This window comes from Anolis sagrei, chromosome 4 (assembly GCF_037176765.1).
Source record: "Anolis sagrei isolate rAnoSag1 chromosome 4, rAnoSag1.mat, whole genome shotgun sequence".
In the NCBI taxonomy this organism is placed as follows: Eukaryota; Metazoa; Chordata; class Lepidosauria; order Squamata; family Dactyloidae; genus Anolis; species Anolis sagrei.
This window is the reverse complement of record NC_090024.1, coordinates 17184622-17328800: the sequence shown is the minus strand read 5'-3', so window position 1 is coordinate 17328800 and position 144179 is coordinate 17184622. Positions and strand designations below refer to the sequence as shown.

The window sequence follows — 144179 nt, the reverse complement described above, 5'->3', positions numbered from 1 at the left end:
GCTTCCCCATGTTCCTACCTGCCAAAGACAGCCTTAGAAAACCCAAATCCATGACAAACAGAAGCGAGAGCAACGAGGAATGGAAGAAGGCAGAGTTTATGTGGGAAATGTCTTTCAGGCTGATTGTCATCACCCTCTTTTGAGGCTCAAACAGTACAAGGTTTCGAGTTGACGAATATCTCACCTGCCTTCATTGTGTAATTTCAGTATGGAGAATTTATAATTTAGTCAGTTTTAAAAAGAGGTTTAAAATGTATTACAACAACACAGCAGAGGCAAAAGTACTGAAAAAATTACACCAGTTTGCCTTTGTTTTGCAAGCCTATCTCCTCAATATTGGTCTCCATCTATGGGCAGAAGATGGTTGGGCACATAACTTCCATAGGTGCAGTAAACATCTATGCCATGATGTTCATTTAATAATAATAATAATAATAATAATAATAATAATAATAATCTTTATTTATACCTCACCACCATCTCCCCAGTGTGGACTCAGAGCGGCTTACATGGGGCCAAGCCTGGACAACATATTACAGCGGAATAACATTTATGTATTTATTTATTTACAGCTTTTATATTCCGCCCTTCTCACCCCGCAGGGGACTCGGGGCAGATTACAGTGTACACATATATGGCAAACATTCAATGCCAATTTTTGACAAACATATACAGACATACACAGGGGCTATTTAACTTTTTATGGCTGCCTGGGGAGCTGTCGCTTTCATCATCCATCCGCGACGCTGATGAAGCACTTCCGCATTCCCCGCATGCTTCCCCGCTGGAATGCTTTGCTGGAGTCTTCTTTATGGCCTCATAAATCAGTTAATTTAGCCTCCCCACACTTTTTAAGGTGGTACCTAATTTTCCTACTTGACAGATGCAACTGTCTTTTGGGTTGCAAAGGTCAACAACAGGCTACACACAATTGGTTGGAAACCCACTCCAACTTGGGCTGGCTTCGAACTCATGACCTTTTGGTCAGAGTGATCTTAATGCAGCTGACACTCAGCCAACTGCGCCACAATCCTGGTGACAGCAAACAACATCATCAAAATTACATAGAAAGAAAGAAAAGAAAAAAATCCAGTAAACATAGTCACGATAACAGTGGGAGGGCCACATGTACAGGATAAAACAATTAAAAGACTCTAATGAGATAAAAATAGGAGCAGGTTGTTTGCAGGGAGCTCATAAAAAACAAACAGAGTTGTGAAACTAAACTTCCCATTTGGAGGGCATGTACTCCAGTGGCAGAAGTGTTGAGGGGAGCAATAATATCATGTTGTGCATCTACTCACCAAAGGCGCAGCGGAAGAGCTAGGTTTTAAGGTTCTTTTTGAACGTTTCTAGTGAAGGGGCTTTCCTGATCTCTCCAGGTAATGAGTTTCAGAGTCAGGGGGCCACAGAGGAGAAGGCTCTCTCCCTTGTGCCCACAAGACGAGCTTGTGAGATTGGTAGGGGCGAAAGGAGGACCTCCCCTGAAGATCAAAGGGCCCAGGTTGGTTCGTCATTGATAAGTGAGTGCAAGTGTTTACAGATGGGCACAGGACTTCATTGAGGGTTCTGTTAAATCAGTGGTTCCCAACCTGTGGTCCATGGACTACCATTTGTCCACAAGAACTAAAATATGGTCCACAGCCTCATCATTACTAACTTCTTATAGTGCCAAGGGTTATTAAATATGGTTTTCTGTGGATGAGCAGATGGTGAATACTGGATGGCATATGTTCCGGATCTGAAACTAGAGCTAATGTGGTCTATCCAATGGAATTTTCTGAATCAGCACCCCAAATAACCAAACCAAATCTGAAGTGTTTTCTGTTGGTCATGGGAGTCCTGTATGCCCCGGTTGGCTCAATTCCATCATTGGTGGAATTCAAAATGCTCTTTGATTGTAGGTGAACTCTATATCCCAGCAACTACAACTCCCAAATGACAAACTCAATTTTGTTGAGTGAAGGACATACATTCGATTGTTAGGTGTATGCTGTCCAAATTTGGTGTCAATTCCCCCAGTGGGTTTTGAGTTCTGTAAATCCCACAAACAAACATTACATTTTTATTTATATAGATTGACAACTGAATTCTTTGACCAAGTTCATACTGAAATTCCAACATAAGTATGAATGTAATTGAATAGCCCCTTTTTGTTAGGCTATTCAATTACATTCATACTTATGTTTTTGTTATGGAGCCCTTGGTGGTGCAGTGAGTTAAACCACTGAGCTGCTGAACTTGCTGACCAAAAGGTCATCGGTTCAATTCCCGGGAGTGGCCCCAGCTTCTGACAACCTAGCAGTTCAAAAACATGCAAATGTGAGTAGATCAATAGATACTGCTCCAGTAGGAAAGTAATGATGCTCCATGCTGGCCACATAACCTTGGAAGTGTCTATGGACAATACTGATTCTTCGGCTTAGAAATGGAGATGAGCACCAACCCCAAGAGTCGGACACAACTGGACTTAATGTCAGGGGAAAACCTTTACCTAACCTTTTCATTTTTTGTTAGGAAAACCCCAAGATAACTGATAACTTAATTGTTTCTAACTAGTTAGTTCCTTTCTCTGGGTGGGACCACGCACAGCACAACATCATTCCACTAAATACTCTGTGGCGAGAAAAGAGAAGGAAGCAGAAAAGGAGTAAAAGGGAATTCACAAGGGTAAATGGATATTCTACAGACTTCTTTTTCTACGGGTGAGGAAATATAATTGAAAGTGGAATTCCTGCGGCAGGTTTCACACATGCCTAGCATCCAGTGATAGGAATTTGAGGAATGCCCAAACAGCAGCAGCATTCTCCTGTCTGTGAAGATTAAGTTCTACAACCCAGCAACCCAACTGCATCTGTGAAGCACAAACTTCCCATATCCTTGATCTTGTAGCCACATTAAATGCTGCCATTTTTATCCCTCCAATGCATGAATGAATGTGCTTGGTGTTTTCATTCATCTTCTAGTTTCCATTGAAAAGGGAGGGGGAGAGGGAGATGACAGGGTGTTTGTCATTCAATGGGTTATTGCTCAGTGGGTGGTTGGTGGAGTGCTTTATGTTTAAATGACTTCAAGTCTTCCCACTGCCTGTGAAGGTTTCCTCGCAGGCTGTGCGCTCATACTGTGAATCGAAAAGAGAAACTCTCCACTCTCAATGAAACTACTTCTTTTTTCCTACTCTTCCTGTGTTCACAGCTCTATACCAATGAGGCCGAAATGTGCACGCAGACCCTATTTGTACATTGTGTTTCCCGATTGCTTACGTTGTCAGCAATTCGGGGACACAAGGCAGAGGAGGGCTTCCAATTAGTCAAGAAAGTTTTTACTCAATGAGACGGTACAGGCGTACCAAGCAAAAGGTTCCAGGTTTAACACATTTTGCAAGATTTGTGCAAAAATTGGTTAAGATTCCTGCTGGAGTTTATGGACAAACTCTGCCCTAGAAAGGCAATTATTTGCTGATCTTCTCAATTGAAGCATCACAGAAGTTTTGCAATTTTCTTCTCTCTGCAAGAAGGTCTTTGAAAACTGCAATTTTTTGAGACTATTCACAGTTAGTCTTATTCTGTGAAAAAAAATACATTTGGGTGTGTTACACAAAAAGCAGCATTTTCTGTGCAGAAAATATTCCTAAGGAGAAATACTACATTTGTATTGTCAAAGGTTTTCATGGCCGGAATCACTGGGTTGTTGTAGGGTTTTTTTGGGCTATATGGCCATTATAAATATATATATATATAATTTTTACACAAAAATTACAACAAACACTACAGTATAAAATATAAGGGACAACACTTAAAAATCTACAGACCATGTTCTAGAAGCATTCTCTTCTGACGTTTTGCCTGCATCTATGGCAGGCATCCTCAGAGGTTGTGAGGTCTGTTGGAAACTAGGAAAAATGGGTTTATATATCTGTGGAAAGTCCAGGGTGGGAGAAATAACTCTTGTATGTTGGAGCTAGGTGTGAATGTTTCAATTGGCCACCTTGATTAGCATTTACTGGCCTGATAGTTTTTAGTTGTGGCTTGTTACTGCCTGGGGGAATCCTTTGTTAATAGGTGATTAGCTGTTCCTGTTTGTTTCTTGTCTGGAGTTCCACTCTGTTTGAGTGTTGTTCTTTATTTACTGTTATAATTTTAGAGTTTTTTTAATACTGGTAGCCAGATTTTGTTCATTTTCATGGTTTCCTCCTTTCTGTTGAAATTGTCCACATGCTTGTGTATTTCAATGGCTTTTCTGTGTAGTCTGAAATGGTGGTTGTGAGAGTGTTCCAGCATTTCTGTGCTCTCAAATACCTTTGAATATTCTTTTTTTCGTTCCACTCTCCATCAGAGAATGAAAAATGCAAGATTAGATGGGGACATCAATATCCAAGCTGGAAAGTAGAGTTCTAAAGTCACTGCAATCAATGCATGAATTACTGCAAAAGAGATTACTATTTGGTCTCAAGAGTCCATAGCTGAGGTGCCACAGCAAAAAAGGCCCTGCCATGTGGCCTGCAAGAGCTTATTTCCCCGATTGATAGGACATAGAAGAGAGCCCTTTCAGTATACCTCAGATCTTAGGCAAACATATTTAGAGAGATGTGTCCTGAGCTACTGAGCTGTACAGTATCTTGAATTCAGACCAGAAGCAATTTGTCAGCCAGTACAATTCAATATTTGGGGATAATGACCTTGTCCCCCAAAAAATCAAACTTCCCATACTTTCCCCAAACCTGTGGTAAACCTTAACACTGCAGGAAAAGAACTAAATGTGGGGCACCCATATCTCAAAACAACTTGGACTCTCATTCTTTACTCCAGCTGCTAACTCAGCATTGGAGTGCACCCAAACCAGCATAGCTCAGTATGATTTAAAGCACTAAATAGCTGGCAACATTGATCCTCTTCCTATATGTGCCTGCCTAAGGATTGAGGATTGCTGGAGGGCTCTTCACTGTGTCTCATACTGTGTATAGGTATTTTGTTTACAGTTCAGTGGCACCACTGTGGCACCTCAATTGTGGAATGTACTCCCCTCTGAAGCATGATTGGCACCAACATGGGTTTCATTTAGATGCCAGGTGAAAATGTGGCTGTTCACCAAAGCCTGAAGGCCCCACTGATTGATCTCACTCGCAAAGACACATGCTTTAAACTGATTCAATCTGTTTTAACTTGTTAGTTACATTTAACATGCTTTTAGTTTATTTATGCTGGCTGACAGCCTGCATCAAAAGTGATCATAAATAACTTTACATTGATGGAGCTATTGCAGTAACGCAATACATGTCCATGTTAGTGAATTACAATGATGTGCCGCCGGGCCTTGTGCGAGACTTGCCATTGCATAACAGGACCTCCTATTGAGCATTGAGATGCATTGTGCCTTGAGACTCTTTGTGCTTGGGAACTATTGTGTGTCAGGTCTGTTGTGTATCAGGACTCGCTTATTGTACATCAGAATTATTGTGCATAAGGACCATTGTGTATTGGGACTTATGCATCAGGACCATTGCACATTAGGACACACTGCATATTGGGATGTGCTGTTCATTGAGACATGTTGTACAATGGCCAGACTGCTGGCTGTTCTTATACAGTGGTCCCAAAGATATAGCTGCATCTTCTCACCTCCTGAAAAAAAAAAATGAATGTTGCCCAATGGCACAACTCAACTTTATGCAATCATAAGTTAGTCTGAAATGGTACAACTTCCCAACAGGATGCCAGCCTTTGTTTGTATTTAATGTATTGTTGAAGGCTTTCATGGCTGGAATCACTGGGTTGTTGTAGGTTTTTTTGGGCTATATGGCCATGGTCTAGAGGCATTCTCTCCTGACGTTTCACCTGCATCTATGGCAAGCACCCTCAGAGATAGTGAGGTCTGTTGGAACTAGGAAAATGGGTTTATATATCTGTGGAATGGCCAGGGTGAGACAAAGGACTCTTGCCTGCTGGAGCTAGGTGTGAATGTTTCATCTGACCACCTTGATTAGCATATAATGGCCTGACAGTGCCTAGAGCAAACTTTTGTTGAGAGGTGATTAGATGTCCTTGTTTGTTTCCTCTCTGTTGTTGTGCTGATGTAATTTTAGAGTTTTTTAATACTGGTAGCCAGATTTTGTTCATTTTCATGGTTTCCTCCTTTCTGTTGTTTGAATTGTTTTAAACAGCCTTAACTTGTTAATGTCAGCCTGGCGTCTTTTGATATAAGGTTGGGATGGAAGTGCATTAGGCCTGCTTATTGTGTGAGCTCATTGAATGCAATTTCCTTTATATGCAAAGAGCTTTGAATACCATAGGATTTCTCCAGAAAACCTTGAAAATTCCTGTAAAAGTATTCTTACTAGATCTTAAGCATGGTTCTATGGACAACCTTGGTCAGAAGTTTGACCAGAAAGTGTACCAGAAGTCGACCATAGAATTGGAATGGAGGACATAAAAGAACATTTTTAAGTTCTCCAGAATGGTTCTATGGTAAGAAAAATAGAGTTTTAGTTTACATAAAATCTGGATTACATGAAGCGTCCAGGAGCAGATTCTTTGCTTAATATGAGGGTTACCTGGAAAGTAAGGTTACAAGGCACGTAGCTCTCATGGGGAATTTTTGTGGGGAAAGATGGTATCACTGCCATGGAGAAGGAAGCCAGTGGAAGTGAACGAGCAGTGCCAGTCATCAGTAGCACATTGACTGGCATTGTGGAGAAGGTTAGAAATGAGTGTCCTCATTCCGTTTCCCTCCAAGTACGAAGTTTGTGCTGCAATACGCTATTTAAATGTGAAAGACATGATGCTGCTGCAATTTATCGCGAAATCATTTCAGTTTATGAAGAGGATGCAATGTCAATACAGCATGTGACAAAATGGGTATGGAATATATTGTGAGACCATGAAGAAGCTTCACAGAGCCATCCAAAACCAACATCGTGGGATGCTGACGGCGGGAATCTGTCTCCTTCCTGTCAATGCACTTCTGCCCACTACTCATGCAACCCAAGAGTTGTTGACTTCATTTGGTTGGGATGCTTTAAGCCATCCCTCTCACAGGCCCAATCTCACATCCAGTGATTATCAATCTGTTGAAAAAGGGCCTATACAGACAGTACCTTTATTGCGGTATCTAGTGCAATAAAGCAGGGGCTGTCCAGACAATGTTCTGGACAGGGTTGCTGTAGGTTTTTTGGGCTCTATAGGCATGTTCTAGAAGCATTCTCTCCTGATGTTTCATCTGCATCTATGGCAGGCATCCTCAGATGTTGTGAGGTCTGTTGGAAACTAGGAAATTTGGGTTTATATACAGTGGGGGGGGGGGGGGGAAGCACCCAGTCTGATACCAACTGTACAAGTTCTCCCACCCAAAACGATGAGAGAGGCCTGCAACCAACATCATAGGCAGACCCCAACCATGAGAGACAACACGAGAAAAACACATCCAGAAAATCACATCGTCCGACCTTCAATGAATTTACCTGCAAATTATGGTGGAAGATAAGCATTTGGTCACCTACAAACAAGCAAGATTTCTGAGTCCCACAGACCTCCACTCATCCTCACAACCTCTGAGGATGGCTGCCATAGATGCAGGTGAAACGTCAGGAGAGAATGTTTCTAGAACATGTTAATACAGCTGGAAAAGCCTACAACAACCCAGTGATTCCGGCCATGAAAGCTTTCAACAATACAATGTTCTGAACAGTCCTGAATTAATTTGCTATGCTGGCTGACAGCCTGCATCAAACCTGGTTTGTAGTGAATTAATTAGATAGTGGATATATTCCATGCCTTCTTGGAATATATTGCAGTTTACTGGGCTAAATAAGCTCGGTAAACTGTGGGAATACCTAACCCCCTCCTCTGAAGCTCCCAGACCCCTTAGAAAAGTAATGAAAACTTACCCGGCCTCCATTACTTACTTTGACCAGCTCTCCCAGCTTGTAGAAATGATCACACACACACCCCGCTCTCCTGGCGCGTCATTTCTATGCACCAGGAGAGCTGGCCGAAGCCTGTAATGAAGTCCAGATAAGTTTTCTTTACTTTTCTAAGGGGTCTGGGGGCTTCAGGGGAGGGGTGTAGGGCCTCCAGATGTTCTCCCGAGCTAGTCCTGGGAAAACGCACACTTTCTGGGGTGGGTATGAACAGGCCCCCAGGAAAATCTGCATTTTTAAAATGCAAATTCTCCTGGGATACAGGCCTGTCTAGATCCACCCAAAATTGTAGGAACACCTTGGTGGAAAATACTTTTCTGATGGCAATGTGAAAATCAAAGTATTTATTTGTCGTGTCAGATCAACCAGTCAGTTATATTACATTTCTAACAGAACAAAGAAAACAAACAGATAAAATACAGCATTTGTGAGTTTGGTAGTTGGTTAAATGTCCTTTGACCAGTATCTGGCCACTTGGAGTGCTTCTGGTGTTGCTGCAAGAAGGTCCTCCATTGTGCATGTGGCAGGGCTCAGGTTGCATTGCAGCAGGTGGTCAGTGGTTTGCTCCCCTCCACACTCGCATATCGAGGATTCCACTTTGTAGCCCCATTTCTGAAGGTTGGCTCCGCATCTTGTGGTGCCAGAACGCAGTCTGTTCAGCACCTTCCAAGTCGCCCAGTCCTCTGTGTGCCCAGGGGGGAGTCTCTCATTTGGTATCAGCCATTGGTTGAGGTGCTGGGTTTGAGCCTGCCACTTTTGGACTCTCGCTTGCTGAGGTGTTCCAGCGAGTGTCTCTGTAGATCTTAGAAAACTATTTCTAGATTTAAGTCGTTGACGTGCTGGCTTATACCCAAACAGGGGATGAGCTGGAGATGTCTCTGCCTTGGTCCTTTCACTATTGGCTGCTACTTCCCGGCGGATGTCAGGTGGTGCAATTTCTCCAGTGGTGTGGGGTGCAGACACCCTGTGATAATGCGGCATGTCCCGTTAAGAGCCACATCCACTGTTTTAGTGTGGTGAGATGTGTTCCACACTGGGCATGCAAATTCGGCAGCAGAGTAGCACAGCGCAAGGGTGGATGTCTTCACTGTATCTGGTTGTGATCCCCAGGTTGTGCCAGTCAGCTTTCGTATGATAGTGTTTCTAGCACCCACTTTTTGCTTGATGTTCAGGCAGTGCTTCTTGTAGGTAAGAGCACCTGTAGGTAAGAAAATCAAAGTGACAAACTGGCTGAACAAGGCGGAGGGAAATTTGTCCATGTTCAACAAACTGTGTTGAATTGAATAATAATTTTGTGAAAAAATAATGTAATACATATGGTACAATCCATGTAAGTTTTATTAAAATATATTCATTCTTTGTATTTTTTAAAAAATCTTGTAACCTTACTTTCCAGATAGCCCTCATACACAAATAATAAACAAAGCAATACATCAAGCCTACTGAACTGAGAGCCTGGGAGAGTTACATTGTTAGACTTTAGTTCCAGCATTCTCCAGCCAGTAGTTTCAGTGAATGTCATATTCCAAAAGAAAGAAAGAAAGAAAGAAAGAAAGAAAGAAAGAAAGAAAGAAAGAAAGAAAAAGTGAGGTGTGGAGGAGGGCATTTCTAAGCTCTGGGCAAAAGTAGTGCTGAAGGCCTGACCTCAGACATGGCTCTTCCAATGAAAAACTCCCAATTGGCCAAACTTCGCTTGACCCTTTCAAGATCTGAGAGCTTCCAGCAAAAAGGAAAAAGATGCTGACTCTTATCTGAAGCAGAGCAAATTTCTCCAATCTTCCAGAATGCAGATTTGGCCGTTAATGTGATTATTAGCAAGCGACTGCTCTTTATTTGTTTGAGAGGAGGCTGTCGGGCATCCTCTGGGAATGGAACATTTCCCATAGCAAGCTATCTCTGGAGAATGCAGATGGATTGCAAAACTTCATTCCCTGTATTCAAGCTCATTTACACGAACAAGATAAAGCACACGGGGAGGAAAAAGGAGAAATGTGCCAGCTGACATGACGAGTGAGCAGACCTCTTTGTATCTGTCATCTTTAAATTTACTGGGATGATGTGAAATTGAACACCTAAAGTGGACAACTTTTTACAACCAAGCCAACACAAGCATTCAGAACCAAAATGTTAAACAAGGATGTGAAAAAGTGGGCTTCAAGGAAACTTCAGCAGATCCAACATGCTATGGCTGCTGATCAAAACAGACTACAGGAAATATCTAAATGCCTTGTTGAAACAGCTTCGTTGGCTACTGGTTGATATCTGGGTAAAGCTCAAAGTGTTACTTGTGAGATTTAAAGCCCTTTGCAGCTTGGATCCAGATGATTTAAATGACCATATGTCCCTCCAAAAGCTGCCCTAGTTTCAAGACCTTAAAGGAAGGGCTTTCTCCCAACACTATCACAGGAAAATTTCTATGGGATACCAGAACTGACAGAGGCAGCGTGGTGTGGTTGTTTGAGCATTGATTCAGCCATTGAAAGCCACCTGATAGGTCACACTCAGACTCAGAGGAAAGCAGAGGGGACCCCCCCCCCCCCCGAATAAATCCTACTAAAGAAACCCAACAATAGGATCACATTAGGGTCACGATGAATTGGAAATTACTTAACAATCAGTGGCACAGTGGGTTAAAGCACTGAGCTGCTGAACTTGTTGACCGAGAGGATGTAGGTTCGAATCCGGAGAGCGGCATGAGCTCCCGCTGTCAGCCCCAGCTTCTGCCAACCTAGCAGTTCGAAAACATGCAAGTGTGAGTAGATCAATAGGTACCATTCTGGTGGGAAGATAACGGCACTCCACGAAGTCATGCTGGCCACATGACCTTGGAGGTGTCTACGAACAATGCCGGTTCTTTGGCTTAGAAATGGAGATGAGCACCAACCCCGAGACACAATAACAATAATAAATAGTTGTCCTAGGAATGAGAATTCAGCCAAGTTTGGGATTGATTGAACTTTATTGCATGAGGCAAGCAAACTGGCATTGGGTTGCTGTGAGTTTTCCGGGCTGTATGGCTATGTTCCAGAAGTTTCACTCACATCAATAGCAGGCAACCTCTGAGGATGCCTGACATAGATGTGGGCAAAGCGTCAAGAGAGAATGCTTCTGTAACATGGCCATACAGCCCAGAAAACTCACAGCAAGCCAGTGATTCTGGCCATGAAAACTTTCAACAACAAACTGGCGTTGCTGCTGGTAGGAAGACCTATCACACAATGCTCTGTGCACCCCACTAGCGTTTGGCTTCTCTTCTGCGATTCTCTCATCGGTGAACCTGATATGTAGCCATGATCTATAATAACGTGACTAAGTAGAATAGCAAGTTGGTGTGATAAAGTCCATTGACAGATTTTACTCATCATAGCTAGGGATGGGAGAATCACGGTGGATGGGGGAAGTGAACTGGTAGCACTGTGTGATAGCGATCCAGCTGCAATGTTGGTTTGCCTGATAAAGTCGTGTTAACAATGGGGTTAAAACCAAAGTGGGGGAGATGGGTGTGAACAATTAATAAACACAAACAAGAACAGTTGCTGTATTGGGAAGTTCAAGGACTCTAAGAATATTTGCATGAGTGAGCAGGTAAAAGATTGATCATTTAGGTTTTCCTGCTTTGTGCCAAAACTATTCTTTTTCCCCCTAAGATGTTGTCTGGATGCCCCAGGAGAAAAAATGCAAGAAGAGCATGCACTTTAGGTGCTGTCTCGATGTGCCCAGAGTGATTGCTGTCTATGGTGTGTGTACATGTCCATTCCATATGGCCACATATTGTTTTTATTCATCACTGTCTTTGGTCAAATAAGTGTTGCAAGCTTCAAAAATCTGCAGTAGAAATGGTATAAAGAAACCATGGCTCTGTCATAACTTTGTTAGCTTCCAGCCATGAAAGAGTGGAATAATGTTTGCTTATTTATAAAATGTAGGACTCACCCTGCTTTTAGTAAACCTGGTGTGATAAATTCTGGGATAGCCATAAGCCGATGAAAGAGGAGCTTGTCCTTAAGACTGAATCTTGATATCCATCCAGGTTCTGTAACCAAAAAAGCCCCATATTTGGTAAATGAAAGCAACTCAAATGAATAATTTGCAGCAGAACAAGAACCCATTTTTCTATTTCATACTTTTTGCTACAATTCCTTTGGATCACTAAGTGACTCATGAAGAATGAGGATGGACTTGGTTACATATCAGTGAGCTTATGACAGACACCACGTCAACAACTGATACATAACCAAGAATGCTATTAATTACCAAAAAATTCTAAATTGTCACTGGGCCAATACAAAATTTCAATTCTGAATGCAAAAACAATTCCTTGAACAACAGTGACCCCTGGCGTTTCTGCTTCGGTTTTGCTTCCAATTAACTGTTTCCAAATCATACTTAATAAAATATTGAGTCGCCTGTCAACCCAACCCTGTGACTTTCCTGAATCATCTGATACATTTGCTCACGATACAGATGTGTCACTCAGAAGACTAGTTTATACATGCGTGTTCCTCACACCACGACTGTGACCTCAAATAGTAAGACGTATGTGTTGATATGAACCAGATGGCATATTACCACACCAACATGTGTTTTTAGGCATTGTGTGAAACATTATTTTAATTTGTAAAAATTGTGCAGACAGGGTGATTTAGAGTGCATCAACACTACATAGTTAAAAACAGTTTGGCCCTGCATTAAATACCATGGCTCCATTGTATGGAATCCAAGTTATGCCAATGTACATCTTCAGCAGGATTCCAGCCCAGAAGTCATACTGATGGCTAACTTGATATCACTGGGTCTGCTGTAAATGTGCCCAGTTCTAGATTCAACTTGATGCTTTTCATTCACTCCTTCATCTGAGCCCCCTTCTACACTGCCATATAAAATCCAGATTATCTGTTTTGAACTGGATTATATGGTAGTGTAGACTCATATAATCCAGTTCAAAGCAAATAATCATAGAATCAAAGAGTTGGAAGAGACCTGTAAACTCATGCAAAAGCAAACTACTTCAGCCACCTACATATTTATTTATTTATCGTGTCAGGAGCAAGCCAAACAGTTGTATTGCATTTTTAACAAACAAACAAACAAAACACAAAGTTTGCAAGCTTGGTAGTTGACTAAATGTCCTTTGACCAGTAGCTGGCCACTTGGAGTGCCTCTGGTGTTACTATAAGAAGGTCCTCCATTGTGCATGTAGCAAGGCTCAGGTTGCATCGCAACAGATGGTCTGTAGTTTGCTCTTCTCCACACTTGCATGTCGTGGATTCCACTTTGTGGCCCCATTTCTTGAGGTTGGCTCTGCATCTCGTGGTGCCAGAGCGCAGTCTGTTCAGCACCTTCCAAGTCGCCCAGTTTTCTGTGTGCCCAGGAGGGAGTCTCTCATTTGGTATCAGCCATTGATTGATGTTCTGGGTTTGAGCCTGCCACTTTTGGACTCTCGCTTGCTGAGGTGTTCCAGCTAGTGTCTCTGTAGATCTTAGAAAACTATTTCTTGATTTAAGTCGTTGACGTGCTGGCTGATACCCAAACAGGGGATGAGCTGGAGATGGCACTGCCTTGGTCCTGTCACTATTGGTTGCTACTTCCCGGCAGATGTCAGATGGTTCAATACCAACTAAACAGTTACATGTTACAGTTACATGTTCTTGCACATTAATAACATTTCCTCCCTTGATCCCACTCTGATGTTACTTGGCTATAAATGACCTGGCTAGCACTAGTTAAATGTTGTATGGTGCTTAACAGTTGTACCAAGCCCAGTTGTTTATCCCACCTGATTTTGAAGGGATTCTCCCCCATATAACAGTGGTTCCCAATCTTTGGCACTCCATGTGTTTTGGACTTCAGCTCCCACAGTTCCTAACAGCTGGTAAGTCGGCTGGGATTTCTGGGAGTTGAGGTCCAAATCATATGGAGGCCCAAAGGTTGGAAACCACTGCCATATAACATATAAGGTACACGATAGTTCTCTTTTCTCTATATAAGTAATTGTGAACAGAAGCAAAACAGTGAAGCCTCACACAGCCTATGGGTAGATGCTCTCTCCTCTAAGTTTACTCTCCAGTGAAAAATACTCTCATTTCCTATGAATATGTGGTTCTGGCTGGGAGTGAAAGAACTAGGTTTTTATTCTGGATGGGGGAGAAAGAGTTTATCTTGTTTCAGAGAAAACAAACACTTTGGATTGTTCACGTCTGCCTTGAAACTCAAACCTGCCTTATCAAATGGCACTGGAAGGAAGACCTCTCCTCCACCCACCCACCCATCCACCCACCCCTCCACTGCCACACACACAGAAACACACACAACCCATCAAGGCTTTAGGCCTCAAAGAACAAGGAGTGGAGACCTTAAAGTGAGGGGGAAGGAATGCAAGTATAAACACAGGAATGAGGATGTCGTTTTAGCACCAGCAAATGGCAGGGAAAGCAATAAAGATGCCTTGCTAGGCTTTCAGTTTGCAGTTATCTCTGTATATGCTCTCGAAACAAAATAATGTAAAACCCCAGTTGTTAAAAGGTTTTCTCTTGGAAGACCAGGTCTAGTGAGCCACTGTTGTGAAATGGAGCATGCAATGCATACACACAGGTTGCACACCATTAGATGCCATACATTTGAGAACGGTCCATAGCTGGGAGAGGACAATTTGGACCTTTGGTTTGATGCAGCAAAGATCTTTTTAAAATTGGATAAGGAGATTTTTGCACAAGGGATGAAATGAATATTCTTCAGTATTTTCATCCTCAGTGGGATATCCGCCGGGAAGTAGCAGCCAATAGTGAAAGGACCAAGGTAGAAACATCTCCAGCTCATCCCCTGTTTGGGTATCAGCCAGCACGTCAATGTCTTAAATCAAGGAATGGCTTTCTAAGATCTACAGAGACACTCGCTGGAACACCTCAGCAAGCGAGAGTCCAAAAGTGGCAGGCTCACTACCTCTGAGGAGACTTGCCATTGATGCAGGTGAAACGTCAGGAGAGAATACCTCTAGACCATGGCCATACAGCCCAAAAAAACTTACAACAACCCAAAGTGGGATATTGTGGCACCTGAAAAAGAAAAGGAGAACAGTGAAACAATTCCTCTATATATTGTCAAAGGCTTTCATGGCCGGAATCACTGGGTTGTTGGAGGTTTTTTGGGCTATATGACCATGTTCTAGAAGCATTCTCTCCTGATGTTTCACCTGCATCTATGGCAACCCCTCTAAAAAAAAACCCTAGCAAACCCCCCAAGGGTTCCAATCTCTACGTTGGGAAGAGCTGCTCTATAGTAATTTTGATCAAAAGTCCTTCATTTCAATAGGTCTCACTATTATCTACAGATTCACATATCTATACAAACTTTGGGAATACATCCTCTGTGGATACGGAGGCCATACTGTAACTGCACAATTTCTCACCAGTGTTACATTACGAAATACAGTTATCTAAGTTTCAATACACACACACACACACAAATTGCTATCCAGCTTAGCTCTTGAAACCTTTCATTCACAAAACTGCTCTGTTTAGGCATGTGGTTACTGACTGTCTTGGATAAGCCTATTACCGTAATTCTTACCACAATGGGCAAGGTGCGCTGGGTGATTGGAAGGAACTTGTTTCTTTCCGTTAGTAACCACATAACTTTCTCTGAGGTTTTTTTTGTTAATGATTCCTAGAAGAGGACCGGGCTGGGGAGGGGAGGGGGTGTCTCTCTCTGTGTTTGGGAATGGAACACCCTTTCTTCTCCTTTTGCCCCAATTCTGTTTAGAAACATGGTTTTTGAATCCTGTACCAAACACCTTGTCTTTTGAAGAATCCCCCAAGATCTTCGATGCATAATTCTACAAAGGAATGAGAACCATATATGTAAAATGTGCACAAGTATGGACCAGAGCCTAAATCCAATTGCTAGTCTCCATTAAAGTCCACCCATTAAACCCATCTGTGAATCATAGGACAGTGGGATTCACAGAGGGATCCTCTCACCTCTGCAGGAGTCTCATCGCATACCATGCAGTTGTGGACAAGTCTACATAGGGACCACCAAACGCAGCATTGCCCAAACTTGAATGAAGGAATATGAAAGGCACTGCAGACTACTTCAGCCAGAGAAGTTGCCCATAGCTGAGCACCTGATGAACCAACCTGGACACAGCATATTATTGGAGAACACAGAAATGCTGGACCACTCTCACAACCACCATGTAAAGCAACACATCGAAGCCACTGAAATCCACAAGCATGTGGACAATTTCATCAGAAAGGAAAAAAACATGAAAATGAACAAAATATGGCTTAGAGGTAGAGGTTTTCCCCTGACATTAAGTCCAGTTTCCAACTCTGAGGGTTGGTGCTCATCTCCATTTCTAAACCGAAAAACCAGCGTTGTCCATAGACACCTCCAGGTTCATGTGGCCGGCATGACTGCATGGAGCTCCCTTACCTTCCTGCTGGAGCGGTACCTCTTGATCTACTCACATTTGTCGCCCTAGGGCTGAGAACGGCGGTCTACAAGTGCAGTAAATAAATAAATAAATAAATAAATAAATAAATAAATAAATTTGCATGTTTTCAAACTGCTAGGTTGTCAGAAACTGGGGCTAATAGCAGGAGCTCACCCCACACCCCGGAATCGAACCTGTGACCTTTCAGTTAGCAAGTTCAACAGCTCAGCGGTTTAACCCACTGTGCCACTGGGGGCTCCAACCAGTATTAAAAACTCTAAAATCGTAATAGTAAATAAAGAACAACACTCAAAAACTGGAGAATTCCAGACAAGAAAAAAAGAGGGCCAGCTAATCACCTCCCAACAAAGGATTCCCCCTGGCAGTAAGAAGCCAGATCTTGGAACTGCTAGGCCATTAAATGCTAATCAAGGTGGCCAATTGCAACATTCATAGTAACCTACCTCAAACAGTCAAGGGTTCTTTGTCCCAGCCTGGACATTCCACAGATATATAAACCCAATTTTCCTAGTTTCCAACAGACCTCACAACCTCTGATGGTGCCTGCCATAGATGCAGGCGAAACGTCAGGACAGAATGCTTCTGAAACATGGAGATATATCCTAGAAAACTCACAACAACCCACACAAGACAGTGCTTATATAAAAGCCACTGATTCAATGGGACTACTATAGATGTGACTACTATGGAAGCAATCACTTCACTCTGCCAAACAGTAGGGATGGCCCCAACTCTTCCGTTTCTGTTGCGTGCTATAGCACAAAGCAAATGCTCACAGGATTCTGAGAAAGGTGATAAGGATTGAGCATAGTAACAACTGGCTATGTGCTATCCTTCACATCAAGTAAACCAGCAGTTCATAGACAGAATGCTAGAGTTTGGAAGTGACCATAAAGGTTTAATCCAACCTTCTCTCAGGCAGGAATACACAACTGAATACACATCCTTCAACCCCAGTTCAAATTTCATTTCAAGTTATGATGCTTACTCTAGTATCTATGATGATCTCATAGGATTGTTGCTGTGGTCGTAGCATTGTTCTTAAAAAGGCAAGAAGCTTGTTGTGGTGAGAAGCAGACAAGATCAGGCTCATAGACTTTAACATGTCTTCTGTTCAGATTGCAACCCTAGACCAACTTAGTGAGAGGCAAGGCCTATTGAAGTCAGTGAGTAAAAACTTGAATGTAACTGCATCACCAGATTTTGCCCAGGTTGGAAGTCAAACTAGGAATGGGAAGAATTACCCTCTGCCTTGTTAGTGAGTTTCCAGGTGAATTTGGCTCACCACTATTGGAAACAAGGTGCTGGAAGAAACAAATCCTTGGCCCAATTCAGAGAGCTGGATTCCACACTTAGGTCAACCTGCAATATTCCAGAGTTTGTTGAATGACCAGCATAGTCAATAGTAAGGAATTTAGAGTCTACCAACATGTGGGAGGTTATAATTTCCTACTTTTGCTCTTGTAGAAATAAGCTTGTTTACTGCAGGAGTCCATATTCCTCAAAATATGGACTCCTGCAGTATAATATTGGATTCTTCCTTGGTCAGACCATACCTGTAATACTGTGTACAATTCCAGGCACCACAATTAAAGGGAGATGTTGACAAGCTGGAATATGTCCAGAGACGGTGACTAAAATGGTCAAGGGTTTGGAGAACAAGCCCTATGAGGAGAGGCTTAAAGAGCTGGACATGTTTAGCCTGAAGAAGAGAAGGATGAAAGCTGAGAGGAGACATGATGAAGGCCATGTATAAATATGTGATGGGAAGTCATAAGGAGGAGAGAGCAAGCTTGTTTTCTGCTGCCCTGGAAACTAGGACGTGGGACTAATTGGCTTCAAACTACAAGAAACATGAGGAAGAGCTTCCTAATTGCATGAGCCATTCAGCAGTGGGACTCTCTGCTCTGGAGTGTGGTGGAGGCTCCTTCTTTGGAGGTTTTTAAATAGAGGCTGGATGTCAGGGTGCTTTGAATGCAATTTTCCTGCTTTTTGGCAGAATGGGGTTGGACTGGATGCTCCACGAGGTCTCTTTCAACTCTTTACTCTATGATTCTATGAAAAGTATTCTAAATAATACACTTTTTGTTGTGGTGGTGGTGTGCCTTTAAGTCATTTCTAACTTATGGCAACCCTAAGGAAAATCTAAGACAGGATTTTCTAGAGCTGAGAGTGCGTGACTTGCCCAGGGTCATTCACTGGGCATCCATGGCCAAGCAGGGATTTGAACCACTTTGCCATGCTGGTTCTTTAGGGTTATTTTTTATTTATCGTATCAGGAGCAAACCAAGTTGTATTGCATTAAAAAAAACACAAAGTTTGCAAACGTGGCATTCTATTAAATGTCCTTTGACCAGTAGCCGGCCACTTGGAGTGCCTCTGGTGTTGCTACAAGAATGTCCTCCATTGTACATGTGGCAGGGCTTAGACTGCATTGCAATAGGTAGTCTGTGGTTTGCTCTTCTCCACACTCATATGTTGTGGTGCCAGAGCGCGGTCTGTTCAATGCCTTCCAAGTTGCCCAGTTTTCTGTGTGCCAGGAGGAAGTCTCTCACTTGGTATCAGCCACTGATTGAAGTTCTGGGTTTTAGCCTGCCACTTTTGGACTCTTGCTTGCTAAGGTGTTCCAGTGTCCAGAAGCACCAGAAGCAACTTGCAGCTCTTTAAGGTAATACACTACCTATCAACAAAAATGTGCAGGACAATCTAGGTTGCTGAGATATAAGCACCAAAAGGTTCAGATAAGCTTAGGATCAGAGCTGGCACTGCTGTTGCAAACACGTTTCGAAAGACCACTGCCCTGCCCTGCCCTTTGTTTTAGGAATCAAGTGTTCATGAGAAATACATGGTTTTTCTGTTAACATAAGGAGAAGCTCTGTCCAAACATCCCAACTGTACCTGATACCATCTGCATTGGAAAGATTAGGAAAAGGAGTGCCTTTATAATAAAAACAAGACAGGCAGGCTTTTCTGGAGTGGACAAGGCAGATAAGGAGGGGGACTGCTCCTCTCTACGACCAACCAACGATGTCTGGGTCTCGTTCACGCTATGGGATCTTATCCAGTGTCCTTCTCAGAAATGCACTGTTTGTTTGCTCTGGGGCCACAGATAGCTGGTGGGTGGGAGACCTGTGGTGTACGGGTTCAAACAGTTGCTCCATCCCACTGGCTCATTTCAGTAAATAAAGGGGCCCACCAAAGAGCAACAACCAAAGCCAAATTGGGCATGTTGATCCTTTTGGACAAGTGAATGGCTGCCTGGTGATAATGTGTGTTGCATATTGGCTGTCTTTTCATTTAGTACAGTGTTGGGACTCCTTGGGGGGTCGCAAGGGGGTGTCAGAGGAGGTTGCCAGAGGCCATCAGAAAACACAGTATTTTCTGTTGGTCATGTGGGATCTGTATGGGAAGTTTGGCCCAATTCCATCATTGGTGAGGTTTTGAATGCTCTTTGATTATAGGTGCACTATAAATCCCAACAACTGCAACTCCCAAATGTCACACTGTTTTCCCCAAACTCCACCAGTGTTCACATTTGGGCATATTGAGTGTAGGTGTCGAGTTTGGTCCAGATCCATCATTGAGTCCACAGTTCTCTCTGGATGTTGCTGAACTACAACTCCAAAACTCATGGTCAATGGCTACCAAACCCTTCCAATATTTTTGTTGGTCATGGGAGTTCTGTGCGTCAAGATTGGTTCAAAGTTGAATTTAGAAATGGAAAAGAAGGAAATGGCGATTATTTTACTCACAGTGGCAAGAATTATAATCGCAAGGAATTGGAAAATAGGAACTAATCTTACACTGGAAGCATGGCATGAGGAGGTATAAAACATAGCCTTAAATGATAAACTATCAGTGGAAATTAGGGTATTCGGGGGGGGGGGGGGGACTAACAGATCAGATTTTGATGCATACTGGTCAGGTTTTTTTTTTTATTAAAAATGCTTTAGAGAGTGAAAATGAAAAACAATATAACCTTGTTGGTCAGGAATTTTGGATATGACATTTGATAAATGGATACTTGTTCAGGCCTTGGTGGTAGGGTTAAATGTTCACCGTTTTGTGTTTTATTTACACTGTAAATTTCTAATGTATGTAAAATTAAAAAAAACTGCAAAAAGATAGGTTCAATTCCATCATTGGTGGAGTTCAGAATGCTCTTTGATTGTAGGTGAACTATAAATCCCAGCAACTACAACTCCCAAATGACAAAATCACCCCCCCCCCCCCCAAACCAACCAGTATTCAAATTTGGGCATATTGGGCATTTGTGCCAAATTTGGCCCAGTGAATTAAAATACATCCTGCATAACAGATACATTATGATTCATAACAGTAGCAAAATGACAGTTATGAAGTAGCAACAAAAATAATCTTATGGTTGAGGGTCATCACAACATGAGGAACTATATTAAGGGGTCATGGCATTAGGAAAGTTGAGAAACACTGATTTAGTAGATTTTTGCAAGTTGGTGCCTTCCAGTTGTTTTGGAATTGAGTTTTCATTAACATGCCATTTATTGTAGGAAGTAGCAAAAACAGCTGCCCTTAGACAGGGAGTGAAGATATCTGGGTATAATGGCACTGTGGGTTGATCCAGAATTGGCAATGTGTATGTCACAGACTTACATACTTTCTTACCTAGGTGAAAGATTCATAACTTAGAGTTATACAACTATGTGGCACTATTGCCATGACTGTAAAAGTATTGTCGAAGGCTTTCATGGCCGGAATCACTGGGTTGTTGTAGGTTTTTCCGGGCTATATGGCCATGTTCTAGAGAAACCTACAACAACCCACTGTAAAAGTACCCCAACCCTGTTTTACTAGGCATCAACCACTGCCATTTACAGAAATCCGTCCTCCTATCAATCCAGGTTCATTATAAAGACATTTCCTCCTCCTTTCCCACCTTTCCCACCTCTTGCCAATAATCCAAAGGTGACTATAATGTTTTACATTTCTTGATCTTCTTTTCATATCCACAAAGCACAATTCTAGCAGTTTAGTTGTCATGGCTCTATGCTACTGGATCGTGGGATTTGTAGTTTTGTCGGTGCTTAAGATCCTCTAGTATACTCCCCTCAATTCTAACAGCAATAGCTCTTTGACAGAGACCTTTAAGGCCCACACCAAACTAGATTTCCAAAATATACTTGGAACCCATTACAGCAGTGGTTCTCAACCTGTGGGTCCTAGGTGTTTTGGCCTACAACTCCCAGAAATCCTAACCAGTTTACCAGTTGTTAGGATTTCTGAGAGTTGAAGGCCAAAACACCTGGCAACCCACAGGCTGAGAACCATTGCATTACAGTTAAAATGGCATCAACATGCTATACCTGTGTTATATTGTTTGTCTACTATTTGTTTTAAAGACACATCTTCCTCCTCTTCAAGTTCAAGCTGCCTGTAAAACCTAGTTCCTAATGCACATTTTATTTTCCTCTCTATGAAACAGGTAGATATTCTCAATCAGGGAAGCCAAGGCCCCAAGTTTGTTTATTTTTTTACTGCACTTTTATGTGGTAAATACTTCGTTGTTCCAGTGTGCCTTCAATGAATGAATGAGCAATCTTCCCTGACCTAACCAAACCCTGCATAAAATGCCCTCGGAAGCACTTTATTTTACCTGTTAGTGCAATTAAACCCTATTTCGTCCCTTGGATCCCCTGTCCAGATACATTACATTGCTCTCTCATCCAGTGTTTTAAATTTTTAGTCTTTGAAACCGGCCCTGCCCTCTGTGATCAACTTTCTGTGTTCAAATACTGTGATTTTCTATGGTTCTGGTGTGTTTATTTATATTGTTCCTTGTATTTTATCTTATTTTCTTATATTTTATTGTTGTATTTTTATGTTGTATATTTGCATTGTTGTATTGCTGGGCTCGGCCTCATGGTAAGCCACCCCAAATCCCCTTGGGGAGATGGTGACGGGGTATAAAAAAGATTATTATTATTATTATTATTATTATTATTATTATTATTATTATTCCGCCCTTTTCAGCCTGAAGGCAGCTCAGGGCAGTGTACAGCTCAGGGCAACAGTTAATACTGAACTCACATAAATACATCATTTAAAACAGGTTAAATCACATAATAAAATTCATATAAAAACAATTTAAAACTATAAAAATCAATGGCTTCGGGGTTTAAATCCGGAAGTTTGCAAGACTTAAGAAGGGCTGTTGGTAACATGGGGCTACCATCGGATGAAGTCAACTTGACAACAGTCAACACCATTGAACAAAATGTGTTCAGTTACAGTGGTTCTCAACCTGGGGTCCCCAGATGTTTTTGGCCTACAACTCCCAGAAATCCCAGCCAGTTTACCAGCTGTTAGGATTTCTGGGAGTTGAAGGCCAAAAACATCTGGGGACCCCAGGTTGAGAACCACTGAGTTAGAATAATGCCTTTGTGACCAAAGGGAAGAGGAGAAGGTATCTGGGGTTAACAACAGCCCCTGTATTGGTTCATGAGCACCCTAATGCATGCCCAAAGGTGCCTACTCTTTGTACTCAAGCCCACCAACTTGTATTTTTCTTGAACAGCTCCCTTGGAGGGTCACCAAATTGGTTCCTTGGCATGCCCTGGGTGATACTTCATTATGACTGGACTTCTTTGGAGCACAGTCTACTCTTCTCTGTTCTTTGGATAGCAACTTTAGGGGGAAGGGGGACAACAGGGCATACGGAGGGGGGAGCAGAGCCTTCTCCTGGTTCAGTTAACGCTTGAAGGAAGTGGTTTCCCAGCCCCTGCGAGAAGGCTGATACCCCTTCTCAGAAATGAACATGCAGTTCTCTAAAGATAGATTGCGCAAAATGAAGACCAAAAACCCACCACGGCTGGGTGTGGGTGTGGGAGGGCCCCTTGGGAAACTACTGCAATTCCCCAAGCAAGGAGTTCCACCAGAGCCCTCAAGAAAACCTGCCCACCCAGTTGCTTGATGCAGCTGCCGGTGGATTGAGCCAACGGCACAGGCCCCTCTTATGCAAGGTCTCTCAGGTTTCACATCCGCAGCACCCACATTTCGTCAAAAAGGGTGGCAGCTGCGCACACATCCTCGAGGCCCCAACCCATTTTTGCCATCTTTACTGGAACTTCAAACAATGCCACATTTTCCCTAATGCTGAGAGCCAAAGAACCTAACTTTTTTTGTTGTTGCTCAAAATCCAGTGTTGTGAGAAGGTTTCCCACAAATGGTCTGAAGAAACAGGTGCTGAAGAAGATAGATAGAGGATAGCAAGGGCTAAATGATATGCTCAGTAGTTCCTATTTGTAGTGGCAGGTCTACTTTGATCACGATAGTCAATAGATCTGTACAGTGTAGCGACAACTACAAATGGCTAAATCTATATGTGAGCCTCTGACTTCCTGACTGTGAGAGCTGTTCAGCAGTGGAACTCTCTGCCCTGGAGTGTGGTGTAGGCTCCTTCTTTGGAGGCTTTTAAGCAGAAGCTGGATGGCCATCTGTTGGGGGTGCTTTGAATGCAATTTTCCTGGTTCTTGGCAGAAGGTTGGACTGGGTGGCCCATGAGGTCTCTTCCAACTCTATGATTCTATGATTCTCCTCTGGAGTTTAGGCATTTATTTGTTTTATTTGTGACATTTATATGCCGCCCTTCTCACCCCAAAGGGGACTCAGAGCGGCTTAAAAGATATATATACATACAATATATTATATTAGAAGCATAGTACAATATCAGTATTAAATATTACTATATTTTACTATACCATTATATTGTAATATTATTAGTAATATTACATGTAATATAAATATATAATTATAATATCACATTAGTAGTATTATATTGCATTACATTATATTATAAATATTATATGTATATAAAATATATTACATTATATTATATTATATTATATTATATTGCCTTATATTATATTATAATATTAGCATAGCACAGGAGACATGGCCCCTGCACACCAATTCTGGGCTCCCTGAAAATCTCCCCAAGTCTAGCACATCTATTTTTAATTGGTTGGGAAGTTGATTCAGTTCACAGAAAGCCCCCCAAATACATCAAAATAGCCTAACCCATTTCCTCAAGCACCCAAGAACAATAAAGGAGTCCCAAATACAGAACACCCCCTGTACCCACAAGACTGGTACCCAAAGGTTCACCTACCAGTTTCCAACAAAATATGCATACTCTGAGGATTTTCTATCCCCACCCCCACCCCCATGTGATAATATGGTATGTTTACACCAGAAGTTACTCTACTGGCAAATTGTGTGCAGATTGGAATTGTGTGGTCCTCTGGATGGTGTTGAACTCCCATGTCCCAGCATTTCTAGTTCACATCCTCCAACTGTCCCATTCCAGCAGGGACAATCTCATTGATCTTCTGCCATCCCATGTTTTCACCTACTTTGAAATGTCTTGGTTTTTCTCTCCTCCTCCCACTTGCCCTCTTTGTCCTCTGCTCACTGAGTTCAACCTCAACCTCAACCTCAGCAGAGAGGAGAGGAAATGATCCTAAGGAGTTTGGACAATTTACCTTTTTGAATGACAGCTCTCAAAATCCCATAGATAGCTGACGCCATGTTGGCTAGCTATAAATGATGCTGATTATGACCTATAAAGTTCTCTATGGCTTAGGTCCAAGCAATCTTAAAGCCCAAATCTCTTCAAATGAGTTTGTGAAAGTCTTATGATTTTCAGGGGAGGGGTTTCTCTTCACCCTATAATCTTCCCGGTCATCTCTGAGGAGGACACCAAAAAGAGCCTTCTCGTTGGCTGGACCAAGGCTCTGGGAGTCCTCCCCAAGGGAGCCCTGCTTGGCCTCCTCTCATCTCCTCTATATTTAGGTGTGAGGGGGAAAGTCTTCTTGAGAAGGACTTCAGTATAAAGTTGGGACAGAAGGAGACTCCATAGATATGCTGTATTTTTAATATGCCATATATGTTGAATTTGTTTTTTTATTGTTTCAAATTAATGTTGCAATTGAATCGGTTCAAACAGTTTTTACTGTTTTACTACACAGTAGAAATGGACAAACCCAGAGGGCGCTCACCAATGCTTCCTCTTCATCTTGGAAAGAAGTGACGAGCGGAGTGCCGCAAGGTTCCGTCCTGGGCCCGGTCCTGTTCAACATCTTTATTAATGACTTAGATGAAGGGCTAGAAGGCAGGATCATCAAGTTTGCAGACGACACCAAATTGGGAGGGATAGCCAATACTCCAGAGGACAGGAGCAGAACTCAAAACGATCTTGACAGCTTAGAGAGAAGGGCTAACAAAATGAAGTTCAACAGGTACAAATGCAAGATACTCCACTTAGGCAGAAAAATTAAATGCAAAGATACAGAGTGGGGGATAATGCCTGGCTCGAGAGCAGTACGTGTGAAAAAGATCTTGGACTCCTCGTGGACAACAAGTTAAATATGAGCCAACAATGTCATGTGACGGCAAAAAAAAAAACCAATGGGATTTTGGCCTGCATCAATAGGAGCATAGTGTCCAGATCTAGGGAAGTAATGCTACCCCTCTATTCAGCCTTGGTTAGACCACACCTGGAATATTGTGTCCTATTCTGGGCAACACAATTGAAGAGAGATTTTGACAAGCTGGAATGTGTCCAGAGGAGGGTGACTAAAATTATCAAGGGTCTGGAGAACAAGCCCTATGAGGAGTGGCTTAAAGAGCTGGGCATGTTTAACCTGAAGAAGAGAAGGCTGAGAGGAGACATGATAGCCATGTATAAATATGTGAGAGGAAGCCACAAGGAGGAGGGAGCAAGCTTGTTTTCTGCTTCCCTGGAGACTAGGACGCAATGGAACAATGGCTTCGAACTACAAGAGAGGAGATTCAACCTGAACATGAGGAAGAACTTCCTGACTGTGAGAGCCATTCAGCAGTGGAACTCTCTGCCCCGGAGTGTGGTGGAGGCTCCTTCTTTGGAAGCTTTTAAACAGAGGCTGGGTCAGGGGTGATTTGAATGCAATATTCCTGCTTCTTAGCAGGGGGATGGACTGGATGGCCCATGAGGTCTCTTCCAACTCTATGATTCTATAATTCTATAATTCTACAAGAACCTGGAGTGCAATTATTTATTCCCACTGTATTTCCCGGTTCTAGGTATGGTTATGAAAGCTCGGCGGAAACAGAAAGAAAGAGATAGCACTGAAAGGAAGGAAATCAACTCCTTTGAGATGTAATGCTGTAGAAAAGTTCTATAGATACAGTAGACTGTTAAAAAGTTGGGATGTAGAAGAAATCAGTCATGAACGCTCCCGAGAAACCAAAATGACTAAACTGAGATGGTCATATTTTGGCCATATCATGAGATGAGAGGACACACTAGAAACAGCGATAATGGTTGGTAAGGTAGAAGTCAGTAGGAAAAGAGGAGGACTCAGACTGATGAAATTCAATCAAGGAAGCCACTGCCTTGAGTCTGCAGGACTGATGATGTCTTGGAGGTGACACATTCATAAACTGAAGTCCACTTGACAGCACTTAACAACAACAAACTACACAGTGATTTAGACATTTTGATTTTGACTTCTTGCTTTAGCAGAAAGGTAGGAAACAAAGAAGGAAATAGAAAGAGAGAGATGGAGAGAAGGAAGGAATTATAGAATCTTTGAGTTGGAAGAGACCTTGTGGGCCATCCAGTCCCACCCCCTGCCAAGAAGCAGGAAAATCACATTAAAAGCATCCCTGACAGATAGTCATGCAGCCTCTGCTTAAAAGCCTCCAAAGAAGGCTCCAGGACAGAGAGTTCCACTGCTGAACAGCTCTAACAGTCTGGAAGTTCTTCCTAGTGTTCAGGTGGAATCTCCTTTCCTGTAGTTTGAAGCCATTGTTCCACGTCCTAGTCCTAGCTTGCTCCCTCCTTCCTATGACTTCCCCTCAGGCAGGAAGGAAGGAAGGAAGGAAGGAAGATTGGATTGGATGGCCTACAAGGTCTCTTCCAACTCTATGATTATATTATTCTAAGGAATATTCTGAAAGTTGTCCAAAAAGGTAACTCCTCGTGCACCGATCTAAAGTGAACCTCTCTCGGAGTTGTCGATGAAGAGATTTGGGCACCACAATTCAAGAGAGATATTGACAAGCTGGAATGTGTCCAGAGGAGAGCAACTAAAATGATAAAGGGTCTGGAGAACAAGCCCTATGAGGAACGGCTTAAGGAGCTGGGCATGTTTAGCCTGAAGAAGATAAGGCTGAGAGGGGATATGATAGCCATGTATAAATATGTGAGAGGAAGCCACAGGGAGGAGGGAGCAAGCTTGTTTTCTGCTTCCCTGGAGACTAGGACGCAATGGAACAATGGCTTCAAACTACAAGAGAGGAGATTCCATCTGAACATGAAGAAGAACTTCCTGACTGTGAGAGCCGTTCAGCAGTGGAACTCTCTGCCCTGGAGTGTGGTGGAGGCTCCTTCTTTGGAAGCTTTTAAACAGAGGCTGGATGGCCATCTGTCAGGGGTGATTTGAATGCAATATTCCTGCTTCTTGGCAGGGGGTTGGACTGGATGGCCCATGAGGTCTCTTCCAACTCTTTGATTCTATAAGGAAATGTTGCATGAGTGTAAGCTGCTGAATGAGACAGAAGAAACCAACGCACTACTTCAGCATTTTGCACAAACCCTCCTTCTGCTAGCAAAAGGCTGTTCTGGCATTCCTCTTCTGCCCAGCATTCCCACACTTGGAATCGTGTTGGATAATTTAGAGTCAGAAAAAGAGGCTCCCTCGCCCTCCCTCTACAACAAAGAGCTGGCCACACAGCAACAGAGGAAATGAACAACATCTGGCCAGCTTCCTCTCTCTCTGGTAAGCATCGCATAGGAACAGCTGTGTCTGGCATTTCATCCAGCACAGGAATCCATCAGGTTTGTATCCGACACTTCCCTCCCCCTTGTACGTACCACACCCCTCCGTGCTGGCATTTGGGCTTAGGCCAAAAAGAGGATGTAATTGGAGAATGTAGATTTCCTCCAGAATACACTGGGAATGGGACACATGCCCTGCTGCTTGTTCCTTTAGAGAGGAGAATGTGAACCAGGTTTTACTCCCGCTGCGCTCCATTCCTAAATTTAAAAGAAATCACAACAATATTAAAAAGCTTGAATTGATTGACAACCTATCTGGTGGTTAGGGGATACAGGATGTGCTACACCCACTTTCAATCTGAATCCAATCCCATTCTGCAAAGCGGCAAAGAACCAGGAAAATCACATTCAAAGCACCCCAACAGATGACCATCCAGCCTCAGTTTAAATGCCTCCAAAGAAGGAGCCTCTAACACACTCCAGGGCAGAGAGTTCCACTGCTGAACCACTCTCACAGTCAGGAAGTTCTTCCTAATGTTCAGGTGGAATCTCCTTTCTTGTAGTTTGAAGCCATTGTTTTGCATCCGAGTCTCCAGGGCAGCAGAAAACTATAATAATAATAATAATAATAATAATAATAATAATAATAATAATACTTTATTTATACCCCACCACCATCTCCCCAAGGGACTTGGAACGGCTTACATGAGGCCAAGCCCAATAACACATCCAAACAGAAAAGCAATAAACAAAACAATACAATGCAATACAAATTAATAGAAATCACATATAACAATAATACACAAGGATTTAAAAGCCTATGGCTGGACCAAATGTAATAATTTAATTTAAAAAAAAACGCTGGGCATGAACAAGGTAGGATATATCTCGTAGGAGGGTTTTAACAAGTGAGAGACGCAGTCAGAGGCGGCCCTAGGTAATTTTCAATGGTAAACAAACAGTATCCCCCCCCCCCCAACCAATCACTGATATATATATATATTCTGTTCATTGTGGGAGTTCTGTGTGCCATATTTGGTTCAATTTCATCATTGGTGGAATTCAGAATGCTCTTTGATTGTAGGTGAACAATACATCCCAGTAACTACAACTCGCATATGTCAAGGTCTATTTTCCCCCAAGAGCGCCTCATATCTTTATACATGGCCCTCATCATGTCTCCTCTCAGCCTTCTTTTCTGCAGGCTAAACATGTTCCAGCGCCCCTGGGCAAAATCAACTATACTGCAAATGCTTACTTTGCGTAATGGGTTGAGCTGCCCCTGGACGCAGTCCAACGCAATCCAGCCGTTAAAGTGCATTTGTAAGGACATTTTGCTTGGAATTATTCCTTTATTCTGGGAAGGCTCACTGGAACAGCCACATTTTCAGGCTTCTCCTAAAGACTGCCAATGTTGGGGGATGTCTGATATCCTTTGGAAATGAGTTCCAGAGTTGGAGGCCACCACCGAGAAGGCCCTCTCCCTCGTCCCCACCAATCGTGCCTGTGAGGGAGGCGGGAGTGCAAGCAGGGCCTCTCTGGATGATCGAAGAGATCATGTGGGTTCATACACATAAATGCGGTCACGTAGGTAGGCAGGACCCAAACCGTTCAGGGCTTTGTAGTCACTCCAGTTAGTAACCTGGAGCCTGCTCCCTCCTCCCTAAGACTTTCCCTCATATCTTTATACATGACCCTCATCATGTCTCCTCTCAGCCTTCTTTTCTGCAGGCCAAACATGCCCAGTTCTTTAAGCCCTCATATGGCTTGTTTTCCAGAAACTTGATCATTTTAGTTGCCCTCCTCCGGACACTTTCCAGCTTAGAGTCAACATTTCCCTTCAATTGTGGTGCTCAGAATTGGACACAGTATTTCAGGTGTGATCTGACCAAGACAAAATAGAGGGTACTTTTGTCAGTCTCCCATGCTCCTAGAAAACTCCCACCCATAAAAATGGCTTGTGAATTCTGCATAGTTCAAGTATTATTAAGTCCTGCTCTTTTTGCCAGCAGACAAAGACGATTGCTATTCTGGTAGACCTTTGACTTGCATCTTATGCGGCTGAGGGGGAAAAGGAAAGGACCTGAGGCTGTTAGGAATTGTGGGAGTTGAAGTCCAAAACACCTGGAGGACCAAAGTTTGCCATGCCTGGTTTACCGTATACTTAATTACCAAATACAGGATATTAGCCTTGTATTAGTAGAATAAATTGAAAAGATGTTTCTTATTAGAGTGAAACACATTGTGAATATCAAAAACATGCAGTCCTCAGAGGTTTTTAGCTACGAAGATAATACTTTCCTCATCTCGCATCCACACATTTTCATGGCGGTGGGGGAGGCTGGAGATTTATGCTGCTGTTGCTGGTGTTGCCTTATATCATCTAATGAATTAAACATCCTCGTGGAAGTTTAGACTGAGTTTACTCAATGTCTGAAAGTGTATTCATCACATGGGAGATGGAATCTATCTGGTTTGTGCATTTTCTAAAGCAAGCAAACAGCCATCGCTGTAATAAAATATTACGTCCTCCCTATGCTGATTAAATAGTCACAGATGGACCTTATGTAGGCTTTGTTAATTTTAAAAAGATGGCATTGTTGCAGTTTTCTGGGTTTTAGGAGAAGTAAGTAAAACAAAATAAAACCTGACGGAATCCAAATTTCCCCCAAGAAATACATTATGGGGCAAAATCATAGGATTCTTCTCTGTCAGAAATCAGAGCCTGCCTTATCTCACACAAGCCTTTTATTGACTAGATTTTCTTTATTTATTCTTCTTTTATTTTCATCATACTCATCAGAGAACAAGAGATTTGTGGCACTGGCCATGGGTTCCGTGTCAGTTGGAAGGTGAATCTTCCAAGGTTTTAGTCTGAACTTTAAAGGAGCTACCCAAGGTACCCAGTGTCCACCCCCAAATAGATTCAGCACCTTGGATAGTTCATTTAAAATACTGGGCAAACATTTACCCTGCCATAAGGAATACTTTCTTCATCACGTGCAAAAGAACAGATTATTATTACTATTACTATTACTATTATTATCTTTTCTTTCTTGGGACACTTTTCTTGGGAAAAGTCAATGACAGATCCCAAGTGTATACTCTGCAAGGAAGCAGATGAAATGATAAATCACATCCTCAGCTGCTGAAAGAAGATTGCACAGACCGACTACAAGAAGAGGCATAACACCGTTGCTCAGATGGTTAATTGGTACTTGTGCCACTAATACCATCTGCCTGCACCAAAGAACTGGTGGGGTCACAAGCCTAAAAAGGTTACAGGAAATGAACACATCAAACTACTCCGGGACTTCTGAATTCAGACTGAAAGAGATTTGGAACGCAATACTCCTGACCTCATGATTGTGTGGAAAGAAACCAAGTATCATCGATGTTGCAGTCCCAGGTGACAGCAGGATTGAAGAGAAACAACTGGAAAAGCTGACACGATACAAGAATTTAAAGATCAAACTGAAAAACTGTGGCACAAGCCAGTAAAAGTGGTCCCAGTGGTGATCGGCACACTCGGTGCAGTGCCTAAAGACCTTGGCCTGCACTTAAACACAGTTGGCGCTGACAAAATTACCACCTGTCAGCTGCAAAAGGCCACTCTACTTGGATCTGTACGCATTATTCGCTGATACATCACACAGACCTAGACACTTGGGAATCCAATACAACAGCCAGCATAGTGATCCTGTTTGCTATGTACTAATTTTGTTGTGTTTCAAATAATAATAATAATAATAATAATAATAATAAAAATCACACAATCCTAAACACTTGGGAAGTGTTCAACTTGTGATTTTGTAATACAAAATTCAGCATATATAACTTGTTTGCTGTGTCGTACTGTGTTTTTGTGTCAGTATAATAAATAAATAAATAAACATTATTTATATTCTGCCACCATGTCCCGGGAGCACCTTGGGGAGGCTTACAAGATGAAACGCAAAGCCTGGGAATTGCGGGCCATGCAAAAGGAACACAAAGGAGTATATCTCTGCCCAATTCACCAAACATTTGGCAGCTGTGAATCTGATACGACTAAACCTGGCATCCCCATGGACTCCCCAAGGTCTTTTTTGTTATTGTTTTATTTAGTTATTTATTTTCATCTTGGGGCTCTGAAAAACTGCTGAAATCCAAAGAGGAAGAAGCGGGAAGTTTTCTACCCATTGGGGTCCACCACTTCTAGCATCTAGTTTCCACATTCCAGTAATGCTTCAGCTGGAACTGAAGAGAACAGCTTCCGGCTGTCCGGACGTCAGAGCAATGGACACAATGCAGATGTAGTTCAGTACCCTACAGTTTTAAACCTTGCTCAGTTTTAAAATGTGCACTGACTCACAAGCATTTTGTTGTTGCACTTTTGCAGGGCATCCCAGAAAGCTTACATACTATGTCTAATTATCAAGAAATACAGTTTGGGCAAAAAATAAATAAATCATATAGCCCTCAATTGAGAAAATGCATCACATAGTTCCTGCTTATTTATAATCTAAGGATAAGTGGTCCCTTGGTGGCACAGTGGGTTAAACCGCTGAGCTGCTGAACTTGCTGACCGAAAGGTTGGCAGTTCGAATCTGGGGAGCGGGGTGAGTTCCCACTGTTAGGCCCAGCTTCTGCCAACCCAGTGGTTCGAAAGCATGCAAATGTGAGTAGATCAATAGGTACTGCTTCTGTGGAAAGGTAACAGTGCTCCATGCAGTCATGCCGGCCACATGACTTGGAGGTGTCTACGAACAATGGAAGGAAAAAGGAAGAGGGGCCAACCAAGGGCAAGATGGATGGATGGTATCCTTGAAGTGACCTTGAAGGAGCTGGGGGTGGTGACAATCAATAGGGAGCTCTGGCGTGGACTGGTCCATGAAGTCACGAAGAGTCGGAAATGATTGAATGAATGAACAACAACAACAACAAACAATGTCAGCTTTTTGCCTTAGAAATGGAGATGAGCACCACTCCCCAGAGTCGGACACAACTAGACTTAATGTCAGGAGAAACCTTTACTTTTACCTGAGGGTAAGTAGGGAATGGGTGCATCTACTTACTTACTTACTTACTTACTTACTTACTTACTTAGGTGATCCCTCATAGCTCGAGGATGATTGTCTTCCAGATGTGATGTCTTGGTGGTGCATCCGTAGGTGGCTGTGGAGCCCTATTCTTGATCCTCATGTTCTCCCACAGTGAGGACATCAGTTTCCAGATGGAAGGTTTCCTTGATCTTTCCCCCATGTTTTATCAACACCTGCTTTGAAAACAACAAAGCAGGTGTTGATAAAACATGGGGGAAAGATCAAGGAAACCTTCCATCTGGAAACTGATGTCCTCACTGTGGGAGAACATGAGGATCGAGAATAGGGCTCCACAGCCACCTACGGATGCACCACCAAGACATCACATCTGGAAGACAATCATCCTCGAGCTATGAGGGATCACCTAAGTAAGTAAGTAAGTAAGTAAGTAGATAGATAGAATCATAGAATCATAGAATCAAAGAGTTGGAAGAGACCTCAAGGGCCATCCAGTCCAACCCCCTGCCAAGAAGCAGGAATATTGCATTCAAATCACCCCTGACAAATGGCCATCCAGCCTCTGCTTAAAAGCTTCCAAAGAAGGAGCCTCCACCACACTCCGGGGCAGAGAGTTCCACTGCTGAACGGCTCTCACAGTCAGGAAGTTCTTCCTAATGTTCAGATGGAATCTCCTCTCTTGTAGTTTGAAGCCATTGTTCCGCGTCCTAGTCTCCAAGGAAGCAGAAAACAAGCTTGCTCCCTCCTCCCTGTGGCTTCCTCTCACATATTTATACATGGCTATCATATCTCCTCTCAGCCTTCTCTTCTTCAGGCTAAACATGCCCAGTTCCCTAAGCCGCTCCTCATAGGGCTTGTTCTCCAGACCCTTGATCATTTTAGTCGCCCTCCTCTGGACACATTCCAGCTTGTCAATATCTCTCTTGAATTGTGGTGCCCAGAATTGGACACAATATTCCAGATGTGGTCTAACCAAAGCAGAATAGAGGGGTAGCATTACTTCCTTAGATCTAGACACTATGCTCCTATTGATGCAGGCCAAAATCCCATTGGCTTTTTTTGCCGCCACATCACATTGTTGGCTCATGTTTAACTTGTTGTCCACGAGGACTCCAAGATCTTTTTCACACGTACTGCTCTCGAGCCAGGCGTCCCCCATTCTGTATCTTTGCATTTCATTTTTTCTGCCAAAGTGGAGTATCTTGCATTTGTCACTGTTGAACTTCATTTTGTTAGTTTTGGCCCATCTCTCTAATCTGTCAAGATCGTTTTGAATTCTGCTCCTGTCCTCTGGACTATTGGCTATCCCTCCCAATTTGGTGTCGTCTGCAAACTTGATGATCATGCCTTCTAGCCCTTCATCTAAGTCATTAATAAAGATGTTGAACAGGACCGGGCCCAGGACGGAACCCTGCGGCACTCCGCTCGTCACTTCTAGATGCACCCTCCATGGTTCTCAGTACCATCATAGGACCCGGGTGCCAGTTTGCCAGGGTTGCCTAATAGCGGAAATATATACCCATCTAGTCAACTGAGAAGGATTTGTACAGCTACAGAATGTGGCAGCAGTTTCTGTTCCTCCAGTGATCTTACCAGGCATACAACATCAGTTATGTATTAGGAAGCCCCCATTTCCGCTCATTTCCACATTGGGGCATTATATAATTCAACACATTGTTGTGGAAAGTGACCAACTAAGCCACAGAAGAACGCAACTTTGACAGGCAGATTTATGATTCTCTTCCCTGCCCTCTTTTCTTGCTTCACTGCTTCCTTTCCAATGAAATGCACATACTCTACCTCTTGGCCTTTTACCCAGTTTGCTAAACTATTGATATAAGTCCTGTTTCTTGATACAGAGAACAACATGGCTGCTAAGTCTAGATCCATCATTAAAAAAAAAAACCAGCATCCACAACAAACAAGCCATAGAGCAATCCACTAATGCATAGTTTCATGTTATCTTTAAGTCACTTCATCATTTGGGGAGAAGGAGTCCCCAGTGGCACAGTGAGTTAAACCCTTCTGACGGCAGGACTGAAGACCAACAGGTCAGAGGTTCGAATCTGGGGAGAGTGCAGATGAGTTTCCTCTGTCAGCTCCAGCTCCCCGTGTGGAGACATGAGAGAAGCCACCCACAAGGATGGTAAAACATCAAAACATCTTGGTGTCCCCTAGGCAACGTCCTTGCAGACGGCCAATTCTCTCACACCAGAAGCGACTTGCAGTTTCTCAAGTTGCTCCTGACACGGAAAAAAAATTCGGGGGGTTTGGGTGAGATTGTTTTTTTAAATTTCCCATACATCATTAAGAATCAATGGACTAATTTTGGGAATACCACACCAATGGGGTCAGCATATTTTTCATGCACAGAACTCACTTCCACTTACCTTTAATTATTATTATTATTATTATTATTATTATTATTATTATTATTAACTTTATTTACAACATACAATACACAATAAACTCATAAGCAATGGCTGATATTATTGTAGTTATTCTAGCTGTTGCTGCTGTTGTTGTTGTCATTATCAACATCATAATCAGTGTACATGGCACTCTACACAAGTTGGGTTGCTATGAGTTTTCCAGGCTGTATGGCCATGTTCCAGAAGCATTCTCTCCTGACACTTTGTACACATCTATGGCGGGTGTCCTCAGAGGTTGTGAGGTCTGTTGGAAATTAAACTAGAGAGGTTTATATATCTGTGGAAGGTCCAGGGCAGGAGAAAGAACTCTTGTCTGTTGGAGGCAAGTCTACACAATTGTTTTTCAAATTTAATTTGACAGTCTTCTGACCCATAATACCACATAGGTAATATTAATCCCTGCATGTGGAGTTATGCACGAATTATACGGGCCAATCATTATGTAGAATGACAATGTTTTGCAACTAAAACACTACATGTACAACCAAATGGATAACCAATGTACAGAGATCCAAATCCAAGGGCCATACGTATCACACAAATCCCATCCTCACTACTCATTACATTTTCTGGAACTGAAATGGGATTCCAATGAGGCAAGGTAACACGTGTGTTGACATAATGTTTCTCTTGGCCATATTTTGTTTTTATAGGGGAAAGGGGTACGTGGCAAGTGGCTGAAACTCAGGCACGTTGTTTACAACTGTTCAGGTGACAATGTCTTAAGAGGTCTCATTCTGTGAAGATCCTGCAGCAAATCGTGACTCTGGGAGACTAAAATATCCGAGTGGATGAAGGCTAATCCTGCTGATTGTTTTTCTATCTTTCAAGATCTTCAGCACTTTAGATCTTGTGTTTTTACGAGGGGTTGGTTGTTTCTGATTTATTTGCGCCCTGTTTACTTTTTGTATTTTCTTTTCATTTAAGGCAAGTAGGAATTTTTATTGAAGGGTGTTTGTTTCTTTACAGTCTTAAAGTAACCCTTACTATTTGCATGCTTCATTCACTTGAGTTTGTAAAGTTTCCTTTAAGCTGCGTAAAGGCCTGTGTAAATGTTTTGATACCATGCCATCGTTGGCAATTTGGTTCTGTGAGATGCTGAAATAAATGTGCATGTCAAATAGAATCCCTCGATCAATAGGGACAATTCTTTAACATTTTAAGACTCTGTTTCCCAGTTCATCAGAAGCTCCTTTCTTAGGGTACAATATTGTATACACTCACTTTGAGAAAAAGATTGATTGGGTTCAAGTATACTTCTATATAGAGCTGAACAAATGGGTGGATGTTGGTTTGGCCACATTTCTCATTTCTCCAAATACAAACTTAGCTTTAGCTGTTGGATTTGCAATATAATCAAATTTATTTATTTATCATGTCAGGACAACCAGTCAGATTATGTTACATTTCTAACAGAACAAAGCAAACAAACAGACAAAATACAAAATTTGTGAATTTGGTCGTTGATTAAATGTCCATTGACCAGTATCTGGCCACTTGGAGTGCTTCTGGTGTTGCTGCAAGAAGGTCCTCCATTGTGCATGTGGCAAGGCTCAGGGTGCATTGCAGCAGGTGGTCAGTGGTTTGCTCCTCTCCACACTCGCATGTCAAGGATTCCACTTTGTAGCCCCATTTCTGAAGGTTGGCTCTGCATCTCGTGGTGCCAGAGCGCAGTCTGTTCAGCTCCTTCCAAGTTGCCCAGTCCTCTGTGTGCCCAGGGGGGAGTCTCTCATTTGGTATCAGCCATTGGTTGAGGTTCTGGGTTTGAGCCTGCCACTTTTGGACTCTCGCTTGCTGAGGTGTTCCAGCGAGTGTCTCTGTAGATCTTAGAAAACTATTTCTAGATTTAAGTCGTTGACGTGCTGGCTGATACCCAAACATTATGAGCTGGAGATGTCTCTGCCTTGGTCCTTTCACTATTGGCTGCTACTTCCCGGCGGATGTCAGGTGGTGCAATACCGGCTAAGCAGTGTAATTTCTCCAGTGGTGTAGGGCGCAGACACCCCGTGATAATGCAGCATGTCTCATTAAGAGCCACATCCACTGTTTTAGCATGGCGAGATGTGTTCCACACTGGGTATGCATACTAAGCAGCAGAGTAGCACAGCGCAAGGGCAGATGTCTTCACTGTATCTGGTTGTGATCCCCAGGTTGTGCCAGTCAGCTTTCATATGATATTATTTCTAGTGCCCACTTTTTGCTTGATGTTCAGGCAGTGCTTCTTGTAGGTAAGAGCACGGTCCAGAGTGACTCCCAGGTATTTGGGTGTGCTGCAGTGCTCCAGTGGGATTCCTTCCCAGGTGATCTTCAGAGCTCGAATATAATCAAATGTTATCCAGGGATTCAGACCAGAATCCAGGCAGAATTTTCCAAAATGCTTGAAACCAGACATATAGTATTTAGGGTTTGTATTTTTTATATTATTTTGGAATGCCAGGGTTTTTTGTATACATAATTAAGTATCTTGGAGATATTTTTTTTCATGTTTGTCAGGAGTGACTTGAGAAACTCCAAGTTGCTTCTGATGTGAGAGAATTGGCCGTCTGCAAGGACGTTGCCCAGGGGATGTCCATATGTTTTACCATCCTTGTTGGAGGTTTCTCTCATCTCCCCACATGGGAAGCTGAAGCTGACAGACAGGAGCTCTCCCCAGATTCGAATTGCCGACCTTTCAGTCAGCAGTCATGCCAGCACAAGGGTTTAACCCACTGCACCACCAGAGGCACCTATCTTGGAGGTGGGACCTAGGTTTAAATGTGAAACTAATTTATGTTAAATACTATTCAAGGTAATTTTATGCAATAGGTTTTTGATAATTTTGTGCATGAAACAACATTTCTGTATTGTCAAAGGCTTTCATGGCCGGAATCACTGGGTTGTTGTAGGGTTTCAGGGTGTATGGCCATGTTCTAGAAGCATTCTCTCCTGATGTTTCACCTGCATCTGTTGCAAGCATCCCCAGAGGTTGTGACGATGCTCTGATGCTTGCCACAGATGCAAGTGAAACGTCAGGAGAGAATGCTTCTAGAACATGGCCATACAGCCTGAAAAACCTACAACAACACAACAAAATTTCTGTACAGTAGACCACCGGAAAGCAAAGGTGAGATTATCCCAGCCAACTTATTCTCTGGGTCCTTCCACACAGCCATATAATCCAGAATATCAAGGCACATCATCCACAATATGTGTTTTGAACTGAATTATCTGAGTCCACACTGCCATATAATGTGGATTCTATACAGCTGTGTAGAAGGGGCCTCAGATTCTGGTATGTTATTTATTTCAAAATTCTAGATATGTATGCTGAACATGGAATATCGTTGTCACCATAGCACCTGATCCTTTTAAATGGAGACACTAGTGAAGTAGAAGGGGTGGCTGATGCATTAGGCAGACATTGTAGATGAGCCCTTGCAAGGGAGAATCACCTTTCTTTCTGTTTATAATGGAACAATTTGTTGTGATGAGCTTCCAAGCCATCTTTGGCTGGAACTACACTGCCAAATAATGCAGTTTGAACTTCATTGTATGGTTAGTGTAGACCTATATAATGCAGTTCAATGCAACTCAAACAACGCATTAAAGGTATCTACACTGATTATATGGCAGTTTTGATCCAACCTCTGACTATGCAAGCTTATTCTCAGAAAGATGTATTCAGAGAAGATTTGCCATTGCCTTCCACTAAATCAGTGGTTCCCAACCTGTGGTCCGTGGACCACCAGTGGTCCACAAGAACGAAAATATGGTCCATTGCCTCACTATTACTACAATATTGCAACAGCGAGAGTAACTGGTCTCGCAAAAACCTCTTATAGTGCCAAGGCAATGGAGATGTCGGGAGGAGAGAGGCTGACTACCCACGAAAGATTACAACTACCACATCAGCTCTAGATGATTAAATATGGTTTTCTGTAGGTGAGAGGATGGTGACAACTGGATGGCATACGTTCTGTATCAGACACTAGAGCTGATATGGTCTATCCAATGCAATTTTCTGAATCAGCACCCCAAATAACCAAACTGAATCGAAAGTTGACCAAAAATTGATTCGTAACCCTTTTGGTACTAATGTTGGAGAGTGGTCCCTGGTCAAGTGGTCCCTGGTAAAAAAAAAAAGTTTGGTAGCCACTGCTCTAAAACAGAAATTGTGCATTTCTTCATATTCAGCGCAAAGAGATTGAGATGTGAAGGAGTGCAGAGGAGAAACCAAATGCAAGAGAAAGCAAAAGAGAGCCAAGCCTTTCCAACACATGATTCCTGGAAAACAAAAGAGGGGGAAAGGCAGCCTCTTATGCAGTTTTGTTCTCCCCCACTTTGAGACCCTTAACCGCTTCCCCAAACTAAACCCCACTAGGCAGCAGAAGGAGCAGCTGCTTTGCTGAGAGACCGAAGCTGTGAAGCTGCGTGTGGTTTCTCTTCTCGTGGGATAGAGAAGAAGCAGAGATCAGCTTTCCCAGGCTGTCATCCTGTCCTCTGATTCTACAGTCTCTGCTGCCATCTGCTGCCTTAAAGTACATGCAAGAGACCCCTGTCTCAAGGAAGGAGGAGGAGGAGGAGGAGGAGGAAGAGGAGGAGGAGGAGGAGGACGACGACAACAACAACAACAACAACAATAACAACACATTATTTGTATTCCGCCCTATCTCTGCGAGAGGTCTCAAGCAGGATTCCAGCATATACAGACACAAAGCAAACATTCAATGTCTCAAAACAATGACAGATAAGGGTAAAGGCTTCCCCTTCATCTCCAGCTCTGGGGGAAGTGCTCATCTCTATTTCTAAGCCGAAGAGCTTGTGTTATCCATAGACATTCCCAAGGTCATGTGGCCGGCATGACTACATGCAGAGGCAGACCTAGGTAATTTTCAACGGTAAGCAAACAGTATTTTGGCACCCCCTCCCCCCCAACCAATCTTTGATATATATTTTCTGTTTGTCATGGGAGTTCTGTGTGTCATATTTGGTTCAATTCCATCATTGGTGGAGTTCAGAATGCTCTTTGATTGTAGATGAACTATACATCCCAGTAACTACACTTGCCACACTTGCTCCCTTGCCTGGCCCGCTTTGGGTCCGGAGGCATGCCTGAAGACCCTGGCGTGTGCAACAAAAGTCACCTCTTCTCCTGACTTTCTCCTCAGCCATTGGGACCAAGAGAGAGAGAGAGAGAGAGAGACAGAGAGACAGAGGTGGAGATGCCCACCTTTCCTGAAGGTAGGCGCAAAAACAAAGGAGGGAGCGGAGGTGGGAGATACCTCCAGCAGGAGGGGCTCTCTTTCTCTCTCTCTCTCTTGGTCCCAATGGCTGAAGAGAAAGTTAGGAGAAGAGGCGACTTTTGGTGCACATGCTGGTGTCTTCAGACATGCCTCCGGACCCAAAGCGGGCTAGATGTGGCGGCTCCACCCCTTGGCCCACACGTGGATTGGGGAGAGGAGAGGAGGCGGGTGGAGCACCAGGGGATGGGGAAAGGGAGCCGGTCATGGGGAAGGGATCAAGTGCAGAGAAAGATTGAGTGCCGGCTCTGCTCGCGCACCCGGTGGCTGGGCGGAGCAGGAACAAGAGGGGCTAGGCAAGGCTCAAGGGCCCGGATCCTTTGGGAAGAGGATCACCCGGCAGCGAGGCATGAAAGCCGAGGCTCCCCCCGGACTGCTAGGGCTGTTGTGAGCTGAGGGGGCACTCCTCAAGAGTCAGTCGAGGGGCATTTACAGAGGTGCCTCTGCGCCCCTGGCAAAAAAAAGTGTTCTGCGACCGCTTACTTCGCGTAATGGACGAGCCACCCCTGACTACATGGAGCACTGTTTACCTTCCTGCTTAGGTGGTACCTATTGATCTACTCACATTTGCATGTTGGAGGCTATTCATATAGAGTAAAAACTGACACTACTCGGAAATTAAAGGTGTGACTAAACTATCAATAAAACTAAAATAATTTAAAAACGTTGGCCAAGATCCTGCAAGGGAGACATAACTATGATGACTTAACTCTAATCCATCTCCCAATCTGGCCCCATCCCAATCTGATTATGATCCACCCTCCCAGTGAAGCATTTTTAGTCATCCAAAGTCATGTTTTATTACTTCTAGACCTATAGAGTCCAATAGGATTTCTTTGGCATTGTCACCACAACAATTGCGAACATGTTTCAGCCTCTTGCCATATTCAGGGTCATCCTATATGTGACTTATAATGGTATAAGTCAGAATTGTTGTTGTTGTTGTTGTGTGCCTTCAAGTCATTTCTGGCATATGGCAACCCTAAGGTGAACCTACCACAGGTTTTCTGGGGCTGAGAGTATATAACTGGCCCAAGGTCACTCAGTGTGCTTCCATAACTGAGTGGGGAATTGAACTGGAGTCTCCAGTCTAACATTTCAAAATATTGTGCTATTTATGAGATTACTACTCACCTTTTTGATGATTGTGGAGATCCAAAGCTTTTTCTCAAGCCTATCTTGAAAGTAATGAGTTTTTCCCTCTACCCAACACAGTTATTTCCATGTTGTCAGAAAGCCAAGCTATGAGCAGGGATGCATCCACTCATTTTTCCTAGTGCTAAGTGCATTGCAAGGACCTTATCTGAAAGACCTCATAGAAATTTGCAGCAACACAAACACATGCAAGAAAATATCTGGACACATCCCCATACATCTCTTTGTTCCCAAACAATATAGAAATGGTTGTGTTGTGAGGAGTGTGGTGCTTTCAATGTGAGTTCTGGGTTAAACCACCAGCTACAGAAAATCCTGCTGACCGGAAGGTTAGCAGTTCAAGCCATGGATTGGGGTGAGCTCCCACCATCAGTCCTAACTTCTGTTTACCTAGCAGTTCGAAAACAGCAGTGTGAGTAGATCAATAGGTACTGCTTTGGTGAGTAGGTAAAAGGCACCCCTGAGGAAGTCCTGCAGGCAATTCAATCAGGAAGGTGTCCATGGACAACAGGCTCCTCGGCAAATGGAAAATGGAACAACAGCACCTCCTTGTGGCTGAGTCGAACACAGCCTCCAGATGCCGGAAATGAAAAAGAGGGAAGCTTTGCCTCTGTCTATGTACTGTTTGTCTTTGTTAATTGTATAATGGCATTGAATGTTTGCCATGTATGTGTTCTATAATCTGCTCTGAGTCCCCTTGGGGAGATAGAGTGGAATATAAATAAAGTATATCATTATTAACAACAACAACAACAACAACAACAACAATAGGGTTGCCCTAAGTCAGAAATGACTTGAAAGCACCCAACAACACCTTAATTTTTCAAAAAAGAGGGGATGTGGAATCACTTTTAAATTGAATGTATGGTTCCTTAAGAAAGGTGACACAGATTACTGCTGTACAGATTACTGCTATATATGTTTATCATATATAGTTAAATGTCTTCATGTTGCTTTTTTTCTGATGGAGTTGAAGCATTGTGCCTGGAGCAGCAGTATATAACTAAATGATGAGCACCATCTAGTGACATGAACTGGCATATACTGTGTGTGTATGTTTGTGTGTATACACACACATACATAGAACACCCCATCTACACTGCCATATAGGGCTTTTTGGAATTGCATCATATGGTCAGCATAGACTCTCGTAATGCAGTTAAACCACATTATATGAGTCCACACTGACCACATAATGCAGTTTCAAACTGCATTATATGGCAGTGTAGATGGGGCCTAAGACAAGGGGGGAGAGGATCACACAAAAACATGGAAAATGGGGACACAAAAGACATCAAGCAAGCAGTGGATTCTGGGATTTGTAGTGTGAAAAGTAGCCTTTTCTTCTTTAATAAGGATGAAATGTATGAAGTTTTAGATGATGTGATTCTGAGACCAATTGCCAATAAGAGTAGTTTAATATGGAAGAAAGTGTCTTAGAAAGTAGTGAACTCTTTCTAAGCCACAGGGAGGAGGGAGCAAGCTTGTTTACTGCTTCCAGGGAGTTTAGGACAAGGAACAATGGCTTCAAACTACAAGAAAGGAGATTCCATCTGAACATGAACTTCCTGGCTGTGAGAGCCGTTCAGCAGTGGAACTCTCTGCCCCAGAGTGTGATGGAGGCTCCTTCTTTGGAAGCTTTTAAACAGAGGCTGGATGGCCATCTGTCAGGGGTGATTTGAATGCAATATTCCTGCTTCTCGGCGGGGGTTGGACTGGATGGCCCATGAGGTCTCTTCCAACTCTTTGATTCTATGATTCTATGATTCTTCATTCGAAGATCAGAAATTTCCATAGGTTATTTCCAGGCAGGGGACAAATAGTGCAAATGATCTAGGGTTTTTTTTCAGTGGGTTCAGTTCCAGGCGAGAGGAAAGGCCTGCGTGCCTATCTCCAGCTCAGCTAGGAGAGCAGCCCCTTGGTACAATCTGCAAAGCTTAAGTGATTCTTTGCTGGACCTTGTAATGTCCTTCAGGGGATCTACGTGTTTATTCAGTGAGCTTCCTGCTCTCATTCCAAGCTGTTGTGGTGCCAGGATTCACCTCTGCTCTACTCTACATCCATGTTCCGGCTAGAGGAAAGTCAACCAGATTAACCGTTCCTTACTGTATCTCCGAGAACGAACAATCCTCTCTTTTCGCTATCAGTTCAGAAGAGCGACCTTAGCTAAGATTTCTCTCTTCCTTTCAACATCTTTGAATAGCAGAAAACAAGCTAGCTCCATCTTCAATATAACACAGTTTTGAATACTTAAACATAGCTATCATATCCCCTCTCAGGCTCCTTCTACACTGTCATATAATATAGTTTGAAACTCGGTTGTAGGTTATATTCAGAGACTAGCATGGAGTAGTAGTTTGAGTATTGGATGGCTCTGGAGACCAGGGTTGGATTTCCTGCTTAGCCATTTCCTGGGTGATTTGAGCATCTTAGGGCGCTTCCAGACAACACTTAGTCATGGGTTTTAGTTAGGGGCAAAAAATCCCGGGAGAGGTCCACATTCAGGAGAGGTCCACATACAGACCTCTTGGTCCCGGGATTGCTGCCTCTGTTGTCCAGACTTCATTCTTTGTATTTAGAGGCTCCCAAGATGGCCACCAAGGGACTCCAGCTGGAAACTGTCAGTTTTTTAAAAAGGTATGCAGAGATTCGGATATGCGGATCACCACAAAAGTTCCATTGTTTGCCTATCTCTGTGAATGCATCTCACTCTATGAAATGACGTGGATACTAAGATAGACCGGGGATGCCCTCCTCTCGCTCCCACCACCGTCTCAAGCTCCATTGGTGGGGACGAGGGAGAGGACCTTCTTGGTGGTGGCCCTCTGCCTCTGGAATGCTTTCCCCAAGAAGATAAGGCTGGCCCCATCCCTCACTTCCTTCCATAAGAACTTGAAGACTTGGTGGTTTCATCAGACCTTCGATAATGACTGGTCTCAAGTCTCAAGCCCTTGGTCCAACAGTTAGGACTTGGCCTTGTACCCCATCCATTCCCCAATTCACTGACATCTGAGGGCACCTTTTCTTCCCGCCCAGACCTCTAAAAGGAGGTTTAGCACAGCTGGTAAAACTTCAGTAATTATAAGATCTATCAACCAAAAGGTTACAAGTTTGAAGCCCTGGGTTGGCATGAGCTGCCAACTGTCAGCCTAACTCATTGTTTACCCAAGCAATTAGAAAACAGCTTTAGCTGTGATTAGAGAAATTAGGTACCGCTAAAAGTGGGGGGGGGGGGGGAAGCCATAAAGAAAAAAGATCAGAAAATGCTGGGCAACCAAAAGGAAGGTGGAAGTCCTGACGGCTCTTCATCATAGAGGATAGAGTAATAGCACCCCCTAGACTCGAGCCCAACCTTCCATGGCACCAAAAACAGCTGGATACTGAGTCGAAACAAACCACCTCCTTCTGTTCTGTCTGTCTGTGTATTGTCTATACAAAGCGGCATTGAATGTTTGCCGTGTATGTGTACTGTGATCCGCCCTGAGCCCACTTCGGGGGTGAGAAGGGTGGAATACAAATATATTATTATTGGGTTGTTGTAGATTTTTTCGGGCTATATGGTCATGGTCTAGAGGCATTCTCTCCTGACGTTTCGCCTGCATAGATGCAGGCGAAACATCAGGAGAGAATGCCTCTAGACCATGGCCATATGGCCCGAAAAAACCTACAACAACCCAGTGATTCCGGCCATGAAAGCCTTCGACATTATTATTATTATTATTATTATTATTATTATTATTATTATTACCCAGGAACAAACCCAGATAAAAAATCCCGTGATTTCCAATTGCAACATACAAGCATGCAAAGATCTGCATATTCGGCTCAAAACCGTCATATTCCCACACCTGGAAGTCTCGCATTTTTTGCCTTTTGTAGCAATTGCTTCCAGGTTTACAGGGAACGGCGTCTGGCCACCCTCCTGTTTGCTGTGGAAGCTCCTGGGATTAAGGTACTGTTTGGATGGGTCCTCAGAAAAAGGCAATGGCAAACCTCTTCAGAACAAATCTTGCAAAAGAAACCCTGTGATAGGTTCTCCTTAAGGTACCCTATACTTCAGAAACGACAACAGTATCCAGAAGGAACAATGGCCTGTACACAGTTACCTGCTGCCCTAAATACCTTAAAGGCACCAGATTCCACTCGATCTTTGACACTAAGCAGGGTCAACTCTGGTTAGAACTTAGATGAGAGATCGTCAACAAATACCAGGTGTTGTAGGCGATATATCAGAGGGAAAGTCACCTCTGAGTATTCCTAGTCTAAGAAAACTCTACAAAATTAATGACATTGCCATAAATCAACACTCTTGCATCTCAGTGACTCAAAGGGACCCACACAGAGAGGTCATTGCATCTGGTCCCATTCCTCCCCACCCCACTTTCCCTTGACTTCCATCTCTCTTTCCCACAGGGTAATATGAACTATCTGTAAGCGATATAGAATTTAAACAGCACTTCAGTTTAAACCCCTTTTCTGTGAGCTGATCAAATCGCAGGAAGGCAGAATTAGTCTCGCTTTGGTGACAACCGGGAGGCTTTGGTATATAAAAGTTACCACCAGCCCCCAGCAGATTTTGGATCCCAGCTTCTCACAAGTGCTCCCTGAGACCAAAATGCCTGTGGAGAATCAAAAATGTAGGGAGAGGAAGCCTTCCTGTCCCAGGAGAAATAAGCACATGCTTTTTTCCATACAAGTGAAATTAAGCAATAATGATGCTATAGGCAGAGAGTGCATGGAAATAAAGAGTCAAGCTGTTGAAAGGCCCGAGGAGGGGAAAGGCCTGGTTTCTGAAAATTTGGCAAAGGATGGGGAACCTCTGGACTTCCAGATGTTGCTAGACACAAACTCCTGTCGTCCTTGATCACAAGTCATTTTAGCCAGGGCAGATAGGAACAAAAATATGTTTGGATGGGGTGCCATGTGTTGGCCACTCCTGTGCATAGGAAACTTATCGACTGCTATAATTGGGTAGAAAATGTGCCTATGGATGTGTCTACACTGCAGAATGAATGTAGTTTGACATCATTTTAACTACCGTACCAAGGCTATCATGGGAGTTGTAGTTCATTATTTATTTATTTATTTATTTATTTACAATATTTCCATCTTGTCTTTCTCAAATCTGAAGTTGACTCAAGGTGGCTTACAACCAGGCAGCCATTTGATGCCTTAACAATATCCACTTAAAACCACTTTTAAAACAGAATTACAAAGTACATACATTAAGACCTTTAAAAATATATAAAACCAATATATAAAGCCAATATTTATTTATTTATTCATTCATTCATTTACTTACTTACTTACTTACCATACTTCTATACTGCCTTTCTCAGCCCAAAGGGGACTTAAGGCGGTTTACAGTCGGCAACAATTTGATGCCCCAACAACAGAATACAATCAAAACATTAGCATATGATATAAAAAAACATATAAAATCAATAAAAACATAAATTAAAAAACTAAAATCGTCACATCATCCAGTCATTCCGTAGTTCCATATTCTATATTTACCAGTTACACTACCTTCACTGATAGCCTTGTTGTCCAAAATCATCATCTGAACCATTCCAACATTCAATTTCACATAATTCCGTGTTTGTCTACTGCACTAGATTTCAAAGGATTGTTCAAATAGACAAGTTTTCACTTTTTTACGGAAGGTTAAGAGGGAGGGGGCTGATCTAATATCTCTAGGGAGGGAGTTCCACAGCCGAGAGGTCACCACTGAGAAGGCCCTGTCTCTCGTCCCCACCAGTCACAACTGCGGAGAAGGTGGGACTGAGAGCAGGGCCTCCCCAGATGATCTTAAGCTCCTAGATGGTTCATAGGGAGAGATACGTTTGGACAGGTAAGCTGGGCCAGAACCATTTAGGGCCTTATAGGCTAAAGCCAGCACTTTGAATTGTGCTCGGTAGCAAACTGTCAACCAGTGGAGCTGGCATAACAGCAGAGTTGTATGCTCCCTGAATGCCGCTCCGGTGAGCAATCTGGCTGCTGCCCATCGGATCATTTGAAGCTTTCGAGCTGTCTTCAAAGGCAACCTCATGTAGAGCATGTCTATATGGGGATGTAACCAGAGCATGGATGGCATCCTTGAAGTGACTGGACTGACCTTGAAGGAGCTGGGGGTAGTGACAGCCAAAAGGGAGCTCTGGCGTGGGCTGGTCCATGAGGTCACAAAGAGTCGGAGATTACTGAACGAATTGAACAACAACAACCAGAGCATGGACTACCATGGCCAAGTTTGACTTCCCAAGGTACAGGCACAGCTGGTGCACAAGTTTTAACTGTAAGAATACTCCGCTGGCCACCACCGAAACCTGTGGTTCCAGGCTCAGTGATGAGTCCAGGATCACTCCAAGCTGTGAACCTGTGACTTCATGGGGAGTATAACCCCATTCAACACAGGCTGTAACCCTATGCCCTGTTTGGCCCTATGACTGACCAGGAATACCTCTGTCTTGTCTGGATTCAATTTCCATTTGTTTGCCCTCTAATTGATGAGGCATCAGAACTCTTTGGCAGAGAAGGCTAAAAACCTTGTAATGCTACAATTCCATAATTCAATAGCACTGAGGCATGGCAACGAAAGTGGTACCAAACTGTTTTAATTCTGCAGCATAGATACACTCCTAGTTTTTAAAAGTCTTTTTCTGCCCTTTAAGTGTGAAGGGTGAGCAAAAGGTCTCCTTATCACAACCGGGAACCAGCTGCATTGATAGAAGGCTCTTTGCCCCTTTTCCCTGAATGTGACTTCACTTTCAGCCTGTAAGAGCCACACCTTTCTCCGCAGTGACAATTCTGTGAATCAACTACTTCGCTCTGTTTATCTCTTGCAGCCCAGAAGCTTGCTGTGTTGGTGGGAATGAGGCTGACAGGCACAGAGGTGTGCTACCAAGTTCCTTCAAGTAGACGAACAGCTTTAACCCTTGCTAAAGTATTGGTGTGTCTAAGGCTTCATTAAGAATAGAGAATTAATGCAATTTGGCACTTCAACAGCCATGGATCAATAATATTGTAGGGGGTGTTTTTGCAACAAATTCCGTTTTCTCTGCCAAAGAGTGCTTGTACCTCACCAAGCCACAACTCCCAGTTGTTGATATCAAACAGCATTAATTCTGCAGCAGTGTTTCTCAACCTTTATAATGCTGCAACCCCTTAATGCAGTTCCTCATATTGTGGTGACCCCCAACCATAAAATTATTTTCGTTGTTACTTCATAACTGTAATTTTGCTGCTGTTATGGAGAGTAGTGTAAATATCTGACATGCCAAATGTATTTTCATTCACTGGACCAAATTTGGCACAAATACCCAATATGCCCAAATTTGAATACTGGTGGGATTGGGGGGGGGGGGGTGATTTTGTCATTTGGGAGTTGTAGTTGCTGGGATTTGTAGTTCACCTACAATCAAAGAGCATTCTGAACCGCACCAATGATAGAATTGGCAAAACTCCTCCCACAGACCCCCCCATGACCAACAGAAAATACTGTTTTGTGATGGTCTTTGGTGACCCCTCTGACACCCCACTCATGACCCCATTAAGGGTCTCAACCCCCAGGTTGAGAAACGCTGTTCTGCAGTGTAAATCAGGGGTCCTCAAACCAAGACCCGAGAGGCGAATACGGCCTTCTAAGGTCATTTACCCAGCCCTCGCTCAGGGTCAACCTAAGCAACTTGAAAGCACACAACAACAACAACAACAAAAACAACAACAATCCTATCTTATCAGCCAAAAGCAGGCCCACACTTCCCATTGAAATACTAATAACTTTATATTTGTTAAAATTGTTCTTCATTTTAATTATTGTATTGTTTTTAAAAGTTCATGCTTTTTTCAAATTATAATCCAGTCCTCTAACAGTTTGAGGGACAGTGACCTGGTCCTCTGTTTAAAACGTTTGAGGACCCCTGGTGTGGATGAACTCTAGCTCACTATGATCTATGATGGCCGGTGACAGGTTTTTGTGTGTGTGTGGGAGAGAATACTTTTGAGCTGTGGTTGCTTGACTCCATGGATGCATAATCTGTGGATACGGTGAGTTGACTATATTTTAGCTGCGGCACACTGCATTCAATATTTGAAAGTAGATTGCATTCAATTGACTCACTGGGAGAAAGGTCTGTTACTGCTTCCATGGAGATTAGGACGCAGAACAATGGCTTCAAACTACAAGAAAGGAGATTCCATCTGAACATGAGGAAGAACTTCCTGACTGTGAGAGCTGTTCAGCAGTGGAACTCTCTGTCCCGGAGTGTGGTGGAGGCTCCTTCTTTCGAAGTTTTTAAACAGAGGCTGGATGGCCATCTGTCATGGGTGATTTGAATGCAATATTCCTGCTTCTTGGCAGGGGGTTGGACTGGATGGCCCATGAGGTCTCTTCCAACTCTTTGATTCTATGATTCTATGTTATGCCCCTTTGCAATAGATTCACAGTAGATTTGTGCCAAAACAAAAGCTGTATTTAAAATACATGTGACCAAGTAAGATTAGATAACAAAAGGCAATAATGATGGAGAAGGTACAGGCTGGGAGAGGCTACAAGTTTGCTCTTACCAGAGCCTATTGAGAAGAGCCAAATTCTGCTGTCTTCTCCCAACTGAGTTGAGTGAAAACTCTGCCCTTTGAAAGCTGTTTGTAGCCAAGGAGAAAGGGAGAAAGTAGGAAAGATTATTCCTGACAAGGGTGATCCTAAAGCAAACCCAACACAGGGCTTTCTTGGCAAGATTTGCCTTCCTCTGAGCAGGAGAGTGTGGCTTACCGAAAGGCTTTGCGTGGTCAAGTGAACCTTGGTCTCCAGTAATGTTCCAACGATCAAAATATCACCTTGCTGGATCTGTCTCTTCTCCTCAGCTCCCAACATTTATGAGATTGCTGAAGAGTCTTTGGTGTGACATAACCAGCAATAATGGTTCGACATTAGGAATTAGGAATCTGGAAACCAGGGTTTGAATTCCTATCATCCATAAAATCCACTGGATGACCTTGGCCAAGTCCTGCTCTGTTTCAGAGGAAGGCAATGGCAAAACCCCTCTGAACAAATCTTGCCAAGAACACCCCATAATAAGCTTGTGTTAAGAGTTGTTAGAAGCCAGAAATGACTTGAAAGTACACTACAGCTGTAGGTAGAACCATTCCACCTCTTGGCATAAGTCTCCTTTAAAGACAGCCTTTTAAACTTTGACACTGTTGAATTTCTGCCTGTCTTGAAGTCTGTTAAAGTCTCAGGAGCTCCACCCAGCTACACAAATGAGGCTGCGTGCAAGGGAAAAGGCCAGAGAAGCAACCACAATGTGTAACACCCCCTAACAAAAGGTGGACAAACCCTTCTGTCCTGTAAAGATTATTTTCCAAGAACAAGGCTCTCTATCTGGAGAATATCTTGACTTCACACAATGGGGTTGCAGAAAGGCAATACTCCGCAGAGGGCAGTTAAGCGGAGTTCATCTCAAGGGCAGGCCCAAGATGGTCCCCAGAACCACACCTTCCCCAAACAGCCCCTATCTTATTCTCCTGCAAAGACTTACACAAAATCCAAATAAACAGAACTAAACAAGTAATCGGGGTGCAAAAATGCCAAGGATGCCTGGAGAGCTTTGAGCTATTATTTTGGACTGGACCAAAACCCCCAAAGCTCCGCAGCTGATATGCTGGTTGAGGAATTTCATAGTTGTAGCCCACCCAAAAGGAACCTACTCAAGCTTTCCTCCAGCTTCTTGTGATAAGAGTACCACCACCTTCTTCATTTTCTTTGGGGAAGGGAAACACATTCATATTAACTGTGATTTTGTATAAATATTTTCAGTTGATGATGTGCATGTTCACCCTGGTAGAGCATGGGTTAAACCCTTATGCCAACAGGACTGAAGACTGACAGTTTGGAAGTTTAAATCCAGGGAAAGGATGGATGAGCTCCCTGTGTCAGCTCCAACTCCCCATGCAGAGACATAAAAGAAACCGCCCGCAAGGATGGTAAAACATCAAAACACCCAGGTGTCCCCTGGGCAATATCCTTGCAGACATCCAATTCTCTCACACCAGAAGCGACTTGCAGTTTCTCAAGTTGCTCCTAGCATGGAAAAAAACTGAATGAAAGTGTTCATGTGGCTTTTAGATTCCAATTTTCAGGAGGTTTTCTTTTAATTATATCTCAATATGGTGTATTGATTTGGCTATGGCCTATGGTTCTGGAGACAAAGATTCAAATTCACACTCAGCCATGAAAACCCTTAGGAGGAAAGCAGTGAAAATCCTCTTCTGAACAAATCTTGTCAAGAAAACCCCGTGATAGGCCTGCCATTGTTCAGAAATGACTTGAAGGTACACACAAATATGTACACGACTAGAAAAGTATATTTGAAAATGTACACATACCTGAACCATCATTCATTGAGACAAGCAAATCTTGCATTCTTGAGGAATCTTGGGGTATTTTCTGATTCCAGTACAGAATTCAAGCGGGTTTCGGGTCTCATGCCCGAAGAAACGCATGTGTGTACAAAATCAAGTATATATTGATGAGGAGGATATTGACAAGCTGGAACGTGTCCCAAGAAGGGTGACCAAAATGATCAAAGGTTTGGAAGCCAAGTCCTACGAGGAGTGGCTGAGGCAGCTGGAGATGTTTGGCTTGGAAAAGAGAAGGCTGAGAGGGGACCTGATAGCCATGTTTAAATATTTGAAAGACTGTCACAGAAGAGGGAACAAGCTTGTTTTCTGCTGCTCTGGAGACTAGCACAAGGAACAGTGGATTCCAACTGTAGGAAAAGTGATTCCACCTAAACATTAGGAAAAGCTTCCTGGTGCTTTGGCAGTGAAAAAGGTTTCTTGAATGTCGTGTGGTGGAGACTCCTTTTTTGGAGCTTTTAAAGCAGAGCCTGGACAGCCATCTGCCAGGAGTGATTTGATCATATCTTCTTGCATGGCAGGTGGTTGGACTGGATGGTCTTTGGAGTTTTTACTATCTCTTTGATTCTATGGTTAAGCTTCTTGTGATATTTGTTGGGTGTTTCATCTTTGGACTGCACAAGTCTCTTCTGTCATCAAGTCTCCAGTTCTCAATGAGTAGCTAGACTAGAGATAGGGTTAGAGTGAGGGATTCCTCCCCCCAAATGCATGCTTATCTCAGAAGGGACTTTGTTTTTACTCTTCCTCCTTGCCACTATCTCCTCCCCCTTTGAAGATGTAGCAATGTAATTTCTGTTAGGTCACTTCCTTTCAAAAGGAAGTGACCTAACTGCCCTGGAGTTGGCCATGTGGCCAGCCTCCATTTTTTTCCTGTCTTTTACTTTCAGTGAAGACACATTTTGCCTCTCTCTTGGCAAAATGTAGTTGCATGGATATTTTTGACATTTTATCCTTTCACCTAAGACGAGATTTAAGTAACCTAGTTAGCTCCAAGACCTTTTCCTATCTAGAATGTATTTCTTTTACTTTAATAAAGTTCTGACTCTGCAATCCTGTGCCATCCTGTTGAATGGAAGCTTACCCTGGCTTACATAAGTTTCTGCTGGTTATGAAGTTTACTTCTAGTATATCCCGAATAGATTACTGCCTCTACGTGTGGTTGCCTTTGAAGACTATTCGGAAGCTTCAATTAGTCCAACGGGCTGCAGCCAGATTGCTCACCGGAGCAGCATACTGGAAGCATACCATCCCCGGTACGTCAGCTCCACTGGCTGTCAGTCTGCTACAGGGCACAATTCAAAGTGCTGGCTTTGGCCTATAAAGCCCTATATGGTTCTGGCCCAGCTTACTTGTCAGAACATATCTCCCTCTATGATTCAACTCAGAGCTTAAGATCTTTGGGGGAGGCCCTGGTCTTGATCTTGCCACCCTCGCAAGCATGACTGGTGGGGACGGGAGACAGGGCCTTATTTATTTATTTATTTCGAACATTTTTACCCCGCCCTTCTCAACCCCTGGGGGGACTCAGGGCAGCTTACAATTGGCAATAATTCAATGCCACATCATAAAATACAGGATAACAAATATAACAATTATACATTACTAAATAAAGATTAAAACAGTATACGTACACTCTGATTAGCGATTGCCCGTCTGGTGGCTGTTTAGCTAGCCATCTACTAATGATTACTCCGCTTAACTTATCCAAGTCCTCTTCCATGCCATAGTCAACATTATCAATTTTCCTTTAACCTGATTGCCCAAAGGCCTGGTCCCACAGCCACGTTTTAACCTTTTTTCTAAAGGTGAGGAGGGATGACGATGACCTAATTTCCCCAGGGAGCAAATTCCACAGGCGGGGGGGGGGCACCACCGAGAAGGCCCTGTCCCTCATCCCCGCCAAGCGTGGTGCCCCCCCCCCCCATCTGTGGAACACAACCCCCAATGAAATCAGGTCGGCTCTGTCTCTCCCGTCCTTTAGAAAAAAACTAAATTATGGTTATGGGACTAAGCATTTGGGCAACAGGCGCAGCAATAATAATGTATACAATTTCTTTGATTGACAATGGACTGACAATGGACAGACCTAGGACTATGACTTTGGATGTGGATTTGGATTTATTAACTTTTAAATAAATGATTTTAATTTACTGTTTAGTTAATGTTTTAATTATGATTTGATTGCTATTGTCTGTGTGGCATCTAATGATTGGCGGTGGTAAGCCGCCCTGAGTCCCCCTTTGGGGGTGAGAAGGGCAGGATATAAATGTTCAAAATAAATAAATTGCTATATTTATGTTGGTATATTTATCACCCTAACTGAGGGTTATTTTTGAGCCCAACAGTTCAGATTCCCAACAATATTAAAACTACCTTATTTTCAGATTTTGGCTCCTGATTTGTTTATATAGCATCACCAACCTTTGTTGTGCTTTGCAAATATCTCAGCTGTTTTCTTTTTAAGGCTGGACCAAAAAGCAACAAATGCAAAGGCTTGACAACAACACTAGTGAAACAAACCACACTTAGAAAAATGAAAGCCAGTCTTTATTGGTGTCTTCCACAGCCAATCATTTGACACAAACATGCATACGTAATTTGGCTACGCACACACCACTTTTTTTCCTGAAACGTTAGTTATTAAACATACAACAGACATCCTTACAAAAATGAGTCAAAATGCAAACTGAACTTTTTAAAACAAACAGTTTTTACCCATTTATTTTTTTTCTTTAAAAAAAAACCATTGTGTTGGGTACCATTTGTACAAACACAGTTAATTTAAACAAATCTGCTTTGAAGTTTCCTCATGGTTGCACATAAAAAAGCTGCAATAGAAAATGAGGGTTTCTTTCTTTCTTTGTCTCTTTCTTTTAAATAGCAGAAATAGGCAGTTTTGCCATGCACAAGAAGCAATATTAAATATTAGTTTTCCAAAAACAAAAAAGGAAAAAAAAACACGTTTAAAAATATTTAGTTCAAGTCACAGAACTTTCTCCAGTAGAAGAGAAATCCAAAAACGCAACGCAGAATTAGCTGCCACGTAGAATGGCCACTCTGAAAAGTACAAATTACCTTCCAGAGGTGATAATTTTCATTGATTTTGGCACAGAAAAAAGAAGTTACCAGCTTACTCAAGAACAAGGACGTGATTTTTTTTTAATATGGAAGAGAGGACAAGAAAAAAATTCAAAAGCAAGACTGAACAAGATAGTAGTTGCAATCACTTTGAAAAGATCTGTGCATCTCAGTCATTGCAGAATACTGTATACAGCAGGGCAGGACTTCCAGGTAACTGTTATTGCAACATAGATTTGATTTGCTTGGAGGTAGTCTCATCATTCAAATGTTTTGTTGTGTACCTAAAGAGGGGGAGGAAAAGATTTTACAGAGCATAAATGGAGCAGTTGCAGTCATTGGGGACACCAGCCTATCATGCCTGCCAAGTGCTCCTGCCCTAGAGCACCCAATGAGCTGCTCAGCCACAGGCACTTTTCAGAAAATGCTGGGAAACTATCCCAACAGCACATAAGCAACAATGATTTGTGTCCTTAGCTATTAATAATGAACTCTATTCCCGGAACAAGCATCCTCATGTAGTCAAATAATATCATCCACACACAAGGAGGAAAGGGCAACTTTACAAAATATTAAAAAAAAATAATACCCACTCCCACAAAAAGGGGGGAAATTGAGTGGGAAATAAAGATGCAGGTCAGAATGAAATATCAAGGAAAAATAGGTTATGAAAATCTGCACTGTGATGACAGTATCCGGCCTTTCAGACACAGAACTTCTGCTCGCTTGTGTAACGAATGCTACAATGCTTTTGAGTATTTAATAAAGTACCATATTTACTCAAATCTTATGCTCACCTACCTTGGAAAAATTACATAGATTTATTTATTTATTTATTTATTTATTTATTTATTTATTTATTTATTTATTTATTGTTGATCAATTTTATATACCGCCACTCCCCGAAGGCTCGGAGCAGTTTACAATATACATATGTGATACATTACATTTAAAATCAAAGAAAAAATTCCATCAGCAAGATTCAAAAATGAGGTGCACATTAAGTTGTGTTCCCAATTTTTTTCTGACCAGGGACCACCTGACCAGGGACCATTCTCCAACATTAGTACCAAATTGGTTATATGAATCAGTTTTTTGTCAACTTTAGATTCGGTTTGGTTATTTGGGGTGTTGATTCAGAAAATTGCATTGGATAGACCACATCAGGTCTGGTTTCTCATACAGAACATATGCCATCCAGTAGTTGCCATCTGCTCACCCACGGAAAACCATATTTAATAATTTAGAGCTGATGTGGTAGTAGTCATCTTTCATGGGTAGTCAGCCTCTCCCCTTCTGACATCCCCATTACCTTGGCACTATAAGAGGGTTTCGAGTCAACAGTGTAGTAATGGCAAGACGGCGGACCATATTTTCATTTTTGTGGATCGCTGGTGGTCCACGGACCACGGGTTGGGAACCACTAGGTTAGATGGTGCAATGGAACTGCAAAAGTAAAACTGCCTGCCCCCCACTATCAGGATGATGTTGGCAAACTTGACAGAGGAGAACGGCTTCCCAACTGGCCTCATTCACCAGGCGTTCAAAAGCTCCTCCTTGGTTTTGAAAGGCTTGTGAATGAAGGCTTCGTTGGGAACCTGCTGCCTGTCTGTCAGCCCGAAACTAGCACGTTTCCCAGCCTTGGCCTGAAGAAGGGGAATGGCAGCAGAATGGCTGATAGGCAAGGGGAAGCCATGCATTACATTTTTGCAATGCACATATTCAAAATTAAGGTGCACATTACAATTGATGTTGCATTACAATCAAGTAAATATCGTGATACAAAAGGGCAGCCTCCCAATACCAAGCGGTTGATAAGGCTGGACTGCCTGATTTACTAAGAATATTTTTTGATGGACTGCTTCCCAGAAACTAAAGTTTACAACACAAATAGGGAACATATAGGCCTCCAGGTGCAGTTGGGCTAAAACTTTCATAATTCTCAGCATAGATTGTGCTGCCTGTGGAAAATGGAAATACCAAAAAAAGAATTATGGAGAACTATATACTGCAGGCATGGGCAAACTCTGGCTGTTAGGAATTGTGAGAGTTGATGTCTAAAATGCCTGGAGGGCTGGAGTCTGCCCATGCCTGATATAATGTATGTATAAGAAGCTCTTGTAAGGGAGAAAGCTGATACACACATAAGCACCATCAACAAAGGAATGCAATTCTTGTTTAGAATACAATTACAACAGTCTGATACCACTAACTGCCATGGCACCATTCTACTTAAGGGAAGTATGTGTAATTCTCTGCAAGAGTGTGCTAGTGCACTCTGAACTACAATTTCCAAGGGAGTCTGAGTACTCCCTACACTAAAGAATGAAAGTGATTCCTTAATCTCTTCTTTTCAAAATACTTTGATGCCTTCCAAATTTCATAGGATGGGGCCCTGGCAATGAAAGTGGTATCTAATTGCTATAATTGTGCAGTGTGGATACACCCCCAGAATATAATGGGACACAAGAAAGAAAGTGCTCAAATTTTAAAGTGTCATGACTAAATTTACCAAGGGAGGGAGGGAGGGAGGGAGGGAGGGAGGGAGGGAGGGAGGGAAGGAAGGAAGGAAGGAAGGAAGGAAGGAAGGAAGGAAGGAAGGAAGGAAGGAAGGAAGAAAGGCTGTGTTATCCACTCAGTGTTAAAGAATTAGGTACCTGAGCGCATTTAGAAGGCCTTCTACACTGTTTGGAGGCTGGTCTTTGAGAACTTTAATGCATCCTTTCATCTAGAAACAGATACAAAAAGAAAACACAGAACATGAAAAAAGGTCTGAGTGGAATGCAACCGAATTCAGAACTTGAAGTCTCATCTTTATAAAAGTATAGAAAATTATCTGAATGTGATCATCTCAACTCCTGCAATACGATTACCGTTTCTAAACAATGTTTGATAGTGCAAAAAAGTAAAGGCAGTCAAATATTTATTTATTTAGAACATTTATATTCCGCCCTTCTCACCCCGAAGGGGACTCAAGGTGGATCACAGAACACATACACGGCAAACATTCAATGTTGTTAAACAGACAGGATAAACAACAGATAAGAGGCATTATGTCAGCATTTCCCCCAAATTCGGCATCCTGGAGGTTGTGCTTGATTCCGGCCACTGGGGGTGCTGTCACTCCATCCTCTATGACAAAGAGCCCTTGATCACAGACTTCCTCCTTCTTTTGATCACATTTTCTCGTATTTCCTTTTTATAGTGTCATGAAATACCTCCCCGCTTAAGTGGTGCCTAATTTCTCTACTCCCAGCTCACAGCTATTTTCAAACTGCTTTGGTGGACAGTGAGCTGGGCTGAAGGTTGGGTGCTGACTCCAACCCAGGCTTCAAACTGCTAGCCTTTCAATTGGTGTGATCTATTGCTGCTGGTGATTATCATTCACAGCAAGGAGCTGGTTCTGTAAATGGCATCTTCATAAACTTGAATGTCTGGAAACAGTCCCAGAGCACTAAAGTTAGAGCTACAAGTAATGTTTGATGTAGCCATGAATTAGTGGTATCTTGTATGCCAATACTTGGAAGCACACTTTTAAGGTTATCTTTCCTGCTCTGAAGGATGTCCCCCATCCCACTCTGTCCATACAAATATTCAGAGGATCAAAAAATATTTTAGCTATTTAGTCGGTGGACTTACATCAATTTTTGAAGTTTTCGCGAAAGCACCTACTGGATGCACATGGTCGTAGAGAATTATGACACCCACCATTACCCTCAGGCAGAACGATACTGTTTCCTCATTTGTGAACCTGCTTCTGTATTCCCTGGAAATGTTAACACATACACAGAGAATACAAGTGGTTACTGCAAGTTGAATTTCAAACCAACTTTCACCTCCAACACATCAGCATATTCAGTGGCGTGCCTTCTCAAAACATAATGGCTTTTTCAAAGAAAAGTTTTTTCCCATAAACATCACATTTATAGAAAGTTAGAGCTCAGTCTTTAGGAACAAGGTTGCATGCTACAGGTTGTCCTGTACTGTGCTCTGATTTATAAGAAGCATTGCTTGACTATCAAGCAAAAAGTGGGTGCTAGAAATAATATCATATGAAAGCTGACTGGTACAACCTGGGGATCACAACCAGACACAGTGAAGACATCTGCCCTTGCACTTTGCTACTCTTGATGCTCAGTATGCATGTCCAGTGGGGAATACATCTCACCCGTTAAAACAGTGGACGTGGCTCTTAATGAGACATGCCATATTATAAGAGGATGCCTACGCCCTACACCACTGGAGAAATTACAGTATTTGACCAGTATTGCACCACCTGACACCCGCAGGGAAGTAGCAGCCAATAATGAAAGGACCAAGGCAGTGACATCTCTGGCCCATCCCCTGTTCAGATATCAGCCAGCACGCCAATGCCGTAAATCAAGAAATAGTTTTTTAAGATCTACAAATATATTTGCAGGAACACCTCGGAAAGCAAGAGTCCAAAAGTGGCAGGCGAAAACCTGGAACCTCAACCCATGGCTGATACCAAATGAAAGACTCCCTCCTGAGCACATAGAAGACTAGGCGACTTGGAAAACACTGGACAGGCTGCGCTCTGGCACCATGAGATGCAGGGCTAACTTTAAGAAATGGGGCCACAAAGTGGAGTCCACAACATGTGAGTGTGGAGAAGAGCAAACCACAGACCACCCATTGCAATGCAGTGTGAGCCCTGTCACTTGCACAATGGAGGACCTTCTTATTGCAACAATAGAGGCACTCCAAGTGGCCAGCTACTGGTCAAAGACATTTAGTATAATGTCAAGCTTTTAAACTTTGTGTTTTTAGATACATTACAACTGTACCTTCGGTTCGCTTCTGACATGGTAAATAAATAAAATATAAATAAATAAGCACACGGTGATGCTTAGAGATTTCTCATACACATCTTGCATCTTACAATCCATCTTGAAAAGAAAAACTACTTGTGATGAGTGACTGCACAACAAGCAGCTCTGGCAGTTTTGCAAGTTCAAGTTGTTAGCCACCATATTCAACAATCCTATCCATTCTTGCCAGCTGAACACTGCAGAAGCTTATCACTTAGATCTTTACCAAATCCAGAAAGGCTGCCATTGCTAAAAGAGGCTCAAGCTGTATTTCAAAAGCACTTCATTCAAAGATACTCAGCTCTATTTTCTTTAAATTATGAATGAGATGAAGCCACTTACTAAACTATGAAGATGCTTGCAGATCATTTCCAGGACTTAAATATTAAACAAAATTCCTGTAAGAACCATGAATGCAACCTTTTCCCAGCTTAATTTGCTTGAAGGCAGGTGCAAAACTTAACATTTAAAGACATCACCAAGAGAGGCATGGCACGTAATCTGGATTTTTTTTACCCGCCTCTAGAAGAGAAGTGGGGAAACATTCTTTTTGTCCTGCCTGAAAAGGATGGAAAAAGCCTTCCCTACTTTACATTTGGTTAGCTGCTAACTCTTGCAGAGCATTTAGAAATTATCAGAACCCTTCCCCACACCTTTCCCCAGATGTCCTTCAAGATGTGGTGTCAAGCAAAAAGTACAGGCTAGATTTTGACAGACGTTTGTCATACAAGAAAGGCATATATTCAAAATGACTTAAGAACAAGTCTTCTGGGTTGTTGTAGGTTTTTTCGGTCTATATGGTCTAGAGGAGAGAATGCCTCTAGACTATGGCCATATGGCCCGAAAAAACCTACAACAACCCAGTGATCCCAGCCATGAAAGCCTTCGACAATATACTGAACATCTCTACAGGGAGAAACTGTTCCAAGACACACGAAAATTGGAAAAACTAAGGACCAGGAAAGCACATCTACTGTGCTCCCTGACTTTCCTTCTACGCTGCATAGACACAGATACCATCCCACAATTTCTCGCAGCCAAAAGGACTTTCAAAACACCACAGGCTCACCGGATCTATGACCGCCTGGAACGCAACCTCTTACGAGAGAGAATTCACACCATCCGCAAAGAACTCGCAAACACAGACAAGGAACTGCTGCACCTCCATATCAACATCAGCCAGAAGATGAATTCCCAGGACTGGGACAAAATAGACAACCTCACTTACAGGAAAATGGAGAAAAACATGGCTGTCCACACCAACAGACAAAAACAAAAATTCCACAAACGCCAAAAGCAACAGCCGAAACCAGAACTGGATACATCGCGGACCATCATCAACCTAACAGACAAACAGCTCTCTGAAGACCAAGTATCCATACTAGCGAAAGGAGGAAATTTTGCTGTAACCGCTACCAGGATCCCAGTAGGAGAGAATGCCTCTAGACCATGGCCATATAGCCCGAAAAAACCTACCACAACCCAGTGATTCCAGCCATGAAAGCCTTCGACAATACATTGATCAAGTCTCCATGGGATTTTGGCCTGCATAAATAGGAGCATAGTGTCTAGATCTAGGGAAGTAATGCTACCCTTCTATTCCGCTTTGGTTAGACCACACCTGGAATATTGTGTCCAATTCTGGCCACCACAATTCAAGAGAGATATTGACAAGCTGAAATGTGTCCAGAGGAGGGCGACTAAAATGATCAAGGGTCTGGAGAACAAGCCCTATGAGGAGCGGCTTAAGGAGCTGGGCATGTTTAGAGGAGATATGATAGCCATGTATAAATATGTGAGAGGAAGCTACGGGGAGGAGGGAGCAAGCTTGTTTTCTGCTTCCTTGGAGACTAGGACGCGGAACAATGGCTTCAAACTACAAGAGAGGAGATTCCATCTGAACATTCCATCTGAACACGAGGGAGAACTTCCTGACTGTGAGACCCGTTCAGCAGTGGAACTCTCTGCCCCGGAGTGTGGTGGAGGCTCCTTCTTTGGAAGCTTTTAAACAGAGGCTGGATGGCCATCTGTCAGGGGTGATTTGAATGCAACATTCCTGCTTCTTGGCAGGGGGTTGGACTGGATGGCCCATGAGGTCTCTTCCAACTCTTTGATTCTATGATTCTCTTTCTATGATCTACTTGTTATTCCAAATGCAGTAACATCACAATAAAGCAGACTAATGTGAATGACTTCCTCTGTCTCTCTGGCTTTCTTTCTCCTTGTGCAGTCTTGTGCATTAATGGATATCGTACTAGGGCTATATAGGTAGCCAGATAGGAGCTGGGGTCTATGAGAAACACACACACATAAAACCCTTCAAGAAACATTTTACTTTTTGTCATGTTAGTGAATGGAAGCACATCTGAGACAAAGAAAAATGGTGAACCTGGAGACTGATGACTTAGACCAGAACTGCATTCTTCATCATGTGAAATGTTGTCTCCATGTGTGTGTGTGTGTACATCTGGGCCCTCTTATTGCGCATGACAGAAGGAGTGGAAAACAGAAGGAGAAAAGGCTGGAATTCTCCATCACTTCTCTATATGGGTATCTAGAAAATCCATTATAACAACAGCTTGTTTTGGAGCACATGCTAGAATAAAACCATCAAGTTATTATTTTATTCTTTGTAGATTTTGATTTGGGTAATGTAATTTTCAAAAAAATAAATCTGCTCATATGCATAGTTCAGCATAACAAACACTTTGAGAATCTGATTCTGGCAGTGCTCATTTTTGCATGAAAATGAGAGCTATAGTCTTCTTTGCCTGGCTTACACCAGCGTATCCAAATCGTTGCTTCCCCAAGTGTTTTGAACTTCAGCTCCCAGAATTCCTGATAGCTGCATATCTAGGAACCGAAGTCCCCAAATCCTGGAATATGAGAGGTTGGGAATCCCTTGGTCTGCAGGGAGCCGTGTGGGTCCCATTCCCTGCTTCTGTCCACTACTATTTCTTTCCCTGCATATCATGTCTGAGACAGGCCTTCTACTTACGGGGTTTCCAGCATGACTCGGCAAACACTGGCCATAGTGCTTAAGCAATCTGTGGTATTTTCTATGGGTAAGTTTTTATTCTGTAAATGAAAAAAAGAAAAATAGTTACTGAAATGCAGAGTTGTACACTTTTTGATTGGCTTTTCTAAGAGGTTTGTGTGTGTGTCAGAGCAACTTGAGAAACTGCAATTTACTTCAGATGTGAGAGAATTGGCCGTTTGCAAGGTCGTTGCCAAGAGGACGCCCAGATGTTTTACCATCCTGTGGGAGGTGTCTCTCATGTCCCCACATGGGAAGCTGGAGCTGACAGATGGGAGCTCACCCTGCTCCCCAGATTCAAACCACTGACCTTTCAGTCAGTAGTCCAGCTGGCACAAGGGTTTAACCCACTGTGCCACCGGGGGCTCGTCTAAGAGGTAATAGTTTTACTGGTAGGAAATGTGTAAGAGATCATGAGTCCTGTCATGCTTCATTTCTATTTCCTAAGAAGCCTATATTTCTAATTGTATACTGGATGACGGGTATTATTTGCATTTAATCATGCTTGTATTTACTTGTATTTGGGGAAAATGTTTTATTATTTATTTATTTAAATAAATATTTCGCCCTTCTCACCCCGCAGGGGACTCAGGGCGGAGCACAACATATATACAGCAAACATTCAATGCTGAGACATAAAACCATAAATATATATAAACATTAAAATCACTTATATCCACATTAAAAGTTGCTTTAAAAAACTTCTTTTTAGCTAAAGTTGCCTTGTTCATGAAGAAATACTGAATTAAATGTAATATATGAACTATCACCACTCCACAGTTAACAATGTCTACATGTTTTGACTAATTGTCCAAATAATTTCATGACACATGACTGGATAATAACACATTTTTGAAAATACTACTAGGTGAAAACATACCTCTGAAACAAATTTTGTTGTTGCATCGCTTAAGGTTTTTAACATGGGCGTTGCTTCAGCATAAAATAAAGACATTCTGTTGGCCAGTTCATTATTTACTTCATTTTCTCCTTCTGCCTAACAAAAAAAAAATATTGATGCTGAATAGGCAAGCCATACAGAAGATGACAACGAATTACTTTCTTCAGTTCTAAAGGGAGGCCACCTACTGGGACATTGTTGATTCTCATGCGACTCAATGTTCTTCTGTAGTAGCTGAAGTCGTTCTGAATTGCAGGATTCGTCATCTAGAAAGGGGGGAAATAAAGGGTGAAGGATCAATATATCCTGGCAATAAACATCGACTGATCTCATTCTAAAAGAATCTGGAATCATTCTGAAATTACCTTTAGCTCATCAAACCGGAGTGTAAAATGAAGGATTTCTGCAAACTGTTTTGCAAGAGCCTGCTCTCGCTCCAGGTGCTGTGTGGGAGAGTATGGGGTGCTGGTCAGGGCCCCAAGAAGACCCCGTAGTGCAGCTTCTGCATCGGGGGAAAGCAAAGGGAACTATTATATATAAAATAATGTCAATACTCTGAATGTCCTGGAAAATGGACTGTTACAAAAACAGGCCACAATATATTATAACAATAAACGAACAGAGTCAACAGTAGAGCTTTAGTGCTTCAATTAGCATAAACAATAGGGGAAATTGTGAGAATGGCTCCAACATTTGGACAACCTCATGTTTGACATCTCTAGCATAGGTGGCATATTACTGTTACAATTAGAAGCCTCCGAGGAGAGAACATAAAAGGACTGACCTAGAGGCCTGGGAGAGCTTTGTTGGGCTCTGTTGCAGGAGAGATCCTGGGGCCTGAGTATTGCCATCCAGCTTTGCTCAGTCCTGGGCTTACCCACGAGGAGACCTGCAGCCAAACCTCATTCCAGCCAACTAACCCAGCAGCCTCCAAAGAGAGAACATGGCCTTCACAGCCTCGCCGTGCGGTTACTGTAATGGCTGCGCCACCCATTGCCCGGCTGCCAGAACACTTGCACGGAATGCCTACATGGCCACACTGCCCATCATTTGAACATTGGAACACCTGTGAGGGGGCTCATTTTCAGGGTTCCCCTGCCTCGCCTGTTGCTTCTGACCACTTATTCCATCAGCCCACTTTGTCAGGATTGAATGTTTACTTTAAAGCTTTATTATTGTATTTATATTTGAATTGTTCGATTATAATGTCATGTTTATTACTGTATGTTTAAATTGATATGTTAATTGTTTAAATTGATATGTTTTTATTGCTTTTGTGGTGTTTTATATTGTTTAATGTTTTAATATGTATTATGTTTTTATGTGTACTGATTCGTTGGAAACCGCCTTGAGTCGCTGATTGGCTGAGAAAGGCGGTATACAAATACAGTAAATAAATAAATAAATAAATAGTTTATTATTATATGTGTAATGCGGCATTGTATGCCATGGACTGTAAGCTGCCATGAGTCCCCCATGGGGTGAGAAGGGCGAGGTATAAATGTAGTATAATAATTATTATTATTATTATTTGAAACACAACAAGATTGAGTCCACAGCAGACACTCTGCTGGCTGTTGTAGTGGATCACATGTCGGACACTTCCCAAGTGTCTAGGACTGTGTGATGTATTGGTGAATAATGTGTGCAGATCCCAGTTAGGTGGCCTTCTGCAGCTGGTAATCTTGTGTGTGCCAATTGTGTTTATGTGCAGGCCAAGGTCTTTAGGCACTGCACCCAGTGTGCCAATCACTACTGGGACCACCCTGACTGGCTTGTGCCAGAGTCTTTGCAGTTCGATTTTTAAATCCTCATATCGTGTCAGCTTTTCTAGTTGTTTCTCTTCAATCCTGCTGTCACCTGGGATTGCAACATCGACAATCCATACTTTGCTTTTTAACATGATTGTGAGATCAGGAGTATTGTGCTTATTACTACTACTACTACTACTACTACTACTACTACCACTACAGTAATTTCATTCTAAACCTTTGGGATTCTTCTCAACAATACCCGCTTGTGATTCCTTAGATATCATATAGAATATGTATTCATTAGGTATTACTGCCACCTACCTAGCCTTTGCGAAAATTCATAGAATTTCTTTAGTTTGCCCACTAGAGGGACAACTGCACCCCATGCCTTCTCCTGGAGCCTCTCATCAGAGGGATGCTGTATTGCCTGGGGAGAAAAATCAAACAATATATGCTTTACTCTGAGATACACCCTCTTCCTTCTATATATTTATTCTCTCTCACACACACAAAGCTTGTGATGACCAAATGACAACAAGACAGAGATATCTCTCTGTCGGCCCAACTGACTTTCTGTGACGCAATATGGATTCAACCTGGTGCCTTTCAGATGATTAATAGAATCATAGAGTTGGAAGAGACCTTCTGAGCCATCCAGTCCAACCCCCTGCCAAGAAGCAGGACAATTGCATTCAAAGCATCCCCGACAGATGGCCATCCAGCCTCTGTTTAAAAGCTTCCAAAGAAGGAGCCTCCACCACACTCTGGGGCAGAGAGTTCCATTGCTGAATGGCTCTCACAGTCAGGAAGTTATTCCTCATGTTCAGATGGAATCTCCTTTTTTTGTAGTTTGAAGCCATTGTTCCGCGTCCTAGTCTCCAGGGCAGCAGAAAACAAGCTTGCTCCCTCCTCCCTATGACTTCCTCTCACGTATTTATACATGGCCTTCATCATGTCTCCTCTCAGCCTTCTCTTCTTCAGGCTAAATATGCCCAGCTCTTTAAGCCGCTCCTCATAGGGCTTGTTCTCCAAACCCTTGATCATTTTAGTCGCCCTCCTCTGGAAACATTCCAGCTTAACAACATCTCTCTTCAATTGTGGTGCCCAGAAATGGACACAGTATTCCAGGTGTGGTCTAACCAAGGCAGAATAGAGCATGGATAGCATGACTTCCCTGGATCTAGACACTATACTCCTATTGATGCAGGCCAAAATCCCATTGGCTTTTTTTGCCGCCGTATCACATTGTTGGCTCAGTGTTGGCAAATAAATAAGACTACAGTTCCCTTCAACTCAAGAAATGTTGACTGGGTACCAGAAATTGTAGCCTGACACATCTAGCGCATGCCGATTTGGGAAGGCAGCTTTACTGTACATGTGGCAGTATTTACTATGAGAACTAAGCTCTTTCCATTGGTAACAGTGGAAAAGAGGAGCAATGCATTACTGAGTGCATCAGTGACTTCCATGTCAGTAGGAAAGTGAATCCACTAGAATCATAGAGTTGGGACAGATTTTGTGGGCCATCCAGTCCAACACCCCGCCAAGAAGCAGGAATTGCATTCAAAGCACCCCCGACAGATGGCCATCCAGCCTCTGCTTAAAAGCCTCCAAAGGAGGAGCCTCTACTACACTCCATGGCAGAGAGTTCCACTGCTGAACAGCCCTCATAGTCAGGAAGTTCTTCCTAATGTTCAGGTGGAATCTCCTTTCCTGGAGTTGAAGGCATTGTTCCACATCCTAGTCTCTAGGACAGCAGAAAACAAGCTTGCTCCCTCATCCCTATGACTTCCCCTCACATATCTGAACATGACCCTCATCGTGTCTCCTCTCAGCCTTTAAAGGCAGTATAGCACATTGACCTTCAAAACAGGTCAAGCAATCTGAACCACTCTCTTAAAGCTTAGTCTGAATACAGAACTGGATTCAGTATTCCATTGAAATGGTTGCACACAACAGCTGATGAATCAAGTCTTATGATGTTTATGAACCTCAGTTCTGCCTGATCATTGTTCAGGTTCACAGGAATGCTGTAATACATAATTTCTTATTCAAATATTTTTGTGCCTGTGGTAGCAACGGAACCTACTGATCCGTATCAACATGCAAAGTGCCAATAGTAAGTATGACAGGATCAGATAATCCATTACAAAGCATCCCAACCAGAAATGCATTACCTCTCGTATTTCATGACCAGCTCCTCTGTACGACTGCAAGTCTTCCAGGATTCCTTCTGCATCCTTTAACACTACATTAACCTGATTATAAATTTCTTTTTCCGATTCTGTAGGTTGAGCATCTAAACAATAAAAGAACATATGAGGTCATATATGCCTTATGTGACTTTAAAAACTATCTTAAGCACTGCTGGAAATGGTCCTATAAATCAGTAATTTGTATATTTATGTATAAATAATAACAATAATAACAACAACAAAACAACACTTTATTTATATTCAGCCCTATCTCCCCAAGGGAACTCAGGGCGGATCACAATACACAGACACGGCCGTTTTGGATAGACAGGACAGATTCATCTGAAATATCGACTACTTAATCTACTTGTTCCTGCAGAGCTGCCGGCAGTTCTAGTTTAATCAGTTGGAAGACAAAAAAGCAACTCGGAAAAGTTGCTCTTTTGTCTTCCAAATCACTTTTGAGTCAGTTTCAACCTTCATACAATGAAAAATTTGATTAAAAATCAGAAAGCTTTAGGAATTTTAGGAAAAGTTGTTCCCTGCTCTATGAGTGAAGCAAAGGCCTGAAGAATATGGGAAGCAAAACCATCACTTGTATAAGTTGGAATTTCCATATCAAACATGCCCTGATTTTATCATAAATACAGGAAGAAAAAAATCTGAGTATATATATATATTACAAAGGAACGAGAGAAAAAGCCATCAGAAAAAGAGAAGGGCATCCTTTTTGTGAAATTAACAGGCAAGAAAGGCTTTGGAGCAGGGGAAGAATCATAGAATCATAGAATCAAAGAGTTGGAAGAGACCTCATGGGCCATCCAGTCCAACCCCCTGCCAAGAAGCAGGAATATTGCATTCAAATCACCCCTGACAAATGGCCATCCAGCCTCTGCTTAAAAGCTTCCAAAGAAGGAGCCTCCACTACGCTCCGGGGCAGAGAGTTCCACTGCTGAACGGCTCTCACAGTCAGGAAGCTCTTCCTCATGTTCAGATGGAATCTCCTCTCTTGTAGTTTGAACACATGCTTTGCACACAGAAAGCCTCTACTTTGGCGTTTCCTATTTAAAGGATGTCAGGCAGTATCCTGCATTTGACCTGGAAAACAGCTGTTAGGTGGAGTCGCCAAGTCTTGGCAATGTGGATCAGAGGCTTGGCTCAGTAAGAAGCAAGCTCACATATGACAAAGAAATTGTTCCAAAATGTGTAGGATCAGGTGGCACCTGTGTGAACCTGGAAGAAGCTGAGAGGTGGCCACTGGTGACAAAAAGAGATAGAAGAGCTGGAGAAAGATGCTACTGTTTGCTACTGTTTGGCTGAGTGACATTGTAAAGCTTTTTTAAAAATCCATATGAGCACTGGATCTATTCAGTTGGTAAAAGACCCAATATTAAACCCCAGAACTCTCATACAATTTTACAGGACCCCCTTTTTGGGCAGTTTTTCTGAATGTTATGTTTTATTTATTTATTTATTTTGTATCAAAAGCATTACATAAATAAGTAAAAAACTGATAAAAATAGGAGGAGCACAAGCGGTTAAATATTTTTTGACCAAAAATGGGCATCAGCGACCACATTGTCAGTCACTTTAAACAATTCTTCCTCTGTACATGAGGCAGGACGTTGTGGACAAGCATACAGATGCCAAGTGGTTTGTTCTGCTCCACAGTTGCACAAGGTGGAGGATTCTTTTGGACAATACCATTTTGCCAGGTTGTCTTTTGGTCTAATCACTTCTCCTCTGAGTCTGTTCAGAGACTTCCAAGTTGCCCATTCCTGGTTTGCCCTTGGAGGAAGACCCTCATATGGGGGGGGGGGGGGGGCTTCCAACTGGGATTTTTTGGTTTAGCTGCACACAGGAATACTCATGCTGTTTCTAGGGAAACGTTAAGAGGAGTGGTGGTTCTCATGAAACTTTTCTTTGATTTGAGTCTACTGGGAGAAGGCTGATAGCCATGCAGTGGATGGCTTTCACAGTATTCAATCTTATTTCTCTCACAATTAGAAGCAACTTCCCGTCTCACATCGGGGGGGGGGGGGGGGGTGCCAGCTACAGTTTATCAACAGGTGTAGATTTGAGACATCCTGTGATTATTCTGCATGTTTCGTTCAATGTTATGTTCACCTGTTTTGCGTGGGCAGAATTGTGCCAAACAGGGCATACTCAAACGTTGAGTAAGATAATATAAGGAAACAATTTCAATGGGAAAAACCATTTGATTCACTGGCTACTGTCTGAGTACCGTTTTACAGGGAAGTCAGCTGAAGTATGTGCATGCCTTCATGCACGCCTTTGTGCACATGATCTGTTTGTTCAATCCTCATGGTAGTCTTTAACAAACTTGGATTTTTTTTTTATTTTGTCCAAACTGGAAAGCTCTGACAGCGAACTAAACCTGCCAGATCTGAAGCTAGTTTGTAAATCTGATTTAAAAAGTAGGCTGTTCTGAAACTAATAAATACAGTTTCCCATGTTGGATGAAACAGCAAACTATGTTTAAGTAGAAACTTTCCAGTTTATTAAGGGCTGCCGTAAATGTATGGTATGGATGAATAAAGCACTTGTGTGTGTATGTGTGTGTGTGTGTGTACAAATATATGGGGCTAAATCTGAACATAAAGATAAGAGGCACAATTTTTGTATAAATCTAAGGAGGAAAAGAAGGGCAGATACCAAAATAAATTTACAGAAGCATCTAAAGCAGAGGTTCTCAACCTGGGGTCCTCAGATGGTTTTGGCCTTCAACTCCCAGAATTTCTAACAGCTGGTAAATTGGCTGGGATTTCTGGGAGTTGTAGGCAAAAAACATCTGGGAACCCCAGGTTGAGAACCACTGATCTAAAGTTTCATATACTACAATAGAAATAGAACTAACAAAACCTTGTTTAATCAACTTTGTGGTTGCCACCTCTATAGTTACTCCTTTCCCTGTCCAGAGGCAAGGGAAATGCACAGTTTATCTTAATAGTGTGTTTCTACAGAGAGCAAAGAGGTAGCAGCATCCAAAGAACTAAGAGTATATGTATGTCCAATTAACCTTTCAATTGATTATTCATAGCTTCAGTGGTTTAGAATTTGATACACGGCATAGAAGATGCATACTTTAAAAAAAAGTTCTCACTTTCAAAGTCAAGGAAAAAATTTGGTCCCTGCTCCAGGTCTGTGCACGTCAAAACTTTAAGAAGGTTCCCCATGTTAAGGTACCTGTTGAGAGAAGAAAGAAGGATGACATACACTTTAAAAGGCATAGAATGGGGTTGGTGAAGCATGCAGGTTGGTTTCCTGGTATTCTTGCAGGTGTCAACTTCTGGCTTTATTCATTTAACTGGGTATTATATTCAAAGTGTTGCTCACATACAGATGAACAATGTTCATTACATACAAAAAATGGAAGAATTTCCTTCATAAAACAACAAGAATTTTAAAAAAAACATACACAGCATTGTTCTCCAAATGCAATCCTACGTGATTTGTCCCTCGTTCATGCTTCTGTTTTGCTCGTAATTTACATTTCCAAAGTTCAGTCCAGTAGCAGACAGATTTATTTCCACTTCCTTTCTTGGTTTCACTTCAGAATATATGTGCTGGAAATGACACCCGATAGGTTTTTCTTCTTCATTTTAATGGATTCCAAGCCACATAGATATATTAGTGGAGAACATGTTGGCCTCTAGATGTCATTAGAACTTAACTCCCATAGTCCCTGGTCACTGGCCATACTGGCTACCACTGAATGGAGTTAAAATGTAACAACATTTTGGAGCTCAAAGGTTCCCATCCCTGGCCAGTATCAACTCAGGCAGATATCCTGCATACCTAAAAAGTAGTTCTCTTTCCATCCCTTGCAAACATTTCTCATTTTTACTCATGTGGCTATTTGTTCCAGTAAGCCACAACTTTCTTCTAGTTCAACATTTGTTGTATTTGGGGAAATGTCTATCCTTGACTATTTATAGTTTCTTATGGCCAATACAAGGGAAGAAGATACATCATTTTTAAGCCAAAAGGAAAATGCAATACCATCAGCCCTCCATAACTGCAGATTTCGCTTTTGTGGATTTGATTATTCACAAATTTGATTAGTATATTCTCTGTTGTCATCACCAGTTCCTCCAGCACAACTCTATGGTCAACTTCCAACAGATGTTAACTATAGCGTAGTACTGCATGGCCTGGAGATTCCTACAGATAATACTTTTCTAGCCATTTATAGGTACTCCAGAACCATTATACTGGAAGTTGACTTGAAGAGTCACACTGGAGGATCCAGAGAGTCCTCAAAAGATATTCTCTCCAGTAAGGAAAATGTTTTAAGTATTTTTCCACTTTCATGTGCCCTTAACTCCAGCAATAAGGACAAATGACTGTAAACACAAACCATATGCCACCATCAACAATCTCATTTTGTAGCATATGAGAATGGGCAGATTTGCAAAGCTTCTGGTGATCCATACAACCTGGTAGCATATAATCTGAACAGTCAACCTTTATCTAACCTATGCCTTATCTGAAGGCAAGTGGAAACCTGCAATGAAATAAAATACAGTCTTCTGTGCTATCTATTCTTTAACCAGTTTGTACGTTTCACCACTAAAATTGATTTATTTCAACTGCACAATGTATCACATTTATTTTTATGGCATGTTGTGTTGGTAAAGGGCTCTGGATCCATGAAGATGGATGACACCACAGAAATGTCTCATTTTGGTTTAAAGAATCTCAAGTGCTGACAATTTAACAAGATGTCAAGTCTGTGCTCGGAGGTATTATGTGGGAAAGAATGATATTCTTCGAAAGCCCAGCAACTGTAGAGTGAGCTACATGTAAAGTCTTCTGTTCAAAGAGCATTCACTCATGTGTGAGGGATGAACAACTTGGCCTTCCAGAAACCAAGGGAGGCTGTTTTCCTTTAGGCTTTCACAGTGAAAGCCTTGAGCAGAGAAGGCCTTGCAACAGAAAGAGGAAATTGCAATGGCAAAGCATATTTATGTCCTGAAATAGACTGCATCTCTGAATCTTCCCCATGTCTGTAACCTCATAAAAACAGAAACAGAATACACTTTTTAAAAAGACACCACACTTATCACTTTCATCCAACTGAAAGTAAAATTAGATTAACTCTAATGGGCTAATTTAAGAAATCTCCTTTGGAGTAGAGAAAGGTGGGATACAAATATAGTAAATAAATAAGTAATACATAAACTCAATTTTATGAATTGGGGTCAAAGTACCCTAAAGCAGTGGTTCTTAACCTGTGAGTCCCCAGGTATTTTGGACTACAACTCCCAGAAATTCCAGTTTACCAGCTGTTAGGATTTCTGGAAGTTGAAGGCCAAAACATCTGGGGACCCACAGGGTGAGAACCACTGCCCTAAAGGCTGATCTCATTTGAACTAGGGAGCTAATTATGATTCTTGCCTAAGAAAACTCTGTAAAATTCAACAGGTCATCATCTGTTGACAAGTGACTTCAAGGCATACGCACACTTTCTGAAAAAGTTTTCTGCCACCAGTTCCGAATGGAAGCAAAACATAGATTGATTTTTGTGTAAGAGAAATCTCATCATTTTTCACCACGCTTCTGAATGACTCTGCTCAAATTCAAACACATGCTAACATCTCAAACAGACATGCTAACATCTCAAACACAAAGCAAATGCAATTTTACTGTATCATTAAAAGTTCTGATTAAAACTCAAACTTGAGATGATGAGGAGGAAGAGGATGATGATGATGATGATAAGGATAATAATAATGTTGTTGCTACTGTTCTCATTCGCAGCAATAATATTATTCCTATTACCAAAAGTTATTATGTCAACCGATCAGATTTACATAAATGCACTGCTCACAGCTATGGCTGTTAGTCTTATTGGCACTACTCCCCAGATCTTGCAAATTACCTTCCCACTTAGAGGGAATTATGGTTAAGCAGTAGGAAAATCCGCCCTCTGTATTTACAAATTATCCATCCATGGACTTCATCAAAAAATTCCAAATATAGCCTTTGATTTTGCCATAAGGTACACCATTTTACTGTAATGGCATTTTAACATTTTGATAATCCATGGGTGGAACAAAGTCCAGCAGATGCCAAAGGCCTGTTGTAAGCCTTGACTGCATTTCTGAATATCCAATGCAAGCTTCCAAAACAAAAAATACAGAATAGTTGTGTGCATATTCAGGGAAAACCTTAATTTGTTTAGTGTCCTGGCCTTTGGTGGGCCCTCAGATCTGAGCCTTCTGAAATATTTGTTTTCGGGTGCCGAAATATTTTTTTTTATTTCGGCCCATTATTGGGGGGAGGCTTCCTACCCAGGCTCCCCTTCCCAGCATGTGATCACCTTCTTCTGGGGAGTAGAAGGGCTCCCTGGCTGGGGCTGAAGACCCATCATGTTTGCTGCTGGTGGCCTTGTTCTGCAACCCAAAGCATAGGCTCAAAGTGCCCGGGCCTGCAGCCGAGTAAGGAGCATTGCTTACTTGGCACTCGGCTGCAGGTCAGGGCACTTTGGGCCTACGCGCCCAAGCCCGCCAGGGCTTGCAGCCGAGCACCAAGTAAGCAGCACTCCTTACTCAGTGTTTGGCTGCAGGCCCTGGCAGGTCCAGGCACTTTGAGCCTACACGTACGACAATTGATCCAAAAAGCAGGCTTGGAGCTGGTACCCACTCCCACCTGCCTTTTGTATTGAGTTTATTTTCGTTCCAGGAGAGACCTTCTTGTTCTGTGCCATTGGAATAGATGGAACAAAATGAAAACATGAATGACACAGATACCGGAGCCCATGACCTATACAGAATCAATTCAAGGCTTATAAGAATCAAATGCCCCAGACTTATGAAAGAGGTTGATGAAACTGTATTCATAAAGTTGCCCTAGCCGTCAAGATATGAAAAAAGAAGCCCCAATCTGGTGAAATCGGTTTTGGACTACAATACCTATAACTATCAACCATGTTGTGTGGAGCCAATGGAACTTGTAGTATGAAACAGTTATTGGGCACCAGGTGGAGGACGCCTGCACTTGCTCTTTCCATCCCTCAAACTAAAAGGAGTCAATTTGTTTGGTCATTATACAGACACAAAGCAAACAACCAGAGGAACAACATGCTGGTCTGTACAAGTCATTGTATGTTCATTTTTTGTTGTCAATGGAGGGAGCAGTCATACTGAATAGCCAAAGAGACGTTCTTTCAGATCTCGTCAAATTGAATGGTCCTTTGTTGACATTCAATAATAGCAGGCAAAATTACATGAATGTCTCATTTCACAACTGACAAGTTTTCCTCAATAACTTAAAAGAAACATTCTTGAGGTTTATATTATTCTAGCTTACTTATTTTTCATTGATTGAGCTAAATCTATGCATTTCAATCCTTTGCTTTTGTCTGCATGTTTACTGTCATTATTAGACTTCATTTGATACAGGAATTACAGGCAGAACGCCTACAGCCATGTGAAGTCACACCATTAGTCAAACCAGATTATTACACTAAAGATCCCTTCTGGGGCCTAAAACGAATATGTCAAATTTAGACGCATTTTGCCAGCTTCAGTTTCTAATTATTGTTCTAAAGATTCCTGACTTTTCTTGTTCTGCGTCTGATAATCCCCTTTCAGCAGTTTTTAAGACATCAGCAAATAGCTTTCTCAGGCCTGCGAAACAGGTTGTGGGAATCGCTAAGAACCACGGTTTCTAACTTGACCTACTTTCAATAGAATAAGACATACGGAACGCCACATCTGATTACAATGACGCGGTCCATTACAGCCTTATGGGGTTGTCTGATGCAAAGCGCCATGTCAAAATCAGACAGGCGGAAAGCCCAGGCATATTTTCAAAACAAGACTTGCACGCATGGCCTTTACGATAAAAACATCCGACACATTTCAGTTTAGGCTCAAGCTAGAAAAAAATGCAACAGAATTAACAGAACGTAATACTGACTCTGAAGGAGCAGAGATGGCTCCCCGTAAGCATAGGAGCATATTAATAGCAATTTCATTCCCAGCAGATGAACAAGACACAAACTCACTGGTCTTGAAAATAAAAAACAGAGAAACACCCTAGAATCGACAAGTAGTAGTAGTATCAGCAGTAGTACATGTTATTTCTATTTCACCTATGCTTCTGGTCATAAAATTTAAGTACTACATGCAAAGAGTCTATCTAGAACAGCCTTTCTCACAACCAGACACAGTGAAGACATCTGCCCTTGCGCTATGCTACTTTGCTGTATGCATGCCCTGTATGGAACACATCTCACCACGCTAAAACAGTGGATGTGGCTCTTAATGAGACATACCGCATTATCACAGGGTGTCTGTGCCCTGCACCACTGGAGAAACTACACTGTCTAGCCGGTATCGCACCACCTGACATCCGCCGGGAAGTACCAGCCAATAGTGAAAGGACCAAGGTAGTGACATCTCCAGCTCATCCCTTGTTTGGGTATCAGCCAGCACGTTAATGACTTAAATCAAGAAATCATTTTCTAAGATCTACAGAGACACTCACTGGAACACCCCAGCAAGCGAGAATCCAAAAGTGTCAGGCTCAAACCCAGAACCTCGATCAATGGCTGATACCAAATGAGAGACTCCCTCCTGGGCACAGAGAAAACGGGGCGACTTTGAAGGTGCTGAACAGACTGCGCTCTGGCACCACGAGATGCCAAGCCAATCTTAAGAAATGGGGCTACAAAGTGGAATCCACGACATGCGAGTGTGGAGAAGAGCAAACCACTGACTACCTGCTGCAATGCAACCTGAGCCCTGCTACATGCACAATGGAGGACCTTATTGCATCAACACCAGAGACAATCCAAGTTGCCAGATACTGGTCAAAGGGCATTTAATCAACTACCAAGCTTGCAAACTTTGTGTTTTGTCTGTTTGTTTGTTTGTTTGTTTGTTTGTTTGGTAAAAATGTAATACAAATGTCTGGTTGCTCCTGACACGATAAATAAATACGTAAATAAATAAATAGCCTTTCTCAACCTGGGGGTCGGGACACCTGGGGGGGTCGCAAGGGGGGTATCAGAGGGGTTGCCAAAGACCATCAGAAAACACTATATTTTCTGTTGGTCATGGGGGTTCTGTGTGGAAAGTTTAGCCCAATTTTATCGTTTGGTGGGGTTCAGAATGCTCTATGATTGTAGGTGAACTATAAATCCCAGCAAAGACAACTCCCAGCAACTATTTTCCCCAAAACCCACCAGTGTTCACCATTTGGGCATATTGAATATTCATGTCAAGTTTGGTCCAGATCCATCATTGTTTGAGTCCACAGTGCTCTCTAGAAGTAGGTGAACTACAACTCCAATGCCCACCAAACCCTTCCAGTATTTTCAGTTGGTCATGGGAGTTCTGTGTGCCAAGTTTGGTTCAATTCCATCATTGGTGGAGTTCAGAATGCTCTTTGATTATAGGTTAACTATAATCCCAAAAACTATAACTCTCAAATGACAAAATCAATCTCCTTCCCAACCCCACCAGTATTCAAATTTGGGCGTATCAGGTATTTGTACCAAATGTGGTCCTGTGAATACTGCATATCAGATATTTATATTACGATTCATAACAGTAGCAAACTAACAGCTACGAAGTAACAATGAAAATAATTGTATGGTTGGGAGTCACCACAACATGCGGAACTGTATTAAGGCCATGAAAACAATAATTTGTGCTATGGAAAGCAGAATATGATCTTTAATGAAATGGCTGTTAACCTGCACAACTTTCCTGCCAGCACACATCTAACCTTCAAGGTTACAAAGCAAATCCTTAAAAATAAAAAGACAATCCATGCATGTGAAGAGGTCTAAGTACGTAAGTCTTTCAGTACTGAAATGGCAGGGCTGATATTGATTTTTCCCCCTTGATATTTTCATTTACTCCAGCCTCCACTACTGCACTCTTCACTGCCTTATATGAAAATGCTAAAAGAAAAACCCAAAACAGGATGTATTTTCTCCTGAGCAAATAAGTCTTGGGACATAAGCTTTCAAGTAATATAGCTCTGTCACATTAGAAGGGTGATATTATTGCCCCGACATTCAAAGTTATTATCGCAAGGTTCCTGGTGTAGATTTTATGCCTTTTGAAGCAATGAAGCAACATAGTAACAGTTGCATGCAAAGTTAATTGATGCAAGCCTGCTTGATTTGCATAATTTATTTCAACACCACACATTTTAGCACAACATTCCAAGTCCCAGGACTGAATGACACTGAAAGTGCAGTCTAGGAATGTAAGGGATATAAGTCGGTCTATATATTGAAAAAAATAGTGGTGTAGGGAAGAAAAAAAAGGAACAGTATTCCCATTAAGCTGTTATTACCATCATCTACCACAACTGGGAGTGATACACCTTGTTCTTGTTGTTACGTGCCTTCAAATGGTTTCAGACTAATGGTGACCCTAAATTGAACCTATAATGGACTTTTTTTTAAAAAAGATTCTGACCCTAATACAATGCTGGTTCATGCATACTGCAGAGTGTACCAAAGCACATGAGACTTGCCATGATTTGCTAATATAAGTCGACACCTGGAAAGATTTGTTTTCCTTTCCTCTTTTTGCATTAAATATCCTAGAGTGCAAAGACCATTACTAGAAAAGTAAACCGCTGGAGTCCTTCAAAATAAAGTTACAAAGAGCCACAATCAAGCTGTGTGCATTTGAAACATCTTAAAACATTTTTAAATGTTTTTCAAACACTTCCAAAGAACTCTAAAGCAGTGGAGTTAAATCCTTGTGCTGGTAGGACTGCTGACCGATAGGTGAATGGGTTGAGCTCCCTCTGTCAGCTCCAGCTCGACATGTGTGGACATGAGAGAAGCCTCCCACAAGGATGATAAAACATCAAACATCTGGGCGTTCCCTGGGCAATGTCCTTGCAGACTGCCAATTCTCTCACACCAGAAGTGACTTGCAGCTTCTCAAGTTGCTCCTGACATGGAAAGAAGTAGTAATCAACCTGTGGGTCCCCAGATGTTTTGGCCTTCAACTCTCAGATACCTTAACAGCTGGTAAACTGGCTGGGATTTCTGGGAGTTGTCAGCCAAAACACTTGGGAACCCACAGGTTGAGAACTACTGCTCTAAGGCCGGATGTACAGGCGTCCCTCCACGTTTGTGGTTATGACTTCTGTGAATTTAATTTAAAATGTTATCCCCGTAAATCTCTAGGTTGGGCATCCTCAAACTGCAGCCTTCCAGTTGCTCAGGCCTCCAATTCTCAGAATTCCTGATCAATGAACAAGCTGGCTAGTGTTACTGGGAGTTGGGAGGCCCAACGCCTGGAACGTTGCATTTGAGAATGCTTTCTATGGTCAGCTTCCAGAGAAAGCTGAAGGAATTAGAGATTCCTCACATAAAAGAAATCTATGGTTTTTCACTTGCATGAGGGCCCTGTGCCCCTAACCCCAGTGAATGTGGAGGACTGACTATACTTCCCTTATCTTTTTGCCATGGATACTAGCCTTCTCAAGCCACTAACACACATATCCCCATTTATGCACACTGAAACAGGAGTTGCATTTTCTCTGGATCAACAATGTCATTCGATGATGTGTTATGGGTCACTGTAGGAAAGGGGATATAGCTGTCCCTGAATTCATGCCAGGAGATTAGTGATTGTGAAAAAAGCAAAATACTATGAGTCATCATCCCTCAGACCATGTTGTGAGGAAACAGGGTAGGAGGACAGATTCCAAGGCTGACTGCACAATTCTCCAGAGGAATGCGATCTGCTCTAGAATTCGGCAAATCTGTTCTCTAGTCCTGATGTTCCCTGCTCAGGTGATATTTCCTTGCTTCTGCCATTTGCAGTAGTTACACCGCTGGCTGTAACTGGCCACCCATTGAGTTTAAATTTTTGTTATTCTTTTGACAGTCCAGGAAGAAAACATTGCCTTGACCAAGGCCACCAGCAAATATATGAATCTGACTAAAGCTAGGACTTTCCGCTTCACCCTTTCAAATACAATGTCATAGTAGGTATAATTATAATCATCATGTCTGATTCCACACACACACACATACATACATACACAACCCTCTAAAAACTAAATGTGTTGATAAAGTGTACAGATCTGAGACTAAACAATAGTTCCTATTTTTTCCCTAGTTCTATGTCAGTAGAGACAACTTAGCTTTTGGGTTGCAGTGAGTTTTCCGGGCTGTATGACCATGTTCCAAAAGCATTCTCTCCTGACGTTTCGCCCACATCTATTGCAGGCATCCTCAGAGGTTGTGAGGTTTGTTGGAAACTAGGCAAGTGGGGTTTATGTATCTGTGGAATGATGTCCAGGGTGGGAGAAAGAACTGTTTGTTTGAGGCATGTGTGAATGCTGCAACTGATTACTTTGATTAGCATTGAACAGCCTTGCAGCTTCAAGGCTTGGCTGTATCCTGCCTGGGGGAATCCTTTGTTGGGAGGTATTAGCTGGCCCTGATTGTTTCGTGTCTGGAATTCCTCTGTTTTTTGAGTGTTGTTCTTTCTTTACTGTCCTGATTTTAGTGTTTTTTAATACTGGTAGTCAGATTTTGTTCATTTTCATGGTTTCTTCCTTTCTGTTGAAAACATCAGGAGAGAATGCTTCTGGAACATGGCCATACAGCCCGGAAAACTCACAGCAACCCAGTGATTGCAATCATGAAAGCCTTCAACAACACCACTTGGTTTTTAGAAGTCAATTTCTACATCTGTTTAAGATACAAAGGAATATAACTCCCACAATTAGGCATGTATTATAAATGTTAAAATACTGTATTGTTTTGAATACATTTTGTGATTCCTACCACATCACCATCGATTCTGTTTTCCATTGCTGACATCTAGTGGCAAATTTTAAGTATGTCACCTGCTAGCAATGTAAAACCCTCGCCCTCGGGCTGAGAGGGGCGGTCAATAAATGCAAGAAATAAATAAATAAATAAATAAAACATTATGTGATAACAATTCTCTATAAAGCTGACAGATGTGATAATATATTTTACTGGCTGTTTCTTCCACTGTGAAAGAAAATTGATCTTATTTTGCTTTGCAATATTTATAGCAGTGAAAATAGTTCAGAAAATAACAGAAGGCACAAACATTACAATATTGTTGACGGATCACAGTAGTGTTTAGACAGTAGTGTTTAGGATATTACATTTACAATTCATTCTTCTTGGGACTATCAGTACTAATCGAGACTTGCTTAAATATTTGAAAGGCTGTCATAAGGAAGAGGGAACAGACTTGTTTTCTGATGCCCTGGAGACTAGGAATCAGAGCAATGGGTCCAAATGACAGGAAAGGAGATTCCACCTGAACATTAGGAAGAACTTTCTGACAGTAAGAGCTGTTCAGTGGTGGAACTCACTGCCCTAGAGTTTAGTGGAGCTGATTCTTTGGAAGCTTTTAAACAGTGGCTGGATGGCCATCTGTCGGGGGTACTTTGTGCTTTTCCCGCATGGTAGGGAGTTGAACTAGATGACTCTTATGACCTTGTTCAACTCTATGATTCTAAGATTCATACCACTTAGCTTCAGCCATATTGCAGTAAGTGTTTCTGGATACATTCCTCCATCCTTAGACTAGTGCTTTAACAAGAATATGACAAATGTCTATTCAGAAGTAAGCATTATTATTATTATTATTATTATTATTATTATTATTATTATCTTTATTTATACCCCGCTAACATCTCCCGAAGGACTCGATGTGGCTTACACAGGCCAAGGCCTCAATAAAACAACAGCATAACAAAACACATAACTTAAAGCAAATCAAACATTAAAACAATAGCAGTAAACAATAAAAACAATACACCATAACACAATAAAACTAGGGCCGGGTCAAATGTAATGGGTACAGATTAAAAAGTGCTGGGTGTGACAGGTGGATGTAGGATTTTAGGGTAAGTGCAATGTGCACACCATCTTAAAACTCTGATAAGTGCTTCTGGGACATATTGCTGGAGTTTCCTATTCTGGAAAGGCACATCGGAACAGCCAGGTCTTCAAACTCTTCCTAAAGACTGCCAACGAAGGGGCTTGTCTGATGTCTTTGGGGAGGGTGTTCCAAAGTCTTTGATTTATAAAAACTGTGTTTGATTTATAAAAACATTCCCATCCAAATTCAAGTAACGAAGGTGGAGGCATTACTTTTCATTCAACCCTTGTATAAAACATATGTGCCATCACCCAAAAGACCCTACACCTTTCATGGTCACTCACTACACCATATACAACTAAAGGACTTGGAACAAAGGCTGAAGTAAAGACTTAAATAAAATCCTTAAGATCTTCCTTTTTATATGGAGGCATGATGGCTCCTGTTCCATCCCAAATTGGGCTCCAGATGCTCAATCCCATGACAGTTATGTTACTTGATTCTCCAAGGCCCCATCTTGTTCACTATGTATTCCCAATGTGAAAAGAATCTTGGCATCGGATGATAGCCTTCAGAAGATTAATATATATCCTTTTTGGAAGGTTTGAGGCCCTTGGTCTCTTGAGTTATTGGTGTAATCATTGTAGTTGTATCCAGGATAAAAAGCAAAAATGATGGACTTTCTGCCCAAGATTTTTGTTTTCATTATGTGCCGGTAGTTCATGCTGGGTAGAATCATAGAATGTTATTTATCTTAGTTGGAAGGAGCTGCAAGAGGCATCTACCTAGTGCAGCCCTCTGGCCTGCAGGAGGAATACACAATTTAAGCATGCCTGAAACATGTCCATCCAACCTCTGTTTAAATAAAGTCCTCCAGAGAAGAGTCCACCATCCTCTGAGACAGTCTCCATTCCAATTTCAAAGAGTTCTTACAATAAAAAGGATATTCTCTCTGACATTCTTTCAAATACTTAAAGACGTCCACGATGTTACCCTGTTTTCTCTAAGTTATACATACCCAGCTTCCTAATTTGTTTCTCAAAACACTTCCATGGACCTTTAATCCTTGTTTTTTTCCTTCTCTGATCATATTCCGGACAATGTTTTTAACAAGGAGACACTAATGGCTTGTGCTTTTATTGATGTTGTTATGGTTTTTATTATATGTTAATGTTTTTAATTGTATTTATGGTATTGTGGGCACTGAATTTTGCTCTGTAAACAGCCTTGAGTTGCCTTGGGGCTGAGAGAGGTGGTATACAAATACAGTAAATAAATAAATATCAAATAACTATTCCAGCTTATCAATATCTTTCTTGAACTATGGTACTCAGAACTGAAAACCGTAATCCAGGTAATATCTGATCAAAGCAGAATATAATAGGACTAATGTTTTCCTTGGTCTCGACACTACATTCCTGTCGTTGCTATCTCTAATTACACAGGCTTGTTTTGGGACACCACATCACAAGGTTAGTTCATGTTTAGAGTGTGACCTTCCAAGTCCCTTCTCACATGTGCTGCTTTCAAACTATGTGTCAACCAACCTCTATTTGTTCATTTAATTATTCTTGTCTAGGTGCAGTATCGTACATTTATCCCTGTTTAAATTAGTTTGTAGCTCTCCAATCAATCAAGGTTATTTTTTTTTAATTCTGATCCTATCTTCTAAGACAGAGTTTCTCAACTCTGGTCCTCCACATGTTTTGGTCTTCAGCTCTCACAATTCCTAACAGCTGGTAAACTGGCAGGGATTTCTGGGAGATGAAGTTCAAAACACCTGGAAGAGCACAGTTTGAAAAATACTGTTGTAATACATTTGCACACCCACCCAAACCCATTGTATTTTTTGCGTCATCTGCAAGTTTGATACATAAGTCATCTAAATTCTTTCTTGAAGTCACTGAATAATACTGGCCCTAGGACAGAACTCCAAGGTAGTCCATTAGTCACTTCTCTTCAGGATTAAAAACAACCACTGGTGAGCACTGAGTTGATCTGTCACCAATTACAAATCCACCTAACAGCAGCATTGTCTTAGTGACAGTTCATCAGCTTGCCAGCAAGAATATCATGGGCATCTTGTCAAAAGCTTCATTGAAACCAATATATACTAGATCCACAGCACTCCTTTGATTTATCAAGATTGTAAGAAAGAGATAAGATTAGTCTGGCATGACTTGTTTTTGAGAATCCTTTGCTGACTCTTAGTAATCACAACATCCCTTTCCAAATGTGCACAGACTGATTGTTAAATTGGTTCTCAAATCTTTCTTGCTACCAACCTCATGCTGACTAGTCAGTGGTGACTCAGCTCCTCTTTTTGCCCAATCTACTGGGATCTTCTCTGTCTTCCAAGAATTTTCAAAGGTTATAGACATTGGTTCTGAAATTACACCCCCAAGTTCCTGTAGTACTCTTGGATAGAATCCATCCAGCATTAGAAACCTGAATTAATTCAATGTAGCTAAGTATTAATTTACTACCTATTACTTATTTGGGGCTGCAGTGGCATTTGTTCTATTTTCACTAGTTAGAGCACTGTTTCCGTTTTCGGAGAAGACTAAGGCAAGGAATGTATAGGAGAGTTAAGCCTCTCTAGCATTTTGACATCTTTATGCAATGGCCCTACAGTTTCCTTCCTCTTGCTCCAAACTTAGTAAAAGAAAAAACCTCACCATTTTATTATTTTTAACATTTCTTGAAAGCCTGAGCACATTCTGAGCATTGGCATTTCCCCCCTACAACTACGGGTTATTTATTTGTATTTCTATTTGGTGATTTCCCCATTTTTCAATTTCTTATGCATGCCTTTTTTCAATCTCAGCTCCTCTGAAGGTTATTTGTACATCCACTCTGGATTCCTTAGACATTTCCTACTTTTCTTCATTTTTTATTAACTGATTCTCAAAATGAACCGATTGCCCAGGCAGGAAGCAGCCAAGCTTTGAAGCTGCAAGGCTATCCAGTGCTAATCAAGGTGGCCAATTGCAATACTCGCACTTTCCTCAAACAGTTCTTTCTCCCACCCTGGATATTCCACAGATATAAAATCTGACGGCCAATTCTCTCATACCAGAAGCAACTTGCAGTTTCTCAAGTTGCTCCTGACGTGAATAATAATAATAATAATAATAATAATAATAATAATAATGGTAGGCAATTTACAGCATCTCAGATGTTGTTGTGATATTTATTTATTTATTTATTTATTTATTGACTTACTTCATTTATATACCGCTTTTCTCAGCCCTCAGGCAACTCAAAGCGGTTAACAACAGCAAAATTCAATGCAAAACATCATTATGGGACAGTTAAAACAATAGCATCATCAACAATTAAACATCAATATAACAATCATTAGCGTCTCATCAGTAAAATCAGAATCCAATCTCATCATCCATTAATCCGTGCTCCTATATTCATTACACTGCTTAATCGAATGCTTGTTCGAACAGCCAGGTCTTCACTTTCCTCCGAAACGCCAATAGGGAGGGGGCCGATCTGATATCTATAGGAAGGGCGTTCCACAGCTGAGGGGCCACCACTGAGAAGGCCCTGTCTCTCGTTCCCGCCAGTATAATTATCCCTAGCCAGTATAATTAATGGTGAGAGATGACAGACAATACAGTCACCAATCAAAGGGCCAGACACTGCTCCCTCCTACATTATATTCTGTAAGCCTCCCACATTTAAAAGTAACAATGTACTTTGAATTTCTGGATGTGTTTTCTACAAGATGCCTGTGGGCAAGCAAAAGAACAATGGCATATTAGTTATGCAAATGTATTAAAAATGACTCTCAAGAAAGTATTAATTGCACACTTGCTTCCAAATTACAATTGAGTTTAACCATGAGCTAAAATAAAGGAAACACCTACACTGCAGCCTGGAATCAGCTTAGCAGTATGTTAGTCTCAAGAATGAACCCCTGGAATTCAAGAAAACAGTGTTCCAACCTGCAGCTCCCTCATCAATATACAATTCCCAAAACCTTGGTAGTTAAGTCAACATTAACCAATAGAAATGCACAGTATAGAAAGGAATATATTTTTTCTTCTCAAAAAATAGTGACGGAGCCACTTCAGAGGCTGAATATCTATAAATAAGGGGACACGCTTAATGCATTGCTTTGATCAGCGAAAACAAACATCTCTCACAGTGAGAGCAAAGAAGATATTTATAGGCAAAGGTACTTTAGAAAAACTTACCAGGTAAGAAAAAATTCTCTTGAAGCTTTTAGACTCCTACTCCTTGCAAGGCAGGTGTAGCAGCTTTTCTGTGAAACCTGAATAGATGAAAGAATAAAACAAGATCAATCTATTTTAGGCAGCAAAATCTACTCAAGCATGCAAGGAAAGGGAAGTAGAATTTAAAATTCTCATATCCAATGGTTGGGTGGGGAGTTAAGCATATTATGTGAAGTACTGTCTTATTATTTTACTTGGTTGCATGTATTCATAAATATAGGTATTAAAATATGGGAAGTTCAAGAGAAATGTACCCAGAAGAGCTCATTTGCCAGTGCTTTGTCTATTTAACCTCATTTCAGTACACTGAGAAGTAGGTGTTCTTAACATACTGTGAAAAACTTGCTTGCCAATGTCACTTTTTTAAAAGTGTGGGAAAGGGAAGGAGAAAAACTAGTTACCCCTCTCCTCTCCCCCAATTACCTAATATGCCCTTAGCACAGCATTTCTCAACCTGGGGGTTGTGAGGGGGTTTCAGAGGGGTCACCAAAGACCATCAGAAAACGTATATTTCTGATGGCCTTAGGAACCCCTTTGGCAGAGAAGGCTGAAGATCTCTCCAAGTAGCTTTATCCTTTTTGGAAAGAGATGGCAAATAGTCCCACCAAAAGCCCTCCTCCGCTGTGATTGGCTAGCCACTCAGCCAAGGGGAGGGCTGTTTCTGAGACTCCGTGGGGAGGGGAGAGCAGGCATGCTCGGTGCATGGTAGTGTGGTGCGCATGCATGGGCAAGGGAGAGCACGTGAGGTGGGAGGGAGGCTCACACCAGAGATTCCATTCAAGGCATGGGGTTTCTGTATGGGAAATTTGGCCCAATTCTATTGTTGGTGGGGTTCAGAATGCTCTTTGATTGTAGGTAAATTATAAATCCCAGTAACTACAACTCCCAAATGTCAATGTCTATTTTACCCCAACTCCACCAGTGTTCACATTTGGGCATCTTGAGTATTTGTGCCAAGTTTGGTCCAAATCTATCATTGTTTGAGTCCACAGTGCTCCCTGGAAACTCAAGGTAAGTGCCCACCAAACAATTCCAGTATTTTCTGCTGGTCATGGGGGTTCTGTTTGCCAAGTTTGGTTCAATTCCATTGTTGGAGTTCAGAATGCTCTTTGATTGTAGATGAACTATAAATCCTAGCAACTGAAACTCCCAAATGACAAAATCAACCCCCCCCCCCCCCCAGTATTCAAATTTGGGCATATCAGGTATTTGTGCCAAATTTGGTCCAGTGAATGAAAATACATCCTCCATATCAGATATTGGCATTACAATTTATAACAGTAGCAAAATTACAGTTATGAAGTAGCAACGAAAATAATTTTATGGCTGGGGGTCACCACAACATGAGGAATTGTATTAAGGGGGTCACAGCATTAGGAAGGATGAAAAACACTGCCTTAGCAGAAGGATGATTAAATAGTACAGCCTGTGACACAAAGACATTTTATTTGGCGTCTAAAAATAATAATCTAATTTTGAGATATCAATATTTATACATAAAGAAAATCATTTTTTCTTTCAATTTTGTATGAAGTCCTTTGGCTTTGCCCTAGCACACATGGTTGATGATAACTTTACAATGCTAGATGGCCACAGTTTTATCAAACAGCCTAACCATTCCTGAAATTTATGGGCTGATACATGCATACTTTCAGCAAAAAAGTCTTTTGACCAAGAAATTGCTTAACACTACTTTACCAGTTGCACTTCCAGTATAAGAGCAATAATAGGAGAAAATGGTTAGAACCAGATGAATCAGAAACAACGAAAGTCTAGTGAGTTCTCTACACAATGCCTTTTAGTCAATGAGTTCCAAACAGTTGAGTTCCTATTTACACAGATCCAAGCCAAGGTACCCCATAACAATGTTGGGCAGCCACTCCTTTCCTGATACAGCACAAGAAGCTTGGGGAGGGGGAAGACATCTGTGAGCTAATTTTTAAACTAGCTAAACGCATAGTGAGAACAATCACAAGACTACAATTGATAATAGTCAACCTTTCAATAATGACATAATATTCAGACAACTAGTTGCTTTACTTTGTATTACTCCTTCCTATGTGGTATCTCTTGTACCAATTAAGTAATTTTAGTAAACGGGGAGAAGGAGGTGTTTTTCCCCCTGCATGATAGATAGCGTATTGACAACCCCTGGTTGCCTCTTCCCACCACTGAAATGGACCATTTCCTCTTTAAAACAGGAAGAGAGGGAAATTGGTAGCCTTAAAAGATTTCACTGAAATACACTTCAATGGGGGAAGTGCGTGACAGAGGAACACAGCCTCTTTATGAAGTATAGTTTACCTTTTTTGGTAGACACAACCCATATGATGCTATATTTATGCTGCCTTGTAAGCAGATGCAACTTGACTGTCTTCCTTGGTTCCTTCACGTTGTTTCAGATGTATGGCAACCCTATATTACTGTGTTTTCTAGTTAAAATTTGTTCAGAGAGGGCTTACTTTAGCCTTCCTCTGAGACTCTGAGAGTGCGACTTGGTCAAGTGGGCTTCCATGGCAGAGTGAGGAAGTGGAGCCTGGTCTCCAAAGTCAGTCCAAACCACTACACCATGTTGGCTCTATAGTTAGAAGCAAGGTGTATTTTATTTCAACTCTGTTATTTATCTACATATTTGTAGGTAGAAAATCTGCTCAACTTCAGGGACAACTTTTCAGTTCCTATTCAACAATATTGAAACTGAGGGATTGGGTCTAATCTGTGCCATACCACCAATCCTGCCAATGTATACATATCAAAATGATTGCTGTTATATCCAAATTACAAAGATCCTAACACCAACTATCATGGGGTTTTGGAAGGATATGAAACTGTCTGGAGCCCATTTTTGGGTAGTGGTGAGGATTTAAGAGAAACACCGAATTTAGCACATTGAGAATAAAATCACTACTGGGTTGTTGTAGTTTTTCAGGCTATATGGCCATGTTCTAGAGGCATTCTCTCCTGACGTTTCATCTGCATCTATGGCAAGCATCCTGAGAGGTAGTGAGGTGTACATTGCTACTGAAGTAATGCTAACATTCAGAACCTAAATCTAAAAACAATATATGAAATGTGCCAAATTTTGTCCACAGTTAATAGAATGTATATGACAATTATAGCTACTGTTGAGTTCCAGACGTTCAGTGTTGATGTGAACTAAGACTGTTCAAACAACACTGTCTCTGAAAATGTCACCATCAATTTTCTGAAATCAGAACTAGTTTCCTAAAAAATTATTTTCTGAGCTTTCCTTTTCAATACTTCGCAAGAACTGGAAGCACAAACTAAGTGGGAAATTCATCTTGACTTGAGCATTCCACACATCTACAATTTGCACAGAAATTACTATTTGATAGTGTCTTACAGATGTCTCCATATTGCACAGCCCCTGACATTTGAGTAAGGAAACCTTTTGAGTCCCTAACCACGCCCCCAAATGATCTCAGAGGTTCCCAACTTTTTCATGGAAAAAAATACCTTTAAAAGGGGGGTTAGGTGAGGGGAACACACTTTTTTTCCAATTTTTCATTTTGTATAAATTTTACAACTGTTTCACACACTAAGTAGCTCAAGAACACATGCTAAACTGAGTGCCTTCAACCACTATACTCACCTCAACCATCTGATGCAGAATGATATACTGGTAGCACATAAATAAGGATGCTGCATTTAGTACACTTGGCTAATAGTGACCGAATGACCTAGTCTTGGGCTCATCTATTTTTCAAGCCATCTTAGAGTTTCATTGCTTTATGAGGTTGTGTAACATTCTTTTAAGCATACATTACTAAAACTAAGCAACTATATCTTGTCTGTGGATGTATCCTATCATACTCTAGTAATGCTTGCCTGACACACGAACAAAGAAGATATCTAAGCAAGGGTGAGGGTAAACTGATGTACCAGCATGGGTAAGTACACTGACAGGCCCTTTTTGGCCAAAGGGTAGCCTAGAAATACATTACAACATAGCAGTCACATTCAATTGCATCAACTCGGCTGTTAATACAGATATCTACCCAGAGGGGAAGTAGCAACCACGTCAACTGGATATACAGAACTTAAAGCTTTAGTTTCAGTTTTAAAGGAAGGTCCAAGTTATAAGAGAAATCTGAAGGCATGCTGGCTGTGTTTTTTGAAGGCTGAACAATGGTGTTTTGGATAGGTGGAACTGAATTTTTATTGTTCACTAGCTGTCCCCTGCCACACATTGCTGTGGCCTAGTCTGTTATATGTGTTTTGTGTGTGTATATATTTGTGTATATGTGTATATATGTGTTTGCGTATATATATGTGGTTCTGCACATGTGTTGTAATGTTTTTTTCTTGCTTTTTAAGTCACTTCCACTGTGTTTTTGGTGTTTTTATGACTGATGGTCACTTGTGGCCTGATAAGTATATTGTGTCCAAATTTGGTGTCAATTCGTCCTGTGGTTTTTGAGGTATGTTAATCCCACAAACGAACATTACATTTTTATTTATATTGATTCTGAAGTACTGATTAAGGAATTATGAGAACTGTGAGCCAAGAACATGTCCGGTTTATTCCAAGAACTGAATTCAATCAATTTTAGCCATTATTTAGATTATTTCAATGGTTCTTAACCTGTGGGTCCCCAGGAGTTTTGGTCTACAATTCCCAGAAATCCCAGCCAGTTTGCCAGCTGTTAGGACTTCTGGGAGTTGAACTTCTGGGGACCCACAGGTTGAGAACTACTGGATTACTTAGATCTTGTTTTCCCATCAGTTGAAGGAGGGGAACATAGTTTTAATTATTATTTAATAGTGACGCTACACAGAAAACAGTAAATTTGAGTAAAACAAAAAGCTATATTATAATGAAATAGTTATGACACACATTCCTGTTCAAGAACAATTAAAAAATCAGCAATGGTCTTCCTAAGCAAATGGACCTTATCCAAACTCTAGAACTAAGGCATGAATCCATACCATTTAGTGATGTTCCACAGTCCTAAAGTTACAATCAAGAAATCCTGGCTTCTTGTCCCAGACACATTATGCAAAAGAAAGAAAAAAGATCTGAAATTTTAGACTAGTACCAGTTTAAACACACCTTAATACAGCTGCAAAAAAAGTCTGAGACTTCACAATACAGTTTTACATATTACTGTAGCAAAGTAGGACTGGCTCTACAAGCTACATGGATTGGAGAACACTTGACCTCTGTTCACGTCCAGTGTTTATTTTTTAAATTTTAAACTATTACATCTGGCCCGGCCATAGATTTTTAAATTTTTGCGTGTTATTGTTTATATGTGAGTTATATTAATTGTATTGTTTTATTTGCTTATTGCTTTGTTGTTTTTACTGATGTGTTGTTGTGCTTGGCCTCATGTAAGCCTCCCCGAGTCCCCTTGGGGAGATGGTGGAGTGGTATAAATAAAGTTTTATTATTATTATTATCATCACATGTACACTATTATGGACAATTAGAAGAAAAGTGAGATATTTACCAAAGAGTCCACCAAGTTTTGGCTTGTCTCAGCAACCAATCTCCCCTTGCAGAAACTACGATACTTGAATGCCTTCCAAGTAAAGGGCACAAATAGCTACTCAGTCAACACTACACTTTGAAGCTAAACAGAAGCAAGGATGCTTAACTCACCTTCCCTGCCCTTCAGGAGTCAGACAGAAAAAAATGAGATCTCTCCCTCTACATTTGCAGAGAGTGGGAAATTCCTTTCCCATCCAATTCTGCCTAATACACAGGACAGGAAGGAAATTGGGATATCTGATCATTACTGAGACTGGTAAGGTAGTTGTCAAGAAGCACGGTTTCTCTGGGTATTAATTACAGCTGACAATGAAGTGTGACAACATTTTCAAAAGGGCATAGAAATAAGATCTATAATACCGAAAATGAGTACTCGGATAGAAACTACTTTAACGCCTTTCACAAAATAACAGGAAGTACCAAGGAAAGTAACTGAAACCACTGCAATGCATTATGTGCGTGACTTGCTATACTTTGAAACGGCAAAACAGTCCAATTGTTTCTTGGCATAGATATGATGTGTAAGCATCTTTCCTTTATCTTATATTTCATACTGAGTCAGCATCAAGATTTCGTAGGTGCGTTAAAAGTAAACTGTACTTCCAAAGTGGAATTTAGCCATCTATAATTCCATCCAAAAGTACAAAAGCTGCCAATGGAGAAGCCTGGATCAAAATGAATCATGCCACATTTGGAAAGTAAAGATCACCCCAAGTAAGCTTACTAAAGGTGTGTCAAAACCTGAAAATTTCTCAAAATATCAGCTACAGATGACAAATAAAAATCACATAAGGAGGTAATGATTAAGTAACAAAATGCTGTATGTTTTTAATTTCCACCTCTTCCCAAAGAAATTCCAATTTAAAAGGTTGCAATAGAAGTTGAGCACCCCTATCTGGGATTCTGAAATATGAAATACTCCAAAATCATGCAGATGGGTGTCTGAGATACCTTTGCTTTCTGAAATTTTTGTTTCATGCACTAAAATGTTTAAAAACATGTGAACATAAGGTGTTTGTGAAACTTCAAACAATTTCATGTCTAGACTTTGATCTTATCTCCAAGATTTCTCATTATGTGCACATGCAAGTATTCTTAAATTTTGAAAAATCCAAAAACCAAAAAACTTCTAGAACCAAGCCATTTCAGATAAGACGTATTCAACCTGTGTACGTATTCAACCTGTAGGTATGAAGTTATCCTGCCTTCCTTTGTCAACCAGATGACTTGGAGGAATATTAAACTGATTTAACAACATCTTTGTAGCAGTGAGAAATTTGAAATTTGTTAGATATCTGATTCAAGACACCCTGTTTATTAAAAACTAAACACTCTCATTTCTACTTGGAAAAACTCACAGTCTGTCTTTCAGAAGCAGGTCTTGCTCCAAGAGCAGGTCAGGCCATGCGTGCACAGGCTTGAAAAGGTATGAAGTTCTTTACACATTTGAACCAACTTTGGGTGGAAATTGGAAGCGGTGAGGGCCATAAGGAAGTATCCAAACAGTAAATACAGCTTTAGCAAGCACAGAAGTGTATGTTTCTGCATGCCATAGCAGAAAATCTCCTCCTTTTCCTCCTCAGTGAACAACTGTTAATACATTTAGCTTGTTCCAGTTACAAGTGCAAAAACCTGCCTCCACCCTGACTTTCCTTGCCTTTTCCTCTTAGTCACACCTACTGCTGTTTTTATTTTGTCTGATAGCAAAAACGGTACATTCTTCCTTCACCCCAATTCCATTCAACACTGAAAACATCTAAGGTAATCTGAACCTTTCAATTCATTCAAAGCAGATTCATTGAAGCCAAGCAGAATTAAGCTAAGATGTTCATAGGAAAGCATGATATTGAGCTCAATTAATACCCTGTTGAATAACAGACTAATTTGGTTAGAACAATACACTTAATATCAATGTAAAACGGACATAATATTTCACTTTTAGTTTTCATTGATGTATCTTATCAAATTTCTTGAATCAATTTATGAGACCAAAACCAAATCCAAAAAGCTAAGTTAACCAAAGATACCAATCACCATATATTCAAAGAGCTGGGTTGCTGTGAGTTTTCTGGGCTGTATGGCCACGTTCCAGAAGCATTCTCTCCTGATGTTTCATCCACTTCTAAGGAGCCCCCGGTGGCGCAGTGGGTTCAACCCCTGAGCCGGCAGGACTGAAGATCGACAGGTCGCAGGTTCAAATCCGGGGAGAGGCGGATGAGCTCCCTCTATCAGCTCCAGCTCCTCATGCAGGGACATGAGAGAAGCCTCCCACAAGGATAAAAACATCAAATCATCCAGGGGTCCCCTGGGCAATGTCCTTGCAGATGGCCAATTCTCTCACACCAGAAGTGACTTGCAGTTTCTCAAGTCACTCCTGACACGACAAAAAAAAAACTACTTCTATAACAGGCATCCATATCCATAGATGTGGAGGAAATGTAAGGTGAGAATGCTTCTGGAACATTGCCATACAGCCTGGAAAACCCACAGCAACCCAGTGAAAGCCTTCGACAACACATTATTCAAAGAGCTCTCAGGGGCGGGGGGTCATTTAATCTTCCTAATGGCAGTAGGATATAAGGCATGCTAATTTAGTCATATTTAAATTAGACCCACAAAAACATTAACACACAATTTCAGTTTTAGAAGGGAAATAATTCAAACTTTCATGCATATATAAGCATTTCTGCAGTTTCTTCATCATCAGGTGTCTTAAGTTTCACCAAGTTATTGCTTCTCAGATTAGATTCCGTGGAGTGGCCCATGTAGGCTTGTGGTAGTAGCAGACCGAAATTATCAGATAAAGCAACAAGTACAGTGTGAGACCCAGAATGGCATTGTTTCAGTGCTGAACTATGACTATAGAGACCAAGGTACAAATCCCTATTCAGCCACTGAAGACCATTTGGTGACCTTGGACAAGAGCCTCAGAGAAAGACAAAAGCAACCCCCACTTGAACAAAATTTGAACGAAAAAAAACCCAGGATTGCCATATGTCAGAAACAACCTGAAGGTACACAACGAATGTAGTACAGTAAACTTTAATTGAACCACATGAAAAATAAAATTAAAAATCTAAAAAATGTTGTGTGCTGCACATACAATAAGAATAAGGCCTTGTGAGTTCATTCTGCCCAACTCATTGTGCAGCAAATTGGAAAACTGTGGTATGAATAACAAACTGAAACATGTTAGCACACACTTCCTTTCTTTCTTGCAGAGTCTCCACTCAAGTGTGAAAAGTTAGTGTAGCGAAAGCATTTTGTTCTACTTAGTAGGGAACTTGTGTTCTTGAGAAAGGACCCCACCTTTGAGCAACAGCATATCCTTGTATTTTTAAAGAGGGCATAATACCTTGCATATTCTCCTGCTTCATTAAACTACAGCAATTTGACTGCACCTCTAGATAATAGGTGCTTTTGAGACACATCCACGTGTTAGGAACCTGTCAAGACATCAAACTGCTATTGAAAACATAGAACAAAGGATTTTTAAAAACCCAGTGAGAAATGGTCCCTGAGGCACATTTGTTTTGGTTTTGCAGGCAAAGACAGCACCATGAAAATTCAATTTTTGAAATAAATATGTATCCAGACACGTCTCGATTTCTGCTGCTGTGCACACAGTTAAGAAAATGATAGAAACACCATACTAATCTACCAAAAACAAAGAGGGAGATTAACAATCCCATTTGACTGGATTATAAACCACCACAAACTCAGTTTACATTCAAGGGTCTTTCATTCTTTATCACATGTTTCATGTTGAGGTTAATGAATCGATAATAAGAATATTCAACAAGCACATTGATTGCACTTATTAAGAGGTTAACTTATTAAAAGGTTAATTCAGTCATACATAACTAAAATAACTTACTCAGATGGAAGAACAGTTTGTAAGGCATTTCCAAAGTGGGTTGCAGGGAGAAGAAAAGGTTACCCACCGCTGCAGTAAGCAATCATCTTAAATACTGCTGGCAAGCAAACGATTTAGGCCTTGTAAGCAGCAAAGTATGTTCAATAACAACTGTACACTGCAGTGGGTTTGTTACAAGCTCTGACTGCATTCAGTTAGTGTTTCCTTCCTTCTACTGGGTTGAGTCACATCCTCAAGTTTAATTTTTTTCTCCTTTTTTTTTTTTAAGAAAGGGGAAATGGACTACATTAAGAACCCACAGCTGAGATCATATGTACTCTTACTTGGAAGACAGCAGCTTGCTCACTGCTTCACATGAATTATCTCAACAGTGTTCACAATATTCAGCGTGAATTTGCAACTGAGATTTGAAGTGGGAACTTCCTGATCGTGCTCTTTTGTTACTGTCTTCCAATAGTTTTCTTCTCTCTCGAAACCTACTGTTATGCCAGATGTCATAAAGAAACCTAGAGGGAGGAAGAAGATCACTAGGTACCACTCTGGCAGGAATGCAATGGCACTCCATGCAGTCATGCTGGCCACATGATCTTGGGAGGCATCTACAAACAACGCCAGCTCTTCGGCTTAGAAATGGAGATGAGCACCACCACCACCACCCCAAAGTCGGATGCAACTAGGCTTAATGTCAAGGGGAAATCTTAACCTACTAACTGTTTATTCCACTTTATGTGTTTTATTGCATTGCACTTATTGTATTATTTATGTTGTAAGCCATCCTGAGTCCCCTGGGGAGAAGGCGGGATATAAATAGACTTTATTATAATATTATTAATAATGTGGAGATAAGGTGTCTTTCCATAACATTCGCCATAATAACACTAAAGCTTTTTGTTGTGGTAGTTTGAATGCTGAAAAAATCTACAAAAAGTAGATCTGTGCTGCAGAAACAATGTGACTTAACATCACTTTAACTGCCACAGCTCAGTACTAAGGAATTGTGTGAATTCTAGTTTTTGAGGCACCCAGAACTCTTTTGAAGAAAAACCTAAAGAAGATGTAAAACCAATTCTGCATTCATTCTGCAGTCTAGATGCATCCAAAACCATCAGGAGTACAAACAGCTTTTTTTTAAATCCTGCTTTTCAGCAATAAAATTTCCACACCAAATTTTGCACACAACTAAACAGAAATACAGTGGGCTCACTGTATCCTTAGGGCCCCATGTTGATGCAAAATAAAAATAATAAAATAATAATAATACTCTTTATATTCTGCCAGATGATCACATCTCACATTATTAAATGCTGGCAAAACAAATGCACACACTTCAAAACATTCACATTGTTGCCACATTGTGTGGTAGTATGGCGATGGATGGTTAGTTGAATTCACAAATCCAGAGCAGTAAATTCCAACAAAACCTACTAAGCTACAATTTTTTTAATGTGGGTTAAAACTACCATATATTCTTTTGAGTATAAAGTGTGACATGTTTCATAGTCTGTACTGACAAAGAGATAACAAGTCAAAGAAGTGGATATGTTAAATCCTTTTTGATAATTGCGTTCTATGAAGCCAAATGCAATTTAATTAGCATGTTTTCTATGAGGAAGTGAAAATTCTGCATTCATCTCCCAAAATGATACTATAAAAAACTGAAAGCACTATATTCAGACACTACACTACATACTGTGTTTTTAGAAAATGTTATTCTGGAAACAGACATTCTGTTCATATTCATTTTAGTACTTCCCTTTTTTTAATCTCTCTCTTTCGAAATGTAAAATGTGAATAGTTCGTAAACTCAGGCATCATCAGAAGAGGCAAAAAGCCGTAAGGTATCCAAACATGCTCCATCAAAACCTGTTCCACAGCATACTTCAAGAAAACAACATACAATATGTAACATGCTACTGAAGATTATTTTAACACACATGCAGGTGGGGATTATAAAAACAAAATAGGAATATTTAAACCACTACTACCTACTTGTGTTAATCCTGATCCAGTTCATTCTTGCTTAAGAGTCAAGTATTATCAGCTGCATGTTGTGTATTAATGTGTTGTGTGAACCTGTATATAGAATTGCTTCTGCTACTGAAACTCCAAAAGCCCTGGCGGAGATTTATTTAACAAGAGTTATGCATCTTGTGCTGCAAGAACAGAGCAAAATGATGTGCACTGAAACACTCTCTCCTTCCAGAATCCAACTGGCTCCCTCCACCATTGTATTTAAATCTATTTTAAAGTCACCTTATCACTCGAGATTTCCAAAATTGACATCTCTTACCTTCTCACTCCCCTTCGTCCCTCTTCTATATACTGTTATCATGAACACTACAAAATTACTATAGAAGTCTATGAATTCATTTTTGTCAACAACTAGCAAAGTTTCACTGCCTTTTCAGCTCAAGATCCAAGGTGCAATATCAGGATAGATCTGTTACTGACAACAAATATATAGGTCCTGAGACCCCATTTCAAAGGTGCATTGCTTTGCAGAGTTCAACTAGAAAACCAATTTGTTTGACAGGATCCTCCTTGCACTCCATCTGCCAGCTATGCCCACCTTGTGTTCAGTGTGGTCTTCCAACATGCTCCTTTTAATTTGCCTTTCCAAACAGGTTGCAATATTTCGCTAGATTTATGAAGCTTTTAAAAGCTCTCAGAAAACTCATCCTTCCAGAGAAATGACTTCCAGACAAAACTCCCTTTAAAGGGTATTGAAGCAAAACATTTAGAAGACAAGGAGCTTCAAGGCCCAAATGTATTGGTCTGCAAACATCTTCGTCACAAAATATCTTCTGAATTGAAAACCACAAGTACTGATCTTAATCAGAAATGACTTTTCAAACTCAAGAGAAAATTCATTGAATTGCTAACCCTGACAGTTAAAGAGAACGTATAAGTCATGAGTTCACTCTTAAGTGCCAATTGTTGAGGTTACATGAGATGACAATTAGTTTCAATCTTTGCTTGTGAGCAAACAGAGACATCTGGTTGCCCACAGAGAATACTAACTTAGATTACTATTTCATATCAAAAGCATTGCATAAATTAGTATAAAATTGATAAAAATAGAAGGAGAGCAGGAGGCTAAATATCTTTTGACCAAAAACGGGCAAAAGCAATGGCATTGTCTGTAGCCTCCAACAATTCTTCCTCTGTACATGAGACAGAGCATAGTGGACAAGCATACAAATGCAGAGTTGTTTGTTCTGCTCCACAGTCACACAAGGTGTGGGATTCTTTTAGGTAGTGCCATTTTGCCAGGTTGCCTTTTGATCTGGCCACTCCGCTTCTGGGTCTTTTCAGGGACTTCCAAGTTGTCCATTCTTGGTTTGCCCCTGGAGGAAGACCCTCCTGGGAGGCCATGCAGTTAGAAGTACTTTGGTCTAATACCACACATATTTTTATGCCAGCAATATGTTCCACAATTGTGGAAAGTGGTATTTCCTAAGATCAAGTGCCATCAGCACTTCATGTTTATTTCATCTATACTATTTCTCCTGGAAAGTTATTACAAAAAATCACATACTGTACAAGGTAGTCTCCTGGTAAGGCAGTTAACTGACCCAGAGACATTTCAATTAAGCAATACACAGCACATGCCTTCAGCCCTTCTATGACTCAGTTATAACTTGGCACATCCTCAACTTAGGGGTAACAGCTCCACTTATTTATCTGCCTTCTAATGATTCTAAGAAATATCAGTGATATCAGAACTACAAGCTAATCTTCCTCTTGATTGTCATGGCTGCAAACAGAAGATAAGTTTTGTTATTCATATATTTCTCAGTCTTTGCAACTAATGCTGGTCATTTAAACCACAGTGAACAATTTGCTAATACAGTAGAGTCTTTCTTATCCAACATAAACGGGCCGGCAGAACGTTGGACAAGCGAAAATGTTGGATTATAAGGAGGGATTAAGGAAAAGCATATTAAACGTCAAATTATATTATGATTTTACAAAGTAAGCCCCAAAACATCATGTTTTACAAAAAAATCGACAGAAAAAGCAGTTCAATACACAGCAACATTATGAAGTAATTACTGTATTTACAAATCTAACACCAAAACAGACAAGGTTTCTTTCTTTCTCCCACCCTAGACATTATTCCAGGCGGGAGGAAGACTGTGTTGGATAATACAAAATGTTGGATGAGTAAAGGTTGGATAAGCGAGACTCTACTGTACATTAATTAACAATGCATCTGGTAGACGTAAGATTAAGAACCATTGTGAGCAACTCAATAGCTTTTTAAGTGCTAGCTGCATTAATACACTGCTGCATTTGCTGTAGTTTTGCATTTATGCAATGAGTACAAGTATTATTTTAACCTGTTTCAACTCCATTTCTTAACACCAAATACTTTAATCTGATGTCTGATTATGAGAACATTTTAAATAGTAGAATCCACTGTGTTCTCTTGGAACTCGTTGGATCAATGGAATCCTTTATTTTTTAAGAAAATACATCAACAACATTCTTATTCATTTGCAATAAACTTCTATTTAGGATATTTGTCCTACCCATCACATCAACAAGACAACACTGTATCCTAATTCCTATTTGATAAATATAGGCTGTAGTGCTGCCTTCTCAGCAACAACTGCCTACGCTTGCTTAACACCCACCACAGGGAGAGCAAATCTTTCAGTTTGAACTTCCTGCTGCTACTTCGCCATACCATCTGAGACAACAAGCCTGGATATGAGGCTTTAAAACCTTCTGGGAGTAACAGTAAGTGGGAAGCTTTCCCCGGAGAATGTGGGAGTATTGCTAGAATTTGATACAAAATGTAAAATCTGATTTAAAGGAAACAAATAAATATGTACCTTAAGAGAAACTGCTCTCAAATGGTTCGCAAATGGGATCCTTGCCTAGTAAGAAGCCTTTCACCCTGACCCAGCAGCTCCTTGTAAATGAAAAGACAGGAAAAGAAGTTTAAAGATGGGTCTTAAAGCCAACCTTTAAAATTGTGGCATAGACACAAAAAACTGGGGAGTCTTGGTCCTTGAGCATTCTAGCTGGAGGTCAGCTGTGACCAGCAATGCTGCGGAATTCGAAGAGGCACAAATGTAGGGCGAAAGGGAGAAACGTCCCAAGAGGAAGGCGCATCAAGCCAACCCTGACCGGGACCACCTTCCATCTGAAAACCGATGTCCTAACTATGAAAGAAGATGCGGATCAAGAATAGGGGTCCACAGTCACCTACAGACACATCAGCAAGACCTGTGGAAGAAGATGCAGATCAAGAATAGGGGTCCACAATCACCTACAGACCCATCAGCAAGACCCTACGCATGGAAAGCCATCATACTTGGACAACATGGGATCACCTAAGGAAGTAAAAAGTGCACATGAGAAGCTCTCCCCAAAGGAGTGATGTCTCTGTTTCCAAATCCATGCACTGAGCTTGTTGTTGTTGTTCATTCGTTCAGTCATCTCCGACTCTTCGTGACCTCATGGACCAGTCCACGCCAGAGCTCCCTGTCAGCCGTCACCACCCCCAGCTCCTTCAAGGTCAGTCCAGTCACTTCAAGGATGCCATCTATCCATCTTGCCCTTGGTCGGCCCCTCTTCCTTTTGCCTTCCACTTTCCCCAGCATAATTGTCTTCTCTAGGCTTTGCTGTCTCCTCATGATGTGGCCAAAGTACTTCAACTTTGTCTCTAGTATCCTTCCCTCCAGTGAGCAGTCAGGCTTTATTTCCTGGAGGATGGACTGGTTGGATCTTCTCGCAGTCCAAGGCACTCTCAGAACTTTCCTCCAACACCACAGCTCAAAAGCATCGATCTTCCTTCGCTCAGCCTTCCCTAAGGTCCAGCTCTCACATCCGTAGGTGACTACAGGGAATACCATGGCTTTGACTAGGCGGATCTTTGTTGCCAGTCTGATGTCTCTACTCTTTACTATTTTATCGAGACTGGACATTGCTCTCCTCCCAAGAAGTAAGCGTCTTCTGATTTCCTGGCCACAGTCTGCATCTGCAGTAATCTTTGCGCCTAGAAATACAAAGTCTGTCACGGCCTCCACGTTTTCTCCCTCTAATTCCCAGTTGTCAATCATTCTTGTTGCCATAATCTTGGTTTTTTTGATGTTTAGCTGCTTTCTTCTTTCACCTTGATTAGAAGACTCCTCAGCTCCTCCTCGCTTTCGGCCATCAGAGTGCACTGAGCTACCCCCTGAAAAATGCACACAGAAAACAGAGGAATCTCCTTTGGACTGAATCAGACCACCGGTCCATCTTCTACACCACTGATAGGAAAAAGGGACCCAAAGCCTTTTTGGGACCCTCCCCTCTCCTCCCTCCCAAGAACAGTCCTTCCCCTCTTTTGTGTTTTAATGAAAATGCCCCCATACCTTCTTAAGAGGCAATCCCACCACTATTTCTATTTGCACTTTCTATTTTAGAGTCAAGTGAAACATTTTTTTAAAAAAATAAGAAGTAAAGTAGAAGATTGGTTTACCATTCACTCTTTTTGAAAAGATCTGTCCTGGGTCTAAGACTGACAAAAAAAAAGGGAAAGTGGCAATTCTCCACCAGTCCCCTTTGTCACTTGAAGGTACAGGGGTGCATTTTGAGGGTTGGATTTTCAATTTTACTTTGTAAAAGGGCACTTTTGGTGAAGGGATGTGTGGCAAAGGGTGCACACAGGCCCCAGATTTCAGTAGTTGCTCCCCTATTCCACACTGCTTGACAGGATTTCCAGGAGATCCACATAGGGGTTCTTTCTTGGAAACCTTCAACTGCGAAGCCAGTAGTTTGTGCGCTATATTGCTTCTCCAAAGAAAAATAATGAATGCAAGGTTAGATTAACACAGCAATGGACCTGAAGTTATTATTACAGAAAATGCCAGAAGATGGATGCACACAGAACCAAATAAAACAGATTTTCTTATATTGGGGCCTGAATAAGATGCTAGCACACAGGATTAACTACAGTGGTAGTGCTTTGTGTGAAAGACTGAAATCAATGAAATAACTTGCAAGAATCATGATTTTCAGCTATTTTTTGTTTTTGTTAGTAAGACTGAGCTCTGCTCTGGATCAATTCCACTTGGCTGCAAGTGGCAGCAGGAATCAACAGAGCAACAGCAGCTTGTTGGCCAACCTGTTCATCAAATCTGTTATCCACATTACAAAAGAGAAATGCTAAGAATTCCTGGTCTTCTAAAGACACGGGCTCTTTTTATGCAACACAGACCACATCTATTTTAAAATTCTCTGTATTTCCTAGGAGCAAAGAAAATGTACTTCTCAAATATTGTAAGCAATTGTCACAATTCATCCCAGTCATTCACCACACAACTATTTTCAGAACACTAAATTCAATTGTATTCCAGAAATAGCCTCATTTATTACCTGCAAAATAAACTGATGTATGCTTTAAGCAGCTCAGCATTGAGGATTTATACCAAGGGAGGGCAAAGTGTGACCTCAGCGTTGCAAGAGGTCCCCAAAATGATAGTCTCACCCAGATCCTCGAACACTTATTTCCTAACCAAGAGCCAAGCTTTTCTTTCCCTGCTTCTCATAGAACCCTCTATGAATAACAATTCACCTTTGAAATAGCTTTTAAGACCTTACCCCTGCACTTCTCTAACTGTTTTTAACATTGTGGAACCCACAGCTTTTAAAAACTGGATGTGGTCTTTCAATTACCATATATACTCGAGTATAAGTTGGGTTTTTCAACTCTTTTTTAAGGCTGAAAAAGCCTCCCTTGGATTATACTTGAGTCAAGGTTATTTCTTATTTTACTCTGTTGTTGTTGTTGTTGTTATTATTACATTCATTATTTTACTCTATTATTACATTTACATTATTTTATTCTATTATTATTTTTATTACAAGAATCCCCAGTGGCGCCCAGTGGCGCAATGAGTTAAACCCCTGTGCTGGCAGGACTGAAGATCAACAGGTCGCAGTTTTGAATCCGGGGAGAGCGCGTATGAGCTCCCTCTGTCAGCTCCAGCTCCCTATGCAGGGACATGAGAAAAGCCTCCCACAAGGATGGTAAAACATCAAAACATCTGGGTGTTTCCTGGGCAACGTCCTTGAAGACGACAAATTCTCTCATACCTGAAGTGACTTGCAGTCTCTCAAGTCACTCCTGACACGAAAAAAAATTACATTTATTATTTTACTCATTTATTATTATTCTATTTATTATTTTACTCTATTATTATTGCTATGACTACATTTCCATTATTTTACTCTTGTTATTATTTTTATTACATTTTTTATTTTACTCTATTATTATTATTATTGAAAGGATAAGTAAGCACATTTACATTGAAGAAGGTTAGTCTAATGGTTTCATCACAGTTCGACAGTCTTATCTTAGGTTGTTGTAGGTTTTTTCGGGCTATATGGCCATGTTCTAGAGATGGGCTATATGGACATGTTTTCTAGAACATGGCCATATAGCCCGAAAAATCCTACAACAACCCAGTGATTCCGGCCATGAAAGCCTTCGACAATACATAGTCTTATCTTAAATTACAATTTTATGGAAATATTCAAAAACATTTAACCTACTGACGCCTCAATTAATGTAATTTTATTGGTACCTATTTCTACTTTGAAATGTACCAGTAGCTGCTGCAGTTCCCATCCTCGACTTATACTTGAGTCAATACGTTTTCCCAGTTTTTTGTAGTAAAATTAGGTGCCTCGGTTTATATTCGGGTTGGCTTATACTTAAGTATATATGGTATATGTAATTTTGTTTTCCTCACTCTTTGACACTGTTGGCACAAAGCATGCCCCCAGGACCTAGCAAAGCTACTCACCCCTGCTTTAGACTGAAGCTCAAATAAGCATGTTTTTAAAAACCCTGGAACAAGTATTTCTTATCCCTAAACATCAGAAGAAAATGTGTTTTATCTCAATTGTTTACCTGGGTTTTTAATTGAGGTAAAAAAAAATCATGGATAACATCCATGACCTTTACATGGACCTGTTACATAGCCCACCACATTCACTAGGATCAGGCCTGTAGGAGCCCCCTAAAAGTGGAGAAAATGCAAAATAAAATGCCCTATATTTTACCTGAGAGAACACCTCTCTAGGAATATTAAGTCCTGCAACACGACAGGAAGATGTCGACTACTGGATGACCTTTTAAATCAAATCAACAAATAATCCAATCTGCCAAAGTCAAATCAGGAAATATGGAGGGCTGATAGTAATATTTCATATCTAAGGCAGGTAAGCAGATTAATCTGTGTCATGAACTCACTAGATTTGAACCTGGGGCTTCATACGTGACTGCTGAAGTCATTTGGGTTTTACAGTAGCTGTTGTCAGAACAAATAAAAGTCTGAATTGCATAGCCAAGCGAAAGAGTTTACACATTCACATTTAAAGGGGCAAATTAAATGGCTAAGTCACAAAACCACCAGAAGTTGACAAAAATATGTCCAGGCACCAGGCTTGTTAATGCTGAGATGAAACATTCTGTATAAATTCAAAGAGACGTCAACGCCAAGAGTGTTGACCAAGCACAGGCATTAGTCCAGATGGTTAGCAGGTCTCACACTGACAGCATCCAGGCTGCAAGAAGCAGGGATCTCTGTAGCTCTTGGCACTGACCGAGGAGAAGAAAAGGGAGCTGCACTATATTTACAGCACAGAACATAGCAAATGTAAACATTCTGCCCCCTCCCAACATCCTGCGGCATTTAACAAGAGAAATAAACACAAGACATAACATTTATAGGTCTAATGTAGACTTTATAGTATTATGGTTGCAAATGTGGAATCCCTGGGGCTAGCTTTACATGTTTAGAGCAGAGAGAAATCAGAAGCATTATTGAAAACTATTTATTAAATAACATTTTTTAGAACTACTCTTGGTCCTGGTTGAAATACATTAATGAAGAACATTTGAGGTTTGTTACGAACCCAATTTGTAAGGACATTTGAAGAAAACCTTAGTTGTTTTTTTTTTTGACAAATCTAGTTTGTAAGGAAAATATGTACAGCTGGCTTACTCCAATGAAGAACAGTAGATTTTTAAAAAAAATCTAATTCAACAATCAGTGAAATTTTCCCCATACATAGTAAAGGTAAAAGTTTTCCCCTAACAATAAGTCCAGTCGTGTCCAACTCTGGGAGTTGGTGCTCATCTCCATTTCAAGCCGAAGAGCCGGCGTTGTCCGTAGACACCTCCAAGGTCATGTGGCTGGCATGACTAACCCTAACTTATCTAGCTGAACGCATCTCTTCCTACGAACCCTCCAGGAACTTAAGATCGTCAGAGGAGGCCCTGCTCTCGATCCCTCCTGCCTCGCAAGCACATCTGGTGGGGACGAGAGACAGGGCCTTCTCTGTGGTGGCCCCTTGGCTGTGGAACTTCCTGCCTAGGGATATTAGATCAGCCCACTCCCTCCTGACTTTCCAAAAAAAAAAGTAAAAACTTGGCTCTTCGAGCAAGCATTCGGAACCCCAGAAGAAATAGACAAACTAGAGTTGGAAAAAGACCCAGGAACGGCCAAGACAATGTAACGGATGAGGATTTGAATGAGAGGACATAGTTCTTTTTTAAATTGTTATTATGCATTGTATTTTATATTTAATTGCACTTAATGTTTTTGCTTTATCAATGTATGTATTTTTACGGCATCGAATCGTGCCAACTGTGTATACCACCCTGAGTCGCCTTCGGGCTGATATGGGCGGGATAGAAATAATGTAAATAACTAAATAAATAACTCCAAACCATTACCTTCCCGCCAGAGTGGTACCTATTTATCTACTCACATTTGCATGTTTTTGAACTGCTAGGTTGGCAGAAGCTGGGACTAACAGTGGGCGCTCACGCTGCTCTCTGGATTTGAATTGGCGACCTTTCAATCAGAAAGTTCAGCAGCTCAGTAGTTTAACCCACTGCACCACTGGGGGCTCCTTCCCTGTGCATATCAATTTCTAACTAACTTGTTGTTCATTTCAACTATGAGAGGTTTTAATTTCTAATTAAGTTGTTACTCATTTAAGCTTTATATTAGGTACAAATCTATTACAATTAGGAGAAAAATGTTAAGATTCACTCCTAAAACAGTGAAACAACCTAGCTTTCATTAACTACATAAGTTACAATAGTTATTTAATGAAAAGGTTCAGGAAAGAGTTTTATTCAAAAGCTTGTCTTATTCACTTTGGAAATATGCTCCTCTAGCATTAGTAGAAGTTACTTCTATACATGGATTTTGGAAGGGCTCTGAAGCTGTACAACAGGCACCTTCTGGAATCAGAATGCAGGAATGGCAGGTTGTTGCTCTTTTTGTCATCCTGATGCGTTATACTTCTACGGGGTTCTACTCCTTTTTCTCATGCTTCTTAACATCTGCATAAGCCTGTTAGGAGATTAGTCATCTGGAGAGTTAGGCAGCTGACAGCTAGTCTTTTTTTCTCTTTTTCCTCAGATGATGATGATCAGGCCACAGAGTGTTTGAGTGTGAGAACAGACGGTATGAAGTTGAACAAATGAGTTGATGGATATATATGATAGGTCCTCAATATCCACTGGGGCTTGGTTCCGAGACATCTCCACACAAGTAGATACCAAAATCCATGGATTATCAAGTCTTGTTTTATACAATGGTGTAACAAAATGACATATAAAATTATGAAAAGCACAAATGAGTGCCTGAAAGAGACTGAGGATCTATGAAATGGTGGGAGGTCACAGTAGGGTATGCCAACACATCAGTGTAGTGATCAGCAAAAATCAAGGTTTCCCTTTGGATTATTCTTTTATATAGATACAAATATAGGTATATAAAATAGTACTACGTAGTTTGGGAGCCATTGCAACTGACATAGCACATACATGTATTTGAGTCATGGTTGGCTAACTTCACAGACGTTCCAAATAACCTATGGTTATGGAAGGCCAACTATATAATTGTTCTGTTGGTCTCCATTCAGATGGATGGCATTAGCTCATAGTAGATGGGGTCATAATCCCCTTAAGGTTTGCAGTTTACCATTAACAATTGACCCAGCACTGTCATCAAAGAACTTTTCTTTTGTCTACTACAGTGGTTCCCTACCTGTGGTCCGTGGACCACCACTGGTCCGCAAGATTAAAAATATGGTCCATGGCCTCATCATTACTACACCGTTGCCTCAAATCCACGTGGCAACAAGAGCGACTGGTCTTGTGAAGCCCTCTTATAGTGCCAAGCCAACTAGGATGTCAGGAGGGGAAAGGTGCTACCCCTCTATTCTGCTTTGGTTAGACCACATCTGGAATATTGTGTCCAATTCTGGGCACCACAATTCAAGAGAGATATTGCCAAGCTGGAATGTGTCCAGACGAGGGCGACTAAAATGATCAAGGGTCTGGAGAACAAGCCCTATGAGGAGCGGCTTAGGGAGCTGGGCATGTTTAGCCTGAAGAAGAGAAGGCTGAGAGGAGATATGATAGCCATGTATAAATATGTGAGAGGAAGCCACAGGGAGGAGGGAGCAAGCTTGTTTTCTGCTTCCTTGGAGACTAGGACGCGGAACAATGGCTTCAAACTACAAGAGAGGAGATTCCATCTGAACATTAGGAAGAACTTCCTGACTGTGAGAGCCGTTCAGCAGTGAAACTCTCTGCCCCGGAGTGTGGTGGAGGCTCCTTCTTTGGAAGCTTTTAAGCAGAGGCTGGATGGCCATTTGTCAGGGGTGATTTGAATGCAATATTCCTGCTTCTTGGCAGGGGGTTGGACTGGATGGCCCATGAGGTCTCTTCCAACTCTTTGATTCTATGATTCTATGATTCTAGGTAGAAAACCCACCCAAGATTACTACTACCACATCAGCTCTAGATTATTAAATATGGTTTTCTGGGGGTGAGCAGACGGCAATTACTGGATAGCATATGTTCTGGATCAGAAACTAGAGCTGATGTGGTCTATCCAATGCAATTTTCTGAATCAGCACCCCAAATAACCAAACCAAATCTAAAGTATGCACTGAATCGTAACTCTTTTGGTAGTAATGTTGGAGAATGGATCAAGTGGTCCCTGGTCAAAAAAAAAAAAAAAAGGTTAGGAACCATTGGTCTACTATAAAACACTGGGGCATGGTCTGTCTATAAAAATTGTTCAGAAATGACAAATGGTCCAAGATAGGGTTACTAGTGTGAACTGGGCAATTGGACCACAGTTTTGTCAGCTGCACTGGCCCCAATCCCTTTCAGGCCCTTTTGCTAGTGTTGTTGTAATAGTTCAAATATGAAATGTCTGCAAACCAGAGTACTTGGGATACTGATTTCTCTCACACCTAATTAAGAAAATTCTCAGAGGCTCAACTCTGAGTTTCTGCCAAGTGACAGCTACTTGGGAGATGGCTCTCTGGTGTGACAGCACAGTTTTGGAGTAACCTCCAGATAGATATTTGATGGACATCACTACAATGGTTCCCAAAAGAGCTGAAGATCTGCGTCTTTAAAATCATGTTTCATTTTGGATTGTTTGATCTTCAATTGTATTTTGCCTTCAATTGCATACATAGAAGAAGAAACAGAGAGAACACTGCACTGCAAATAAATACTGCCTGAATCTCAAACAATCTTCAACATATGTATCATGATAGAAGCTACATATGGTACACCATTCCCAAAATACAGGCTGCTAGTGGTGGCCATATATATAAAATGAGTGAACAACCTGGTATTATTGGTGAAGACTGGAAATTTGGGAAACTTCATTCAAATTTCAGGGCATCCAGACCGGTGCAAAACAATGGCTATCAAGCAAATTATTTTGACAGTGAGATTCCACTGATGATAAGTCCTATTTCAGGAAACTCACAGACAGCAGTAATTTTACCCAGCCCGGGGCCAAAAACTTTCCTACTTAAGTAGAATACCGTGAAGAATGAGATGCTCTAGAAGACTTCCAATGTGTGATTATATCATTTACTGCAAGTTATTTTTGCTCCGTGTTTCTGAAATTACTCTATAGTGTCCTATACATAAGTTTAGAAATTTTAGTCAAAAACGAACAACAACAAATCAATAACAACACATCTGGATGGGTCAATATGAGGACTGTACCTTAACTCTTATTTTAAAAAAGCAACCATTCTTTTCTGCAAGTAGAGTGATGAAAGGCAAGAGCTTAGTTCATTCTGGGGGAACTTAAAAGAATAATAGAATCATAGAATCAAAGAGTTAGAAGAGACCTAATGGGCCATCCAGTTCAACCTTCAGCCAAGAAGCAGGAATATTGCAGAAGAACTGACCTGCTTTATTCTCTCCACCATGGTGCCACTTTTGGCCTTTCTGAATGCCTGGGTGGAATCGAGGTGACCAACAAAGCTGGCCCCTGAGGCAGTGCTGGCCTTTTCCTCTTTGTGAAATGACCTTCGTCTTATCCATGAGTCACATAAACATCTGTAATTTTGTCCCCAATATCTGCCCTCGACTTATAAGTGAATATATGCAGTATGTTGGATGCATGCACAAGCAGGGCTTTAGATACACACCCTTGACAGAGATTCATAAACATCACTAGCCCATCCATCTACCTTGAGATACGTCAATGCCTAGAAAAGGTTGGCAGTAAATCCTCCAATCTAAAAACTATGTCCTAGTCATCTGGAGGAGCTACTCATATGCTACAGCCAACTAGGAAAATAGTAATTGTTGTGCAATGAAAATGATTTGAACAGCTATGGTGAACTCTCCTTTGCCCCTAAATGGATGTCACAGGTGTATATAAATTTAAAAGGTCTTTAATGCAGAATTTTAACCAACACGCAGAAGTAATTTCCCAAACACCATCTACTAACTAACATTAGAAAACCCTGAGCAACTGGGGTGACAAGGTTCCTTTTCACTGTTCATAAAAGATGCAGTTAGATGCTGTCTTGTTTTGAAATGCTGTTAAATTGCTGAGAATATACATTTTCAGGGCTGGATGAACTGGTCATTTCCCAAATGTAATTTGCAAGAAGCAATCCATGAAAAGATATGTTAGTGCAGAAAACCTCTTAGGGATGAAAGAGGGAGGATTAGCTACGCTCAAATGCAACTTTAACAAGTAAATACATAAACATACTATAGTATTAATGAACTACTTACTCCCAGCTGCATTTGAATCGTTGGCCTCTGAGCCAATTGTTTTATAGAACATATCTAATGTGAAGTAAAACCTAGCAATTTCAATTGGGTTCACTCAAAGGATTGTGCTTCCAGGATACACAAATAATTATTTATTGCCCCACTCCAGTCATAATCTTATTCCAGCAACAGGGTAGAGAACTAAGAGAAAAATAGATGGGAAGGAGACATTTGTGAGCCCAGGAATACAGAAATAACTGGCAGATTCTTAGCTCCAGCTTCTAACACAGTAGGGGGCACCTGTAGCCTTGCCAATGTTTTTGCTCACAGATGATTTTGCCAGTTCCTTTTGCTGAAATATAGCCTACAGTATCTGGTACTAACCAGGGGTGACTCTCCTTAAGCTCCAAAATCAGAAAAGATCTGGTGCCTTTTGTGTATTTAGATGTATTTTTCACTGAAGCCTATAGAAAAGGCCTGAAAACAGCCAGAGAAGGAACTGGTGTTGGATTTCAACTTCCATTAGCATTTTCCAGCATAACCAATAGTGAGGGGATGATGAAAAGAAGGAAAACACATTCTCCTTCCCTGATTTATAGAAAAGGACACCAAAGATGGTCTGGGCAGTATACTAGCTTTTGAATTCTCCCTGGGAAGAATGTTATTATTACTACTACTATTATCACACTGATTAATCTGTCAATGTAAATGGCAGAACCAGTTAATTTATAAAATAAAATAAAAACCTTATGGTCCCTCCTTTGAAGCCTACATAGGTTGTCTACTGGTTTTCACACAAACTCAACCCTTCCCTTTCTGTTTACTTCAGAAATTCGCTTTCTCACCTTCTCTAATGTGCAAACAGATCAGACTCCATCCAATCATCTCTCTCCTTCTACTTTTCAAGATTTCCTGTACCTGCAAATGGGTTATTTTTTCCAGTTTCAAATAACTACTGATACTTTTGTTCCTAAGGGCGAGAGAACAGCTAGCAGGATCAATTAACAAGCACGCATCTAATCTCTTCTCCCAAAGCTAGTTGTGCAATAGATCTGCATTGTATTTTCTGAAAATTATTAGGTTGGCTTACTATTACAAGCTTTTGATTTTCTGTTTATTTCTTTATAGAATGGAAATCCCACTCTTCCAAGTTATATTCTCCCAAGATGGTTAACAAGCAAAGAGTACATCAGAAACCAAGGGAAAGAAAAAACAACAACATTACAACAATGAAGACTGGTCTAGCAACAAGATCACTAAAATCATAGTGGTTGAGTTATAGAAAATTTGAAACACGTCTAAAGGTCAGGGATGGCAAAACATCATTAGGATTGGCTCCAGGTACAACTCTTTGGGAGAGTATCCCACACACAGGACTTCACAACTCGCTGAACACAGTGGAAGAACATATGCTTTCCATATAAAAGAACAAACTGAAGGTCCCACTGTATAGAAATGTTAGAAGCTACAACCAGTAATGGGTGTACGATATGAACAATCCTTAGATAGACGAATCAACTGTCTATTCAGTTTAAAGCAAAGTCCTCTACTTGTATCCAGTTCAAAAATATTTGTAAAGACTGATAAGACATTTGCCCCACAACAGACAGGAAAGTAGCCCCAAAATGGACTTTGAAATAGATACTTGCTTTGGCTGAATGTATTAATTAACATAATTTCAGTGTTGTTACATACTTACAATTCATTTCAAACTTATGCTGACCCTAAGCAAACCTATCACAAAGTTTTCTGGGGCTGAATGTGTGCGACTCAATCAAGGTCACCATGGGTTTGCATGTCCGAGCAGGGACTTGAACACTGGTCTCCAACACTCAAACCACTACACCACACCGGCTCCAAGAATGGAAACTACTTTTGCACTGTGAACTTTATTTGCTGAAAAAAGTAAAGGTCTCGCCTTCTTTCAAGCTAATTATATCTTAATAACTGTAACACATTCCTCCCCGAGAAGCTCAAAATGGCACAGCTTTTACCTGGAACTGCTATGTACTTCACAATGACGATGGTTACTCTGCAAGAAAGCTTCTATATGGGAAATACCTTCATAAATTTGAATATTGAGTCGGTGCTCCATCACATCACATGGTTTCAAACACTTCATCAGTTTCAAACAGTAAAATACTAAAAAGCTGGTCTTTTGACTTAGTGTTAGCCTGTGCACTGATGATAAAACAATTAATTTTTACCTTCATGGTTTTTGTTTTGCTTATGAAGATACTCAGCTACTAATGCTCCATGATGATTCAAGGTTGTCAGACATTTATTCTTCATTGTGTATTTTATTGACCGAGACAAAATTTTATTCAAACTACCTATACAAGGTTCAAAATCCATAACAAATTCTATGTTTTGCATAATCTAAGACATGCCTTCATCCCCCCCCCCAAAAAAACAGAATATATTAAAATAAGAGATCAATGAAGATTCATTATACTGCTTATCTAAAATCTTTTCAGTAATATACTACAGTAACCAAAGGGTTAGAGGTATAACATGCATAATCTGAAAATTTGTTTGAAATGTAGATAATTTTGCTGGTGTTCCTGATGATAAAGAAATGGTGGAAGTCTCCTGTTCAAAGGGTACCCGTTTCCTAAGTTGAAGCCAGCTTGACTGGATATGAGCGACTTCCATAAATTCACATCTGGCTTCCTTGATTTGAGTTTATCTACCTGCCAGGAAATCAGGAGACGCTTACTTCTTGGGAGGAGAGCAATGACCCATCTCGATAAAATAGTGAAGAGTAGAGACATCACACTGGCAACAAAGATCCGCATAGTTAAAGCAATGGTATTTCCCATAGTCACCTACAGATGTGAGAGCTGGACCATAGGAAAGGCTGAGCGAAGGAAGATAGATGCTTTTGAACTGTGGTCCTGGAGGAAAGTTCTGAGAGTGCCTTGGACAGCGAGAAGATCCAACCAGTCCATACTTCAAGAAATAAAGCCTGACTGCTCATTGGAGGGAAGAATAGTAGAAGCCAAGATGAAGTACTTTGGCCACATCATGAGAAGAAAGGAAAGCTTAGAGAAGACAATTATGCTGGGGAAGGAAAAAGGAAGAGGGGCCGACCAAGGGCAAGATGGATGGATGGCATCCTTGAAGTGACTGGATTGACCTTGAAGGAGCTGGGGGTGGTGACGGCTGACAGGGAGCTCTGGCGTGGGCTGGTCCATGAAATCACGAAGAGTTGGAAACGACTGAACAAATGAACAACAACAAAAAAAAACCCTGCAATAATATCTTTCTCTTTTCTTACTGCCTTCAACATTGTAGTGCAAAGACCTCACAACCTCTGAGGATGACTGCTATAGATGCGGGCTCAACATCAGAAGATAATACTTCTGGAACATGGTCATACAGCCCGGAAAACTTACAACCACCCAGCCTTCGACGCTACATTGCCTTCGACACTACATTGCGGAGCATTATTGTCTTTTCCAGCAATTCTTGTAACCCTAAGACTTATCTAAAGTATGATAACTTCAGTTTAGTTATTTTTGTCTTCTAATGAGACTTCAAGAACCAAATTCAAATCAGTCAGCATCAAGTTCTGAGACCATCCTGTACACAGGCCAACAGCACATGTATTCTGCCCAAGGCTATCTCCTCTCATTGTCAATGGATATCCACAACTCCACACAAAGCTCCTTCCCAGTTCTGTCACTTGAGATCCTTTAAACAGAATGTGCCAGGGACTGAATTTGGGGCTCCTGAATGGGAAGGTTGAAACACACTCCCAAATTTACAGAAACCATTAGAAAAGCACATACTCCTACCCATCTTTAACTGACCACTTTTTTTTTTGGTCATGTCAGGAGTGACCGCTCTTGTTGTGAGAAAATTGGCCGTCTGCAAGGACATTGCCCAGGGGACGCCCGGATGATTTGATGTTTTATCATCCTTGTGGGAGGCTTCTCTCATGTCCCCGCATGAGGAGCTGGAGCTGATAGAGGGAGCTCATCCGCCTCTCCCCGGATTCAAACCTGCGACCTGTTGGTCTGCAGTCCTGTCGGCACAGGGCTTTAACCCACTGAACCACTGGGGGCTCCAACTGACCACTACCTAAATGGAAAAACCTGTGAATGACCACAAATGTCATTCACAGGTCTTTAGAAAAGGGTGACATTAACTGATCAATATATTAATGTTTAAATGCCTGGAGCACAGGATTTTCCCACACCTGCCCACATACAAACTGAACAAGAAAACAGGAGCCAGCAAGAAGGCAAAGGACACATCATGAGCCAAAACTAGCTGATGAAATCTGTAGGACTCAGCTGCTGTCAACAGAGATGTTATCCATCAGAATTGAAGGAATATTGCCTTTCAGCACTTCTTGAAGGGGAAGAGAAAACACAATTTGGGGCAGCTGTAGGTTAGTCTCCTGCAGCTTCTTCATAATGTTAGTGTAAGCTGTTTGACTCTACAAATGTAAAAGCATCTTGTGTAGAATGAGAGAAGAGACAAAAATGCCAGTTATAATTAGAGAGGTCATGTCTGAACAGCTGCCCAAATGAAGCAGCTCCTCCTAACATAACCTCGCCCTGAAAGGTAAGCACGCTTGCAGCTGCAGAAAGCATAGAGATTGGGCTATTAATAAATGGAAGAAGAAAGAAACCAAGGAAACGGCAGAGAGACAGTGACTACACAGTGAGATGCAAATAAATGAGAGGAACAATGTTGAATGTTTACACAGGGTGTCAGGCTGGATGTTATCTAGGGATCAAGTGACCAAAGGGCTGAGAACTGGGTCTTGAAGGAATGGGAATAATTTTGCAGGAAAGACCTTTCTATCAATACCTGCAGAAAAACCAAGCAAAGCTAACAAGCAGACCCAGATAAATTACTGCAACTAAGTTCAAAGAGATCATTTGTATTCTAAAAGCAAAGTATACCTAAATGACACGGAACTATTTAGGTGCTTGCACTGCTTTAAACTGAGAGGGGGAAATCAATTATCTTAGCATCAGCACTTTTTGCAACACTGCTGTGTGCTTGAATTTCAATTTCATGACCGCTATTTAAACTTAAAGTAGAGGTGGGAAAAATTCACCTTCTCTTGGCAGAGATATCCAGATTTTTGTATTTTCCCTGCTTAAGAGAGAGAGATAAAATGACCACTTTTACAATTCTCCAGCAATATGGGAATCAGGCAGCCTCTCATGACTGGCACCAGAGAAGGAGGTAACTGGCTCTTGGACATTTGGTTAACAAAGCAGTCCAGATATTTCAGGTAGTGTCATGTTTTTGGACAACATGGATCATGCCTAAAAAGCCAAAATATTCATGGGAAAGGCAAACAATACAGAACATGTTCTGTTGCTGAGTTACTCTATCTAAGAATCTCCATTTGCATTTATTGTAATTAATAACAGCCTCTAAGTCAACTTTGGTTGATGGCAATCTCATGAATGACAGGACTCCAAGTCATGCTGCTCAGGCCTTATAAATCCAGGGGGATGAGTTCTATGAGTCTATCCATCTGCAGTCTTCCTCTTCTACTTCCTTCTACCTTACCAAGCAATATTGTCTCTTCTAGCAAGTCATGTCTTATGATATGGCCAAAATAAAACAGTCTCATTTTAATTTCTAGGAGTCCCCAGTGGTGCAATGGGTTAAACCCTTGTGCTGGCAGGACTGCTGACCAACACATCAGCGGTTAATCTGGGGAAAGCAGGTTGAGCTCCCTCTGTCAGCTCCAGTTCCCCATGCAAGGACATGAGAGAAAACCTCCCACATGGATGGTAAACATAAAACATCCAGGCGTCCCCTGGGCCTATAAAGTCCTAAATGGTTTGGGCCCAGTCTACCTAGCTGACCACATCTCCTATGAGCCCACATGAGTCCTGAGGTCTTCAGGAGAGGACCTGCTCTTGGTCCCGTCATCTTCTCATGTGTGATTGCTGGGAACGAGTGAGAGGGCCTTTTCAGTGGTGGCCCCACAGCTCTGGAACTCCCTTCCTAAAGAAGTTAGAACTGTTCCTTCCTTGCCTTGATTCTATTTCCAGAGATTCATTATAATTTACACATTGCACACGCTCAAGTCCATTTCCAGAGATTCATTATAATTTACACATTGCACATGCTCAAGTCCATTTCCAGAGATTCATTATAATTTACACATTGCACACATGAATCTGGTGCTTGCAATACCACTATTCTCCTTCAGGAAAGGTCTGCTTCCATAAGGAAGTTTTAACCAGATAGGGAGGAATATAATTAAAGTTGGTTGTTGTTGTTGTTGTTGTTACTACCACTCTTGCCCAGGGAATTGTGGGTTAGTTATCAATGGAGATCAAGGGGAGCTGGTGGCCAGTTTTAGGTCTTGCCCTGGAGCAGCGTTCATATTATAGCTAAGTTAGAGAAAAGGTCCCAGCAGAGTTTGTAATGGGCTCCACAGGCCAATGCAGGCCTGGGCAAACTTTGGCCCTCCCGGTGTTTAAGATTTCAACTCCCACAATTCCTAACAGCCTACCAGCTCGGGGGTTGAGAAGGGCGGGGTAGAAGTACACGAAATAAATAAATAAATAAATAAATATGCTAATCAAGGTGGTCAGTTGAAACATTCCCACCTAGCTCTAGCAGACAAGAGTCCTTTGTCCCACCCTGGTCATTCCACAGATATATAAACCCTTTTTCCTAGTTCCAACAGACCTCACTACCTCTGAGGATGCCTGCCATAGATGCAGGCGAAACGTCAGGAGAGAATGCTTCTGGAACATGGCTGTAAAGCCCAGAAAAACCACAACAACCCAATGATTTTGGCCATGAAAGCCTTTGACAATACATTAAATTTAGGAAAAATTCCAAAATGACCTGAGATTGAAGCAGAAAATAAAGAATATTCCAGGAAAGTAATTGTATTTGCATATATAAATTGTCTGCTGAGGTTAGCCAAAAGCCAAAAGTCTGCTGAAAGGCAAAACCAAGGTTACAACAACATCTGTTATAGAACTCCAGTATGCTGATGACAATGTCGTCTGCACGCATTCAGAAGAAGATCTACAAGCCACTCTAAACACCTTCGCAGAAGCATACACGAAGCTTGGCCTGTCACTGAACATGGAGAAAACCAAAGTGCTGTTCCAGTAGTCACCAGCCATCCCCTCCCCAATGCCAGAGATACAGCTTAATGGTGTAACATTAGAAAATGTTGACCATTTCCGCTACCTTGGCAGCCACCTCTCCACCAAAGTCAACATCAACACCGAAATACAACCCCGCCTGAGCTCTGCGAGTGCAGCATTTTCCCGAATGAAGCAGAGAGTGTTTGAGGACCGGGACATCCGTAGGGATACCAAGGTGCTTGTCCTCCCAACCCTGCTATATGCCTGCAAAACGTGGACTGTCTACAGACGTCACATGCAACTCCTAGAATGATTCCATCAGCGCTGCCTCTGGAAAATCCTGCAAATCTCTTGGGAAGACAAGCGGACAAACGTCAGCGTGCTGGAAGAAGCAAAGACCACCAGCATTGAAGCGATGTTCCTCTGCCATCAACTCCGCTGGGCCGGCCACGTTGTCTGGATGCCTGACCACCGTCTCCCAAAACAGCTGCTCTACTCTGAACTTAAGAATGGAAAATGGAATGTTGGTGGACAGGAAAAGAGATTTAAAGATAGCCTCAAAGCCCACCTTAAAATCTCTGGCATAGACACTGAGAACTGGGAAGCCCTGGCCCTTGAGCGCTCCAGCTGGAGGTCAGCTGTGACCAGCAGTGCTGCAGAATTCGAGGAGGCACGAGTGGAGGGTGAAAGAGAGAAACGTGCCAGGAGGAAACCGCCTTCCACCTGGAGACTAATGCCTTCACTGTGGGAGAAGATGCGGGTCAAGAATAGGGCTCCACAGCCACCTACAAACCCACAAAAATAGTCATCAAGAAAGACCATCTTACTCGTCCAACGAGGGATCGCCTAAGTAAGTAAGTAAGTAACACTCGCATGTCGTGGATTCCACTTTGTAGCCCCATTTCTGAAGGTTGGCTCTGCATCTCGTGGTGCCAGAGTGCAGTCTGTTCAGCGCCTTCCAAGTCACCCAGTCTTCTGTGTGCCCAGGGGGGAGTCTCTCATTTGGTATCAGCCATTGGTTGAGGTTCTGGGTTTGAGCCTGCCACTTTTGGACTCTCACTTGCTGAGGTGTTCCAGCGAGTGTCTCTGTAGATCTTAGAAAACTATTTCTAGATATTCCCACCCTGGTCATTCCAGATATATAAGCCCCTTTTTCCTAGTTCCAACAGACCTCACTACCTCTGAGGATGCCTGCCATAGATGCAGGCGAAACGTCAGGAGAGAATGCTTCTGGAACATGGCTATAAAGCCCAGAAAAACCACAACAACCCAATGATTTTGGCCATGAAAGCCTTTGAAAATAGAAAAAATTCCAAAATGACCTGAGATTGAAGCAGAAAAACAAGAATTATCCCAGGAAAGTAATTGTATTTACATATATAAATTAGTATTTGCATAGAAGTGGGTTTGAAAGAATTGAATGGCTCAGAGGAGAAAAAGATCCACGTGGAAACAGAAAGAGGGTCAGGAAACAGAAAGAGGGGGTTGCCATGGCGACAGAGGGAGAGGGGAAGTGGGCGTGGCCAAGCCATGTGCCGAGGAGGCGTGGCCAACGGCCTGCCTATAAGAGAGAGAGAGAGGGTCGAGGGAGTTGCTATGGAGACAGTGGAACTGGCGCGCGGCGAGGGGGCGGGCCATACGGAGCGCGAGGAGTGGGCGGGGCCAGCCCATGTGCCGAGGGGGCGGGGCCAAAGGCTTCCTCAGAAAAGGGAAAACAGAGGGAGGGAAGGAGGGGGGGGCGCAGGAAAGGAAAGACCCCCACCCCGTTTTTAAGCCTGCAATCCTTACCGTTCCGCGCCCCCTCCCCCGGATCGTGAGGGGAGGGCCCGATGCGAATGGCCGGCCCCGAATCCAAGCACTGAATCCGAGACGGGAGAGCGAGGACCGCCGCCGAGGCGTGCGCTGCGCACGCGCATGCGCGGCCAAGTGACCCGGATGTACCGGGAGGCGCAGCAGCAGCAGTAGTAGTAAGACTCCTTGGCTTGGCTGCTCACTGGGCTGGATGCAATCTCCGCCAAGCTACTACTGCGCATGCTCGGTAAGAGGGGAGGAAAAAGGATAAACCACGTGTTTCTCTATTACTCCTCCAGGCTGAAAAGAGGACGCGGGCGGGCAGGAAAAAAAAATATATGAATTATTTAAGAAAAATGGAATAAAATTGCAGTAATAATAATTAAAAAATAACAAAATTTGGCAAGTTGCTTCCTTTGCCAGACTACAACTCCCACGATTCCACAGTATTAATTAATTCTACAGAATTGATTCTGCAATGTAGATGCACCCATATAGGATTATTTTAAGAAAGAAATGAAATAAAAGTGCAGTAATAGTAATTAAAAAATAACAAAATTTGGCAATTTGCATCCTTTGCTAAACTATAACTCCCATTATTCCAAAGCATTGCTCCATAGCAGTCAAAGTGGTACCAAACTGCACTAATTCTGCAATGTAGATGCACCCATATAGGATTATTTTAAGAAAGAAATGAAATAAAAGTGCAGTAATGATAATTTAAAAATAAAATTTGGCAAGTTGCATCCTTTGCCAAACTACAACTCCCATTATTCCATAGCAGTTAAAGTAGTACCAAACTGCACTAATCTGCAATGTAGATGCACACATAGGATTATTTTAAGAAAGAAATGAAATGAAAGTGCAGTAATAGTAATTAAAAAATAACAAAATTTGGCAAGTTGCATCCTTTGCCAAACTACAACTCCCATTATTCCATAGCATTGCTCCATAGCAGTTAAAGTGGTACCAAACTGCAGTAATTCTGCAATGTAGATGCACCCATAGGATTATTTTAAGAAAGAAATGAAATAGGAGTTGTAATAATAATTAAAAAATAACAAAATTTGGCAGGTTGCATCCTTGCCAAACTACAACTCCAAGCATCCAGCCATGGTAGTTAAAGTGGTATCAAACTGCATTAATTCTACAATGTAGATGCACCCGTAAGTCCAAAATCATTCATCATCATCAATGATATTGAGATTATATACTCAATGTATAATACTAATATTATGCTAATAATATAATGTGTGTGTATATATATATATAATATCGATAATAATGTAATGTAATACAATATCATACTAATAATAATTCAATATTATTACTATAATAATAGTGCAAGGAGTAATAATAATATATTAAACATAATTACTACTGATAATATATTATAATATATAATGATACACTGCTTTTGGGATGTATAGTTCACCTGCAATCTAAGCGCACTCTTAACTCCACCAACGATTGACCTGGAGCTAACTTGGCACACAGAACTCCCATGATCAACAAAAATTACTGGAGATCTTTGGAAGGATTTATAGGAGCTGTAGTTCACCAACATCCAGAGTGCACTATGAACCCAAACACCGATGGATCTGCACAAACCTGGCATGCATACCCAATATACCCAATTTGAATATTGGTGGGCTTTGGGGGGAATTGGCCTGAACATTTTGGAGTTGTAGGTACTGGGATTTATCGTTCACCTGCAACCAATGAGCACTCTGAACTCCACCAAAGATGGAATTGGACCTAACTTGGCACATAGAGTCCCCATGACTACCAAAAAATACTGAAGGTCTTTGGGGAAAATTCACCTTGATTTGTGGGAGTTTTAGTTCTCCTACATCCAGAGAGCACTGTGAACCCAGATACTGATGGATACCAAACATTGCACACATACTTAATATGCTGAAATTTGATTACTGGAGGGGTTTGGGAGTTCAGCCACAACCAGAGAAACTGTGACCTCCACCGATGATGGACCTGGAGGCACACAGAACCTCCATAAGTAACTCAACCTACTGGAGGGGTTTAGGGATAACTACCTTCCTTTCTGGGAGTTGTAGTTCACCCACAACCAGAGAAACTGTGACCTCCACCAATGATGGACCTGGTGACACCAGAACCTCCATAACTAACTCAACCTACTGGAGGGGTTTCAGGAGAACTGACCTTCCTTTCTGGGAGTTGTAGTTCATCCACAAGCAGAGAAACTGTGACCTCCACCGATGATGGACCTGGAGACACCAGAACCTCCATAACTAACTCAACCTACTGGAGGGGTTTGGGGAAAACTGACCATCCTTTCTGGAAGTTGTAGTTAATCCACAACCAGAGAAACTGTGACCTCCACCGATGATGGACCTGGAGGCACACAGAACCTCCATTACTAACTCAACCTACTGGAGGGGTTTAAGGAGAACTGACCTTCCTTTCTGGGAGTTGTAGTTCATCCACAACCAGAGAAACTGTGACCTTCACCAATGATGGACCTGGAGGCAGAAAGAGCCTCCATAACTAACTCAACCTACTGGAGGGGTTTAGGGAGAACTGACCTTCCTTGCTGGGAGTTGTAGTTAATCCACAACCAGAGAAACTGTGTCCTCCACCGATGATTGACCTGGAGATAGAAAGAACCTCCATAACTAACTCAACCTACTGGAGGGGTTTAGGGAGAACTGACCTTCCTTGCTGGGAGTTGTAGTTAATCCACAACCAGAGAAACTGTGTCCTCCACCGATGATTGACCTGGAGGTAGAAAGAACCTCCATAACTAACTCAACCTACTGGACGGGTTTGGGGAGAACTGACCTTCCTTTCTGGGAGTTGTAGTTCACCCATAACCAGAGAAACTGTGACCTCCACCGACGATGGACCTGGACCAAACTTGGCATACAGAACCCCCATGACTAACTCAAGCTACTGGAGGGGTTTGAGAGGACTGACTCACCATGGTGGGAGTTGTAGTTTACCCTGCAGCCAGAGAGCACACTAAACCCCACTGAGGATGCATCTAGAGCAAACCTGCCCGACACAACAAATGTTAAGTACTGGTGAAGTTTTTCAGGGTTAATCCGGCATGATGTGAGTTGTAGTTCACCCACAATCTTATGCATTTTGCACAACTAAAAAAAAAATGATTTTTTTCAAATAACCGGGCAATGCTGGGTACCCAAGATAGTATAAAATAAATAAAAATATTCCATTTCAAAGCAGATATTATGGGATTTTCTGCCTTGATGTTCTTGGTTATGTGGCTGTGTGGAAGGGTCCCTGGTTGCCCTACCATTCACCTCCCTGAGCTTAAATGTTAAAGAGACAGGAATAATTAAAAATAAATTAAAATGGCAACCAAGGCTGCCAGATCTCCAGGCACTGGATGAACCTTCAGGCTTTTCAGATGGCTCCAGTCCATTTTAAACTAAGAATTTACATATCCTTGGTATATAAATGGATTTAGAGTAAGGATTTCAATTCACGCAAACTCAGCCATTCGGAGCTCTCAAGAAACTAGCAAAAATAATAAATACTTTTAGTCCTTTAAATCCATTTTACCTGCCATTTAATTAAAATTCTAACTTGAATTTCACAAAGCAGTTTTCATAATACAGTCAAACTGTGTTATGTTAAATTAAGTCTGACTTCCTTTGTCTTGATTGGCTTGTAATCCATGTATTTCTTAAGATCAAGATTTATTGCATGGATTTTAAACTCATGTCCTTTGTTTAATCTCTGTTTTGTGTATTTTATAGAACTATGTTTTAATATGTGTCTTTTATAGAAATGCATTTTAATATGTGTATTTGTGGTATTTTTTTTAACAATGTTTATGTGTTCTAATTAATCTATAACCTGGTTATGGGATCAAGCTTTCGCTGAATAGATTGTTTTAATGGACTGTTTTTAGCTGACGACAATGGATTGATTTGGAAGATGTCATGAAATGGTTTTTTGTTTGTTTGTTTTTTGTCATGTCAGGAGCGACTTGAGAAACTGCAAGTCGCTTCTGGTGTGAGAGAATTGGCCGTCCAGAGGACACTGTCCAGGGGACGCCTGGATGATTTGATGTTTTATCATCCTTGTGGGAGGCTTCTCTCATGTCCCCACATGAGGAGCTGGAGCTGATAGAGGGAGCTCATCCACCTCTCCCCGGATTCGAATCTGTGACCTGTCGGTCTTCAATCCTGCCGGCACAGGGGTTTAACCCACTGCGCCACTGGGGGCTCCTGTCATGAAATGGTGAACTGTTTTGATGTACTTATAATTGTTTTAATGTATGCTAAATGTATATTATGCTTTGTTTTTATTGTTCGGCATCGAATGATGCCTGTTGGTAGCTGTCCTGAGTTCCTCTTCGGAGATGAGAAGGACGGGATATACCATATATACTCGAGTATAAGCCGACCCGAATATAAGCTGAGGCACCTAATTTAACACAAAAAACTGAGAAAACGTATTGACTCAAGTATAAGCCGAGGGTGGGAAATGCAGCAGCTACTGGTAAGTTTCAAAATAAACATAGATACCAATACAATTACATTAATTGAGGCATCACTAGATTAAATGCTTTTGAATATTTACATAGAATTGTAATATAAGATAAGACTGTCCAACTCTGATTAAACCATTATTCTCACCTTCTTCAATGTAAATGTGGTTACATATCTTTCCAATAATAGAGTAAAATAATAAATGCAATCATAACAATAATAGAGTAAAACAATAAATTAATAATAACAATAATAAATGTAATAATAATAACAATAACAGAGTAAAATGATAAATATAGTAATAATGAATAGAGTAAAATAATAAATGTAGGAATAATAATAATAATAATAATAATAATAATAACAACAGAATAAAATAATAAATAACCTTGACTTGAGTATAAGCCGAAGGGGACATTTTCAGCCTTAAAAAGGGGCTGAAAAACTAGGCTTACACTCGAGTATATACAGTAAATGCTCCTAATAATAAATAAATAAATAAATAACCCACCTTAAGCCATAAGGAAAGGCGGGTATCTATATAAATAAAAATGTAATGTTCATTTGTGGGATTAACATAACTCAAAAACCACTGGATGAATTGACACCAAATTTGGACACATTGCAACTATCAGGCCAACAAGTGACGATTATTTATAAAAAACTGAAAAACACAACAGAAGAGACTTAAAAGCCAAAAAGCAAACATTACATTACGACACATGTGCAAAACCACACACACACACACACACACACACACACACATACACATATAGAATCATAGAATCAAAGAGTTGGAAGAGACCTCATGGGCCATCCAGTCCAACCCCCTGCCAAGAAGCAGGAATATTGCATTCAAATCACCCCTGACAGATGGCCATCCAGCCCCTGTTTTAAAGCTTCCACAGAAGGAGCCTCCACCATACTCCGGGGCAGAGAGTTCCACTGCTGAACGGTTCTCACAGTCAGGAAGTTCTTCCTCATGTTCAGATGGAATCTCCTTTCTTGTAGTTTGAAGCCATTGTTTTGCGTCCTAGTCTCCAAGGAAGCAGAAAACAAGCTTGCTCCCTCCTCCCTATGACTTCCTCTCACATATTTATACATGGCTATCATATCTCCAAAGCCCCCGGTGGCGCAGTGGGTTAAAGCACTGAGCTGCTGAGCTTGTTGATCGAAAGGTCGCAGGTTCGATTCCGGGGAGCGGCGTGAGCTTCCACTGTCAGCCTTAGCTTCTGCCAACCTAGCAGTTCGAAAACATGCAAATGTGAGTAGATCAATAGGTACCGCTCCGGCGGGAAGGTAACGGCGCTCCATGCAGTCATGCCGGCCACATGACCTTAGAGGTGTCTACGGACAACGCTGGCTCTTCGGCTTAGAAATGGAGATGAACACCACACTCCAGAGTCAGACATGACTGGACTTAATGTCAGGGGACTACCTTTACCTTTTACTATCATATCTCCTCTCAGCCTTCTCTTCTTCAGGCTAAACATGCCCAGCTCCTTAAGCCGCTCCTCATAGGGCTTGTTCTCCAGACCCTTGATCACTTTAGTCGCCCTCCTCTGGACACATTCCAGCTTGTCAATATGCAAAATATCTGCTTCAAACTGGATTATGTGACAGTGTAGTTCCAGCCTAATAGGCATGTTCTACTACTTGGCTAATTACTGCAAACACCTGTAATTTTCTTTCTGGCTCTAGGCTTGACAAATATTGGGATGCCACCCAGGTTCTCCGTTTTGCAGGGGGTCCCCTCTGGATAGTATGCCAGGGTTTAAACCCCACAGTTTCCATGGGGTCAGTTCTAGGCCAGACTCAGGCTCAAGGCTGCATGCAAATAGAGAGTCTCCTAGCCAGCTAACTTGCTGCAAAGGTTAATTAAGTCAAGCGCTGCAATTTGCAAACACAATTTCCACCCAGGAAAATATGCTGTGCCTACATGTATATTTGAACGGCAAGCTGTGAACAACTGTAGGTCCTGCTCAATGCAGAATGCTGAATGGCACCCATAGGAGTGATCCTCAGGAGTCAGATTTTGGACCAGAGTCTGGAATGACCCTACCTGGGCCTGAGTTGTCATAGTCCATGGTTGTTGCTCTTGTGTTGCTTCAAATTGTTTTCCAACTTACGGCGACCCAAAGGTGAACATATTGCAGGCTTTCCTTGGTCATAGGAGATTTCCCTTGCCCTTCATCTGAAGCTGAAGCATGGAAAACTTGCCTAAAGTTATCAGCAACCACGGCTAAGAATGGATACGAACTCTAGTCTCCAAAGTCATAGTCCAGTGCTAAAGCCACTGGTTATTTATTCCGTGCTTAATTGGGTTTTACCCCCATTCTAGAAATGTTGCGTATTCCCACACTCAGGCTGGATCTACATTTCCATACAAACTAGTTTCCGAATCCATATTATCTGCTTTGAAGATTATGTACATCTACATACATATATAATCCAGTTCAAAGCAGATAATCTGGATTTAGAAACTGAGGGATCTGTAAACTTCTGTTCGGCCCAATTCTATCGTTGGTGGGGTTGAGAATGCTCTTTGATTGCAGGTGAACTATAAATCCCAGAACTACAACTCCCAAATGTCAAGTCTATTTCCCCCACCCTCCACCAGTGTTCACATTTGGGCACATTGAGTATTCGTGCCAAGTTTGGTCCAGATCCATCATTGTTTGAGTCCAGTGCTCTCTGGATGCTGGTGAACTACAACTCCAAAACTCAAGGTCAATGTTCACCAAACCCTTCCAGTGTTTTCTGCTGGTCATGGGTGTTCTGTGTGCCAAGTTTGGTTCTATCCCATCATTGGTGGAGTTCAGAGTACTCTTTGATTGTAGGGGAACTATAAATCTCAGAACTACAACTCCCAAATGTCAAGTCTATTTCCCCCACCCTCCACCAGTGTTGACATTTGGGCACATTGAGTTTCCCTGCCAAGTTTGGTCCAGATCCATCATTGTTTGAGTTCACAGTGCTCTTTGGATGTAGGTGAACTACAACTCCAAAACTCAAGGTCAATGCCCATGAAAACCCAGTATTTTCTGATGATCATGGGAGTTCTGTGTGTCATGTCTGGTTCAATCCCATCATTGGTGGAGTTCAGAGTACTCTTTGATTGTAGGGAAACTATAAATCCCAGAACTACAACTCCCAAATGTCAAGACTATTTCCCCCACCCTCCACCAGTGTTCACATTTGGGCACATTGAGTATTTGTGCCAACTTTGGCCCAGATCCATCATTGTTTGAGTCCAGTGCTCTCTAGATGCAACTCCAAAACTCACCAAACCCTTCCAGTGTTTTCTGTTGGTCATAGGTGTCCTGTGTGCTAAGTTTGGTTCAATTTCATCATTGGTGGAGTTCAGAATGCTCTTTGATTGTAGGGGAACTATAAATCCCAGCAACAACAACTCCCAAATGACAGAATCAATCCCCCCCAGCCCACCAGTATGCAAATATGGGCATATCAGGAATCTGTGCAAAATTCAGTCCAGTGAATGAAAATACATCCTGGGTATCAGATATTTACATTACGATTCATAACAGTAGGAAAATTACAGTTATGAAGTAGCAATGAAAATAATGTTATGGTAGGTGGATCACCACAACATGAGGAACTGTATTAAGGGGTCGTGGCATTAGGAAGGTTGAGAAACACTGTCTGTTCAGTATGTCCTTTATTTATCCAAAAAGGAAGAGTGGACACATTTGCCGTGCATCGATTAACTGGCTTTGTTCTTCGCTGTTAGAAGAGAAAAAGCGAGAAAAAGCAAATTGGCTTCAGGGTGCAAGATCTTAAAACATCAAGAACAGCAACTGTTCTAGGACAAAAAATCCCTTGTACTGTACAGAATTAGCTGACAGCACTTTTATCTATTTTAAAAAAGCACCATTAAGGTTTGATTAGTCAGTCTCTTTGATCCCTGCAAGTTCGCTTTCCTCTCCGAAATGCAGAGCAATCTGAAAGTTGTTCCACTGGGACGCCCCTTGCAGTGTTTTTCCACATTTAATGAGAACCACTGTAGCTTGGTATTATTCCCTTGGTTCCAGCCCCACCCCAGTTGTAGATTTGGTAGGTGGGCTTGGAGTGAGACACCGGACCCTTCCCAACTGCGAAAATGGCATTGTAAGAACCATTCATTTTCAAAAGGGTTTGGAGGATCTAAAACAGCAAAGATGCAACTGATGACTTTGTGCCTCAGTCCATAAGTACCAACCACAGTTATCAGCACCGTATCATTTAGAAACATATCTACACAACAACACAGATAGAAAACATTTTCCTGTTGGCAAATTTCAACAGAAATCTTAGCTAAATGCATGGATTATTCTTTCTCTCTTACATAATGTAGGGTGGTGGGATCAGGAATGTTTTTATCTAGCCTACTAGCTCCTAGTGTAGCGTGGTATAATATTTTGAGTGTTGGTCTATGACATAGACACCAAGAACTGGGAAGCCCTGGCCCTTGAGCTCTCTAAATGGAGGTCAGCTGTGACCAGCAGTGTTGCAGAATTCAAAGCGGCATGAATGGAGGGCGAAAAGGAGAAACGTGCCAAGAGGAAGGCACGTCAAGCCAACCCTGACCAGGACTGCCTTCCACCTGGAAACCAATGTCCTCACTGTGGGAGAACATGTGGATCAAGAATAGGGCTCCACAGCCACCTACGGACCAACTGCCAAGATACTACACTTGAAGTACCATCATCCTCAGGCTACGACGGATTGCCTAAGTAAGTAAGTTCTATCACACTGGGAGACCAAGGTTTCAATCCCTGCTTCTCCATGGAAACTCATATGGTGACCTCTGTCAAGTCACACTCTCATCCTCAGAGGAAAGCAATGGCAAATGGCCTCTGGGCAAATCTTGCCAGGCAAATGCTGTGATTGGTTTGCCATATGTTAGAAATTACTTGAAAGCACGTAACAAGAAGGAAAGATGCAGAGCAGAGGGTGAGCCCTGGCACCATAACAGCTTATGGAGAAAATAGCTAAGGCTAGATCTACCCTGCCTTATGTCCAAAGATCTAATCCTAGATTATTTGCTTATCCCAGATTATCTAGTAGTGTAGCCTCATAAATTTGAGTTCAAAGCAGATAATCTGAGATCAGATCCTGGGATATAGGGCAGCGTAAATCCATCCTAACTACATATAAAGGTTTTCCCCTGACATGAAGTCCAGTCGTGTTCGAATCTGGGGTGTGGTGCTCATCTCCATTTCTAAGTTGAAGAGCCAGCACTGTCCATAGACACTCCATGGTCATGTGGCCGGCATGACTGCATGGCGCACTGTTATGCAGTCACACAAACATACACTCCTGGGAGAGGCTTTGCAAGCTACAGAATCAAGTGAATCATTGTGAAATTTAGGAAACTATTACTACTGTCTTATCTAAACTGGACCTTTGCCCTTTCGTCTTTCCTGGATATAACGCACCAAAGGTCCTGGGATCAGGCAACACTACATATCAGTGATACAAAAGCGACATAACATTTTAATGCAGCTACACCTTGAGTATATACTAGTGTATATACCAAGTGTTGCTCAGGTGTTAGAGGAGTCACTACCTGCCTGCTTTCTCCCTTCATCTCTGAGAAGGCCAACCTCACAAAGTCTCCACAGCAATGCTCTAGCAAGGGTGGGCAAGTTCTCTTTGGCTCTTTCCTTCACTTCATTTATGCACTTTCTCCCTCTCTCTTTCCTTCCTTTCATCTTCCCTTACTTTCCCTTATACATCTTCCTCCTCTGTTTTCCTTTCTCTTCCCTTTCTTCCCTCCATTCTTTTGTCTTTCTTCCTTTGTTATTTCCTCCCTCTCCTTCCTTCCTTCCTTCCTTCCTTCCTTCCTTCCTTCCTTCCTTCTTTCCCTCCTTCCTTTTCTTTCTTTCCTTTCTTGCTTGCTTTCTTCCTTCCTTCCTTCCTTCCTTCCTTCCTTCCTTCCTTCCTTCCTTCCTCTTCTTTCTCTTTCTTTCCTCCCTTCCTCCCTCCCCCTCATACCTATGTCACTTTGCTCCCTTTATTTCCCAGTCACAAGACAGAGGGCCACTTCACCTAGTCACAGCCAATCCTTCAATTTATGATCTCAATGACTTGAAGACAGGCACATACATACATTTCTTGGAGACTGCTCCCAGGCTTTGGAACTCCCCCCTTAGAAAGGCTAGTTGGCTGTCCCTTATATCAGCAAGTGAAAACTTATCTGCTCTGACATGCCTTTAGGGGCAAAATGCAAAGGGCTTCCAACACAGCGCTGTTTCATTGAATGTTATCGTTTGCCTTTTTAATGGATTCATTTTAAAGATTTTGAATTCCACGGACAGTCCACACTCCATGTTAAAAATAAATCCCTGGATGGGCTTTTTTGGTGTTTGCTCAAGAAGTTATTGGCATAGGAGAGGTGGTGGCAATCTTTTGCTACCTTCTAAGAAACTGTGAGTTGTTGTTGTTGCTGTTATTATGTGTTTTCAAGCTGTTTCTGATTTGTGAAATCCCTCAAGAAGTTATATGCATAGCTTTGGAGAGGTGGTGTTAATCCTTTGCTAACTTCTAAGAAACTATGAGTTGTTGTGTGTTTTGAAGTTGTTTCTGATTTTTGAAATCCCTCAAGAAGTTATCTGCATAGCTTTGGTGACATCATCCTTTGCTACCTTCTAAGATACTATGAGTTGTTGTTGGTGTTGTGTTTTCAAGTTGTTCCTGGTTTATGAAATCCCTCAAGACGTTATCTGCATACCTTTGGAGAAGTGGTGTCAATCCTTTGCTACCTTTTAAGAAATTATGAGTTGTTGTTGTTGGTGGTGTGTGTGTGTTTTCAAGTTGTTTCTTATTTATGAAACCCCCAAGGTGAACCCATCATGGGGTTTTCTTGGCAAGATGTGTTCAGAGCAGATTTGCCATCGCCTTTCTTTGTGGCTGAGAGAGTGTGACTTGCCCAAGATTACCCAGTGGGTTTCCATGACCAAGCAAGGATTTGAATCTGGGGCCTTGTCTACTCCGCCATATAAAATCCAGACTATCTGCTTTGAACTGGATTATATAGCAGTGTAGACTTTTATAATCCAGTCCCAAGCAGATGATCTGGATTTGGAATCTGTCTTATATGGCAGTGTAGACACAGCCTAAGAAACACTGAGGCATCACAAGGCAAAGAAGAGGGTGATTTTTCAGTTACAGGCTCTGCGCAAAGAGAATGTCACATTTGCATAAAAACTGGAAGTGGTGGGGCTAGTTATTAGCTGTGCAGCCTCATACCGTAAAAAGAAAAGGGGAAAGAAACCCACTGGGGAACTTGTGTCACAAGCCGACAGGGGAGAAAAACTTCCTGTTCAACTGCTCTGGAAAAAAAGCAAGCGCCTACTTCCCCCTTGGGGTGTGGGACATGCTTGTATGCTAAAATACATGATTGGAAAGTACTGGCATGGAATAGCTGAGAGGGCTTTTGAGAAATCTAGCCTGGGAAGATTGACAGATGGGTTCAGGCTGGGATACTGCTTGGGCTGCGAACCCTGGCCAGGACTGTGCAAAATGCGTAGCTGACTCTTGCCTTGGCCTGCGGAATTATGAAGAGGAAGACTCAACAGGATCTGCACTAATTTGGAGAAGTCTGCAATGCACTTTCCAATTAATGCAGTTTAACTATAATTCAACACTATAGAATCCTGGGATGTGTAGGTTTGGATAGGATAAAGACCTTATAAGACTACAGTTCCCATAATTCCATAGTATTGAGCCATGGCAATTAAAGTGGCAACAAACTGGATTAATTCTACAGTGTAGACCAGTGGTTTCCAAACTGATCGGAAAACAGAATGTTGGTGGACAGGAAAAGAGATTTAAAGATGGGCTCAAAGCCAATCTCAAAAACTCTGGCATAGACACTGAGACCTGGGAAGCCCTGGCCCTTGAGCACCCCAGCTGGAGGTCAGCTGTGACCAGCAGTACTGCAGAATTTGAAGAGGCACGAATGGAGGGCAAAAGAGAGAAATGTGCCAAGAGGAAGGTGCATCAAGCCAACCCTGATCGAGACCGCCTTCCACCTGGAAACCAATGCCCTCACTGGTGAAGAAGAAGCAAATCAAGAATAGGGCTCCACAGTCACCTACGGACCCACCGCCAGGACACCGAACATGGAGGACCATCATACGAGGGATCGCCTAAGTTAAGAAAAAGTTCCAAACTGTGGTCCATGGACCACCAGTGGTCCGCAAGAACGAATATATAGTCCACAGTCTCACCATACTACACCATTGCAACAAGAGCAACTGGTCTCACAAAACCCTCTTATAGTGCCTCTTATTAAATATGGTTTTCTGTGTGAGAGCAGATGGCAACTACTGGATGACATAGGCTCTATATGAGAAACTAGAGCTGATGTGGTCTATCCGATGAAATTTTCTGAATCAGCACCCCAAATAACCAAACCGAATCTAAAGTTGATCAAAAACTGATTTGTAACTCTTTTGGTACTAATGTTGGAGAGTGGTCCCAGGTCAAAGTGGTCCCTGGCCAAGTAGTCCCTGGTCAAAGTGGTCCCAGGTCAAAGTTGTCCCTTGGTAAAAAAAAAAGAAAAGAAAAAGGTATGGAACCACTGGTGTAGATGCATTCTAAGACTCAAAGAATAAATTAACAAGCATAACCAATCTGCCGGGCTCTGATCTGCCACGTTACTGTACTTTTTTCTGAAACCCTTCTCATATTGGGGTGATAAGAGTTGTGGAAGGGTGACAGGTAACCCCTGCAGATATTCAGAGACAAAGATAAATTAGTTTCACTTCCAACTACTTATAAATCTTTTACAGCAAATGATTATCCTGTTCTACTTCTACCTTCATTTGCCATGACTGGTTTCACTAAAAAAAATCCAAACATATGGCATCCCCAGGTCTCTAGTTTGGGATGATCCAGAACTAGCAGCCTTAGATGGGAGAATGGGCCTTTGGACTGGGTGGCCCTTTGGATGTTAGACCACAGTTCCCATCTGTTAATAGTGGAGAATGATAGGAGTTCCAATCTAATATCTTCAAGACTGAATTTTTCCACATCTCTGATTTGCACATATTTACATCACATATTATAGCCAGCCCTCCACATTCACTGGGATTGGGGGGGGGGGATCTATGGAGGGCTAACTGTATTTTGAATGGTCTTGCAAAGAAAGGCATCAGGCAGCCACAAGGTGAACACATTCAAACTGATGGTCTTACAAGGTATCCCGCCTAACACGGTATCTGGATTGAGAGTGAGTTTTGGGATCTCATGCTCCCATTTCCAATCCACAAAACATCTTGGACGAGCCAAACACCCACAAGTGATTTATATTTACAGGCAGCACATTGCTTGTTAACTCTTCTCCTTGACCCAAGACACTCTTGTTGAAAACCTTCAGAGGCAAAGTAGAGATGACAGCCCTGCAACAGACTTTGCAAAGAGCAAACGCTAGTCAGGTGGAGCTTTAAGAGGCTATCATGGAAAGGACCAGGGGAACAGGAAAAGTCATCTATCATCACAAGCAGAACTTGAGGGACACCTATCAAATGTGTTAGGCAATCAGAGATTCATAGAGTTGGAAGGGATTGTAAAGGACATCTCATTTATTACCCTCCAAAGCAGTGGTTCTCAGCCTGTGGGTCCCCAGATGTTTTGGCCTACAACTCCCAGAAATTCCAGGCAGCTTACCAGCTGTTAGGATTTCTGGGAGTTGAAGGCCAAAATATCTGGGGACCCACAGTTGAGGACCACTGCTCCAAAACAATATATCTCACTGGTTCAAAGTGAGATATATCTTTAAACAAAGTTCAATTGGGATGTCTGATGTGTATTTCTGCCTGCTAGCATTGGAAGGCATCTCAAAGGACATATAGTCCAACCTGCCCAACAAAGCAATGCACACCCAACGCACTCCTGAAAGACGTCCATCCAACCTCTGTTTGAAGGCCTCCAAAGAAGAAGAATCAATCCATCACCCAATGAGTCAATCTATTCCACGTCCTTGGAGAACGATGGACTCTCCATCTTTGGAAGTCTTTAAATGAGCACCTTTCATTGGTGCTTTTGTTGTGTTTTCCTACCTGGCAGGGGGTTGGACTAGATAGCCCTTGTGGCCTCTTCCAACCCTGTGATTCTCAGAAGCCCTGAGAATGTCTTTGGCTCCACTTTCAAGTTCAGCGAAGAATCAGAATTGCAAGATGTTTCGGTCTACAGCAGATGCAGACTTGAGATAAGCCAGCGGGCAAAGCCGGAAGTCTTGGGCCCAGCATCTGCTCTGACATAAGGGGATAATCTGCTTTTATTTGAAGGGAATCTAACCAGCTCAGTCTACAGTTAAGTGGCCTGGCATGTGGCAGCTACGGATGCTCAGATGATTACAACCAGCTTCGGAGGAACACACCACTGGAGAGAGAGGTGTTTGGGATGCAGGATGGCAAAGGAAATCAAATGAGTTTAGCAAACTGGGTGTGTGCCCCACTTGTGGCAAGTTGAATCATACTACAAACCCTCTCTATTTTTTTTTAAATAGCTGAATCAGAAAATCCCAAGAACAGTTCATTCCATCTCCCTGGAAGTATCAATGCTTCAATCCACCTAACAGTAGGGTTCATCACACAATGAAGAGTATAAAATAGAGGTTAATTGGTAAGTTCATTGGTTTCAGAACTGGATGACTCTGGAGAACCAGGGTCCAAATGCCCACCTGGGAATGAAACCCATACTGGTGAGCTTGAGAAAGTCACTCTCTCTCGGCCTCTGAGAAAGACAAAGGCAAATCTCCTCCAAACAGATCTGTCCTTGAAAACCCTGTGATACGACTCACCTTAGGGTGGTCATTGGTCAGAAAAAACATGAAAGTACATGATAACTGTTACGCAGAAGCAGATTTTAGCCAATTCCCATGCAAAAGACACATAGGTAAGAGGAAAAAAGAACAAAAAAACTTTACTCTTATCAGCAGAGGCATACACTTGCAGTGTTGCATACAAAATCAAACCACTTTGGGTCCCCCGAGGGGTGGGAAAGGCAGTATATAAATAATGTAAACAAATAAATACTGTAAATAAACGCAACAAACTTCCACAGTCCTTGTAAGTAACACAGAATAAGGCTTCTTCATCTTCATTGAAATGTTAGCAAAACATAAACCTTGAGTAAATACCTATTCCACCATAGCAAAGAACATTGCTGTTATAACATAGCAGCATTACAGCATATAATAATACACTTTATTTATAACCTGCTACCATCTCCACAAAAGGAGCATATTGCTTCTCCTCCTCAGAGTAGTGTATTGCTTCTCCAAACTGTATTCTAAAAATCCATAGTTATAATCCACCAGGTGTGGTCCAAACATGCTGGCTGACCTACATTACCAGCTGCACATAATAATTAACATTATAAGGTTTTTGTTTAATCCACACTTGATCCTGCTATGACGTATTATAACAATAGCAATAACAACAACAACAACAACAACAACAACAAAGCTTCCCACTGACAGTACTGAAATGTCATCTTGAGTTTATTAAGCTATTTTATTTTTTGTGTCAAGAGCTACTTGATACAGGGGACACCTGGATATTTGATGTGTTACCATCCTGTGTGAGGCTTCTCTCATGCCCCTGCATGGGAAGATGGAGCTGACAGATGGGAGCTCACCCCACTCTCTGGATTCAAACCTCCAACCTTTTGGTCAGCAGTTCAGCCAGCACAAGGGCTTAACCCATTGTGCTACCTGGGGCTCCGTGAAGCTATCAACACCCTGAACATACCCAATCTTGTCTAATTTCAGAAGCTAAGTAATCCTGGTTGAAGAAAACATCAGGAACACACAGGAAGGTTGAATGGGAGAAAACCCTGCCTGGATCTTGGGAGAACGACTGGATTAGATGGATGATTGGTTTAATTCAGTATAAAGGAGCTTCTTATTTTTCTAATTCAGTCAATCAATCTGTTTATTGTGCTAACCAAAGGCCATAAAATGTACAAGATTATAAAAAGGTGCAAAACACACTAACCAAAGTTATTATCAAGCTCATATAAAGAATAAAGACATTTCAAGTTACAGGTGAATTTCTGACATGCATTTCTAACATCTTATGGCCAATCTGTCAGTTTAATTCATCATGAAACTATCAGTAGGAAGGGAAAGGAACAATCTAGTACAGGCATGGGCAAACTTTGGCCCTCCAGGTGTTTTGGACTTCAACTCCCACCATTCCTAACAGGCGGTAGGGTATTATGAATGGTGGGAGTTGAAGTCAAAACACCTGGAAGGCCCAAGTTTGCCCGTGTCTGATCTAGTGAATGTGAAAACTCATTTTGCCAAGTTTTTTTTCTGTCTAAACACCCCAATCTAATCTGATTTCAGAAACTAAGTGGGAGACCCATGGGACAAGTCAGGGCCCTTCCACACAGCCCTATAACCCAGAATATCAAGGCAGATAATCCAGAATATCTGCTTTGAACTGAGTCCACACTGCCATATAATCCAATTCAAAGCAGATAATGTGGGTTTTTATATATCTGTAAGGAAGGGGCATCTGACACACTCAGGCCCCTTCTACACTGTCACATAATCCAGATTATCAAATCAAATAATCTACATTATTATCTGGATTATGTGAGTCCACACTGCCATATAATCCAATTCAAAACAGATAATGTGGGGTTTTATACAGCTGTGAGGATGGGGCCTCAGACACATTCAGGCCCCTTCTACACTGCCATATAACCCAGATTATCAAAATGAATAATCCACAGTTATCTGGATTATATGAGTCCACACTGCCATATAATCTATTTCAAAGCGGATAATGTGGGATTTTATACAACTGTGAGGATGGGACCTCAGACATGCTCAGGTCTCTTCTACATTACTATATAATCCCTGTGATCAAAACAAATAATCCCCATTATTATCAGGATTATATGAGTCTACACTGCCATATAATCCAGTTCAAGGCACATAATGTGCAATTTTATACAGCTGTATGGAAGGAGCCTCAGGCATGCTCAGGCCCCTTCTACATGGCCATATAATCCAGATTATCAAAGCAGATAATTCACATTATTATCTGGATTATATGAGTCTACACTACCATATAATCCATTTCAAAGCAGATAATGTGGGATTTTATACAGCTCATGCCCCTTTTACTCTGCCATATAATCCAGATTATCAAAACAGATAATCCACATTGTTATCTGGATTATTTGAGTCCACACTGCCATATAATCCAGTTCAAGGTGGATAATGTGGGATTTTACACAGCTGTGTGGAAGGGGACTCAAACATGCTCAGGCCCCTTCTAAACTACCATACAATCCAGATTGTCAAAACAGATAATCCACATTATTTTCTAGATTATATGAGGCCACATTGCCATATAAACCAGTTCAAAACAGATAATCTGGATTTAATATGGCAGTATAGATTTGGCCTCAATCTCAGAGGAAAGCAATGGTAAATCTCTTCTGAATTAACACAGTGGGAATCAAAGGCACAGCACAAAGAACAACAACACACAAGTCCTGGTAGCTCTCCAAAACAACCCAATATGAAGCAAAACAAGTATCACAAAGGCATGAGGCTGCCCACAAAAAGTCCCTGGCCCTCATTCACCGAAACAGGACATGGACATGGAATTCTTAACCAAAGAAGAGGAACATCATCTTCACTCTGCCGGGAAAAGGATTCTCTCCAAATGCAGAAGTAGTAACCAAAAACCACCAAGGCTCTCTATCTCTCTCTCTCTTCCTGAGCCATCTTGCAAAACTTCTATACAACAGGGGGACTGGGTTGTTGTGAGTTTTCTGAGCTGTATGGCCATGTTCCAGAAGCATTCTCTCCTGACGTTTTGCCTGCATCTATGGATGCCTGCCATAGATGCAGGCAAAACGTCAGGAGAGAATGCTTCTGGAACATGGCCATACAGCTCAGAAAACTCACAACAACCCAATGATTCCGGCCATGAAAGCCTTTGACAATAGAGTGAGTGCTTCTCAGATCAGCACTTGCTCTGGCCAGATTCATTGGAGGCCTCCAATGTTTACCTTTGATCTAGCAAGCATTTCCCCCATTGACTGAAATGTTGTTTCTTTTTGGAGATGTCAAAGTTGCATTATTAGGGTAGGTGGCAAGCCCCATTCAATGCAAACAGGATTTCCTGCCCAACCAGGGAAACTATGCTGAGAGAGAGAGAGAGAGAGAGAGAAAGGGTGCATCTGAACTGAAGAATGAATGCAGTTTGGCACCACTTTAACTGCTTTGGCTCCTTGCTATGGGATCCTGGGAGTTGTAGTTTGGTGAGATATCAGCACACTTTGGCAGAGAAAAGACCTCTGTTCTCATTTGCTGACACTGCCAGATAAAAGGCCATCTCTCTCTATATATGGCATATATCTGGGCACCACAATTCAAGAGAGATATTGACAAGCTGGAATGTGTCCAGAGGAGGGCGACTAAAATGATCAAGGGTCTGGAGAACAAGCCCTATGAGGAGCGGCTTAAGGAGCTGGGCATGTTTAGCCTGAAGAAGAGAAGGATGAGAGGAGATATGATAGCCATGTATAAATATGTGAGAGGAAGCCACAGGGAGGAGGGAGCAAGCTTGTTTTCTGCTTCCCTGGAGACTAGGACGCGGAGCAATGGCTTCAAACTGCAAGAGAGGAGATTCCATCTGAACATGAGGAAGAACTTCCTGACTCTGAGAACCGTTCAGCAGTGGAACTCTCTGCCCCGGAGTGTGGTGGAGGCTCCTTCTTTGGAAGCTTTTAAACAGATGCTGGATGGCCATCTGTCAGGGGTGATTTGAATGCAATATTCCTGCTTCTTGGCAGGGGGTTGGACTGGATGGCCCAGGAGGTCTCTTCCAACTCTTTGATTCTATGATTCTATCTCTTTACATATAAATAAGATAAGGATTCACAGCTAATGTGTCTAGATGACAACAACCATAATTCCTGCCCACATCTCTGCAACTGCTGTGGCTCAGTAATAATAATAATAATAATAATAATAATAATAATAATAATAAATCACACAGTCTTTGACGCTTGGGAAGTGTTCGACTTGTGATTTTGTGATACAAAATCCAGCATATAGATCTTGTTTGCTGTGACAAACTGTGTTTTTGTGTCAGTAAAATAATAATAATAATAATAATAATAATTAATAATAATAACAATAATAGAACTCCTTTGCTGTGACATACTGTGTTTTTGTCAGTAAAATAATAATAATAGTAATAATAACAACAACAACTTTATTTCAATACTACGAAATGATGGGATTTGTAGTCCAACAAGGTCTTTAGCCTCCTTTGCCAAAGGGTGCTACTTACCTCACCAAACTACCTCACCAAAGTCTCAGGATCCCATTTCATTGAGCCATGGCAGTTCACGTGGTGCCAAACTGCATTAACTCTACAATGTAGATGCGGCCCCATTCAATGCAAAGAGGACTCCGCTTTCCTTGACTCCAAAATCACATTTGTTGCTGGCCTCACCAAACTACAAATCCCAGGATGCATTGAGCCATGACAGTTCAAGTGGTGCCAAACTGCATTAACTTTACAATGTAGATCTGGCCCCATTCAATGCAAAGAGGACCCCACGTTGCTTGGCTCCAAAATCACATTTATTGCTGCTTCACCAAACTACAAATCCCAGGATCATATTGCATTGAGCCATAGCAGTTCAAGTGGTGCCAAACTACCTTAACTTTACCATGTAGATACAGTCCCGTTCCATGCAAAGAGGACCCCACCTTGCTTGGCTCCAAAATCATATTTGTTGCTGCCTCACCAAACTACAAATCCCAGAATCCCATAGCAATGAGCCATGACAGTTCAAGTGGTGCCAAACTGCCTTAACTTTACAATGTAAGTGCAGCCCATTCAATGCAAAGAGGATCCCACTTTTCTTGGCTCCAAAATCACATTTGTTGCTGCCTCACCAAACTACAAATCCCAGGATCCCATAGCAATGAGCCATGACAGTTCAAGTGGTGCCAAACTGCATTAACTTTACAATGTAAGTGCAGCCCATTCAATGCAAAGAGGATCCCACTTTGCTTGGCTCCAAAATCACATTTGTTGATGCCTCATCAAACTACAAATCCCAGGATCCTACTACATTAAGCCATGACAGTTCAAGTGGTGCTAAACTGCCTTAACTCTACAATGTAGATGCGGCCCCATTCAATGCAAAGAGGACCCCACCTTGCTTGGCTCCAAAATCACATTTGCTGCTGCCTCACCAAACTACAAATCCCAGAATCCCATAGTAATGAGCCATGACAGTTCAAGTGGTGCCAAACTGCATTAACTTTACAATGTAGATACAGTCCCATTCAATGCAAAGAGGATCCAAAATCACATTTACTGCTGCCTCACCACACTACAAATCCCAGTATCCCATTGCATTCAGCCATGGCACTTGCAATGATGCTAAACTGCCTTAACTCTACAATGTAGATGCAACCACTGCCCTGTTTTGCCCCATTCAATGCAAAGAGGACTCCACCTTGCTTGGCTCCAAAATCACCATCTTAATTGCTAATGAATCAACATACTTTTTCGTGATTCTGCCTCTTAAAAATAATGAAACCCCCTTCCCCAATTTGGCTCCCAAGGCAAGCCTGTTGTATTGCAGGAGAGCTGATTTCTCCCAAGTCATCCTGCAAAACAGAGACAGAGAGAGAGGAAAAAAGGGGGAGGACTCACGTTTTCCGTGGAGAAGAGACCAGCAATGGTTCGGAGCCTGGCTGGGGCATCAAGGGAGGAGGAGGAGAGGAAGGAGGGAAGGAGAGAGAGAAAGAGAAAGAGAGAGGGACCTGATTCTCTCCAGCCCAGGCGAAGCAAGCCAGCCTTCCTTCCGGGTTGGCCCCTTCCGACGTCACGGCTACAGGTTTGCAAAGAGGAGGAGGAGGAAGAAGAGCAGGGAGGGAGGAGAGGGAGGGAGGGTGCCTGGAGAAGGCCAAGAAGGGAAAGGAAGGAAGGGAAGGAGGATGGATGGAAGGAAGGATGGAAGAGGGGAGGAAAGGGAGGAGAGAAGGAAGGAGAGAGGGAAGGAAGGGAGGAAAGAAGGAAGGAGAGAGGGAAGAAAGGGAGGAAAGAAGGAGATAAAGGAGGGAAAGAGAGAGGGAAGGAAGGAGGGGAGGGAAGGAGGGAGGGAAGGAGGAAGGAAGGAAGGAAGGAAGGAAGGAAGGAAGGAAGGAAGGAAGGAAGGCTGGAAGGGGGAGGAAAGGAAGGAGAGACGGAAGAAAGGGAGGAAAGAAGGAGAGAAGGGAGGGAAAGAGAGAGGGAAGGAAGGAGGAAGAGAAGGGAGGAGAGAGGGAAGGGAGGAAAGAAGGAGAGAAGGGAGGGAAGGAGGATGGAAAGAAGGAAGGATGGAAGGGGGGAGGAAAGGAAGGAGAGAGAGGAAAGGAAGGGAGAGAGGAAAGAAGGAGAGAAGGGAGGGGAAGAGAGAGGGGAAGGAAGGAGGGAAGGGAAGGAAAGAGGAGAGAGGGAAGGGAGGAAAGAAGGAGAGAAGGGAGGGAAAGAGAGAGGGGAAGGAAGGAGAGAAGGGAAGGAAGGAGAGAAGGGAGGGAAGGAGGATGGAAGGAAGGAGAGAGGGAAGAAAGGAAGGAAGGGAGGAAAGAAGGAGAGAAGGGAGGGAAAGAGAGAGGGGAAGGAAGGAGGGGAGGGAAGGAAGGAGAGAAGGAAAGAGAGAGGGAAGGGAGGAAAGAAGGAGAGAAGGGAGGGAAAGAGAGAGGGAAGGAAGGAGGGAAGGGAAGGAAGGAGAAGGGAAGGAAGGAGAGAGGGAAGGAATGAAGGAAAAGGGAAAGGAAAGGAAGGGAAGGAGGAGACAAGCAAAGAAGAAGGGAGGGAAGGAAGGAAAAAGGGAAGGAAGAAGGGGAGGGAAGAGACAAGGAAGGAAGAAGGGAGGGAAGGAGTGAAGTCGAACCCAGATTAGCTTTCAAGCTAATCTGACCTGCAGCAGGGAGTTCCACAGTTGTCTACTACCCTCTTGATCCAACTTTTATCATTTTTGGCTACTGACTAGACTATTTTATTGTTTTAATAATTGTTTTATTGCTCATTGATGTATTTTTGGAGTCCCCAGTGGGCCAGTGGGTTAAACCCCTGTGCCGGCAGGACTGAAGACCAACAGGTCACAGGTTCGAATCTGGGGAGAGGCGGATAAGCTCCCTCTATCAACTCCAGCTCCTCATGCGGGGACATGAGAGAAGCCTCCCACAAGGATGATAAAAACATCAAGTCATCCAGGGGTCCCCTGGGCAACGTCCTTGCAGACGGCCAATTTTCTCACACCAGAAGCAACTTGCAGTTTCTCAAGTCACTCCTGACACAACAAAAAAAGATGTATTTTTTAATTTAATTTATGTCTAATTGTAGGGTATAATTGTAATTGTTTGTACTGGCATTGAATTTTTGCCATTACTTATGTGTAAACTGTTTTGAGTCCCCCTCGGGGTGAGAAAAGCGATATACAAATACTGTAAATAACAAATAATAATAATAACTTCCATGAACGTGGCCACAACAGCAGCTTCAATCAAGAAACTTTCCTTTTGCTTCCCTTTCTTCCCCTCTCCTGACATTGTAACAAATCCCCCCAATAAAGTATCAATCAATTGTAACCTTTTCCTCTCTATAGTATTACTTTGTGTCTCCTATGGAAGAAATACATTAATCTGTGTGTTTTGGGATGTCAGAGGGGTCACCAAAGACCATCAGAAAACACAGTATTTTCTCTTAGTCATGGGGGTTCTGTGTGGGAAGTTTGGCCTCATTCTATCATTGGTGGGGTTCAGAATGCTTTTTGATTGAACATGAACAATAAATCCCAGCAACTACAGCTCGTGTTGGGGTTCAGCCTGGGTCTGAACCTGAACCTGCTCCTCTGATTGTATTTCCTGATGCTACTGAAAATGATTCTAATGAAAATGTATTTCCTGATGCTAATGAAAATGTTGATTCTGAGGTCAGTGTAGAAGAAACTCCTGCAGGCTTGGAAGGCCTGGAAAGTGAAAGTACACATTCTCCTGAGAATGTTTCAGGGTCAAACGGTGATAGCTCTCCAGAGAAGCTAACACCTGGGATCCTTAATGAGGATAGAAGAGGACAGATTTAGAAAAACAGGAGTGAATCGCAGAGTCTGCGAAAGTCAAGCAGATTAAAAGAAAGAGAAACAAGGGCTTCAAAGCCTGGAGGCGTGTCACGAAACAGTTTCCTCGGCTTTAAGTGCCTCTCGCCGGGTTGACTCTTTAGATCAGGCATCGTTTTAGACTGAGGCCATTACCTTCGCAGATCTCCCGTTTCCCGTGGCCTTCATCCCAAGAGGCTTCTAGTGCTCCAAGTACGGTTAGTGGATTGCTAACAGGCTCCAGGATTTTACAATGTTGCTTTTGGTTTTTTATCCAGTACATGGAAATTTCTGATTGCTGATTTTTACTGTGGCTTTTTGACTGTGCATTTTCCTCTATTTTGTAACCATTTTTCATCAATAAAAAGGGATTGTTTTTCCTACAGTCAACTGTGGTGGATGGTTATCTTAGGGTCTCGTTTCCTGCTCTGGGTTGCAACAGCTCCCAAATGTCAAGCTCTATTTTCCCCAAACTCCACCAGTGTTCACATTTGGCCATATTGAGCATCCGTGCCAAGTTTGGTCCAGATCCATCATTGTTTGAGTCCACAGTGTTCTCAATATGTAGGTGAACTACAACTCCAAAACTCAAGGTCAATGCCCACCAAACCCTTCCAGTATTTTCTGTTGGTCGTGGGAGTTCTGTGTGCCAAGTTTGGTTCAATTCCATCATTGGTGGACTTCAGAATGCTCTTTGATTGTAGGAGAACTAGGAATCCCAGCAACTACAACTCCCAAATGACAAAATCAATCCCCCCCAACCCCACCAGTA

General features: G+C 41.8%; 1 protein-coding gene across 3 annotated transcripts; it reads right to left on the bottom strand.

Annotated features, from left to right (window-relative positions):
- Nucleotides 1-55016: 55016 nt before the first annotated feature.
- CYRIB (CYFIP related Rac1 interactor B) lies at nt 55017-141186 on the bottom strand. 3 transcript variants are annotated; one of them, XM_067467287.1, is made up of 12 exons: nt 140983-141186; nt 86383-86459; nt 71413-71495; nt 68271-68392; nt 66415-66520; nt 64705-64841; nt 64528-64605; nt 64319-64435; nt 63400-63479; nt 59209-59335; nt 58227-58297; nt 55017-55853 (listed from the first exon to the last, which is right to left on the bottom strand). In XM_067467287.1, the coding sequence occupies exons 3-12, from the start codon at nt 71483-71485 to the stop codon at nt 55790-55792; spliced, it is 975 nt and encodes a 324-aa protein (XP_067323388.1). In that variant the 5' UTR covers nt 71486-71495; nt 86383-86459; nt 140983-141186; the 3' UTR covers nt 55017-55789. The 3 variants fall into 3 exon arrangements, with proteins under 3 accessions (XP_067323388.1, XP_067323387.1, XP_067323389.1); XM_067467286.1 differs by lacking the exon at nt 140983-141186 and adding an exon at nt 119763-119910; XM_067467288.1 differs by lacking the exon at nt 140983-141186 and adding an exon at nt 95814-95980.
- Between the last annotated feature and the right edge of the window lie 2993 nt (nt 141187-144179).

Excerpts from the sequence above, each read along its gene's own strand:
- CYRIB (XM_067467287.1), bottom strand. The coding sequence starts at position 71,485 with ATGGGGAACCTTCTTAAAGTTTTGACGTGCACAGACCTGGAGCAGGGA. Across the intron at positions 63,480-64,318 it reads CAACAAAATTTGTTTCAGAG|AATAAAAACTTACCCATAGA; the intron begins GTATGTTTTCAC and ends TTTCATTTACAG. Across the intron at positions 58,298-59,208 it reads CGAAAACTTCAAAAATTGAT|ATGAAAGGATGCATTAAAGT; the intron begins GTAAGTCCACCG and ends ATCTGTTTCTAG.